The 143705-nt window shown below is 45.1% G+C and overlaps 4 protein-coding genes across 8 annotated transcripts; 3 read left to right on the top strand and 1 right to left on the bottom strand.

The window, feature by feature from the left end:
* The first annotated feature begins 53202 nt into the window (after positions 1-53202).
* On the top strand, positions 53203-89596 carry STEAP3 (STEAP3 metalloreductase). Its single transcript, XM_044438401.1, has 5 exons — positions 53203-53273; positions 71593-72087; positions 73515-74042; positions 79463-79624; positions 83949-89596. The coding sequence occupies exons 2-5, from the start codon at positions 71602-71604 to the stop codon at positions 84237-84239; spliced, it is 1467 nt and encodes a 488-aa protein (XP_044294336.1). The 5' UTR covers positions 53203-53273; positions 71593-71601; the 3' UTR covers positions 84240-89596.
* On the bottom strand, positions 72113-106357 carry CUNH2orf76 (chromosome unknown C2orf76 homolog). Of its 5 annotated transcripts, XR_006415521.1 has the most exons (10): positions 106156-106355; positions 104738-104840; positions 103496-103648; positions 102024-102074; positions 98264-98301; positions 98065-98146; positions 92990-93134; positions 77338-77420; positions 75385-75490; positions 72113-72140 (listed from the first exon to the last, which is right to left on the bottom strand). XR_006415521.1 is itself a non-coding variant. In XM_044438402.1 (7 exons), exons 3-7 carry the CDS (start codon positions 103626-103628, stop codon positions 93058-93060), a joined length of 381 nt encoding a protein of 126 aa, XP_044294337.1. In that variant the 5' UTR covers positions 103629-103648; positions 104738-104840; positions 106156-106354; the 3' UTR covers positions 92170-93057. The 5 variants fall into 5 exon arrangements, 4 of the variants coding, with proteins under 4 accessions (XP_044294337.1, XP_044294338.1, XP_044294339.1 ...); XM_044438402.1 differs by lacking the exons at positions 72113-72140; positions 75385-75490; positions 77338-77420 and having other exon boundaries at positions 92170-93134; positions 106156-106354; XM_044438403.1 differs by lacking the exons at positions 72113-72140; positions 75385-75490; positions 77338-77420; positions 106156-106355 and adding an exon at positions 106007-106148 and having other exon boundaries at positions 92170-93134.
* A 2254-nt stretch (positions 106358-108611) lies between these two features.
* DBI (diazepam binding inhibitor, acyl-CoA binding protein) lies at positions 108612-120519 on the top strand. Its single transcript, XM_044438407.1, has 4 exons — positions 108612-108765; positions 109978-110095; positions 115212-115274; positions 120273-120519. Exons 1-4 carry the CDS (start codon positions 108757-108759, stop codon positions 120347-120349), a joined length of 267 nt encoding a protein of 88 aa, XP_044294342.1. The 5' UTR covers positions 108612-108756; the 3' UTR covers positions 120350-120519.
* A 10258-nt stretch (positions 120520-130777) lies between these two features.
* TMEM37 (transmembrane protein 37) lies at positions 130778-136381 on the top strand. Its single transcript, XM_044438440.1, has 2 exons — positions 130778-130973; positions 134751-136381. The coding sequence occupies exons 1-2, from the start codon at positions 130953-130955 to the stop codon at positions 135321-135323; spliced, it is 594 nt and encodes a 197-aa protein (XP_044294375.1). The 5' UTR covers positions 130778-130952; the 3' UTR covers positions 135324-136381.
* Positions 136382-143705: the final 7324 nt, after the last annotated feature.

The following is a 143705-nucleotide window of genomic DNA, read 5'->3' as shown; positions in this document are numbered from 1 at the left end:
GATGAGCATTCCTAGGCAAAAGCCTGCTGAGGAAAAGTGGGTGCTTTGGGCACATGGGGTACATTACAGACTCTGTATCATATTAAAAAGAAGCCAGTTTGAATGCTGAAGGATGCCCTGTCCATCATCACCATCTTTTTAAACTCTCCTTTTTCTCTACCGCCCTACCAAAAATCCCCTTCAAGGTGTGACTGAAGTGCATGATGTGACTCACAGGATGCAGGTTCCCTCTGCGCAAGCACCTGCAGCAGCTCAGACGAGAAGAGACGCTGTCAAAAATTCTGTACAGGGAACTCCTGCCCACAGGTTCACCAGAGGGCTGATCCACATCCAAGCAGACACCACTTGACTTCTCCACACACAGTCATGGCTGGCACCTGAATGTATGAAAAAGCATTAAATAGAAGGTGAAGTGAAAACACCGTCTGGACTTAGTTGTGTGGTTAACACTTGCAAGGCATCGCTTGGCGCTACGGTCGAATTGTGAGCATGCGTGAGGGCGGCCTGTCACAAGGCACCGCCAGAACGATGAGGCAGACCAACACTGTCAGCCTTCGCATCTGAACTGGCCCTATTTCCAGGTTTCATACCATTTTCTCTTTCAGATTTGTCTTCCAGCCCCAGACAGCAGGTTCGGGTCTTCCTCGCTGCCAGAATTAATCATTTAGAATCCAGCAGTTTGCAAAATCTAAAATCCCGACACACAATGCATTCTGCTGCTTTATTGGAAGCAGATTTACATCTCTGCATAAGAAGGTTAAAAAAATAAAAGATTCCCAGCCACAAAACAGCCCATGGTGCAAGTTAGTAAGTTGGTGCAAGTTGGTACAGATTGCTTAATAAAAAATGAGGAGCAAGTTGGTTCCTATCTTAATTATTAAACCTTTCGGTTTTCACCATTTCTTGGGAACAAGTTCTGCTGAACTCATTGAATTGGTTTTGAGGGGACAAGTAAAGGGGACAAGTTCAGTGTCCCTAGCACACTGAACATGTCGAGTGTTTTACTACAGTCTTTCCTGCATCGCCCTCACAACAACTCTGTGAGGCCCCTGCCAGCCATGAGTAGGGGAGGACCAGAGAAGTTACAAGGTGGCAGCAGCCAGATCTAGAGCTGCTGTAACGGCCTGGGCCCAGGAGCCACACACCTCAAATATACACAGCAAGTAGCTAAGCTGCAACCCCAAGCATGGGTGGAAGGCACACCGAAGTCAGTGGGGTTTGCTTCTGAGCAGATACAGATATAGGATTGCACCGCACTCCTTCTTTGCCCACAGGTATATTTCAGATGTGTTGCTCTTGCCGCTGTTTCTGGATTTCTGGCTTCTCTGATGTGTTTGTTATTGCAGTTGTAATTTAATATTTGTTTCAATAATATTGTGCTTATTGATTTAAATTTTGAAATTTTGCTCGTTGCCTTGCATTGTTTTTAGAAAAGCTGAGCAGAAATGCAGAGGCCAGATGGATAAAAAATGGCAGAGAGAGAGAGAGAGAGAGAGAGAGAGAGAGAGAGAGAGAGAGAGAGAGAATGAGAGAGAGAGATTGAGATTCCACAAGAAGTATCCCTCAGGGCTTGCCCAGATATTTGGAAGAAACAGCTACAGGATGAGTGACTTATGAGTCTCCCCACCACTTCTAAGTCTTGCATGCAGGGAAGAAATTGGCACATTTCCAGGGTAGAGGAATAATACACACCGCTCTCACCCACCTACTTGGTGCAGAAGATTACAGAAGAAAACATTTAATCACTCACACTTGCCCTGTCACCACTTATTTAGAACAAGGGTAAAGAACCACTTTCAGCTGAGGGCTGCCTTATCTAGAGACCGATCCGTCAGGGACTGCATACCAACAGTGAGTGGGGCTGAAGCCAATGGTGGTTCTTCTTCATGCCCACCCAGTGTAGGCTGAGGACCACCTACTTCCCTAGCACTTCCATGTGCCATCCCTGTGTTAGCAGCACCCAAGTTACCCATTGCAACCTTACTATGTTTTGGGGAGAGGAGGAACAACACGGTGGATTCCAGCTCCCCTGGTTTACTAAGGCACGGCTGTAGCAGACAGAAACACTCAGAGACGGCAATTCCTGAATTCTTTGTCCCTTTCAAAAGACTTCTACATGCACGTTCATGCTTTCAGGCTTTGCCTGAGATATTTCTTCACCCGAGGCCAAGAATAAGATGATGCCCTGCCCACCTATTCCATGTTCAGGCACTGCCAGGAACAGCAGTGGAATCATGGCAGCTCTGCCAACCAACACCTCACCACTGCTCTGTCCCTTCCCCAGCTGCTACCTGCTCAGTCAAATCCTGCAGTGCAGGAAAGATTGTACCCACCTGCACCATGCAATGCTGCATGGCCAGGCTACCGACCTCTCCTTCTCACTTGCTACACCAAGCATTTATTGTGCATGCATCATTCCCTAGCCATGGTGGTTTATAGGATTTTTAGGCAATAACATGATCCACCAAGTTTCACTTCTATTTTGAAACAGGATTTCCCATGAGTGTTTTTAGTGCAGGGAAAATGAGATAGTATTTAAAGAAAGAAAAAGAAAGTACTTTTTCCACTTGTGTAATTGCACTTTTCCATTCTTCTACAGTGCCACCTAGAGGTTCTGTAGCAGAAAAGTAGGAAATGAAATGTTCCCCATAAAGTGCTGGGATCTCAATTCCGAGCCACTGCCCATTTTTGAGGGTAAGTATCATAACAAACTCTTGGGAGGGGTTCTAAGGTGGTCACTATGCCACACATTGTTTTGTATCAATTAAAACATTACACTGTAGTATTCTTATAAGTACTTTGCGGGATGCTTGGGGCATTTAGTTGGGGCATTTAGTTTCTGTTCAACAGCACATTCAAGGCAAACGTCATGTAAAGTATGTTTAACGTAGTCTTGACAGCTGCTTTCTGGGAAAAAAGGGCAATTCAGGAAGAGGCTTTTTTGTCGAAGTGGAGAGGACATTAGCATAATTCCCTCCTGGCTTATTTGTACTTTCTTTCCTTCTTTCCTTCCTTCTTGTTTTCCGTGCTACAAATAGCAGCTCTTCTTCCCATGGCATTCCAGAGGCAGGTTTGCTATGATAAAACAAAAACAAAATTGAGCCTGTTGGAAAAAAATCAACCAGGGGAGTTACCTGGAGCAGGTAAACAGGTGGTAAGAAAACCTTCAGGAAACACACATATTCATTGTTGCTCCACTCAAGAGTACCTTCTCCCAAAACCACTTAGCATCTTTAAAAAATAGCTGGGGGAACTTCATTACAACCATTTGCATGTAATCATAATTTATCAAGTCTTCAGATCACGTGTCCTAGTATGATCACTCACCAGGAGCTTTTGGCCTCATCTTCGTACAGCATAGCTGTGAACTCTGAGCAGCAGCTTTAGTTGACTAAGGGAAATGTGTAGATGGTACTCGGCCCTGTTTTTGCCTTGCCTCTCCGATGAAGGGTGTGGAACTTGGTAGGGGAAGGGCCATTGGTCAAAAGAACAGCACAAGCTCTTCACACAGAAGATGCCAGATTCTCCAGCTCAGGTAGCAGGTAATGGAGAAGACCTCTTCCTGAGTTCCTGAAGAACCACTTCCCGGCAAAGCAAACAAGAATAAGCTAGAGCCTCAACCTAAGCAAAAAATCTTGACCTGGTATAAGACAGCTTCTCATGTTCCTAATCAACCAGCAGCGGGGTAGGCACTTAATCCTTCCTCAGCCTGCTCAAGCATGCACAGGTAGGCCATTGTAATCTGCCTTCTCCTCAGTCTAGTCTCTGAACTATGAAATAAGGCTAGGCTTATACTGATTGCAGGGAAGAATTAGTAGGCATGGAAGTGTTCAGCTCCTATGCACCCAGTTGCCCTTGCGACTCTACATTGTCCAATTTCAGAACACTCCTTTGTCCAGGTACTGTGAAATTCCACCTGATTTTATTTGGTTTGTGTAACTTGTGCAGAGAGGATGCTATAGATTTCTTGGTACCACCACAGCTACTGCCTTTTTATACAGTTCCTACAAGACTAAATAGTATGATAGCTCAGCTAGTAGTAAGAATACACAAAACTTGGAAGCATTTTTGTCCAATGTGCATTTTTGAATGGATCAGGTCCCATCAATTTTGACCCCTGAAAAAAGCTATCAATAAATTCTAATATAACAGTGGTATTAAGAGTGTATTAAGAATTCTTCTTGTTGGAGCTTCAAAAGCTGCACAGTCACCAGATATATTAGGAGACTGAAAAACTTCCTGTTGGCTGAGATATGTATTTATATCACTTGATAGCTGGCAGCTGAAAGTGCTGTTTTTGAGATGCTTGCAACCAGTATGTGATGTGTAGGCCTTGTGAACCAGGACAGAGCATTAAAAGTTCTTTAAAAATTTCTTTAAAAATCCTGCTGAAGAATCTGTTGATCCAAATATTTTTCCAAGCAGGATTTCAAAAAGGAAGAGACATTCAAATATATGTTGATTAGTGGAGCACAGCAAAGAATTTCAGTTGAAGATCGCCCTATGCATTAGAGGCTACAGCAAAACCTTTGATTGTGCAGATCACAGGAAACTATGGATACTTCTGAAAGAAATGGGCATTCCTGAGCATTGTCCTGATGTGTGGGCAAGAAGCTTCTGTCAGGAAAGAAAATGTAGAAACAGAATGGTTTCCTGTGGACAAAGGCTTCAGGGAAGGGGATATTTTATCTCCCCATCTGTTCAATCTAGATGCAGAACATATCATAAGGGAAACTGGATTAGGATCAGAGAAGGAAAGAGTGGAAATTGGGGGAATATACATCAATAATTTAAGATATGGAGATGATACCCTGTTACTTACAGAAAGCAGCAATGAACTGAAACAGCTCCTGAAGAAAGTGAAATAATAAAGCACAAAAGCAGGACTGCAGCTGAACATTAAGAAAACAAAAAGCATGACTACAGAAGAATTACACAACTTTAATGACAACAATGAAGAAATCGAAGGATTCTGCATATCTTGACTCAGTCATCAATTCAAAGGGAGGCTGTAGCCAAGAAATTAGAAGACGATAGAGACTGGGATGAGCTGCAATGAAAGAACCAGGAAAGATCATCAAGTGTAAGGACTTTTCACTGGAGAGCAAACCAAGATCATCCACACTATTATATTTCCAGTTACTGTGTACAGGTGTGAAAGTTCGACAATGAAGAAAGCTAGCAGGAAGAAAATGGATGTGATCAAAACATGGTGCTGGAGGAGTACTATGTGAATACAATAGAAAGATAAACAGGTGGATCCTAGATCGAATCAAGCCTTGGAAACAAAACTGATGAAACTGAGGCTGCCATACCTGAGAAGACAAGACTCACTAGAGAAGACAACAGTGCCAGGGAAAGCCAAAGGTGGAAGAAGAGGAAGACCAGATGTGAGATGGCTCAGTTCATGAAGGAAGCCACAGCTGCAAGTTTGCAAGAGCTGAGCAGGGCTGTCCAGGGGAGGATACTTTGAAAGAGATTCATTCAGAGAGTTGGCATAAGTCATAGACAATGGGCTGGCACAACACAGCAACACCACACACATACATGTCTGAATTTCCAAATTCATCCATTCATAGCCATCACAGTACTACAGCTTAACACATTCATAGTACGTATATCGATAGTTGCAAGGTCTCCTGCCTGCACCGATTGCAATAATCAACGGACTCCAGAACCATTTGGTGTTCATTCATCATTCAGTGCTACTGCTCCATGTGCAGTTCCACAGTTTTGAAATAATATCTCTGTCATTCTAGTTTATAAGCATAATGAGCAGAAAGGAGTGATCCTGGCAAACTTGCCTTTGGTTTGTAGGCTTTCTAGGAGTGACCTACCCTTTGGGAATTGCTGCAGCATACAGACAATTGATTCACAGGTACAGCAGCAACAGAGAAATGATTAATGATGATTATGGGGGCACATTTCAGTTTGCCCCCATTTTTGAGCTGAAAAGAAATCAATCTGCTAATTGCTTTGATTTTTTCAGCACTGCTGAAGAAAGGCCCATGCATCATCAAAGAGGAGCAAGAGCTTGTGGATCTGGACAAGTTTAGGGTATGATATAAAGTCAAATCAATACTTGGTTAAGGAGCACGGAAATGTGACAGATTTTCCCTGAAGAATATACATTACCTATTCAATAGCCTTTCTAACTGTATCTTCTCCCCTACATCTTCACCCTTTATTCTTTTGCATAGAAAGCTTTCAGCTATTGGGTGGTATAGAAGTTAAGTTAATAAATAAATGATTTTAAGTCAGTGAGTCCTCTGCAAAAGGTACTTTGACCCTAAAAACAGCTATGCTTTGCCAGGATATGTGGACAAAAAAATTGTGGTTTTTTTTCGTAGCATAAAAAGCAGAATACACAAGATTTAGATTTTCTTTTCTTGAACAGAAAAACTTGTAAGAAAATATTACCCCTTACAGTATTCAAGAGTTGAATTTGCACCATGCTTTGGTGGATATCTGTAGAGGATTCTTGGCCACCAAGGAAAATTTCTGGATAATTCACCAGCTATGAAATACAGCTTTTTTTTTTTTAGTAAGGTATCCCAAAAAATTACTTGATCAATCAGCACAAACTGTGTTCTTGTGGATTAATTACTGCCTTCCTTCACACACACTCATGCAGTGATAACACAAAAGATACATAAAACCCTGAGAGATTCTCCTTTTAATTGAAAGAAAATGATGTGGGAACACCCTCTCAAATTAGAGAATCTTGATCATATTGAGTATACATTTCAAATAATATAATTTTCTAGCTTTTGCGGGGATGGGAACCAGAATAAGCATATCACATCTTTCTGCCTGCATCTCCTGATTGAGCACAGATCATTCTGCAAAGCTGAGCAGGAAACCAATTTAACAGAAAACTTTGCCTAAAGATCTGTGCAGAAGATGTCCACATCCATCCACATCTTAATGCACCAACCAGTTCTGCTATCAATATATTAGCAGTTAACCACTGCAAAACAGGAGGTAGAAGACTTCTTCTAGACCAGGGATTTAATTTAACTCAACGTCTTTGCATGGGTATACTTTTCCCTGACACACAGACCTTGCTCAGCCTCCATGTCACTCAATTCACCTGGCACATTCCCTCCAGCCCCTCCTCTGTGTTCCCATCATTCTGTCCCAACATCTCCCATGTGCTGGAGTGGTAACAGCTGCAGCAGGGAGTCTACTCTACTTCTGCACAGTTTAGAGCTCTGATCATGCAGCCACACAGAGATCCTAGGGCAGGCCACCTGTTGCAGGTGCTTGCTGTCCAATGCAGGGAGGAAGATGGAACTACCTGAATACGACACAGGAGGCAGGGCAAAGAGCATGGTCCTGCTACCGTCCTCATGTGCCAGGAGGTGGGACAGAGCTCAAGTCTGTCCCGAAGGCCCAAACTGTCAGAGTGAGTTGCAAGCATGAGTCAAGGGCCAGGGCCACACAGAATCCAAGACTCTGCCAGGCAAATGTCAGGTACCAGAAGGTGAGCATAGAAATCAGCATAACACCTTTTGCAATGATTCTCCCAGGCAGGAGGATCAAGCCTAGGATACGTCTAACTTCTTATGTATGGCCAGTGGAGCATCTGCTGGCTGTCAAGATCTCCTGCAGTCCCTCTTTCTGCCACTGTCAAGCTCAGGTGCCTCTCACACACAAGATGTCTGGCAGGTGCAAAGAGTAAAGCACCTGAACTGGGCAGCTGGACATCCTAGCTCAGGAGTGGGCAACCCGCTGGAAGTTTGGGCTTACAACCTAGCATCTCTAGCCAGCAAACCAGTGGTGTGAGATGATAACTGTAGGCTTAAACTTCAGGTGGGCTGTCACATGACCACCCAGCCCATGGCTTACTGTGTGGTCACTTACATGTTAATTGGTGATGCTGTTCAATGGCAAGAGTCAGCAAAATCTGAAAGCGGAGTCCTGGAAGTATGCCAAGTTACATGGGCAAAAGGCAAGGATCGGTTGTGCTTCTTCAGCCCTTTGTGTCTTTATGGGACAATCGCCCTGTTTGAATGAGGGATTCACACCTTCAGAGTCAGCAGGCAGCAAGGGTGGGCATCCTCAGGCATCTGCCAAGGGAACCTCCCCGAGGAGGGACGCCCTGACCAGCTTTCTCCCAGAGCAGGCGCCTCTGCCTACTTGCTCCCTGGCTCTGGGCCCGCCCAGCAACGCCTGCTTCCGAGCAGAAGCAATGCTGAGAAAGAGAAGTGGTGGCAAGAGGGAAACTCACCACGGACGGGGCCCACTGAGGATGTCTCAGGCCCTCCACACCATGGGTCCAGCACTGTGTGGCATACATAAGTAAGGCAGGCGAGCACCTTCCCCAAAGGGGCAGCGGCGGGGGGGGGTGCTGTTTGCCTCACAGAGATAACTCTGCTTTAGCTGTTGGGGAACTGAAACCCTCACTGGATGCCCCGTGATTGCTTTCTTGCAGCATAACCTTGAACGATTGCACGCGCTGGCTTTGGGGACCTGGCTGAATCAAAAATCTATGGCGACAATCCCTCAGTGTGCGGATCCAGCAGCGAGCTGGCCAGAGCTCTGGATGCTTGTGAGGATTAATGATGTGCAGTCTGACGCACACCTCTTCCCTCCTATCATTTCTAAATGATGTCCCTGGGTATTCATTTATGAATAGGCACTAACCTGAAAGGCCTGCTGCCTGCCTTCTGCCGTGGATGCTCAGCCCTCTGCCGTCCCCACTCCCACTGTGTTAGCTGCTGGTTGCCTCCTGAAGCGGTGGATGGGAGATTTAAAGACTTGTGATGCACCCCTTTGGCCTGCTGCCCACTGATGTTTTGCTCCGGCATGCTTTTTTCTTTAATGGCCATCAGGAGAAGCTCCTTTGAGACGCAGCAAAGGCAGCCATGATGGGCTACGCTGTGCTTTTGCGGAGACTTTTTTTTTTTTAATTTAATGCGGTTTTTAATCCCACTCCTCAGTCAGAAAGTCTCCTGAAGCAGCGCATAATGTCAATAAGCCTGCACAGCATTACAATCTGAAAAGGCATGGCACAAAAGGAAAAGGGATGGAGAGGGCAGAGAAAAATGCAGGGTGTGTTTCAGCAGGGCTGGCGGAATGGCCTTGAGCCTGCTGGTGGTGAGCTGAGGAAGGAGCCTGATGGAGGTGGCCTTTCTCATGTCCCAACATGCAAATGTAGTTATCTTTTGAATTCCAGACCTCTTGAAATTTTGCAATTGCATTCTCCAATTTTAAGAAGTTGTGCAAAATGGAGATTTGTCCACGGGCAGACAGAGGGACATGTTCAAAACATGTACAGTACATTATGAAAATCTACAGACTGTCAGAACACATGATCCTAACTAGACACTCATGTGTTCTTTCCAAATAATGGCATGCTTGTTTTTAATAATGCACCACCCTGTCCCAATACAAAGAAGTATGGAAAATGTTGGTCCTGCCTGAAGTGCCCCTCAGATAGGTTGTAGTAGCTCCAGCGTGATTATATGTATCAATTTTGTGCAGGTTTTCTTCATTTTTCTCTTGCTTTCCCTCCTTCTAGAGAGGTTCTCCCTCTCTCCCCTTTTGCTTCCTCTCTCTCTGTGGTGATGATGATTTTCCACAGTATTTTAAAAAAATTAATAGGCAGTGTGGTAGTTTTAAATATGGGTTGTTAGTAACTCAGGGACTGCCTGTATTTGAAAGGCACATTGAATAAACTTATTCAAATTGGAAATTATTTGAAAGAAATTACTGTGAGCTGTTCACTAGAAATTCTGTCTTTGAAGACTAGGAATATAATGGAGGCATCGATTATTAGAAGAGAGATAATGGATAGATAAAGGCAGACATTCTTCTAAACTAATTCCATGCATTTAATCTTTTAAAATAAAGATTAATTGCATCTTCAACTGTCTGTGTTAGCCAGTTCTAACAATTACACCCATGGCTAAGAACAGAATGTCAAATGTTTACTAGCCAGGGCTGACGCTCACATAATGGCAAGACTGGTACAAGATCACATGAGGAAAAAAACAGGAAGTGCACCCCTTACCGAAACTGCCTTCCTCTTCCCACGTGGGGTACAAACCTGTGTTTGTTTAGACCAGGGGTCTCAAACTCAGCTTGCCTGGGGGCCGCTGGAAGTAGAGTCTGGGTGAGGCTGGGCCGCATCAAGTATTCCACCGCCGCGGTGGGGGTGGGCCGCTCGTCCCGCGTGGCTCCCGGAGGCGCTTTGAAGGCCGCAGGGCCCCTCCCCTGTGCCCCATTTAGACAGAACACAGTTTCAGCTGCTTGGTGAATGCTGGGAGCTGGACAACTTAGTTCCATCTGAACAGGTCTAAGACTGCATCCTTAATATGTATGAATTCAGTGGGACTTCCTTTTGAGTATATATGCACACAAGCATGCTTTGAAGCTATCCATAGAAATGCCATGTAAAGATGTAGTTGAGGAGACAGAGATTGGAAAGGTAGAGGAAAAGACAGAGAATTTCTGGGTGACCCTGGCCTGTTCTGAGCAATCTTCCCATACGTTACCAACCTTGACTATAAATACATTTGATTTAAACTGCTTTGCTGATCAGCTCTTCCTAAGCTTTAATTAATTTCCCTTTTTTCCTAGCATTTGTTGCTAGCTTGAATACCCTTGTATATTACGAGACCCCTCTATTCCCTTCAGAGGTTTTCCTGCCTTGTGAAGAGGTACCTTTAATCTTCTGTTTTCCGAAGGCAGCAGATGCACGGCCGCATCTTCTAACCCTTTCTGAATAATTAAGTTCTTGTATCATTGGACTTGCCCTCGCCTGCAACTTCTATATTTGCATGATGTCATTTGTATAATAAGATGACCGGAGCGATGAATAATATTCCAAATGTGATTCTGCTAGTCTCGTGCACAGTGAGAATAATTTTTAGTGACTTGGATCAATTGCTTTTATTAGACACTAAAATAAAAACAAAGGCAACAGGCATGGAGGTAGATCGCAGAAAATCTGTGGAAGCACTCAAGAAAATTGTTCTCAGGGCAGTGGAAGCCAAGAAGGGAAGTATGGAATGGTTAGTTTAGACAATGCTTTGTCAAAGAAGATTTAGTATTCAAATACATTGTTCTTTTTTCAGAATGGTTAGAGAGCTATTGCTGTGCTGCTTACAAATAACCGACAGTGACAATATACAGGTCATTTAAAAAGAATCTAGACTAATTTCTGTATCCGAAAAAGCTTTCACACATTGTAAAGGAGCCCTTGGTTTTCTTCTACTACACTGATAGATTATGTACACATTCAAATAATTTTTTTCCTGCAAGCATGGATGAGTTCTTTCTAGTTGACAATGGAAACAGTTTGTCCCCATTCTGAGGACATGCTTGAATGTATTTTCCATTGAATGTACTTCCAGGCATCTCCATTCTGTGGTATAACTGGCTAGACACCTTTTAGACTTAAGTTCTCCCGGAGATCCTCCAGTCAGAGGTCAACGGAAATGTTTGGGACTCTAATCACTCCTGCCAAAATCTCTCTTTTGAGTCAAGCGCTTGAAACATGATATTCTCCATCTGATACAATGGAATGCCATGAATTGATCTACTGAAATGTCTGATTTTCTGGTAGGATACTCAGTCATGCTTGTTCATGTTTATAGCATATGTAAAGCAATTTGCCTTGTGCAATATGGAAATGGTAGCAGTCCCCATTAGCTTCACTCCATAGAGGAAGACTGTTAGAAAACATTAACAAAGGTTGCCATTCTAAATGTCAGGAATGATGCCTTTTAAAAAAATCTCCATTGCATGGGCTGGTAGCAATGTAGCACTGTTGGATTGCATGGAGTGTCTCCTTGTGTGCAAGCCTCATGCTGGAGGTGTGTGTGTGGTGGGGGGAGAGGTCCATATTGCTTCGAAAGAGGGGAAAAAACATATTAGGCTTGATTCTAATTTAGGTTTTGTTACCCTGAATCAGAAATAGCCATGCTCTGCATGGCATACATGCACAATCCATTCACATCCATAGCCTCTCTACCACCAACACCAACACAGAGAGAGACCATTTTCTCTTAGAAACATAGTTTCTCTTATCAGCATTTTATGGGACACCCAGGATTGCATCCACCAAGCTGCTCTGCGGGAAGGAAGCCGAAGGGAGAAGGGTGAGGGGCACTCTGAATCCATCCCATGATAGGAACACTGGCCCTTCTTATGTATTTTTATTTTTAATTTATATTAAAACGTATATGCTGCCCACAAGTTCTCTCTAGGTGGTCAATGCCCCATGTCCTCCACGTCAAATGCACATCAGCTTCCAAACTAAGAGGCTTACGTGCATCCAGTGCACAGGACCCAGGCGAGTTCTGCCTCAGCGATGCCTCCCCCCCCCCCCTTTGTGTTTTATCGAAATGGCGGTGCTCTTGAGACATCTAAATTAAGCACCAGTGAGGGGAAAGGAAGGAGGCTGGGGTGCCAATAGGAATTGTCACAGGGCAACAGCCCCAACCTCTTCCCCTTTCCACCCCCAGCATCCCTTTTTCGGCCCGTTGGAAGCCCACTTGCCGCCTCAGAGATGCAACCAGCATCGCTGGCCCCTTCTGCCTGCTCTGAGGAGGCAGGACAGGGTCCTTCACAGGTAAACAGACACGGACAAGTCGATCTTTGCAATATCTCCTCTATTCCTTCTAAGCAGCTTCACTACCTTATTCCAAGCTCCCAAATCCCTTGGCCTCAAGGCTCCCTGCTCTCTCTCTCTCTCTCTCTCTCTCTCTCTCTCTCTCTCTCTCTCTCTCTCTCTCTTTTACATTTTTTCCATCCACTTTCATCCAAAACCCCTGCATTTGCCTAAAGTTCCTTCCCCAAAATCCTGTCACAATTCCCCACAAGATTTCTCTCTCATTCAAAGTATTCCAAGTTGACACCTTCTTCCTCTTCCCCCTTCTCCCCTTCTTCATGAAATCCTCCCTCCCTCCCCTGCCCCCACCCCCAGTTGTTTTCCAGCAATTTTGGTGAGCAATGATAATGCAGTATGTTCCTGGATGATACCATTATTCTTTGCAGAAGCCTTGTATGCAGGTTAAATTCTGCTGCCTTGTGTGTTGGAACACAGAGAAAGGCTGAGAGAAAACCATGAAAAATGTGCTCTTTCTCCTGCAAAGCAAATGGGAGCAGCAACCCTGGTGAAGCCACAGATGAAAAGCCTCATTTAAGGGCTAATCTTAAGAGAGAAGCCCTTAAATGCTTGCTCTCATGAGTCTTCTCAGTGTTATTGGATACAGTAGTTCCAATCGCCTTTGTTTTATATTATTCTTTAATAAAACAGAGATTTGTTTGAAAGACGTTGTCACTGCCTTGACTCTCTCGGGTTTTCCTAAGTGCCCAGAGTTTGACATCAAAAGATTCCTCGGGGGTGTGGATAATAGTGAAAGTATTATTTGAAACAGATCTTCTATTGTGTCTTTGCTGTGTTCTTACAAGTCTGGCTTCAGAAAGCTGCATTAAGGAAAGACCCCTCCCTAAGACCTTTTGCCAAGCCTTCCTGTTTCTTCCCCAACTGGTTCCCCTTTGGGAACAGCAAGCTCTCCATTTAGTCCCATCTACACTAGTCAAAGAGGCTGTGTTCCCATGTGTCCCTCCTGTAGCATCAAGACCATGAAACCTAGACACCTGAAACTCAGCATGTATGCTAAGAGGGCTGTAGAGGGCTGCATCTCGGGGTTATCTGGGGGGTTTTTATGCATTCATACATTCAATTAATTTAAAGTTGCCCCTGCCCCTGTAAATTGCATCACAGATGGTACCTTTACTGGTACATTAAATCTATAGCATCTTCAAGCAGCTATAAGCAGCTTCGCCAAAAAGCATTTAGCTTTTCAGGCAACACAGTCTGAAGCCCGGAGGAAGTCGTCAGATGCCATGATATGGCTCTGCCTTCTGCTGCTGTGGGGCAGCGCTTCCTCAGGCAAATCCAGTGGGTGGAGCCTCCCCACCACTATCTGGGTACGCCATGCCCAGGGATGTGAGTAGGCGCTGGGTCTGAGAGCTGCCCCTGCTTGCTGAAAGGGTTTACTCCACTGAATGGATGGCTACTCTCACCTGTGCGAATAAACATGACTTTGCCATGCTCTTTATACAAAGAACCTCTTCTGCTCATGCTCATATGTTCTTAAGTTAGTTACATATACCATAACCATGTTCAACTGGATTGATCCTAAATCATCAGGCAAAAACAAAATAGATTTGGAAGGGTTTTATTCTGAACAATCCATAAAAAAAGACAATAAAGCATTATAAAATATCATAATTTTTAAAGATGTAAAACAGGTAAGACATATAGCAAAGAATGACCCTGTAAATGTCTCAAGCCCCTGAGTGGCCAAGCCCATCTTTCAAAGCCTTGGCAAAAGGAGCCGCCTTAACCTGGAACCAGAAACACCACAAAGTTGGCAGCAGGCAGGCCACAGTGGGAAGGTTGTTCCATAGATGGGGAGCCACCACAGAGAAAGCCCTCCCCTTTGCTGCCATTCTCTGAGCATCCCTCAGGGATGGCAGTCAGAGGAAGATCCCAGACGTGGTGCGTCGTGTTCAAGTAGAGCACGTGTTTACTTGTTGTTGTACCCAAAGCTATGCTCAGAGGTTATGTCATCTCATGTATCTTCATGCTTGGAGGACTGCACATTGAAGATAAACAATAATTCCCTGAAAACAAATAACTTTGGGGGCTTTTTCACAAAATGCATGAATGCGTGGCACCCTCAGATGGCCATGACAAGAAAGAATGGGCTCTTTACTGACGGAGCTCTCTTTCCAAGTTTCATCCAGACGAGGAACTGGGAACGAGTGGCCACCTTCAAGGCCACCTTCTTCTCCTTCCATTTTGGAGAAGAATGGTCTGCTGCCTGCACTATTACTGTGCCTCCTCCTTGCTATTTATTTCTAGAGCATCCAAACTGGGGTGGCGATAAAGGCAGAGGCACAACCCATCTGGACCAAGACGTTAACTCTCCTAACCTTGCTACTACTAATCTTAGACCCTGGATTCAAAGCGTGACACAGGGAGGCACTCAGTAACACCAAAGGAGACCCAGGCTGCTTCTGACTCTTTCCCAACCCTGGTTGCATTTCTGCCTTCCCTGGAGCAAAGAGCAGAGAGCTTCTCAAGAACACTTGGGTGGCTTTTAAAGAGGATTGGTCAGATTCATGGCAGAGCAAGCTACTAGTCTTGATAGCTAGTACAGACTGCCTCCCAGAGCAGAGCCGTAACCCAGAGTAATGCACCAACTGCTGGGGAACATGGGTGGGAGGATGCTATTACATTCATTAAAGTCCCTCGGTCTGATTCAGCAAGATTCTTCTTACGTTCTGTCCATAACTTCCCTTAACCACACAACCCACGAACTGTGGTTGACTCTGCGGTAAGCATGCCTAAGCTTGCAGCCTGAGGGACCTTGCAATGAATGCTGATGCAATTCTGCCTTCCTTGCTTTGCCAGGGACCCCTTTTTCATCCCTGATGTGGGTCAGGAGTGAGTGATGGCCATCAAAGGTGACATTTCTAAGCTAAAGACTGTTTTTCCTGACTCAGGAAGGTCCACTGTGACAAAGTTTGCGAGAAGCTATCCTAGGCAAAGCACGTGGAAGACATAGTATAAGGATCAATGCTGCACTTAGAGAAAGATGGATGGGTAAACATTCGCAAAAACAAAACAAAATCTGCAGCTATGTGAGATGAAAAGCTAATACCCACCCAGCTAGTTCTGCACTCAGCAGTGACAACAGTAACTGCTGGATCAGGGCTGTGGGAGAAAGCAGTTAATGTATTGTTCTTCCAAGAAGCTCAGGACAAGTCACACAGTCATTTTCTTCCTTGTCCGATTTATCCTCACAACAACCTTGTAAGGTAGGCTAGGTTGAGATATAAGAGGGATTCAGTGCATCCCAGGACTGATCGGAGACTTGAACCCAGGTCTCCCCAATCCTAGTCCACCACACCTGTCACCAAATTTCTCTCCCTTTGACATACCTAAAAGGGAACTTCAGGTAGTGATCAAAACCTTCAGTGTCAGAACTATGCCAAATGATCTGCATGAAATTTCTGATATTATAACAGAGAATAACTCGCATTTCTGTAGTGCTTCAGGCTGCAATGCTATACCCACTTGGCTGAAGGTAAGCCCCACTGAAACCAGTGGGACTGATATTCGAGTAGGCATATTTAGCATTGTGCTGCTAGACCATCCAAGGGCTTGACAGACGTTATCTTGATACTCCCGTGCAGAGGGAGTTGGCATCTCTGTATAAAACATGCTATCAGATTTGGTACTGCCTTTTACTCCTCTGATAGTAACCAAGCAACTCCTAAAACTGACTCCTTCCACTGTGAGTGACACAACTCAGAGTGACACAAACACACTAGCAGGTCTTCCGGGAATGGCGTCCGTGTCGCGAAAACTCTTTTCGAGGGGCAAAGCTGTAGTCGGCATTTTGGGATGTGAAGTGAATATGAAAAGAAGAACTGACTCCACCGCTGGGAGGCAAAGCGATTGAGAGCCCTGTCCCTTCTATGCTGAAGGAAGAAGGCAAGCCACTTTCAAAAGGTGTCAAAATATGGCAACAGTGCTGAAAACAGGCTGCAGTTTGCATCTTACTTTGATCAAAGCTCAATAGCACGCAGCTGCAAGGTCACTGAGATCTACATTCTGGCGGTGTGGCCAGGAATGGCACAGCCTTTTTCTGCAGGCAACTGCCAGCTAAAGAGGCTTCCTCCGTGGGTCCTGGTGGCCAGCCCAGGAGGACAACAGATGCGCGGCAAACCAGAGTTCAGTCGATATACCCAGATCCCCAGGCAACTGAATCGAACATGATCATCAAGGTGCTGTTTTTTCCCTCCTCCTGCTCCCAGTCCCATTTCCTGGTGTCTTTTTAGCTTGTGAGCCCAAGAGCAGGGTCTGGCTCATTACTGATTCCTGTAAGCTGCTCTGGGAGTCCTGTGACTGAAGAGCAAAGCAGCAATGCTGTGAATAAATAAATAAAGATAAATAAATAAAGATGCTTGCTTAAATGCGTATTGGTGGCTTTCGATGGCTGGTGGCTTTCAAGCCTGGGACTTGCTTATTTGTTTGGGTGGGGACTGGAAAGAACTGCTTTGGCCATTTAAGACATATTACCCTGTGCAAGAGACAAAAGCCAGTGCTTTTGTGGCTGGCTGGCAAGAAGCAGATTTTGGTGGGTTAGTGCCCGTGCCTTCTATTTGCTTTGGGGGAAACTGACTCTGCCTTTCAGAGCAGCGATGTCTGGCTGCTTGTAACAAACAAATAGTACAAAGCACCATTTTGCTTCCGGGAGGCTTTGCTTCCCAGGCAGGAGAGTCTGGTGACATCTCAATCTGTGGGACTCCTCATCTACTGCAGCTTTTATTTTGACATTTATAGGAGCTATCCATGGATCACATTTCCATGGTGAGAGCTGGGGCTGGATTGTCCTGCGGCCATCTAGACAGCATCTAGCAGCCATTGGAGTGTACCCTTTGGAAAGCAGTTCAACTTGGTTTGGACTAAAAATATAATGTATGGGGCCAAAATGCTGTGAGAGAAGGTATAATAGAGGAGAAGAGAAGGGACATCAGTTAAGGATTTAACTTATTTATTGTGAGCCGCCCCGAGGCTTCGGCGAATGGGGCGGCATAGAACCTTCCTAAATAAATAAATAAGGAAACTAACAAAAAATAAATAAGGAGACCCTAAGTCTAGAATGGCTACTATATATTTAATTTTGTTTAATGAGAGTTAATGCTCCAGAAAGATTTTCATTTATGGCTGTGCTAACATTTCAAAGTCAGCATTTTCAAAAAGATACACATTGTTCATTTTCAAAAATTGTGTTATGTTTAACTGTTCAATGTGTTTTCTTCTATTCCTGAAACCTATATATTGGATGAAAGGATGGATGGATGGATGGATGGATGTCCGGAAAGGGTGGGATAAAATGGGGTGTGGGGGAGCACTTTCTTTTAACAAGGAAAATATGCATGTTTTCTAAACAGGGTTTGATGTGCCACGTATGTATATCTGCCTTTGAAAGTGTCATTTAGTGGAATTTGCCTGGAGGAGCCTGTACCAAACAAGATGCTAATGCCAGGGGCGAGCTCACTCCAAATCCACTCAGACAGATGCAGGGGCAGGATAGTTTTCCAAGATTCACAGGCACTAACAACACAGACACACCAAAAGGACTTCTGCTAAAGCTGTCTCAGCTTCTTAAACAGCTGCAGCAATGGAAGAAAGCAACAGAGAGAGAGAAACGTAAGGCAGAGGCCATCAACCTCCCCAAATGATTTTTGCAGTCCAGATAATGTAAATGTCCAGCTTCGTACTGCGGAAGACAAGAAGCAACATCTGGAAGACTGACAGTGCAACCCTTCCCATGTCTGTAGAGCAATCCGTGTAATTCCCGTGAAGTCCTGGGGGCTTCCTCCCTGGTGGGTGATTGCAGCATCGCACTGCCAGAGCCCCGGCCTTCTCACAGGGAGCCCTTTGTGACCTGGTCTGCGTGATATGGATAACCTCTGGTGACCAGCCACTCTGGATTGCCCTGCCATGCGGTGCCAGCACAGATCCTGCTTATGGGTCCTCAGGGTTAACAAGACACCTGGAGAAGCCATGGGATTTTACAGTTGTTCATACCCATGATGGCTTGTGGTGCCATCTGAACCCAGCAGGGCGATTTTGTCATGGGTTGCCTCGGATAGCTAGAGAGACACAGAACACACCGCCAGTCCTTGCTGTTGTGCTTGGACCTCTGCCCTCCTCCTCCATTCCTTCTCGGCACCCTTGATCCCATCCCCTCTAAAATCTCAGAGTGTCCCAGACATGTGCACAACAGCTTTTTCCTGCTGCTGCTCAAGCTCTTGGGAGTATAGGACAGCTGCCTTAGCTTTTCCGCAACCTTCTTCCCCAAGCTACTGCATCACCACGACATCTGTGTGTGTTTCCCAATCTGCCTCACTGCTCTGTAATCCATTTCAAGCAAGATGTCAGCTGGCAAAGGAAGGAAGCGACGAGCAGGAAGGCAGGGAAGGCAGACGCGGCTGCAGAGGAAGCGTTTTGCCAGCTGGTGTTCTTACCTCAGCATCCTGCGAAGCAGCCCTTTAAAAGGGGTGTGGGCAGCATTGCGTAGCACACATGGGAAGAGCCAAAGTGGAAGAGGAGGATGTGCAGATGCTTGGCTAACTACTGGCGAGGCATGCTTTACAGTAGGGTTCAGTGGCCTGTTGAAAAAATGGGGTTTGCTAACTAGGAAGGGAAGCCCCAGAGCAGAAGAAAGGAATGGGGATGTTTTGCTCAACGTCAGAGAGGAGGACTTGAAAGCCACTGAAAAAGGAAAGCTGACAAGTGCAGTAGCATGTTCACAAGGACTCAGAAACTTAATTCCGTGTGGTGAGTTGAGGCAGGAAAGGGGAGGAGCTTCGCTCAGTAGCCAGCGGGCCAGCCACATGCGGGGACCAAGGCAAGGAGCAGCGCTGCTGCAAGCGTGCCAGGGATGCACTTGAGAGCTCCTGGGAGGGCTGCCGGGGAGGAGGGAAGAGCAGGCCAGGGCAAGCCAGACCATCTGCTGGGAGGGCTGCGAGTTGCTCAGCGAAGCACGAACCCAACGTGGCTTGTTCGCAGGGTGGCTTGGCATCATGTGTGAGCTGGCCCCCATGGTCTTCTGGCTCCCCCCCCCCCCCCCCCCCCCCCCCCCCCGCGGCCGCCCCCCCCCCCTCTTTCCCCCCCCCCCCCCCCCCCCGAGCAGTGCCACATGGCTGGACCTACACATACTGTTAACTTCTCACGACACCCTTGCCCTGGTGTCGTTCTCAGGGGTTGTGGGAAATCTGAAAGGCAGTGAGACCCAACTGCTCAGCACTGCCTGGAGCCATGGCACCACCCCAGAAGCCCCTCAGAGTCTCCTGGGAGAGGAGGGGCTTGCCAAAAGACACGCTGCCCCGGGCCACTCAGTCAGGAGCCGGCCCTGCACAAGACCGTCTCCTCCCGCATCCCCACCAGTGGTGGGGCAAGGATCTCACCCTGCATGTAGGCCCCACCGAGAGGAAGCCAAGCTTTAGCAAACCTGGTCCCAAAGCACTTATTCGTTTCTTATGTCTGAAATGTTTGGGTTCCATCTTCCCTCATATAGTTCAAGGCACTTAGGGCTTTAATGATCAGAACCAGCACTTTTCATCGGAAGCGAACCAGGAGCCAATGAAGATGGTGTAGCACCTTTGTAACAGGAGCTGAAAACTGGACTGCCGCCTTGCGGCTTTCTTCTGCAGCGATAGCTCCTGGCCATCTTCAAAGCCATCCCCACAGAGAGGGCACCGCCATTGTCAAATCTGGTGGCAACCCAACATGGATCTTGAGGCCACAGCTGTGCTTTTGCCCATGACACTTCCAATGTTCCCCATGGTGCTACGGGGAGAGAAGGCAACTGCCATCCAGGGGAGTTGTTTTTTAGCAACAGTGGCCCTAGTCAAGCCATGCCTCTTGCTTGCTAGGCTCTTTTAATTGTTTGCAGTTCACCTCCAGCAAATTTCAAACAATCCCTGACTGCAAAGCCCAGAGACAGCTTCACAAATCTTTGACCAAATCCATTGCAAATCCTGCTTCCCATTAAAAGAGAAACATGCATAACAAAATGCACAGAAGATATAACAGGCTTTCCCTTCGAAACAATTTGAAGGCTGGCTAGTCACCAGGCAAGCTCAGGGTACTTTCCTGCTTTTATTCTCTGCCCTCCCCACCTCCGCCTCCATTTCATCTGCTTTCCAGCCTGGTTCCACAGCCCTAAAATTGCTGAGGTGCAATGAAATGTCAGGTGGAGGGTCGAAGACTCCAAAAGGAAATCTTGTGCATCAGGACACGATTATTTATTCATAAAGAGCTTTCGTACTTAACAAGAGCAGTTTGCAAAGCAAATAAGCAAGGAGGTGATATTACCGTATGTGCGCGCGCGCGCATGTGTTTGTCTCCTTTGGGTGGTTACTAGCTGCACATGACAAGCAACGCTGGGATTTGATTTGGGATCTGAAGGCTCAACAATGAAACTCCAACTAAAAGTTAATTTGCATGGTGCTTCGGATGTTTTCCTCCGTGAGATCTGTGAATCAGAGGGCCTCAGACAGACAGAACAATCCTGCAGGTGCCTGAAGGACCATCAGACCATTGCTGTTTTGTTTTGTTTTCAATATTTATTTATGTTGCCCCCTAGCAACAGTCCTCTGAGAAGTCAGCCGGAGCGAGGTGGGCCCCCAAACCGCAGGTGTCGGAGGGTAGAGAGTCCTGGAGGGGTCCCAGGGAGCGGGCAGACAGAGCCTGGTGTGCCTCTAAGCTGGCACAGCAACGGGCACCCCAAAGCCAGGGGTGGGCAGCAGGTTGCCTGGGATCTGCTCTTTGAACTCAGGGTGATCTGTAGCAGATCAACAACGGTATCTGACTCCCCAAAATAATCCTGGAATAACACTCAGGGCCAGTCAGAAGCAGACCTTTGCCACTGGCCAATCCTTTCCTGCATAACACACCAGAACACGGTGCTTTGTCAGTGGCAAGATACTCAGCCCCAGAATCGTTGAATCATACGCAAAGTGGTTTCCTTCTTCCTTGTCACTCCAAGTCAAGAACCACCCTGCACCAGTGCATGAGTGTTTGGAAATCAGGCAAGTGAGCCTCTTTCAGAATGTCTGGATGACATTCCAGTTCTCAGCAACATCCTTCAAGAATGGACTAAGCACAGGAAGAAATGGCCCAGGAGAAGAGAGCAGATCTGTATTCCTAGGCACCCATCTTTTCTTAGCCTTAAATTTATTCTCGTTACACATGAAGATGGTCATATGCTGATCTTTTTTCCCATCAGCACTTAAGGTGTTTGGACATCCAACAGGTTGCATATTTTTATTTAACAGAAAAGCAAACTAAATGTATATAAATACTGTGAATACAGAATCATTGCACCATAAGCCCTGGAACACCAGCCTGCAAGATGTGTTGGACTACAACTCCCAGCACCCTTTGGGGAAGTGGTCAGGACTTTATTTCAGCCCAAGGGCCCATTCCATTTCAAAGGAGCACGTGGGGAAGGGATGCATTCCAGTTGCCAAGAGCCGGCCAAGGGCAAAGTGGAGGCAAAAATGCCAGCATATTTTAGCATATACAACTCTTACCATCAGCAGTTCGGCCCCAAGAGAAGCATTTTATTTTATTTATTTATTTATTAAAACATTTTTATGCCGCCCCATTCGCCGAAGCCTCGGGGCGGCTTACAACAAAAAATTTAAAATAACATTTTAAAATATATACAATAAAATACAAATATACACTATAAAACAAGCCGCCCTGGCCAAATAAAATTCAATAATATTAACATTTAAAATACTGCTTAAATAAAAAGGTCTTCGCCTGGCGCCGAAAAACAAATAACGACGGCGCCAGGCGGACCTCTCTGGGGAGCGCATTCCATAACTTAGGCGCCACCGCTGAGAAAGCCCTCCTCCGAGTAACCACCCTCCTAACTTCTTCCATGGAGGGCTCCCGGAGAAGGGCCTCTCCCGCCGATCTCAGGGGGCGGCTGGGCATATAAGGATGTAAGCGCTCCTTCAGGTAACCAGGACCCAAGCCGTTTAGGGCTTTATAGGTCATAACCAACACCTTGAATTGGGCCCGGACTTCAATGGGAAGCCAGTGAAGCTGACGGAGAACTGGAGTCATGTGAACATAACGTCCAGTCCCCATCAGCAGCCTGGCAGCTCTATTTTGGACCAATTGAAGTATCCGGACCGTCTTCAAGGGTAGCCCCACGTAGAGCGCGTTGCAGAAGTCCAAACGGGAAGTCACCAACGCATGTGTCACTGTCGCAAGGCAGTCATTCTCCAGATAGGGGCGCAGCTGATGAATTAGCCGAAGCTGGAGGAAAGCACTCCTCGCCACTGCTGTTACCTGAGCTTCCAGTGAAAGCTCTGGGTCGAGGAGCACTCCCAAGCTGCGGACCTTGTCCCTAAGAGGGAGTGCAACCCCATTCAGGACAAGGTTCAATTCACCCTCTCCGAAGCCCGATCCACCAACCAACAGGACCTCCGTCTTGTCTGGATTGAGCTTCAGTTTATTGGCCCTCATCCAGCCCATTACCTCGGCCAGGCACCGGTTCAGCACAGCCACTGCCTCACCTGGATTGGTGGAAAACGAGAGGTAGAGCTGGGTATCATCAGCGTACTGATGGTTCCGCAGCCCACACCTCCTGATGACCTCTCCCAGCGGTTTCATGTATATGTTGAACAGCAAAGGGGACAAAATGGACCCCTGCGGTACTCCATGGCATAGCTGCCATGGCGCAGAGCCATAGTCCCCCAGCACCACCTTCTGGAACCGGCCATTGAGATAGGAGCGGAACCACTGCAAAGCAGTGCCTCCAACCCCCAATCCCGCAAGCCTATCCAGAAGGATACCATGGTCGATGGTATCGAAAGCTGCTGAGAGGTCCAGCAGAACCAACAGGGACGCACTCCCCCTGTCCTTCTCCCTGCACAGGTCATCATACAGGGCGACCAAGGCAGATTCAGTACCGTACCCGGGTCTGAAGCCGGACTGCAATGGGTCCAGATAATCAGTTTCATCCAAGAGTGCTTGGAGTTGTCCCGCCACCACTCGTTCTAACACCTTGCCCAGAAACGGGATGTTGGCCACTGGTCTATAATTAGAGGCCATCTCTGGATCCAGTGACGCCTTCTTCAGGACCGGTCGGACTACCGCCTCCTTCAAAGGGGCCGGCACCCGACCCTCCCTCAGAGAAGCGTTAACCACTTCCAAGATCCAGGTTCCAATCCCGTGCTTGGAATCATTTATTAACCAAGACGGGCAAGGGTCCAAAAGGCAAGTGGTTGGACGTACTCGCCCAAGCACCTTGTCCACATCATCGGGCCGCAATAACTGAAATTCATCCAATAAATCTGGACCAGACGGCAGCATTGGTGTCTCCTTTGAAACCTCTGAATCAATAGTGGTGTCCAGCTCGTGACGAATCTGAGCGATTTTCTCCCTGAAATGCCTGGCAAAGTCGTCACAGCGGGTCTTTGAGGGTGGAATCAGGTCTTCCTTTGGACCTGGACGGACCAGGCCTTGCACCACTCGAAAGAGCTCCGCCGGACGGCATTGTGAGGAGGCAATGGAAGCGGAAAAGAATCTCTTTTTTGCCGCCCTCACCGCCACAGCATAGGCCCGATAGTGGGCTCTTAAGTGTGGTCGGTCAGATTCATCTCGTGATTTCCTCCACCTACGCTCTAGTCGTCTCCCAACCTGCTTCATCGCCCTCAATTCAGGAGTATACCAAGGGGAAGAGCGGGCTCTGCCCGGTGGGAGAGGACGCTTAGGAGCGATCGTGTCTACAGCCCTGGTCATCTCCCCATTCCACAGTTCGACCAGAGCCTCGACAGGAGCACCCGTCTTGTCAGCCGGAAACTCCCCCAGGGCCTTCAGGAATCCTTCTGGATCCATCCGGCTCCGGGGGCGGACCCACATAGTCGGGTCCGCACCCTTACAGAGGGAGAAGTCGCTCTCGAGCATAAACCTCACCAGGAAGTGATCTGACCATGACAGGGGAGTCAAGCATAAATTACTCACCCTCAGACCACCCTCTTCCTGCCCCGTCGAGAAAACCAGGTCCAGAGTGTGTCCCCGTTCATGGGTGGGGCCGGTGACATGTTGAGACAGCCCCATGGCCGTCATGGAGGCCATGAAGTCCTGAGCCGCCCCGGTCAGACTAGCCTCGGCATGGAGATTGAAGTCCCCCAGGACCAACATCCTGGGGGTCCTCAACACCAGGTCCGAGACAGTCTCCGTCAGCTCAGGCAGGGAGACTGTTGGGCAGAAGGGTGCGCGGTACACCAACAGAATCCCCAGTCTGTCTCGGTCGCCCAACACCAAATAGAGACACTCCAGCCCTGGTCTCGAAGGGACCGGAAGTCCCGTGAGGGAGATGGAGGCTCGGTATACCAAAGCGACCCCCCCTCCCCTCCCCTCCAGCCGTGAGCAGTGCTGGACCAGATACCCGGGCGGGCACACTTGGGAGAGGGCAACATCCCCCCCCTCTCCCGCCCAGGTCTCTGTTATGCAGACCAGGTCAGCCCCCTCATCCACAATCAGGTCCTGGATGAGGGCAGATTTGTTATTGACCGACCTGGCATTAAGCAACAGCACCGTCAGGCTGGAGGGGCGACTGACGAGACTCCCTGGCACCCTCTGGCTGGGAGCAAAACCAGAAGTAGGGACAGGTGTCAGCCATCTGTCCCTCCTTCTTCTATGCGGACACGTTAAGCTCCCAACGCTGTTACGACCCCTGCCCATAACCACCTCAATGGCGGCACCCGTGCGCTCCCCAGGAAACATAAGCGGCAGCATGGCCAGGGACGACTCCATAAAAAGATTTAAAATACTACTAAAAACACACACACACACACACACACACACACACACTCACCCCTCACTCACAGCCCAGCAGGAGGGCCTACCATCGCCAAGCGCAAGCCCCTGGCCAGCCCCGCCCCCTGCTCGGCCACCTGAACGGTGGCGACCGTCCTTTGGCCGACGCCCTTTGTAGCCGCCGGCCCTGCGTCCCCCGCCTCGTCCGAAGCACGCCTGCCACACGTGCTGGGGCGTGGCGGAGCAGCCAAGTGGGCGGTGGATGGCGGCGCGGTCTTACGCGGCCAGGCAGCGGCTCCCCTCCGGCGCGGCGCGGTCTTACACAGCGAGGAGGCGGCCCTCCTCCGGCGTAGGCTGCCGGGCGCAGTAGGTGTTCATTTCAGCCTTTCAGAAACTGTGCAAAAGCTAGAAAGCCGCCAAGAGTGGGTGGCTGGGCCTCAAGTGGAGGGGGCCATCCGAGGATTCCTGGAGTGACAGCATGCGCCTGGTGGAGCGCCAGACGGCCCCCATTCCAGAGGTCTGTCCTGCACCCCTGCTTCAAAGGCCGCGTGTGGCTCTTTTCTCCATCTCACTACTGATTGATTGATTTGCTTCTTCGTTTAAGCCATGGGCAGACTGACCCTGTAAAGCAAACATTGCCCCTTCCCCTTAGCGTGGTGCCAATTGGTGTACTCTTGGAGTAGTATATTCGCTAGCCGGGAGAACAGTACTATCCGAGAAGGATTGTTTTTGTCATCTGGAAAGGACCTTAATTGCCAATTCGGCTGTTTGGGAAACTTCTATTACAAAACTAAACATGCCGAGTGCAATCAAAGTTAGTTGCACTTCAATCCAATTGAAATTAATGAGATCTAAACACCTAATTAAGCACTTAAATCCCATTAATTTCAATGAGATTTAAGCATGACAGAGTCTTCGGGGGTCTTGTTTGCCCATTGTGTTATGGGGTTAAGTGTGCCGCACCTCCATGCAGTAGATATTTGGATAAGATTGAAAAGGGAGAAGGCATCCATCCATTCGTTCATTCCCAGCACTGGCTGTCTGATTAAACCAAGTCGCGGAGCAGACCAATGCCTGCATACTGCTGCAGCCGGGCCACTTTCTGCAACAGCCCAGGCCTCTGGAAATGCTCTGTGCTGTTTGTGGCTAGAGAAATAGCAGTGGAGTTTCCACTTAAATGCTTCCAGGGGTGGGAGAAATTTGCAACCGTTTCTTTTTCCCAAGAGTGTGTGGGAAAGGGAGCGTTGTGCCACATCTGCGAGGGGCAGCAGCCTCCACTGGCCCCCACTGTCCGCCTTCAGGTCCGGGGTGGGGCACCATGGTGCGCAGCTGCAGGGAAGAGGTGCAGAAAGGGCTGTGTCAGCATCTCTGCTCTGGTTTTAGGGAGGTGTTCCTCCTACGTGAGAAGCTCCCATTGTTCAGCCTCATCTGCAGGGTGTCCTTTATGTCTGTGCAGTTTAGGGGCTTCCTTAATCACCGAGGGGAAACCAAGGGTGCCGTGCATGTCGTTTCTCTCTGTGGCGCCTCTTGCTGTTGCACTCCCAGGCTGCCTGCGCTTCCTCATCTGAAAAGGCCTAAATGGGGGAGAGAACCTCTCCTGGGAAGCTCAGGAAGCCACCGGCTGCTGGAGGGAGGACAGTGCAAGGCAAGGCAGGACATTTCTGGAGGTACCGTAGGGCCCTCCTAAGTCAGGGAAGCACAAGAAGCCCAGACCCACCCCAAGAGAACTTCTCTGCAATTTTCTTCTCCTTTGGATTATTTTGTCAAAAGCACGTTCTTTGCTACTGGTCTGAGTAAGAATGGTTTAAAAACAACAAGGGAGAAATGTAATGGCACAGTGTTAGCATGTGTGCATTGACTACTAAAGGGAAGCTGTAGCCCATCACAGTGGTCTAGTGGTTACAGCAGCACAGCGCAGGGGTTTGCCACCTCCGCACGCCACACTTTCAGGAGTGGGCTGAAAAATGTAATTTGTGGAGTGACTTTCAGCTATAAGGCTCACCGGATGGCCTTCTGTAACTCATTCTCTCCACCAAGCCTGCTTCATAGACTAGTCATGAAGATGCAGTAAGCTAGCTGACTTCAGCTTAAATACAAATGGGCTTACTTAATAAATACAATTAACAGCACTGTGATATTTATTCAATGTCCAACCAGTTAATTGATCACTTGATTTTTAAATAAATGTTTGAATCAGCTGAAAAGGTGCACTTGAATAATCCGAAGGCAGATTGTGGTCTTTTCCACATGAGGCTTTAGACACAACACTTTGCCAAGTCTTCTGTTTCCAGATTCTTCGCAGAATCTCTCCATATGCTTTTTTCTCAGCCTTTCTATATGTTCCATTACACAACCACTAGGTGGCAGCATGGTATAGGAGAACTGTGCAAATGCACAGGGTTCCATGCCAGCATCCACAAATAACACCTGATTTTCTCTGAGGCCACTAAAATGGTTGCAAACAGGAGATGCCCTGGAGGATAACAGCATCATATAAAGCACCCACAAATGATTGCAAATCAGGAATCTCAAGCACAAAATAATTGCCTTGGGAAGAAAGGTTCTGTCTATATATAGTGCTATAATGATTTACAGTTTTAATGTTCTTATATTTATTGTTTTAAGGGGGTTAAATTCCTGTGTGTGGCCTTGATGGCACTGTGGTAACAAAGTCAGCATATACATGTTAAAGATAAATAAATATAAATGTAGGGGATGGATCCGGTTTTAGACGCATGCAAGTGGGCTGTGGAAAGTCTACCTCTCTGCCACTCCTCCCTAAGGCAGCCTCCCCAACATACTCAGGGAGGATCCCACTGAAAAGCGTGAACTCATTTGCAGGGTGGGAGGGGGGATCATGAAAAACTGGGTGGCAACAGCTTTTGGAGCGGAGTCCTTCTGTTCACAGAGGGAAAACCCTGGATCTCGCCCAGACTACCTGTGTCCACCACGCAGACAGCTTTGGCTGTGGAAATAAAATAAAGCTATAACAATCGAAGAGCGCTCTCTCCATCTTAGAAGAAGCATTCCGAAGGCTAAAATTCCTAGTATTGGTAGAAGACCGCAACTCTTAAAGTTTTATCGGCAGCACAATTCTCTACTTAAATGGCAGTACCATCAAGATGAGTAGGGCTTAGGCTCAGGTAAGGGAGCGCAGGATTGCATCCTGCTCCACTGCCCAAGCTCTTCCTGCTTGCAAACACAAGGATGCTTTGCCCTCCTCTGCTGCTGCAGTGGATCTCTGGTGACATGTTGTGGCTAGGCGAGCTCAGCACAGGTGCGAGCAGAGGTTCCTTGAGCTGCCAGCTCTTGGCACTGCCTTCAATCCGTCCTGGCTGAAAGCACCGCCCTCTGCGCTTGTGAGCCAGCGTGAATCAGCAGGAATGACCAAGCATCCAACCTGCCTTTTGCAGCTATCAAAGCCTAAGTGTCTCCTTTGGCAGTCAAAATGGGCAAGGAAGGAAAGTAGCACAGAAACAAGCAGAGTGAAATGCAGGTCTGGCTGGACTCACATATTGACAACAGTCAGTCCCACGTGTACATAATTTACACAGGATCCCTTGGTGAGATGCTGCAATTATGACATGTGACATATGCCACTGATACCTTGATTATACAAGGGCCAGGTCCCTGTCCTTGCATTCAGTCATCGGTGCTCACAGTTGATCTCCATCAATGGAAGTACCACTTATATCAGTGGCAGAGCAGTACCTTAATCCTTCTTGTTCTGCATCTTCCACAGTATACAGGATTATGTAGGGCAACAGGACTGGCAGTGCTGTGAATGAAAACAAAGAACCACATCATGTCGCTCTGTCCATCTCTAAAAGGCACGGTTCCCCTGTACTGCTAGGTTATGTGCTGTGGTGAGGTCTTGGCCTTGGACTATGTTCAAGTCCTGTGTTAAAATCTTTGTGAGCATTTCACTAGAGTCTTACGAGCATGAAGACATGACCTGGCATCCGCCACCATGAGCAACTATGCCTGTGTTTAGACATGACAAGCCATGGGGGATTTTTATAATTATTAACCTGTTGCATTGTCTGAACCCAGTCGTGGAGTTTCAGCATGGTAAATCATGATTACACTGGTTAGAAATCATAAGAAACAATGGTCTGTTCTATTGTTTCTCTGTACCATCATGGCTTATCATGTTGTCTGATCCCAGGATCATGGTTTCCACAGTTCTGACATGCAACTACCACAGAGTGCTCTGGAAAGAGTGGCAATTATAGGAGCCACTTCAGCCATCTAGCCTCAATGTGTGAGGAAAAAGCAGGCAATGTAAGCAGGGAGCAATGCACCTTGGGATTGAATTTCAGGCCCTCTGGCTGGTGGAATATTTGCCAGACAATGAGAAGACTTCACAGGGAGAATGGAAACCATGATAATGTAGAAAGCAATGGATTGTCTGTCCAATAGATCATGATATAAAACTACAAACCATAGTAACCATCCAGGGTTGCTTGTCATGTTGTGTAAATGCAGCCAATATATACTAAACAGGTACAACAGGCATAAAAAAATCCAGAGGGGTAACCATACCATTGTTTTTTTCAGATTCTGATGGAACCTTAGAAACTTAAGCAGTTTATTAGGGCACACATAAGCATTCATGGACGAGAGCAGAGGTCCCCAAACTTTTTCAGTCATGGAACCTTTCTGAAGACACTTTTTTCCCCTGTGGAACCCTATCTCTGTCCCTGATCTTTACTGAGCCTTGTGAACCCACAATGTTCTTCCTTCTTTCATCTGAGTGTTGCCTGTTGCCTGAGTGTTTTGCATAAGTAGTGGGTTTGGAAGTAAAGGGAAAACATTTTAAATATAATGAATAAAGCGATCATATGGTGATATCCCAAATGCCTTCATTTGATTATCCCCAACACTACGCAATGGAGTCCTAAGAACCAAATGACATGATATATTCCCTTGTTTGCTGCTTGGACACCAACCGACAATTGAATAATTGGCCTCATGTGGTTTCATTTTAAAACCCGTTTTAAATTTGATTTTTGAGATTTTTTGCAGAACTCCTACGAGGCTTTTGCAGAACCCTAGGGTTCCACAAAACACAGTTTGGTAACAGCTGGACTAGAATTCGCTCCTTCTAGCCCATAAAAGCTTCTGGGTTAATAAATGTACACATCTTTAAGATACCCCAGGACTGACTGTTATAACAAATGGCTTCCTGAAGTGTAGTACACACTGTGTCTGGAATTATTTGTTGGCAGACTTTGCCATTTCTTGCCCATAACCTTATTGGCTGGTGTGACTAATTTATCGCCAGTTTTCTTTGTTCCCATGTTTGCCCAGTGGCAAAGCCCCCGCTTGGCATGCAGAAGGCCCTGGGTTCAAACCCCAGTGCCTCCACAGAGGATTAGGAAAGAACCCTGCCTGAAACCCTGGAGAGCAGCTGCCAGTCAGTGCCTAGAATACTGGGCTAGACAGACCGGCGTGCTGATACCCAGGAGGTCAGCTTCTGTAGAGAGTGGGCCAGTCTCTTGCTCATTACAAGATGTTCAGATAGATTCGTCTGATTCAGAGGAAAAGGTGGGGGTGCAAGGGGGGCTGAGGTTATCTAGCGAAGTCTCTCAGAGTGTGAGAACCAATCTGCTCTGGAAGGGGAAGAAAGGTTTTCAAGAGAGGAAGAAAAGCATACGCAAGGCCTAGTCCTTGACCCAGTAAGGAGGCAGCAGGAGAAACAAGCTGCCCAATTAGAGGGTTTCTGCTGTTCTCGCCATCTTGCCCTCAAGCAGCAAGAGCCACCTGAGGGTGGAGTCAGAAGCTGTGCTGAAAGGGAGGGACAGAGGGGAAGTTTCCACTTGGGATTCAACTCTTTACCTGGACAGATGCTTCTTCCTCAACTTTGGGAGAAGGCAATCTAGAATGCATACTGTTCTAAAATCTGTTAAATTTCAGTAGAAGAACTGCAATTCAAAGGGTTGTTTTGAGTTTGATCGCCAGAAGGAAAGGGGGAAGGGACCCGCTCAGGAGAGCTAAATTCAGATGAGGACACCGTGCATTCATTTCAGATCTAGCAACAACAGGAAGGATAAATACCATTGGAAGAGCAGAGGTCCAGAAGAAGAGGATTAAAGTCCTCCTGGACTCAACCTTAACAGTCAATGGCAAAGTTGTCCGACGTGTTTTGTTTTGTTTTTTGTTAGGGAAGCTGCAAGGAGGGGGTTGGGGAAGATGGCTCCCCTTATTCCCCCACACCACTTGCATCCAGAGAGAAGGAACAGCTGAAGCTGCGTGTGGAATACAAGTGGAGGTAAAGAAGCACAGAATGGTGAGCTCCACTCTCTGAAAGGCTTTAGATGGTGGTAGCACTTCTCTGACCTGAGGGGAAGCGATCAGCAACAAGACGGAGGGTTGCTCTTTGCCCGTCCAGCATCATTCTGCATGGACATAAACATGGCCAGATGCCAGTACGATTCCCTTGAGACCTTTCCAAAGGCAACTGCCACAGCCCTCTCGTGACTCGAGCGCTGGATGTAGCCATGCCCGTGACTTGGCCCTGTCTTACGCACACCTGGCCCACTGCCATGCCCCCCACACGCCTTTGCCTCCTCAACGTGCTCTTCTGGGACTGGGCCTCGCTGAGACAGGCTCAGCTGGTTTTTGCCCTCATCGGATACATTGCCAGGGCCTTCCAGAGCTCGCTTGTACACAGGCTGGATGAGGGGGGTTTGTTTTGTTTTGGGCTAATCCGTACTTGCAGATTGCTTCAAATGGGAGCTGACCCTTCACTGAAGAAAAGTAGGCATGAGCCATGTTAGAGGAAGGGGCTCCGTAAGTCTTCTAAAAGGACAGGCCAGGACAGGGGATGAGAAAGGAGTCTTGGTATGGATTTAAAACAACGTCTCCCCGCACCCCATGGGTAGGTCTTAGGGAGGCACCATGGTCATGAAAAGGGGATGCCAGGTTCCCATGGATGTGGCCAGCAGATGTTGTGTGGCATAATTGCAGTAGATTAGCAACCACGTGCAAGCTAGCATGGGGCCCTTTTCCCTCTTATCCCATTCTGCTATTTCCCTCAAATCCACGCCTATAGAAAGCTAAGCGTGTCAAGGAAAAGTGCTGTGGAAAGGCCTTCTCAACGTGGTGCTGTATGGAGGGATGTTTTGCTATGTGGAAGAGCACTGAGACTGGAAATCCTCAACCGGCAGTCCTGAAGCGCTTTTCCCAGGAAAGCTGTGGTGCTTCTGAACATGCAGAATTGGCCCTTTGCTGCCCTGCTGTACATAGAAATCATGAGCTATATTTGCTCACTTTCCTAGAGCATAAACCAATGGCTTTTTGCTTACTTGTCCATTTTTGCTTTTTAAGTCATATTTATACAGCTTCTGTCATTGTTCTTAATGACAACTCAGGGATTTCATAGAGATTAAGTCAATGTCATCCAATTGGCTAAATATGTTCTATATTTAGTGTTTCATTATATAGTCGTATCTAACCATGTCAGGATTTTCTTAAATAATTCTGCCTCCGGGTGTAAAGCTTGTTTTTGGTTTGGGTTTTGCTTTGTTTTGTTCATGTAGCAGTGATGGATCTCCATTGCTTTAAGAGTTAGATTCTCCTGAACACTTAAGGCATGGCTTGAAGGAGTCTGTTGAACTGATTCTGTCAAGAAGGGTTTGTATATTCTTCAGGGCTCGTTAGGGAAAAGGAGAGAAATCTAAATGCATTTTGACATTTGTATTTCGAATGTTATCTGTCAAATATTCCAGGGACAGGATACCAAATTTCCTAAGCACTGCTATGGCAATCTAACATATCAATAGGAACATGTAATTTATACATACGATTTAGGCTGAAAGTCAAATGTATAAAGACACAAGGAGATATTATATACCACATATACACCAAACATAGGTGAGAGAAGCTGGTAGCAGGATTAAGACTGATTCAGTCCAAAGCCAGAATTCTGGGTTGTTGAATCCCTAAGGGTGCAACATTACACGTTTGGAGAGAAAATTCCTGGGAGTTGTAGACTTTTTCTGCCTAAACATGCACAGGATTGCACCTGAAACATCCCAGACTTTGGCTTCAGACATCATAACAACGCAGCAGTGGGACAGTGCTGTTCTGCTGGTTATGGGTGTCAGCAAGTGGAAGCGATGATCGCAAGAGAGGCGGCGTGCGTGCTTGCTTGTTGTCATGCAGCCCTGCCAATTCCTCAGTTGCAACTCGGAAAATGGTGGGGCATGCAAACCAAGTCAGAGTTTTAAAAACGACACACCTGACAAATCGAGCTTAGCAGTGTGGGCAAAGTGGTTCAGCAGGGATCATCCATCTGCCTCAGTGTGTGCCTCACAGAGAAGGACATGAACAGAGAAGCTGGAATCACAAAGCCACCTAGGACAGCTGTAGGACAACCTGTGTTGGAAGAAATACCTTACCTAGGGAGATGGAAGTCAATAGAACACAAGACTTGAATGGTCAGGGGTGACCTCTGGCCCATGGGTCTAACCTGCTCTGTGCTGGGGCCTGGCCCGCTTCTGCCCTCCCCAAGCCCCCCTCCCTTCCAAAGCAAGGGTGCAAAGGAGAATCCTTTGTTCTTCCTACAAGCCCAGCTGGATCCCCTTCTCCATACCGAGAGGGACCCAGCTCCATGCTTCTCTCTGCATGAAAAAAGGAAAGAAAGAAATGACATGGGCTGGGTGGCTAATTCCACAGAGGAGCGGAAGTGCTAGTAGGAGCTTTCAGACTGGAAGCTCCCTTAGTGAGCAACCAGGTTGAAGGTGCAGCCCTGTTCCCAGCAAGCCCCAGCTAGCACAGGGAGTGCAGGGATGCATTTCCATGCATGCAGCCAGTAAGAAGAACGTAAGCATCATCAACCAGCTGCCACAAGCAGGACATGAGACCAGCAGCACTGCCTGAGGGTGTGCTCACTGCTAGAACACCTGCATCCATCGAGGGGTCTTCCTAATCTGCTCTGGGAACTGATGACCTGCAACAGCAGATGGCTGGGCTGGGTGGCCTTCTTGGTCCCCTCCAGCTCTGATACGATTCTATGACCCTGTGTTCGTCCTGCCCCGGCCATGCAGGTGGCTGCAAGCACAACCTCTCATTTATGTTTCAGGGCTCCTCTGCATGAGGCATTTCGGGTATCGGAACCGGCACGCAGGGCCGTCTTAACGCATGGGCCTGATGGGCGCTTGCCCATGGGCCCCATACTAATCTGCGTATGTTAACCCTTCATTTTTACATTGTTATTCCTGTGAGTAGTCGTCACAGGGGCCCCAGTACACTTCTTTGCCCAGGGCCCATAATGCTGTTAAGACAGCCCTGCCTGCATGCTTTTCTCACGCACCCCCCGCCCCACCTCCTCAGGAATTTAATTCCTCTGCCTTCTTGTAGGTTTTATGAAGCAACCGCAAGGTGGTGCTGTGCTGCAGTGCAACTGTGAAAAATACAGCCATTTTCTAGTGCTACTTTCCTTGCTCCAAAAAAAGTCTGTATAAATGGCCGTAAGGCACAGGAGATACCCTGAAGGGCGACAACAGCTCAGAAGGGGCCTGTAAACCCTTGTGAGGGTGAGGGAGGCACCATGAGGGCCTCCTGCAGGGAAGCCCTGAGCTGTCCAGCCAGCTCAGTCCACGCCATTAAATCTGTCCCAGTGCAGTGTTCTCAGAGGTGCATTCCGCAGAGCGCCCTCATATTCTTCTCGTTAATCCAAGGCTTCATTTTAATCATATACAGCAGGCCCTGTATTACATGAAATTAAAATGCATTGCACTGGATACACTTTGGAATGAAATGTATTTGCATCGCCAAGACTAACGCACCACCCAGCTTGCTATGTATTAGATTAGCCACGTTGATTTGTGCACAGAGAATACACAAACTGCTGACATGTTGCACTACAGCACTATGGGACTAAAGTGCCAATGAAATATAATGTGATGCAAAGAAATGCAATTTGCTCTCAGCTGCATTCATGAACTGGACTCCAGGGTGAACGGGGATGAAGCTAAATGGGAAGCCGACGCACTGGCTTATCTAATTTACTTGAAATCATGCATGGGGCACTGATGGGGTTTTGCTTGACCTGATGATAATCTTTGATCACTGGACTGTTATAGTTTCCCAGCAAAAAAGAAATATCAGAAGTCGGGAGTTAGCTGCTTTGCCAGCCTCCAGCCTCCTCACTAGGCCAGTAGAGACACCAAGCTGAAGGTCTGTGCACGTGGAGCACAGGGGGGCTACGAGAGGGGCTGGCATGACTTCCGGAGGAGGCTTCATGGGGCATGAACTTCTGTGCAGAGGTGCGGAAGGAGTCTTGTTCCTTAACTCAGAATTGCCATTTCGATCTATTCTGAAAGCGCAGAGGACAAATGTTTGTTAGAAATCTCGGAGAAAACCACTGGGGAAACAGGCATGGAATTCACACCAGCATTCCACCAAAATGTCTCTGTCACCTGGCAAAATGTGAGTGCACCTCACCATGGGCCTCACTGTGGGTTTTCTGGCTCCCATCTCTGCTCCCCTGACAAGGGACACTTCGCTGGACAAAAAGAATAAAGTACAGCAGATGTACACTGTGCGTCAGTGTGGACATGGGGGTCTTTTTCTTGCTATCTCCCCTTGAACATACACTCAGCGTGAAATCAGGAAAAGCTCGCGCAGCCTTCACCATGATCCCCCAAAGGGCATCAAGGCAAATGCAGTCCTTACATGGGAGCCCAACTTGATCCAATGGGTCTTACTCTCGGCATTTGAGACTGCTGGATTCGTAGTGATCACCAGGCAGGCCAGTGCGACCGACCTCATGCACACATCTGGAATACTTTTGATACCCTTACTGGGACCCCGGGCAGTTTTTCCATGCCAGAAATGAACAGCTGGTTTTGGCCTACAACTGCCATCCTCCTTCACCATTGGCTATGCTGGCTGGGACTGATGGGAGTTGCAAGCCAAAACATCTGGAGGGCCGCAAGCTGACGACCACTGAATCCATGCTCCCTGGAGCCCAGGGGCCTAGTTACTCACCCGGAGTCGGGTCCCACAAGTGCTCCAGGTGTGCTGGCTCCTTCCCGGGGCTCCAGTGTCCCCGGTTATAATGCTGCTCGTCCCTTCCGGCTGCTGTCAGTCAGCCAGATGGATTCCTCTTGCCTCTGCGTGGGAGTGCTGGGGCTTGCAGTCCCTGGAGAGCAAGTTCCTCGGAAAAGCATGCCCATTCGCCACGCCTCCACTGCCAGGCCACGGGTCCTGATGACTGCGAGGAGGACTGGGTACTGCTCTTTCCCACACTTGGCCTGAGAAGCAAAGCTGCAGGGGACTCCCAAAAGCAGCCACATGCTGCACTGATCTCAGGTCCTTTGCAGGCCCCACCCACCCACAGGGGCAGGCCGAGGTGCCCCCCCCTCAAACTACTTCCCCTGTGCAACTGCTTGAAATCAGGATGTGCCAAGGAGCAGGGGGGTAGAGCTGGTGAAGGGAGAGAAAGAGCAGTTTGAGAGAGCAAGAGGGAGAGAGATGGGGTAAGAAAGCAAGGAGACCAGAAGTGGGGCCAGAGAAGAACTGCAGAGCAAGACAAAGGAGGAGAGGTTGGGTGGGGGGGGTGGAGAAAGAGGAGACAAATGAGCCAGAGAGACGGGGAGAGGGGAAGGAGGATGAATTGAAGAGAGGAAAGGACAAGACAGGACAGCACAGGAGAGGGAGAAATGAAGGAAGGAAAAGCAGCCAGAGAGAGAAAGGAGAGGAACTGGGGAGGAGCAGAGAAGAGGAGGGGAGGGAACGAGAGAATAAAAAAAGAGAAAAGGGAACCTGTACTAATGGCACAGACAGGGTGCATATTCATACACATACCCACAAACCCTGATAAGGGGGCACTGCAGTGGTCAATTTGGAGTGGCACCCAGGAGACATTTTCAAAATGCCAAATATGCCCACGGGCCCAAAAAGGTTGCCCCAGGTGTCGTCACCTCTCTTCACTGGGCATTTTTGTCAAACCCTGGAAATGGGACTATTTTCAGCAGGCTGGGCAGCACAAGTGGCGACCTACCAGGACGAATGCAGCCCATCAGCCAGTCATGGCAGCACACCAGCATGTGGAAACCCTGCCTGGAGACCACAGAAGTGAGAGACAGGACAGGCCTGAGGGGTCACATCGGACCAGTGGGCTGCATTCAGTTTCCTGACCTGGGACACACACATCCTCCCTTCAAAGGCGTTTGCCACCTGATGTGCAGGGGATACACCAAAACACACCTGCTGGGTGTGAACTGACCTTTAGTCTGTGCAAGTAGCCTGCACCAACTAGTCTGATGCCCACACTTACATACACAAACAGTTCCAAATAATCCATTGCTAGTTCAGCCTAGTCATCTCCCACAAAGCGAAACAGGCACATCCTCTTTGCTGGGCTTTTGAGAACTAATATACATACATACATACATACATACATACATACATACATAAAAATAGAGTACATCTCCCACACATGGTCAAGAAGAGGACCTGTGCAAATAGGTAAGTCAACCGTTGGATTTTGCAAGGAAGAGCAAAGTCCACTTTCCTTTCATCTAGAATGCAGGTTGGCTAATCAATCACGTGTAGTTTCCAGTAACTCATGTGAAGCATCTGTCTAATGTGTCTATGCAGGGCTCTGCTTAAGTTGTATATGCTCAGGTGGCCCCTCAGAACAAGCTAGTTTTTCCTGGGATGAGTAAAGGACACAGTAAAAGTCTGAGTTCATGTAATTTATGGCAAATTATTCTGTATTGCCTGAAGATGCCTTAGACAACTGTTTGGACCACCATGCAGAATGCACAGCACTGGATCCTGTAGCATGGTGGGTGGCGAAGAATTGTCCAAGGTCTCCTGATCATCAGGCCACAAAGGTCAGGAAGTCCACTGAACCATCAGCAGACCGAGCTTCCGGATTTGTTAGGTGGGTCCTGTCCAGCCTAGTTGCGAAAACTCTGGGCTTGCAGGTTGGTCCAATGGCTGGTCCCAAGGGAAGCGTCACCCAGAAGGAAGGCTACTTAATTTAAACATGATGTAACCATGTCGCACTATTTCACTTCTTGATGCCTCCTGCTCGGGTGACTTTTCCACATCACTATGGTTTAAGAAGCTGATGCTACTACAGTAAGTTTTCAAGGGGTGCATATGGTGTGTGCGCACACGCACACGCAAGCATGCTTCAGCCGCCACATTTCTCCATCGACCACATCCTTTTACTTTAACATCTTCCTTTCCACTTCTCTCAGACTGCCTGCTTTCTGAGCAAAAGATAGAGTTACACTTCTCTGCACCTCACACTTTCCTGGCACCAAATAAATGCTTACCCGCCTTTGCCCTTTTCCCTGCCTAGGCTGCTACAATTCCAGTAGAACGTACAGGGCTAGAGATTGGGTACAAATATTGGGAAGGTAGTTTTGACGGTAAGTTTCTCAAAGGCATGTGCCTGCCCACCATTCATACTGAAGACAAGAGGGGCGCTGGCTTCATGACTAGGGTCCATCTGAATCAGCAATGCAACCCCTGCACACACCAGTGTGTCCCTGTCGATCTTTCCAGGCCCCTGCCAAAGCACCCAAGAGGGGGAGAGGGAGAGGGAGAGGGAGAGGGAGAGGGAGAGGGTCTGTGACTGCCAGAGAAAGTGACACACATACATGCAAGGTGCGTGTACACACATGATGGAAGGAGCACTCCCACCATGTTTCTGATTGGTCACCCCCTCCGATCCTCTTCCACGGGACAACTACTTTATGGTGATGCCCAAGGCAGTGTTTCGAATTTCCAACGGCACCTATGGGCCCAAAAAGGCTGGGAAGCACTGTTCGGTTCTGATGAAAAGGACATAATAAATAAATGGAAACAATGCCTCTGATTATTTCTAATAGGTTCTATATTCCCATCCTCTGTGTTTGGACCAGAGACACCTGCTTTCAGCTCAGAAATGCAAAAGAACGCTTTCAGTTCTGATTTTTTTTAAAAAACCTGCACTGTCTAAATAACACTATGCAAGTACAGATATCTCAGTCCTCCGATTCTGCTCTTCAGGCACTTGGTAGTCCCCCCCCCCCCCCCACACACACCCCATTCTAATTAGCTCTTCTTATTCTAGTCTCATTTTATTTAATCTTCCCCTTTCAATTAAATTGACTTGTCTGTGATCTTCTTAACTTCCTTTGCCTCTCTGAATTGTAAATGCAGAGTGAAGACTAATTTTGGCTCAACCCTTTATTTTAATATTCTGTTTTGTTTGCAGAGCCCAGAGATACATCCTTTCACAAATCCTACTTTTCAGGAGGATACTTCAGATAAGCATTCTGATCTTATGGGGTCAGTGAAGATATTTGGTTTGGAAGACTTTTGCTCAGTTTTCATTTGAATTTAATTCTCATCACACACCACTGTACCTAATTTCAAGAAACAACACTTTTTTCAATGTGGAAATCTGTTCTCTACTTACCGGATTAAGTTGAATTAGCACATGGAAGATATGCCAATGCATGTGCAATGAAACATACAAATCCCTTATGTGTGATCACTACAGTGAGTCCATTCCGTGCTAATAAAAATAAAGATTGTGCAAAAAGCATCAGAATGTCCCTCACCTGTAGTTTTTTTCCGTACATCTCCTGCCTGTTACTTGATCTCCACATAAAAATGGGTATGTCCAGCTAATTCCTTTTCCCACTGTGTTCAAATTCAGCTGAGCCCAGTCCAGGAAGAAATCTCACTGCAGAACTCCTGTTCTTTACAGAAGCACAGAATGTGTGACTATCAGTTAATCTGAATGAAATATCAAAGCTTCCTGTATGACATATCCAACTGATAATAACAAAAATTATGACTATCACCTAAAACTTACAAGGACAGAATCAAGCGCCATTAATAGATAACAGGGGTCCACACAATACAGTTTTTCACCAAGAGCTCACACAGTTTATGTGATGTGAGACATGGCTCAGCAATGGCGCGAGGTGCTAAGCAAAACAACCAAGTGGGTTTGTGTCAGAAACTACCCCAAGTTTTCATTCAGAAATACAATATTCTGGAGGAAGAGAGAGTATGTTTTGTTTTTCTGTTCGTCTCTGTTGCAGCAGGAACAAGACTCACATTTTCCCTTACACAGTGAAAGCTAAATGAGACACCATTCATACAAGCAGCAACACTCTGAACATTTTTTGCCACCTATAACCCATGTGGAACCCTGATTTGGAGGCAGAATTTAGGACGAGAGTGGGCAGCGTGGGGCCTTCCAGAAGTTTGGACCTACAGCTCCCACCCATCCTCACCACTGGCTGGGCAGGGCACGGACGCCAAGCCCTGGGCTAGGAGCTTCAGCGCTTCGTCACCCACTGGGGTCCCCTCTGCCTGCTCCTGGTATTAGGGGCACAGCTTCCACTGCTCACACAGCAGCCTTTTTCCAATGCCGAAAGCAGGTGTTGGGGAGGGCTGATCTGGCCTGCAGATGGGCAAAGTGTTAAGTCTCCTCTCCCCTCTGGCCCAGGGCCCCTGCCAGTGTCTTTAAAAGTCATTTACTCCATTTCTAATTGCCCAAATGGTCTTGTTCGACCCTGATGCATTAGAAAGGAGCACAACTCTCTGTGCAAGGGAAAAGATAGGCCTGTGCCAATTCAGACATTATGAAGACGCAGGCAGTGACTTGCACTTTCTGTTCCCACCATGATGTCCAAAGCCAAGCAAAGCTGAAGAGGTCCACCCCAACACGGATGCCAAAGAAGAGTGCTTGGCAGAAGAGTAGCAACCCTGGGCTAGCAAGAAGCTCGCAAAGCAGAAGTGAGGCTGTGATGGCCCAGGAAAGGCACTGGAGGAAAGGCAGGGCTTAAGGCAGGATTCGAAAGACGCCGTGGAGGCAGCCACTTGACAAACAGAGAAAAGTGGCCCAACATGGCCAAAGGCATGACACTTGTAGCCGGAATTGCTCGCTAGACGAAAGTCAGGTCAGGTATACTTGCATTCTTCTCCTCTGCAATTCATAAGCTCAACAAAATGGGGGATGGGATGGGGGATCGGATAGCCCAGGAACAACAGTGCTCAGAGACTGGGGTTTCCTGTGGTGGCAACTCTGGGAGAATGCAGAACCAGTTCCTGGACCATCACAAGTGGGGGCCTCCACCTTGGCTTTCACACCCCGTCCTTTCAATCCCCATGAGGGTACACTGCCCTTGGGCTCCAAGGACTGGACCTCAAACTCCTCCAGTAAGCAGGGAGGCTTCAAGAAGACATTTCCCAGCCAGCTCCTCACTTCCCAGAAGAGTCCATCGACTGAGTGGACAGACACTGGCCCTGTACAAAAACCAGAGGCTGCGCCGGAGGAGGTGGAGCTACCAGAAAGACTCTCCTGGTCTAGTCTAAGCCAGTGCTGGGACAAAGGTCAGTCCTCTGGCAGCACATTGCTCTCTGTGGTCCCAAAGTCCTGCTGTGCCAGCCCTGGTGAGGAAACTGCTCTTCTCCTGTGCCTGCCCCATGTCTCCTGGCCTGAGCCATCACCCAGAGCACATAACAGACTGCAAGAGGGAGCAAATGCAACATATGAACAGGTCCCCTTCCAAGATCCCAAGTCACCAACTTCAGCTTTCCCTGCCTCTTACCAAAGAGTATGTACTATCTTTCTCCCTACCAGAAATATTAGCTTGGTCCAGTTTGGGTCTATCCAAGAGGAATGCTGTTAGCACTACCAATCAAAAATGCTGTGCAGCTATTCCATCTTTCCTCCCCGATTTTTTTCCTTGTAAGAAAGGAGAAAGACACCATGGAAATTATAGCTGGGGTCCAAATGGAAGGCAGTGGTGTTTGGATGCCCCATAACATTCCATGAATGAAGCAACAGCTCAAAAAAAGCCTCATCAGGAAGCACTACCTAGAGCTGTATCATCCAAGCCTGTCCCACCTACCCTAACCCTAACTTCTAGCTCATCTTTTCAACGGATTCTGGGTGCAGGCACTTCTCTCAGCCAGTGCCCCTTATTTCCTGGTAACCGCCACAGGAGTGAGAGGGAACAGCCAGGCACCCTTCCAACTTAATCGCACAGCTACAGGTTGGGCAGGTGTTATCAAAAGGGTGAAGGCCTGTTTCCTTCACGTTGGCATCTCCCCAGAATAGGCAGATGCGTTGCGGAAAAAGGCCTCAGAACAGAGACAGTTGGCAATACTGCTCTATGCCAGCTCAGCTGGCAGGACAAATTAGCACGGTCAACAATTAACAAGACACCTTTTCCTAAAGACTGACTTGTAAATGTATTCTGAAGCAGCTAGCCTAGCTGGAAGATAAATTCCTACAAGAGGATGAAAAGGATGTCCATATGTGTCTATACAACTGAATCTTTAACAAGGGTTTCTCTCTCTCTCTCTCTCTCTCTCTCTCTCTCTCTCTCTCTCTCTCTCTCTCTCTCTCCCCCCCCCCCCCCCCTTTCTCCCCTTCCAGGCTTAAATTAAACAATCACTGGTTTTATTGTTGTTGTTCGAGCTTTCAGCCAGATTTAGTGTTTCACTGAGGGCTGCAGAGATTTCAAGTGAAGTGTTCCTTTTTTTTCTTTTGCAGATTTAATTTGCATCTTCCCCCATGTATGAAGAGCAGTAATCCAGAGGTCTTCACCGTAATGCTATTAGATGTTTGGACATGGAGTGTGGATTCCAGGCCATTCTACACAGTGCTCCCAGTTCAGAAATGTAGCACTGCATCTGCAATGGTGGTACAATCATCTCCGATAACACCAATCATCAGTTTTAGGAGGAAGAGAACTAGATTTGAGTTTCTGCCACTATCACCACACAGAGTGCCAGTCTGGATGGCCACAAAGACAAAATGGGGGACAGAGGCTTCCTTCTCTTCTTCACGCACACCACATTCATAAGCCACCGACTCAGCACAGTGCTCCTCACCAGCCACAGGCTGCTAGGACCCCAGAACCCAAGTGAGGTTGGGAGGCCGGGATAGTTCACAAACTGCCCTGAAGGTCATGGCTTGTTCTAGGGTTTCTGGGTGGCTTGCGAACCACCCCTGCCAGCCATCCTAAACAAGTGTAGGAGTCACACTCCCTTTCACCAGTGAGAGTAATGAAGATTATGAGGCAGCTCATAAGCAACACATCCTTGATCATTCCAGCCGACCTGGACTGGAATGGCCACCAAGCTGTCAGGAGCTGCTTCCGAAGCTCCCAGTCCTGCAAAAGTAATCATACAGATGGGCACGGCCACCCACCAAAGGATGCACAAGAGGAACTCAGTTTCATTTATGTGCTATTGTCCTTGCCAATTAACATTACTACATTGCATTTTACCTTGCCTGTTTTCCTCTTGCAAAGAACCCAAGGCAGCTTACATAGTCCTCCTCACAGCCCCAGCCCTTTCAGATAGGTGAGGCTAAGAGTCTGTGACTGGCCCAGAGTCACCCCAATGGGCTTTATGGCCCAGAGGAGACTGGAACCTGGATCTCCTGAGCACCAGCCCAACATTCGAATTGCTGTGCCACACATTAATGAGTGTTTAAGGGGGATTTCAGACCTTCAAGCCTTTTTTCCCTGCCCCAGTTTCTTTGTTCTCTATTAAATATTCTTGAATTGTCACTTGACTCAACAGGCTAATTAAAAGGTAGTTCATGGACATTATTTTAAAAGTCCTTTAATGTCACAGCTGTCAAAGTGGAAGGTGGTTCTCCCTAAAGAGGTGTGAACAATTGCTGAGGGTGGGCAAGCAATTTTTCTCCTGGCTTGAAAAGGGATTTCCCTTAAGTAGATTTTGCCATTCAGTCAAAGGTGAGAGTCAAGTGCTGCTGCTTCTCTTAGGACTAAGGAATGGGCCACACTGTCATGTCTGCAGGGAGAATACAGCAGGATATATATACTGAGGGATCAAAGTTAAATCCATATATATCCTCCTACTTTGTAACAAATTGGATCCTACTTGATAGCAGAAGCATGCATTGCAATTGTCACGTATTCCATAACTTTCCTACTCCATTTCATACTTTGCATCCATCAAAATAATTGTAGACTGGAACTGAATAACAAAGTAGACCTATCAGTCTTGCGCAGGGAACACTTTAGATGGACTGTGAATATGGCTCCAGCGGTGAAAGACACGCTTGGCATTCTCTTCTACCACCACTGCCATGCCGTGCCTCTCATCTGCTTCGACATTCCTCTTGCATTAGGGCAAAAACACAAAAATAAAATTGGTTTACAAATTACGGACTAAAAGAAAGAAAGAACTAATCTGAGCACGTGCAATTTCACTTAAATCACAGCACAATTATAACAATAAGCAGTGCTTTTTTTGTAAGAAAAAAGGTGCCGGAACTCATGAAATTATTTACCTTTCACACGTAGTCAATCACTGCACACACACCCACACACGTCAGTTGTGTAATGAAACATAACGGTCGCCGCCCACAGTAAGCACTCAGCGTGCGACCACACGAGCAATCACAAGCCGAGCAGCGCCATCACAACCAGTGCGAAGTACGCAGGCATCGGATTCGACACACAAGCAGCCCGCATGCACCCTTTTAATGATTTTGCTGCCGACCTGCTACACTCGACAGGGCGATTCAAATCCCCATGGACCAAACATCAAATTTTCAAAAGATATTTTTAAAACTTGGAAAATCTGTCGAAAAAAGGTGCCGGAACTCTGTTCCGGTGCATTCTATGACAAAAAAAGCACTGGGTATAGGAACAAAATACAGCTTGTTTCTGCAGCCTGACTGCAAATTAGATCTGTGAAGAAGCACCAGTACAGAAAAGCAACTGTAACCACGCACATGCCCAGCCAGCCACTCCTAAATTATAACATATTTTTAAAAATAGGATCAAAGGTTACTGCCATCCCAGGACTGTTTGACTCTCTAGGTTGTCACTTGGGGAGGACTGGGCTGAGGATCCTGGACTCTGGCCCTGAGATTCAGCCCTAGCTGTACCATGTTGCTTTAGTCAAATGATTGCCCTAATTTTGTCCTGCGAAAACCATTCAGGCACGTGTCTGCATCCCTGGACTAGCAATGGAATTACAGGAGATTCTGTGCAAACCTACACATTTCTACTTGGTTCCACTGTGTTAAATGGGGCTTCTTATTGCTGTTGCTTATTTATGTATAAATCATAATATATATCCTGCCTTTCTTTCTTTTGCAAGGAACCCAAGATGGCTTACAAAGGCCTTCTCCTCTCTTCTCCATACCTCACAACAACCCTGTGAGGTGGGTTAGGACTTGAGCCTGTAACTGACCGAAATGCTGATACAACCTGTGCAGTAGAAAAAGATGCACCTGATGAACGGAAGGCAGAGATCAGGTGACTTCATGCTCGGAAGTGACTGTTGCTCACTCCCTTGCGCTGAAGGAGAAATAACTGCCTTTTAGAGCTAATGTCCAGTAGAAATCCGGCCCCATTTTCCAAAAATTGTCTTCGTCCCTTCCCAACCCCCTCCCCCAAAGGGCTGTTTGTATACAGTCAATGATACATAGAGCATATTTCAGGTTTTCTCCTTTGCCACTGCTTCGACAAACTGGGACATGAGGGCAGCCAAACTGAATTGGATTAAAGACCTGTTTAGTGCAGCCTGCTATGCCCATTGTGGCTAACCAGATCCCACAAGCAGGACACAAAACCAAGAGCACCCTCTCATTTGTGCTCCCCGCCAACTGGTAATCAGAGGTAATATGCAGTTGTCCTGGCCTCTGATCATCTTATAACCTACAACCTGGTCTAATCTTCCCTTAGAGTTGTCCAAGATTCTCAGCATCCTGTGGTAGAGATTTCTCCGACTACAGCTCACAATTTTACATGTTTAAGTCAGAATCGTTATGTTTCCATGAACTACCGTATTTTTTGCTCTATAAGACGCACTTTTTCCCCCTCAAAAGGGGAAATGTCTGTGCATCTTATAGAGCAAATGTGTGTGTGCAGCAAGTCTGTCAGATGTGCAGCCCATGGGGAAGCGATGGGGAATGTGCCTGTGATTATGTGCCCATTTGATTCAGAATATTTTTTTTCTTGTTTTCCGCCTCTAAAAACTAGATGCGTCTTATGGTCAGGCGTGTCTTATAGAGCGAAAAATATGGTAACTTGTGCACATTTTCCAGCGATCAACCAGCATTAGAACAAGAAATATTCCTAAAAAGAAGTATTTCTCTGTTGACCACTGGGTGGAGCTCAAGATGACCATTCTTTGCTAAAACCATCTTCAAAAGCATTTTTTCTATTGATTTTCCCTCTAGTGAAAAGTGTTAGATGTGTGTCTGTCATCGAAATTGTTATAATCATAGTGTCAGCTATGGAAATGTCATCTCCAAGAAACCTGATTAAGGAGAATTTGAACTGAAACAAGAATTCAGAGCATGATTCATACTTAATCAGTTTCACAAAATCATTCAGCATGCTGCTTTCTCCTACTTCTGCCGCTCTTCAGAGTTCATAAAGGGATTGTCAAGTATATTCATCTGCAGCTTCACTGTTTGACACTGCAGTAGCATATACGGAAAAAATGTTGGGGAAAAGCTACGAGAGAAAGATATAGACATAATGGAACAAACAATCAAAGAGGAAGAATTCATTAGCTAAAGTTAGACCATATATAAACATTGCGGTAAAAAGCACATGAAGTGACATGAGGGAGGATCCGGGAGCAATGAAGGGTTAAGCCCCATCACCGTGTTGCTTGGTGATTTCTCTTGCGCTCTTCCTGAAGTAGTGTTGCCTAAAAGGGAAAACAGCCATAAAGGGGGCAATTCCATTATTTATTGTATTCATTATGATTCTATCCCACACTATCCCATGCAAGGAACCCAAGCAGGTTTACATACTCCTCCTCCTTTCTATTTTTTCCACACAACAACCCTGTGAAGCAGGTTAAGACGAGAGTGTGTGGCTGGCCCAGAGCCACCGAGTGAACTTCACGGTTCAGTGGGGTTTAGAAACTGGGTCTCCCAAACTCCAGTCCAGTACTCTCAACTCGTATGCCACACTATTTAGACCGAAAAATGGCCTACAGCTCCCAGCACTCCCCAGCCAGCCACGTCTAAACATGTGAAGGGATCCATCCATAATTCATTTCCACGAATGGATGTATTTCACTTTTATGTAGTTAGCAGCCAGCCATTCTCTTCCTCTCTGCTCATGTAGCCATAGCTGTTTTGTGTCTCTCACAACCATCTCACAGAAGGCAAACATTCAGTTGAGGAGTCACATGCATCCTACATGCAGTTCACTAGATTTGCTTTTATTTTTATTTTATTCATGCTTTTATTCCACTAGGTGAACATTCCTCGGGAAACTGGCAGCGGTCATTCCTTTCTGCCAAATGTAACCACCTCAAAAAAGGAATATGCACTTGCCATACACGAAGAATGTATTCAGAAGTGACTCTTGCACACTCCCTTGTACTAAAACAGGAGTAACACCCCTTTAGAGCCAAGAATCAGTAGAAGCTCAGCCAAGTTTTCCAAAGATGATTCTCAAATATTCAGCAAGGGAAATGAAACAACTGGTCTGGATTACCTCTGCTTCCTGCAGATCAAGGTAGGGAAGCAAGCCCAAATCTTGCCTTCCACAAAAGAACCCAAATCATGCTGCAATGCTTCCTTCACCCAAATCAATGAAGCTCAGTCAGGCTGCATTGCCCTTAGCACCTTGCAAAAGGCAGGAAAGGATCTTGAAAGAGGGAAGAGGGGCGTTCTGTGCCACGGCCTGTTCCCAGAGTGCGCCCCTCTCTGCTTCACAAGCAGAGCTATTGCTATTGCTCTGCTTGACCCCTGAAAGGAAACCAGGAAGCTGGAGTGATCTGATGAGTAATCCCCTGCCCCCAGGGACACGGCTCCAGGCTACCTAGAAGGGCGCTGCAGCTTTGGGGAAAGAACTCCTCTCTGGTATGAGCACAGAGGTGCAGCTGCTGTTACGCCCCTGCCCAGCTATTTGATCATCCTGTGCCCGGATGCATGCCTGGATGATCTCCAGAAAAAGAGAGCAAGACCCAGAAATAACTAAAAGTGAGTAAGAGGGAGGAGGAAAGTGAAGCGGAGGCAGGTACAGGAAGTGAGAAAATGATCACTCGGCGGCAGCAGACCCGACACTGACGTGGCAGATCTGAAGCCTCCGCAGGGCACCATGCCACACGCCACACTCAGCTTGCCAGCCAGCACACTGCCCTTCATCCCTTGTCCCCAGCCTATCTGGCTGAGTGCCAGAATTCCTCCCAAGATTAGAAAGCTATTCTAGGGTGACAGCCAAAACCAAATTAAAAAGAAAAGCAGCCATGATCCACTGCGCATTGTCTTTTCTGAAACTGGATCCATCCCAGGACTCCAGGGACACAAAAACGTAATTGGAGAGCTAAAGGAACAATTTTTATTCCCCTCTCGCTTTATGTTTGCATATATATCTGAATGGTGGTTATTTGCAAGTGTTTGCCCTCGGGAAATCACAATTTCCTGGAATACAACACTGATTCATGTATGCATTCAGTGGGAGAGTGCTTCCATGGCTCAGACTTTGTTGAAAAGCATGCCTGCTTGGCGTCATGGCTCTGTGGGGGCACGACCCACCACTGGCTTGCTATATGTTCAGAAACTGAATGAGCAATTGAAGGGGGAAAAAACCAATTCCCATAATCTCAGTTGTAGAAATGTGCGTACCTCAAGGCCGGAGGGCCAGACAACATGCTACATGCCAGCTACTCCAACCCGGTGCCCTCCAGATGTGTCAGGATTACAACTCCCAGCATGTTGCAGCAAGCTATACCACAGCTCAAGGGCTCTGTGGGGCTCCAGCTGTGGGAATGCCAAGACATACAACTATCATCCAGTAGTTATTTTCAAGGAAGGCCAGATGCTTCAAGAGGCGAGGTGGGAAGAGGGGAGTGTCATCTTTTCCTTGCCAGCAGTAAATGTCGAGGGCAGGTATGTCCGCACAGCCGCACCCCCAAGAAGAGTCCCAGAATGCAGGCAGCGGCATTGCTCCTCCTCAAGAAACCGGGACTCAAAGGCTGCACCTTCAGCACAGAGCAAGTAAAGCGCCTTAATGCATCATTCAAGACCACCGCCAGCCCCCGCAAATAAAACCTGAAAAGGTTCTATTGTTGCCGGGGAAATTCATTTTCCTGCAGCTTCTGTGAGGATTACTGCTAAGCTCAGAGGGCACAGGGCAGCCTGGGGAGGGATTGGGGGAGCAAATGACATCAGCACCCTTGCCGTTAAAGAAACGCTGGCCGGGCAGCCTTGACGGTCCCGGCTCCGCTGCAGTGCTGCTTGCTAGCTACTTCCCCCTGCTCTCGTGTCCACCATCTGCCCACCCCGGTAATAATAATTAAGAAGCACATCTGTGTTCGGCCCTTACGTGGTGTGGTGGTTAAGAACACAGGACTGGGACTCGGGAGTTCTGGGTTCAAGTCCCCGCTCAGCCATGGAGCTCACTGGGTGACTTTGGGCCAGGCACAGACTCTCAGCCCAACCTACCTCACAGGGTTGTACTTGTGGGGATAAGACGGAGAGCAGGAGGAGGAGAATGTCAACCACCTTGAGTTCCTTGAAAAGGAAAAAAAAGTAGGCTATAAATACATTAAATAAATAAAATAATTTCACAAAAATTACATAAGTATACAAGACACACATACTTTAGGGTTTTGGTTGTTTTCACACTGACTTAAAATGTCCCTTGCCAATACCACCACCCTCAACTTTCCTAGATAGACCACCTTCAGAGCAGGGCTTCCCAGTCATCAACGTTCCCTTTACTTCCGCCAGCAGCTACCCCTTGGGTCCAGCAGTCAAGCAACTCCAGTGCGACATTTGCTGGGGTTCCATCCCAGAATGCCACAGGAAAGGAGAGGGGAGTGACAAAAACTTGTTGTCACAGCAGAACTCCTCATTTTCTGGTTTTAAACCAACCAATGCTGACTGCTGGTAATCAGGACCCTTCTTCACTTGGCTGCCTGGTGATTATATTCATAAGATCTTCCTTTGTTCACAGCAGGGCTTAAATACAATCCCCTTTGCTGAAATATAACATTGGCTCTCGCGCTGCCTTCTGTTGGCAATCCTAGCGATGCATTTGGGGGCTAATGGAGTGGAGCTGCAAGGGGCCAAGTTAGCTACATAACTTTGCAATACATCAGCTTTCTCCCTGTCTATCTAGGGTAAATTCTATTATCTTCCTTTACACCCTTTGGCACTTCTAGGGCTGTAAGTGGCTGGCTATTGATAGCATGCAGAGAAGCTGTAACAAAACCTCACACCCTCCCATAAGGAGAGGCCACATTTTTGTAGCTGTGAACATCCTTGCTAATAGAAAATTAAAGTCTGTGTCGGACTCCTGTCTCGGAGCAGAGGCTGCTGCTATCTCATCCCAGCGTGCTGATGGCAAAATAATCAGCCTATCATTATTTTTTCTCTGTGGGTTTCTTCAAACTGGATTTCTCATATAATCAGCTCTGTGGTGAGGAAGTGCCCCATCTTTTCCCTCGAAAATGCTCTGAGCTTTGGGTTTCGTCCTCACATAATGGTGGGCAAGAATGCATCCTACCAGTCCAGTCTGCAGATGGGGAGGGGGTGGGGGGAGCTAACATGCCAGGGAAAATTCAATCCCAGTTTGCACCTTGGTGTGCCATTTTTCTACCTGCAGAGGGATTTTTCCAGAGAGAGAGGCTGACAGATGGAAAGTCCCACTTTCAGCTTGAAATTATCTAACTCATTCTACCCCAGCCCCCTTTATACTCCATGTATGGACCTGTCCTTAGACTGCAAGAATGGGCAATGACTTCTTCGGTAACTTCTCAAGGTCCCCCACCGAAAAAAATAAAATTATGTATGAGTATTATGACCATGCAGTGAATACAGTGCTTGTCCACAAGTACAACCGATCCTCCAATCCTGTGGAGTATGTTTCTTTTAAAATATTGCCAGACAATGTGTGTTGGATACCCTTCTTCCTTTTAGTGACAGGGACCAGTTTTACACCTCACACAGAGGATGAAATGGCAGACATTTACTCCGGACTGCATCTCTTCAATCTGTGGGTCACATGTTTAAATACTGCTCCACAACATTTTAGAAAGCTTCACATTCCTGCTTTGTCTCTTTCTTAAACAGGGATGCTTCCATCCGAGGATTGACTGTGCCATTGCCCTAATCCACAGAATTCCCAGAATTTCACCGGCGGGGGGGGGGGGGGGGCAGCAGCACTTTGCACCCAGAACCCTTGTGTTTTTCCACCACTTTTCCCATCGTTTTTCTTACCACAGAAAACCCATTTAGTACAAAAAGATGGAATTGCTACACCACGACTTCCAAACATTAGCACTTGGATCTTGTCTAGAAACCATCTATGGAACAAGCCCTGAGAAGGAGCAGGGTAACATCTCATAAATAAACCATTTCCATTGGCGGAGGAGCCCAACAAATGCAGTTGCCTAGCCTGGATCTTTCCACCATTTCTATATCTAGATGGTACACTCCCCAAAACCAGAGAGCAGCCATTGCTCTTCAGAGACTGGGTTCAATGCTTTGGTTTCAGCAGACAACACATAGCACATGTGCTATCTAAGGTACCATTTTGTGTCCTAACCCAATGCTTTCTTGAGTAAGAGTAGACTTCCTACCACTAACAGTGATTTTTTGCCCAGCAAGAGAAGTAGCAGAAAACTCTGGGAGGGCTTACAGATGATAAATATTGTCATCTGGATACACATGCACCAGTAAAATTCTGTCAATGAGGCAAGGCAATTGTACAATAAAAGTCTTGTCTGGAAGCTCCCCTGTAAACCATCAACTGGTATCAGTAGAAAGCTTCCACTGAATCCAGAAGCCATTCTGTTTGAATACTGGTTTCCTGGATTTATCAAATCACTTTTCAGAGCTATCACACAGCCAAATCAGTTGTGGCTTTAAATCTGCATCTAGCAGCTACCTCCCTCTCATTTTTAATCTACTGTAGGCTCTCTATGCGAAACGGTGGGGGTAACAAAGGCTTTGACGATCCAAATGGAATGCCCTGAACCTAGAGTAAGATGCAGTGGGGTGGGGTTTTATTCTACTTATTTTTTGTAAGTTGTCCCAAGACACTAGTAGTGGACAGGCTAGAAAAGCTTTAAAGAAAGAGAGAGAGAGAGAGAGAGAGAGAGAGAGAGAGAGCGAGCGAGCCACAGACTTGAGGTCAAAGTAGCGGCTCAATCCATACAAAATGATATACCCATAGTCAACTCCTGACTGTAGGTCATCATTTAATTAAGAGTTGCTGTTCAAATGGGTTACTGTGTTGCCTGAATGAGTAACCATGAACAAAATCCATGGTTTGCTACTGGATTGAGAACTGTAGGCTCTTAACCATAGGTTGCTATCTCGCTGTGATTCAGACATGTCCAGTTATGGTGTTGCCCAAACCCGGACCATGGCTGTTTTGGTCCTAAAGCTGCAGCCTGTGGCAAAGAATTTCAAAAGTGAAAACTGCTGTGTATGAAGCAGGACTCCCTTTTGTATGGCAATTACTCCACCCAAGACTAAGAAGTACTTTGAGGGGAGACGGCTGCAAGCCATAGGGCTTCCTCCCAGTCTGAACGTGCATGGCTCCTGCCCTTATGGCCTATGCACAGGACCATCGTGGCGCCCAAAGGACCCGCCGCCTCCACCCACGTCCCCTTGGCTTTCCGTTGCAAAGAGAGGCTGGCAAGGTGCTGCCCGCGGCCGATATCACTGCAGAGAGCTACCCAACACCACAATCTACCACGTGCAGGCAGCGCCTGGCCTGGATAAGGAGGCAGGTCGATAGCACACATGGAGTAAGGCGGGGAAAGCAGGGAGGCGGGCAGGCGGCGAAGAGGAGGAGTCCGGCGCTTTTATGCCATCGCGCGCCCAAGCACCGAAAAAAATAGTCTACTTTCTCCGCTCATTGCCCTGGGCCCCCGAGGAGCGGTGAGTAAACAGCCCGCGGGGCAGCCCGGCCGGGCGGCTAGAGCGCGCCTTCCAGGCCCGCCTCGGATCGGGGGGCCGTACGCCTGCATGCCATTTGCTGGCCGCGCCTGGGAAGAGGAAATCGGGGTCGGCGGGTGGGTGGAGGACGCGGAACTGGAGCGCTGCTTGCACAGGGGAAGGGCTGGCGCTCCTGCACCGCGAAGCGACGGGCTGAGGAGAGAGACGTTGGGAGGGCCCGATCCAGCAAGGGGCGCCTCGCCTGTGTCCCTGCAGAAGAGGCACTTGCCTCCCTCGGCGCGTTCTCTGTGTTGTGACAGGGAGGCCTTAAAGTAGGGTCTCCCCTCGTCCTTCCCCCGCCCCCGAAAGGCAGAATTCCTAAACCACCACCTCCCCCCTTGAAACACGTTTTGAAAAGAAGGAGCGTGTGCCAGTTGATTGCACATCTCCCTTTCCTCTTGGGAATCTTTGCAACCTTTCTCGCCTCCTTTTCCTGTTCCGTGCAGCCCCGCCTCGAAATGTGTGCTGATTTTTTAAAAATCACGTTGGAGAAATATTCTAGCGTGTGAAACCTCCGAGCAGAGGCTCTTCTTGCGTTCCTCTTCTCCCGCGCCCTATTTCTGCTAAAGCCAAAGGTTTTTATAGCTTTTTTCCCAAAAGCTCTTACGTAAAGTGAGCCAGTTTCTTACCCGCGCCTTCGAGACGGAAATTCGGTACGTTTTCCCCTCGCAGACCTCAGTGTAGGAAGAATTAGCATGAGGTACAGCCAAGTGTATGTACGCACGTGTCGTTTGATCTAATAGGGAAAACTGAATCTGCGTTTGATAAAGTTGTGATTACATCCTAGAGCTTTATGTTACTGGGACTTACTTCTGAGTAAGTATGCTTAGGATTGCCCAGTTCATATCAGAAGCAGCACCATCCCCTTTGCATGTTTCCTCAGAAGCTCCCCCCCCCACCGTTTCTTCCAGGTAACTATGCACTGTGTTGCCTTAATGCAGATTAGTACTTTCTCCATACCCTTCAGCTGCCCTGCTGTAGTGGCACTTACGCTTTCAAACCTTGAGATATGCCAGCAGGAACGAGCAAGGTGCCTCCAGCAGAAACTTCATGTGCATTTCTTGGCTTGCAATGCAGTGGAAAATGGAAAGAAAAAAACACACCCCTCCTGCTCCTGAAATAAAATAGCTTACCAGCATCATCTCATGTTGACAGAAGGACAGGTGTGAATGCCCCCATTTAGGCCAAGCATATGTGTGAAAGGAGTGTGTGTATGTTAGTCTGAATGTTGCATATACCTGATTCCCAGGCCAATCCAAAACATGTTTCCACAAATTTAAGGCCTACCAATTCAATAGGACCAAATCGCTGGTGCTTAGAATGGCAATCTTTGGGTGCAAATTGTAGCAAGTTCTTAAATAATTCAGGCAGTGCCCAAAAGTCTCATTTTGTGTGTATGTACTGCTCTCAGCCCATATGTTTCTGATTACAAATTTCCAGAGAGACTGTTGTGTTAGTCTGTTACGGCAAAGTCTTATGGTACTAAAAAGATGTAGGGTTGTATCCTGAGAGCCCGTAAGTGGAACTCTTCTCACAGGGTCCTTCAAGAGATGAAAGGGGCGGAAGGCTTTTTCCCCCTAATCCCCTTATGCTCCCCTGGAAAAACCTCTTCCATAGGGTTGGGAGATCCTCTGGAACAACATGAAAGATGATGTGAATATCTGCAGGAGAAGGGGAATTGGCAAAAAACACCATTTTATCCTTTTCCACCTGCCAAGGCCTCACTTGATCAAATACAGTTCCACTCAGGATCCAAGTCTAACAAAATAATACAAAATTAGCTTTCATGAATTAGAATTTACCTCATCTGATAAAGTCTGCTGTGGTCCACAAAAACTGATGCTACAATAAATGGATTAGTTCTTAAGGTGCTACAAGATTTCATTGTTTTGACTAATAGCTATGTCTTTGCAGCTATTCTGTCTTTTCCTGTGTAATGGATTGTGGGGAGGAAAAGACCAAAAAAGGGAGGGAGGCACTGGAAGATTCTATATGGAAGAGAATAGCAGCTTGACCTCCCATAAAATTCAGTGAATGAGGCAAGTGAATGGCACAATATTCATTCCATCTAGCAACAATCTTATTTTCAGTGGGACAGGGTTTGAGCACTTCATTCCAGATTTGTTTTAGGAGTCAAGGTAAGTCAGGATTGTATAGGTGTGAATTCTGGGTGTCCAGTGCATTGTCAAGGTACACCTTAACCATTTGGGTACCTCAGCAGGGAGCAAACCAGTGATGCCCATAAATCCTTATCTGTCAGTAGATGTGTGGCAGCCTGAGTCCAGGGAGAGTCCTTTAGGGCTCTGTGACATTTGCCTGCAGAGTTACACTCAAGAGAGTGTTCTGCAGGTCCTGCTAATTACAATGCTGTTTGTACATAAGAACTTGCTAGTGATTTGTGCCACTATATTGTAGTTGTTTGTGGTTGGAGTCTCTTGGTCATATAATCTTCAAGATCTCCAAGGGTTCCAGAAATTCAGCAAGGGGATAGACCAATACAGAGGACACAATTTTCAATGTCCATTTCTGTGCTTGTGTGTACATGCAGGTCCACCAGATCAGGGGCCGTTCGCAGCAAGCTGCTAGGTTACAGAAGGTCAATGAATGCACCAACTAAAGAGTCTATTTGCATTGCATTGCCTTCACTACCTCTCCTTTTGTTCAGGCCAGTGTACATAAGTTTATTACTGGAATATGATCCCTGCTCTTACTTTCTGAACACAGTATGTGCATTGAATAGGCCACTTCTTGAAACAAATTGAGAGAGTCAGACATGTTGGGAAAGGACTAGGTATAGTATAAAACATTCTTAAGCCTTTTGCTAATTTTTTAAAAAGATGTAAGCATGATAACAAAGCCTCATTGTGCAGCTCATTATAGCAGGCTATGCTTGTTGCAATTTTGTAAACAAAAATATAGGGAACCAACAGTGGTTAGATTGGACATGCAAAATATCATAGGACAATCAGTGGTGTAGATGCCCACTGTTCAGGATTACTTCCAGTAATGCCCTTGTGTGTTTCCCCAACATATTTTACTGGAGTAAATGAATCAAGGCTAGAGTAAATAATCTAGATCTGAGGTGAAAAAGTGTGTCATGGAGACTTCAATAAGGAAGTGTGTGTTTAAAAAAACAGACCTCCAAAAAATATAATTAGGAGGCATCATAATCCAACAAAAACTCAGTGGGCACGATATTTTCAAGCTAACAGTGGGTAGGTTACAGAAAAACAAAAAGCCACAGAAGGGAATGGGAAAGCCATTTAAATTCCTATTTTACTTGATGTTTGTTGTAAACTGTCCCGAGATGCCAGTAGAAGGATGGTCTGTAAATCTTTAAATAAATAAATAGGCCACATGGCAGCCAAGAATGCCATTTAGAGGTACACTAACCAAAGCAAAGGACATGAAGACACAAAGCCAGCCTATGATAAAGTATTATCAAAGCCACACCAAAATTTTCACACAATAAAATAGTATCAAAACACAATTTATTGTAACATAAGCTTTTGTGATAGTTTAGAACAAGATACATTATGAGAACAAAGCATAAGGAAATTTGATAATTCTAAATTTATCAAGGAAATTTGATAATTCCCAATATAGTTAGGTCTGTCCAGTAAAGTGCAATCTTTTATATGTCTGTTCACTGAAACTTCTGTATAAGACTGCATATCAACTCCAATAAGTTACAGTATTGCATTAACCAACTAGCCAAAGGACAAACTTCTAAAAAACAATATCTCAATGGTAAGACTCTTCCAAACAGCATTCTGTTTTGCAAAGATTCTAGTTCATGTGCACAAGAGTGAACATTCTAAGATGTGGCTATTGGAGAGTTCATCGGGAAAATCTTTACACATTTTGGAAAAACTATTAATAAAAAGTCTATCTAGCAACCTCTTCCATGCCTTTTATCCAGGGAGTGGGCAAACTTCAAGTTGTGGTGTCTCCTCCATGTTTTCCTAGAACATGAAGATCTGTCAATGCCAGACACAAACTAGAGGCTCAGGCGGGATGGCATATGCTTACAATGAAGGAAGCAGGTACCCCTAAGCATGCATGGGACAGTGTCCTTTGCGAGGGAAGGTACTTTGATTCTTGTCAGGCATTTAGAAAGCAGAAACTCTTCCTGAGCCAGTAGATCCCAATGTATTTTCTGCTCATCCCTTAATCTATACACATAAAATAATGTTGCATGTGAGTTCTAAAAAAGAATAGAAATGCCCCAGAATTCATAAAAAGACAAAGAAAGAAAAACCCTCTGGAAATGTTCAGTTAATTAACTCTCAAACTGCAAAGGGCTTGATAGAAGCTGAAAATAGCCGCTGTCTAGAAATAGTGATAAACTGAGTCTGATGGGCCTGCACCTGGGCCTGGACCCATGAATTGCACAGCAGTGCCCACTACTGGTGAGGACTGCTGCCTGCCCACTTGGTCCCAGTAGCCAGTTAGCCATGCCCTTCTTTAGTTCTGCCCACTCCCTGCCTTATCTGCTGCCACAGGTCCCACATGGAAATAAATTCTAAATGGTTTGAAAACTTGCATTTTCAAGGTAAACAAGGTTATGCATAGTAAGCAAAGACTTGTGAAAGTGCCTCATTTACATAGTGATAAACAGTAATAGGATGGGGGGATTACACAGGTAGCATAATTGTCACTTGCAAGTCTCTTGCAAAATATAGGCTTGAAAAATAATCCATAGTGCTGATTTCTAGAAGGGTTTTGACTTGCCATCCCAATTCTGCAAACATGTTGACTCCCATGCCAGGGAAGTTGCTAATTTGTGTATTTGTTAGGCTAAAATAATTACTTATCTGCCTATCATCCAAGTGCACAGGGATCATATAATTGTAGCAAAAAGCAACAGGAGGTATCAGTAATAAATGTCACCTCTTATTAATGGGAATGAATTAACTTTGTTTACTGTCAGTTACTTGGCATAGGCATCAGGCAGATTTCCAGGAGACTTAACTTTAAAGAATACCAGACAGATTGGATTTAGGATGAATTAACCTCAGTTACTGGATTACTCATGATGAGCAGGGGCTTCTAGCTTGCCAAATAATGTGCTCCACTTCCCCATATATGCTGTTCATAAATAAAGGCATGGGCCATTTTATAACAAAGGAATGCTCAAAATTGGAAGTCCACTTCCACAAACATCAGGCTTCCCCCAAGTCCAACTGGAGGCATCCAGGATTCCTGAAGATCAGCTAGTCCCAAACTAAAAACAAGATGTTTTCATTACTGATAGCTGCAAAGACTTCACAATGGGTCATGTAGTTCCCATGTTGTGCTTATCCACATAACAACCCTATGATGTAGGTTACTGTTGCTCTTACTTGCCGAATAGGTAACAGATGCTTTCTAATAAAGCATTAGAGGTGGGACTTGAAACCAGGACCCAGAAATCCTGGCAGTGTCCCTGGCATACATTGGCTTTCATTGGTCCCTGATGTCCAGACTAAGGCTCAGAACTGTGTTGCAACGTATCAACAGGCTAGTTACGTGCAACAGAAGTCTGAGAGTGAGTCCCCTCCTTTTGGTGTCTTCCCTTTCTTTGACTTGGTCCTGAAATGCATTAGAGTGAAGTGCTAAAGTTCTGAAGTGGGAGAAAGGACTGTAAAACTTCAAGATATAGATGTGAGTTTCTGGTTATTAATATTTCCTATGTAAATAATTCAGTCAATGTAATTTTTAAAAGTAGCACAACGTTGAATGAACTCTGTTAAATCCCTTTCCCTGGTGTGCAACTTTTACTTGCAGAAACTTATTTTCACACATGAGATGCATGCAAAATGGGTGCCCACTGCACCTGTTGCTTGAAGTGGTGCATCATGCTGTTAGCTCATTTTGTTCCATAGGGAGCCTGGTGGCCTTGATGTTCCAGCTACAGCTCCTTGCAATGGCCATATTGGCCCAGGCTTCTGGGATGCAAAGCCCCAAGGATATGGAATTCTATCTTCTACCAGTTGCTTGCTGTAAACCACAAATGAAGCTGCTCAGTTCCTGCTGTTTGGGTCAGTGCCTCTTGGCAATTCAAGAAAATGGGCTGCTGGAAAGGGAAGGATGCGCACCGTAAAATAGGCGTTAGTGTCTCACCACGATTCTCAGAAGCTTAGTTATGACACAGGGTGCACGGCAAGGGGTGTAAGAAGGTCCACACGGTCATTTGCTTACAAGTGTAGGGGCAGGTGGTGGAACATTCTTGGAAGGCAGGAATTTTAAAAGGGAGAGGGGGTGTAAAAGAGACTTCTCTGTTATCATGCCTCATTTTTGGAATTCACTTCTGAAAGGGGTGTGATTAGTACCCTCATTACTTTGTTTTCATCACCAAGTAAAGACCTTTTTATTTAGTATTTATTTTTAGAATCATGCTTTTATTTGATTTTCACTGTTGGTTTTATTGCTGCTTATATTGTTGTTTATTGCCACCCTCTTTTCGCCCTTTATATTGGCTGGATTTTACATGATCTGTAGCTGGTAGTTTTTATTTATTATATTTATGCTGTGTTGCTGTTGTTTTGAGCTGTCCAGAGAGCCCTTGGGCTATGGGGTAGGATACAAATGCGCGCACTCTCTCTCTCTCTCTGTGTGTGTGTGTGTGTGTGTGAGAGAGAGAGAACACTGTTGCTGACATATATCTATTGTGTATGGATGGAGCTATTTGGTTACATGAGGCTCTGCAGTTAAGCAGCAATCCTAGACAGACTAATTAGCAAGACAGAAGCGTGGCCGGCTGAGGCTTGCTGGAAGTTGTAGGCCTTTTCCCCTGACTAAACAGGCATAGAACTGCACTTAATAATCAGTTTGCTTTTTGTGTATAGGCTTGATGAGAATGCAAGTTCTACATATGGTTGCCAGTTACTTTATTTATTTATTTATTATTGACAATGTTATGTTATACTATTCTATAGTTAGAACTCTCAGAATGGTGTACAATCAGTCCAAACATTTATAACAAGCACAACATATCAATAACAGATAATATTAGTTACACTTTCACAATAATCATAAAAGTTCAAACAGAATCAACAACAATTAAACCAGTAAATAATGCATAACACAATATAATAACTGATTCACACCACCAATCATAAAATGAATGAAAACCAGTATAAAAAGCAGAACATCCTATTCAACAATTAAATTAATGGGAGAATAAAAAGGTTTTACCTGGAACAGAAATGTATAAAGGGTCAGTGCCAGGTGCACCTCCTTGAGCAGCTAGTTCCACAGTTGAGGTGCCACAGCCGAAAAGGCCCTTCCTCTTTATTGGTGTTTTTGTCAGGGTTTTTGAATTGTTTTTGAATTGTTAGTAAGGTGGTTTTGATCTAACATGATTTTTCACTGAGATTTTTGAGAAAGTGTTTTTATTTCATTCACCTTCATTCACATCTTATTGTGAATAAAACATGCACAACTAGAGGAAGAATTAAAAACAATACAACAGGTTCTTTACATGGCTGAATGTTGCTTATCAATTGCATAAAATAAGCCTCCCATCAAAAATTAATTCAGGAAGTGAATACATTGTATTGAAATGGCTGTTGAACTAGCCAAAAAAATCAATTCACCAGCCCATATTAAAATTGGTGATTAATCACATCAAGAATGTGTTATTCCAGTCACTATGTGTGTAACAGAATTGTAAATATCCAGTTGTCTACTTACCACCAGACAGCTTCCAAGCATTCTCACAAGTAATTGTTTTTGTTCCCCAATTTTTGGCCAGCAATAATTAACAAAATTCTTGTGGACGCAAAGCTGCATTAAATAATATGTTAGAAGATGAGTTAGGAAAATGTTTGCAAAAACAGGAATCACTTCAGTGAGCACATTGGCAAGGGTAATGCGATATACAGTGATGTAAGCCGCCCCGAGGCTTCGGCGAATGGGGCGGCATAAAAATGTTTTAATTAATTAATACAGAAAGATATGAGGCTACCTTAGAATGGGTAGGGATACTGAATCCGTCCGGAGCAGTGCTGTTTGCTCTGATCGGCACCAAGTCTTTGGGATCTTAGGTAGGGCATTACTCATCCCTTCAGCCTAAGATACTTATCTGGGGATGCAAGGGATGGACCGCGAGACCTTCTCCATGTAGCACTTGGGTGAATCTGAGGCTTTCTCAGATACATTGCAAGGCATGAGTGAAATCCAGTGGTGTTCATCTGTCATCTGTGTCATTCATGTCTCTTCCCCCTGCACGCCCTCTAAAAACGGCTTCAGAGGGTTGGGGAGACCTCCAAGGCAGATTTGTGGGGAGGGGCTGGGGGGGGAGAAGTGAACATAATGTCCTTTTGCAAGAACAGACTTGCAGATCATCAATGGGTATTTTATCTGTACAATTCAAAATATTTTAAACACATCTTTTAAATGCAATGAGTTAGGGTTTTTTGTATCCCTTTGGGTTTTACTGGGTTGCTTTATCTTGTGGTTTTTATTGATATTTCACTGATGAATGGATTTGTGTTGTGTTTAAGAATTTCTTTTAATTTTTCTAGTGCAAGAATGTCTAAGAGTGTCTTTCAGTGAAAATGTTCCAACAGTGAGGTGGGATATACATTCATTTTTTAAAAACAAAATGAGCACTATTAGAAAACAATAAAATCAGCATCCTGATACAATAGCAACAGGACAAACAGATTAACAACCTAGAAATCAAAGGGTTTTCCACAAAAAGTCTAAGTTTGCTGTTTCCCTTCAAAAGGGCAGGAGAAGGAGGGGAACATAAACGCCCTCTCCTCGCATAAGAGTCAGCATGGCATAGTGGTCAGAGTGTTGAATTGGGGTTCTAGTCCCCATTCAGCCATGGAGCTCTCCAGATAATGTTGGGCTAGTCCTGGACTGCCAGACAAACCTACTGCACAGGTCCGTTGTTCTGAGAATAAAATGGAGAGGAGGAAAAGTTTGTAAGCACCTTGCAAGAGTTATGTAATGTGATGTGATGATGATTCCAAAGAATTAGGGTTGTGACAGAAAAGTCTCTGCTTCCCATGCGTCGGTGAAGGATGGAATCCCTAGTAAGGCCTCATTGGAAAATCTCAAAGGCTGAGAACGTTCACATAAGCCAAATCAAATGTGATTCCAAAATTACTCAGAGAACCACAACAGTATTTGGTGAGTGATTATAGGGCAAGTGTTTCACGAGATTAATGGATCTGTTTGAAGACCTTTATAGTTAATCTCATGATGATAACCCTTGAAAACTAAGCTTGCTTTGTTGTTGTAAACCTTAGTGGAATCATAACATTCATGGTCTGAGATTGCAAACAAACAGGTTCCTTAGAGCAGACTAGAATCATACAGTTGGAAGGGGTCCATCCAGTCCAAGCCCCTGCTCCATGTAGGACTGAGGTCTTGCATCCAGATACTAACCAGTCCTGATCATGCTTAGTTTCTGAGATTAGGGAGGACCAGGCATTTCAGGCTATGTAAAAGCAGATGGTCAAACACCTATTACTTTAAATGTGTATCTGTGCCTTCCCTCCTTCTGCCAGCATTTTACTGTAGATACAGAAGCCCTAGGCCAGATTGCCACCACTGCCTGCCCACCCACTCACCCGCATCCTGCCACCAGCATGGAGTTAGGATAGCATTCAAGATCCAGACCAGGCTCCCTGCAACTTAGCTGGTAAACACACACATGAAATAAAGTCTGTTTTATCCCTCACTGGCTGCTCTGACACAATAGTGACCTGGCTCTTTCACATCTAAAGCAGCGCTACTCAAAGATAAATGAGGCAAACCGCAAGGACTCAGCTCCAGCAACATGCAAACCTGCACTACGGCTATAGCTCTGTTATGGAATATCATCTTTTCACTGCTGGAAGACACACAGTTTTGATTGCTTGGGAAATGTTATGTCCTAGAAGCAGTAGCACTGCCTTGAGGGACATGTAGATTGCATGCAACAAATAAAAAAATCAAACTGCTGGAAGAGCCTTGAAATAATCAGCCATTATCTTGTTTGCGACTGTGGGAAAGGAACCCCGGGTTGCATGCCAAAACCAAGCTCCTGGGCCGCATCCTATTTGCTGGTTACTGCTTCTGCAAGCAGGCTAGGAACGCCACAGATGGCCCTGATGTTGCCTCCCAGGTAGTGTTTATCATCTTAAAATCCAGATTCAGTTAAGCCCTTGGAAAAATGCTTCAGTCCCAAGGGTGGGGGGTGCATTCACTTATGTTCTTAGCGTTAAGTATGTGCTTAAGTGGAATGCTGAGTCAAGCTCCTTGATTCTCTCTCGGGTCTGCAAAAGCAACTATATTTATACACAGTTTGTTATGTAACACGCTTCAGCGCTGGATTCTCTGCTCCAGTGTAGAGCAGCCCCTGCGGAGAACATCAGTCTAATATTAGGGTTTTGGTGCTAGAATAAAGGAGCGGCTCCTCCTCCTGCATAGACACTAAACCCCATTCTGCCTCCTACACTGGGTACACTGACAGCAATCGAGTCTGCTATGCCAGCACCCAGAACTGACGTAGAGAGTGGCAGTCCTCCCCAAGGACGCTGTGTTGGAGGGGTAGTGCTTGGTGCAGGGTGTCACTTCCAAGATCCTTGAAGAAGCATCCATGCACTCCTGACCTTGAGTTTTAGCACTTTGCAGAACTGGGCGAGGGCTGGGCAGGCAGCAGAAGCAGGGCTGAACCTAGCAGCAGATGAGAACTTGAGCTTGCTTAGCATGCAGGATTTAGCAGCTGTTTGTTGCATGGCAGTGTGAGGTGCCCTTCTTTTATGTCAGGCTACAGTTTCCCTCGCCTGGGAGTGAGGGGAGCTATAGGTCAACACATCTGGGTGATACCAGGTTGGCAAAAGATGGGGCAAAATTTTATTTCTAGCACCTCGGTCCCAGAGCTTTGGTTATCTTGCTCACTTCTGTTGACTTTAGAAAAATGTACCTCTGTGCATATCATAACTTCTATAGAGTGCAGTTTATGGTCAATCTGGCAGAGTTTGCAATGTCATGTGAACAGTTCACCCAGGAAATGTATGCGCCTAGTTTTTTTTTTGCTTTGTTTTTTAATGTATCATTCCTGTTTCTTTGCAAGCACTGCCTGGTAGTTTTAACTCAGGGATGTGCAGCATTTGGCCTTATGGGCATTTTGGTTTATGATACCATCAGCCCCAGACACCATAGCCACTGGTGTGGCATGATGGGAATCATAAGCCAAAACATCTGGAGAGCCTCAAGTCAACCACCCCAGTCTAGCCTGAGCCTTTCTCCTCATGAAGTTTCTGTGTTCTTTCATAATTTTGTAAGCCACATCCCTTCTGGAAATCACTGGTGCTTGGAATGGTTTCCCCTCAACATGAAACGTGGTCGTAATGGACCATCAGGGCTACAATTCACTGAGGCTTCCAGTCCACCTTCAGGAGTCCCTCGTGTGTACATACGGTGCAGAAAAAGAAGCCTTGACCCTTGCGAAAGTGGAATCTCTGTGCTTGTTTATGCCACTTCAGTGAGGGCGTGTGCACAGATGATGATGAAGCCCCTCCGCTCTTACCAAGGCTTTGCTTTCACCCAGTGAAGATTTTTGACCCACTGCTGGCCAAGAAAGAGACATCCAAAGCACCTTTGAGCTGGTGCTTCTCTGAATCCTGACCATATTACACTAGGCCATTTGCAACTAAGTTAACATTACCAGAATGAGCTATCTGCACTTCTGCCAAAGAAATGAAGGGTCTCTGTCAACACTGCACTGTACTGGTTTCCTGTTACCTGGGAAAAGAGCCCTACTGGTGAGGCAGTGCGTTATATAGCAAGAAAAGAAATACAGTGCGTAACCACCAGCATTCCCCTACCAGCAACTAGAGCAGAGGTGGGCATCTTGGAATCCTCCATATGGTTTAACCTACAACACCCATCAGCCATAGCCAGGGCTAAGGGATAATGGGAGCTGGGCCCCTCCAGACATTTTGGCCCACTAGCAAGACAAAGCCAGTAGCTAACCCCTGATTTAACAGTGGGACAAATATCACAGGACCTCGCACAGGGCTGGCCACTCATTAGGCAAAAGGAGCTGCTCCCCACAGACAGAGATGCTGGGGTGCAGCATCACGGTATTGGGGGAAAGAGCAGTGTGCCCTCCACGCTGGCCTGCTGCCCACTTGTGTGGTGAAGGATGCGGTGCCATAGTCTGTGCAGAAGAAAGAAACTATTGGCCCAGTCAGCCCTGGGCACCGCCTTGTCCTTTGCCTCAGGCAGCAAAATGTCTTGGGCAGGGAGCGTCCCAGCACATAGTCTGAAGGCACCTGGAGCACCACTTTGATAATAGCAAATCCGGCCATGAGAGCATCGTAGGGGAAGCCTGTGCTTCAACTTCTTTGAAAGAAAGATGTGATATGAATCTAGTAAATAAATACTGTAAGGCTATTACACATTATCAGTCCATGTGGGATTTCTCAGCAGATTTCCTAATAGTATTGTGGAAATGTTTGAAAATAAATATGGGAGTCCCAGTATTATTTATTTTGTTATATTTAAGGGACTCCTCAATTTCTTCTCTTATCACTTCAACAGGAAACATTGTCAGCTTCTGATACAACATCCTTTCTCTCTTTTGTTCCAAGAACTCATGCTGGTTGCCTCTTTTCCTGCACTTTTGCACTGGCCGATGCTTTGACTTCACTGTATGTCTTCAACGTCATGCTTGTCATTTTGTTATTGTTTTCTCTTATTTACACACGGCGAGGAGTCACAAATTAAATTACAGTGAAGCATCTGCTCTCATTGAGTTAAGGAGCTATATCTCTACCCTTTCCATATTTATAAATACCATTTCAGCTGCCTTTCAGCTGATATTGATTGGTTGAAATTATTTCTAGGGTGTGCTATATGGGAGAATTCTTCCAAGGAGGTTTCCAACCTATAATTTCGCAGTATATAAAATACATTTTAAAACCATAAGTACCATAGCAATAAGATTAATAACCAATGAGAGCCAGCTATCACACCGAAATGGGTAACACATAGTTCACTAAAAATGGTGCAATGATCTAGAAAGTATACTTAAAATTTAGTCAGCTGTAGGCCTCATTGAAAGTTTTCAAAGCTTTAGAACACCACCAAAGAAAACAGCCAGAAAAGGAACTGTCACAATTGGAGAATATAAATGCATATGCATGTATATGAGGGAGCTAATCTACATGAGATGCTGCATGATGATTTCTTAACCTGATCTGAGCTTTTTCTGCTTTTTTGCCGGTTCTGTTAAACACAATTGCAGATAGTCACTTCCCTCTCCCATTACTGCTATAAGTCCATTTCCATATAGTTTAAAAACAACATCAAAAACTACACTGGGCTCTGCTTCAGTTTGGCCTATATGCATTAAATTCATCAGAGTTTAAACAATTACAGGTATTAACATTGGCTGCAGTGCTCTTCAATTGTAACATCTCACTGCATTGTATATTTTAATTCTTATTATACCTTTGCTAAAGAAAAACTTGCACTCATAAAAATAGCCTTACTATTACACTCTAGGCTGTCAAATTCTTATAAAACAATGTTCTTTATTACAAAACGGATTTACACGGCTCGTTCCATTATTGTATTTGGAAAATCTCACAAAGTCTCTTTTATTATAGCAAAGAAGGAAACCTGGTTGAAGCACCTTACTATTGCTTCCGTGTAGATCATTTTCCAGCGCTCTGCTTGAGCAAACAGAATGTCTGAGACACAGTCTCTTTACAATCCTGTATGATTTATATCTCATTTGTTGATATGGGTCTTTGAGCACAGTGTAACCTGCGTAGGGATTGTGTTGGGGTTCGTGCAAGATGCAATATTCTTCTCTGGCTTTGGAAGGCGCTGCTGTTCTTGTAGAAGAGACAGGAATGGGCCCTGTTTTGGACCTTAATAACACATCTACACACAATTAAAGGCAGCCAGGTTCACAAATATTTGCCATGCTCAGCCAAAGAGGTCACTCCGTCCCCTATGGAGCACAGAGGAACCAACTGCTGAGTATACACACATAGGATTGTGCCCTCAGTTTTCTGACTTTCTAACAGGATGGACAAAAAGAAATGCTTCCCAGCTGCTAATTTGGGTGGCCCGGAATGCTGCAGATTGTGACTGCTAGTAAAAGGTGTCATGGCCAACAATTTGCCATAGCGAATCTCATTTATTTCCGTGTGTGTGTTTGCTGAGCAGCTTTGTTGCTGCTTTTGCAAATTGTATGCAGATGGGTCAGGCTATTACTTTTCAGTACATAGAGACTCCTGGGATGTCTGGTAGAGCTGGAGACACGCACAAAAAAGAGTCTTTGATTAAAAGGTCTCTTTCTTACCCAAACCTGCTCAGATCTCGGCAGGGACGTTGCACCTGCTCTGCGCTTCTGAGGAAAGCCTCTCCAGATTTGAGGAAGGAATTAAATAGCTTTTCTTTCCTCATAATGAAGTAGCTGCAGGGGGGATTTTGTTTTGGACCCATTTCAAACAAAGAAAAACCAAGAACAGTAAAAAAAAGTGTTCCTGAAGTTTATTTGCGATGTTAAGATTCTTCTAAATTTTCCTAACATTCTCTGATGTTTAATTGATTCAGTGCCCAGCTTTTATACTAAATTTGTTAGTATAAACTCATTTTTGCAATCTAAGAACTGGTAAATCCAAGCAAACAATTAGCATTTAGGAAAGTATTATTTACTTTAAACTTTGTGTGCTACCTTTGAATATCTCCACTACAGTTTACAGAAAGAGTAGAACAATTAAAATCTAGATTCAGGGCAAAACATAATTATGCCAAGTAACTTACCTAATTACCTAACATTATTGGAGACCTGTTCACATATCTTCAACTCCTTTAACCTACAGGCCGACAGTACAAAATTAGTCTCCCTCCCATCAGTGCCCTGCCATTCAATAATTTCTCCATTGTGCTTCCAACTGGTCTTGACAATTTTACCACTACTATAATTTGAATGGGAGCAAAACTGGCTACGGTTAGGAAGCAGGGCTGAAGTTCAACATTTTCTGCAGTGGACAGCATGTCTCCCACTTCCCCATTACCAAGCTACCAACATTGAATCGGAAAGACTAAGCTGCAGAGATGCCCCAAAGGGGAACTTGTATCCACTGGTTTCAGAAACAAGTACTAATTTTGGAAAGAAACATGAGCAAGATGCATGTGAAACTACTCCCAGATGAACACTGCATTTGAATCAGCAAAAATCAAAGCTTAGCCCACCAGTGATGCATGTCTCAGCTGTTACTAACCACTCTACTAGACCACACTGTTTCATAAAAACTCTTCCTACAGTTGGCTTAATCCCCTTGATGGCAGGGATGGAAACAGTGGTGCCAGTTAACCCCCCCCCCAATAGTTTCAGAGATCAAGCCTGACCAGTTCTCCCAACTTTGCTTACATCTTCAGACAGTTCAATTGTCCTGTTTTCACATGTCGCTTCACCCAAAACAATTGGAACTGTGTATCCTGTTTTGCTCACATCTTTGCAGACATATCTGTGTTAACTTTCAATAGCAAAGAGACCAGAGCAGATAGCTCTGGTCTTCTTGGAGAGAATGGGACTGTGGTTTTGAAGCTGCAGCCCCGCTGTGAGAGAAATCTTGAGATAAACCTTACATTATCACACTGAATAGTGATAGATTTTCATTTCACACAGGAAAATAAATGTGCCTGTTCAGAGCCTGATTCAAGGCACCCGTCAGACTTCATCCCTCACAATTATCTAATAAGGTGAATCTCTGCACTCTTCTCACACCGATGAATTCAAAGCAATCACTGGAAATTGGTATCAGCTCCCCAATTCAGCAACAGATCCTCCTGTGACATGGAGGGCAAGCCACTTTCTCACCTTGGATTGCTTCCTCCAAGCTCATTTGCATATTAGTTGCAAACCATGATCATCTTTCCAATCTATGGATAGCCAGTCAGGTCCAGATTTTCTGAACTACAGCTCCCTCCAGCCTCAGCCATCACGGCCAGTGGTTAGGGATTATGGGATATGTAATTAACATCTGGAGGCCACCAGGTTGCCAACCCTTGCTAAGCCATACTTCCTAGGTATGAAAATACTGCAAACTGTCTTCCAGAATAAAATCCCTCAATCAAGATAGGATTATGATAAGCCTCCCATAATGATGCCTTGAAACAGCATGTTGGGGGAAGCAGAGGAGCATAATTCCCTTGCTTTCTTTAAGCACCCTGAGAACAAAAAGAGGGTTACAGTGCAGGGCAAATTAAACTGTTTGACACAATCATGAGAGAGCCCAAATCAGGCATTTTTAAAGCACCTCAGCACACAAGCGGAAACAGGGCCACTTCCAAGTATCTGTGCCTCCACAGTTGCACACAGTGAGTAGTTCCTTCTACATCCAGTCATCTGGAGGAAGAGTTACTCAGGGCACATGGTATCACAGGCGTGGCTACTCAGCACAGCCCCGCAACCACTCACGAGCTGAGGTACACAGTTTGTGTAATGCCTGAATAGGACTGGTGTGTGTAGCAATTCCGCCCAAGCTATTTGAGAACTGGAACTTGAGGTCTGTATTCTTTAGTGGTTCTGATTAAAAGAGCAAATGAATGGATGGATGAATGTGCTGTTAAGCTCTCTGAACACCCTGCTTTCCTGCAGCATAGAGACCTTGATGGGGGGAAGGGAGCCTTAAAAATCACAGGACCATAGTACCCAGATGTTAATTTGGGAAGCAAACTTCATTTGTGTCTGCAGGTAAATGGCACTTCTGTGTAATGAGTTAAGACCAGGGGTCCTCAGACTTTTTAAACGGGCCAGTTCACTGTCCCTCAGACTGTTGTGGGGGCAGACTATAGTTTGAAAAAAATATGAACGAATTTCTATGCACACTGCACATTAAAAATTAAATTTTAAAAAAATAATTAAAAAATGTATGCTCTGCTCCCTTGGGCTGCAGCAGAAGCCCAAGATGAGGTGGGGAAGAGCATGTCCATATTCAAGGGACACAGCTACAACACAACCAAGGCTCTAAATATAGTATTTTGCATAATGCAGCTGATGACTGCAACTGGCATTTACAAAGAGTGAAGCAAAAATACTAAGGAGAAATACTGTTAATGCCGCTCTTAGTATTTGAAGCAAGTCAGCCCAGAACAATTCCCACAATACACAATGACTGTGTTTGAATGCAGAGCTAATGACTACCATATTTTAAGTGCAACCTTGCCAAAACTGGTACTGTCCGGATGAGTTGGACTGCAACTTCCATTGGCCATGCTGGTTGGGCATGATGGAAATTGTAGTCCTTGCTGCTGCCCCGCTTCTGAGGGAGCAGGAGGCTGGAGAGGCAAGCACGGGGCGCCCCCCCTGGCGGGGAGAGGGCTGCGAGGAGGGAGATAAGGGCTCCTTTCTGAGGCAAGGGACGGGGCCACAGCTGGCTGAGCGGGTCTCCTCCCGTGTCTTCCCACCATGGGGGGAAGCATGGCACCTGCTCAGCGGCAGCAGCTTGCTCAGAGAAGGCTGTGGCAGAGACGCAGTAGCAGCCGTGGCTTGGCCCACAGCCTGGGGATGTGGCTAACATAATTAAAATAGTTTTAAAACTTATATTTTTCTTACCTTCAATCTTTTTTTAGTGTCTTTGTCTCTCTCTCTTCCGCCCTCCTCTCTTCTGTTTCCCAGTCATATTCCTGCTCTGTGTATGCGTGCCATGGGGTGGGGGGGAGCGGGCGTATGCACAGTTGAAGGAAGCTGTTATAATTTGATGCGTGCGCCGGCTCTCTGCTCAGTTTCAGAGAACGCCTGCACCGGCTCAGAGCTTTCTTACTCGCTCGGAGATCGTTTTTTCCAAGCGAGTCCAAAAGTTCTAAGGTGGGCTGGGTAAATGACCATAGCGGGCCGTATGTGGCCCACAGGCCGTAGTTTGAGGACCCATGGTTAAGAGCATCACTTGCATCTTTTAAAAACTGACTGATAACTTACTGTGTTGAAGGACCTGATAACAAAAGTTGAGGCCAGACTGTTGAGATGTTGTGTGTGTGAGCAACTGTGTCCATCTGTAGCCCAAATAACACTGGTTTCTGTGTCCCATTTGAAATCCATTTTGTAAATACATAAAATTGCATTCCGGTCCTGCTGATGCATTCTTTTCGGAAAGACTACCAGCTTTGCTGCAGAAGCCTAAAAAGGGAACTTTGCAACCTGCATTTCAATAGCTTTTTTTAACTTGAAGAGTTATAAGTATTGTATATTGTATAAAGTAGCAGGATGTCATTGTCAATTGAGCATTTGATGCCACCTTGTCTTTGTTTGCTTTAGCTTAACAAGATGCCAGGATGCGACATGGCGAAGCCGCTCCTGGGCCACACGAACACAGAGAGTGACTCGAGCCTTGCTCCGGATGCTGGCAGTAGGACAATTGGAATTCTGGGAAGTGGAGACTTTGCGCGTTCCCTCTCTATGCGCCTGGTGTGCTCAGGTTTCAAAGTGGTGATTGGAAGCCGGAACCCCAAGCGCAATGCAAGCCTCTTCCCTTCAGCAGCTGAAGTCACATTCCAGGCAGATGCTATAAAGAAGACCAGTATTATCTTTGTGGCGATTTTCAGAGAACATTACACCACACTCTGTGACTTCAGCGATGAGCTGGCTGGCAAAATACTAGTGGATGTGAGCAACAATACTGAAAGAAGCCATCACAAAGAATCAAACGCTGAATACTTGGCATCACTTTTCCCAGCAAGCACTGTTGTCAAAGGATTTAATGTGATCTCAGCATGGACATTACAGTCAGGTCCTAGGGATGGGAACAAGCAGGTATCGTTCTGTTCCTTTTATCAGTTCTGTGTAGACCACCATGTCTGTCCAGACTATGAGAAGAAGGCAAGAAGATGACAAAAATGCAGTTAGAATAGTGTCTCATATCTGTGGTCAGGATGCTCTGTAATTTGCATGTCCATAAGTAAATTTGCATATCTGTTATATAACTAGATCAACATTTGGCACCTCAGCTTTCTCACTCCTGGTTTAAATAGAACACTAAAAGATAGTCTGAGATTGGGGTGCTGTCTGATTCAGATGCCCATAAGCTCCCACACTGGGAGTAAGTAACGTAAGACCACCCTGCACAGAGTGGCAGGAGATGAGGAAGGCATCTGCGTTTCTCTGCTCTTCCAGTTTTGGCAGATGGCCATGTTTGGCTGTCTAGCTTGGGGCGCACTGGAGGGGGAGAATAAGGCTAGAGCAGTGTCAGGATAACATGAGCCTCACCGTTTTCCAAAATGCCCTCTTTCCCCTCTCTCTGAGGTTGCTTTCCTAATGTTGGAAAGCAGCCAGTGTGGCTTCTTCCTTGTCAGGTGCATGAAGATAGGTCAGGGACTGTAGCTCCAGTGCTCAGCTCCACAGTTGCAGATGTCAGCCTGAGAATCCCAACAGTTCTGTGCCACCCAGCTGCTGCTGCTGAGGGCCCTGGGGATCATTCCTGAAGTTGGTTTAAATTCATACAGTTCAGTAAGATTTCTTTCCCAGCTGCCTAACAAAAGCTCAGAGGGTGGTATCCAATATAAAACCAAAACCACATCACCAATTCTCCCCATTCTCATGAAAGTGCAAACGTAGAAGAAACAGTAACATACATTTGAAGGGGCCAGCTACAAAATAAACAAGCATAGCAGTAGATAGAGAGCAAATGCCTGCTTGAAGAAAAAGATCTTAACTCATTGTCTAAATGTGGAGACCAAAGACTGTCCTCAGGGGAAGCCTTCACCTGTGTTCTGCATCATGGCCTAAAATTTAACCCAAAATTCAAGAAACAGGCTCAGGTATCAGGGTGGGGTGGGGAAGCACATAGCAACAGACAGAGAATGTTGAGGGTCACCTGGCAACAGCTTTGTCATCTTTTAGGCACTAGGTTAAGACTTTACTCCCAGGCATTATGATTAGACATGAGAGCTTTCTGAATGTTGGGGATTTTTAACCAGATTCTAATATTGTTGAATGTTTTTATGTTTCAAACTGCTTGCATGTTAAAGGTTTTATATTAATGTTTTATAATCACCTGGAGAGTTTTGGCTATTAGGCAAAATAGAAATGGGAGGGAGGGAGAGAAGAATCCTATACTATTAAATGCCCAAATATGTCCATATTATCAATGCGCACATCACTCAGATTTCTTCACCTGTCCCACTTTCCAGCAATGCTGTTTCCAGCTAGCCAGTTATTCGCTTATCCTCCATTTGCCGTAGGTCTTCATTTGCTGTGACAACCAAGAAGCCAAACGCACTGTTGCTGAAATCGCCCACACGCTGGGATTCATCCCTGTGGACATGGGCTGCTTGTTTTCAGCCCGCGAGATTGAGAGCATTCCCCTGCGCCTCCTCCCGGCCTGGAAGATCCCTGTCTTTTTGGCCCTGGGCCTCTTCCTCTGCTTCTACACCTACAACTTCATCCGGCAGGTTTTGCACCCATACATCTGGGACAAAAAGAACAAGTTCTACAAGATGCCGGTGGAGGTCATCAACACCACACTGCCTTGCGTCGCCTATGTCATGCTGTCTCTCGTCTACCTGCCAGGAGTCCTGGCAGCCATCTTCCAGCTGTACCACTGCACCAAGTACAGGCGTTTCCCTGACTGGCTTGACCAGTGGCTGCAGCACCGGAAGCAGATAGGGCTGCTGAGTTTCTACTGTGCAGCCCTGCATGCTGCGTACAGTTTCTGCCTCCCCATGCGACAGTCCCAGCGGTATCTCTTACTCAACGAAGCTGTCAAGCAGGTACGGGCCTCCCGATTCTGGGAGGAAAACTCATCTTTTAATCTCATGGGATTTCTGCTGTTTGATGGGATGCTGTGTTACTCCTTGGCTCTCTTAAACTCCTTGGCACTTTCTTAAACATGGCTCTCCTTTACCATTTGGGATTGCAGAGTTGTAGCATGTCCATGTGCATATATTCAGAAGGAGACCAAGTCAAGACCTTTCTGGAAAGCCCTTTTCTCAACTTTTGTCAGCGTGGTTCTTTCTAGGCATGTTGGCCTGCCACTCCCACAGTTCCCAAGTACTGTGACCACTAGGTGTACTGGCTGTAGCAGTCCAACACATCTAGAGGATGCTGGCTTGGGGAAGGCTGCCTTAGCCATTGAATATACTCTTAATCCGCAGGTCTGCAACAAATGTTGCAGTGCAGGATGTTTTTCTAAAATATTCCATTCCGTTCCCCCAGGCACTGAATTTTCTGTTTTCCCACAGCGCAACAGTCGGTCAGGATTCCTGGCCACTGATTATGCTATATTATCATTGAGCAGTTTTGTGGGATGCCCTCCCCATTTTTTTCCTAAAAGTTGGTTGTACTTCTTCAAACATTGGTGTTCTCACACACACAACAGCTCAATAGCTCATGTTATCAGGTTCTCCTGTTAATTTCCTTCTCCAGTGCTGTTTTGGCTAAACAGGAAATGGACATTGCTTTTCTTTGTAACCAGGTGTTTCATATTACAACTCCTGTAAGCCCCAGCAAGCATGGCTAATGGTCAGGGATTACAGAAACTGAATTCCAAAACCTCTAGAGCAGTGGTTTTCAACCTTTCCACAGCTGGGGACCGGCAAAAACAGGAAAACCACTTCAGGGACCACTGAGGCAGAAACAAAAAGCACCATGCACATAATACAGTATTCTGTGTATTAGTTTCCAGAGACAATACCAAAAAAAAACAAAAACGAAAATTCTCCAGAACAACCAGAAACCAGGCAACAAAAGTGCCAACAAAAGAACAAAACACTGAAATTGGTGCAGCATGGCTCCCAGCTGGCTCTCACTGAGCCTTCTCTCCCCCCCCCCCGCCTCCCCCCACCCCCTGGCACCAGTGCACCTCCTGTGAATGCAGTGCTAGCCAAGGAAGAGGTGGTGGAGCACAGTCAGCCCCCATGCCAGTCAATGGCAAGCAGGATGTGCCCCCCCCACAACTGGCACCACTCCATGGACCAGTGGTTGAAAATGTCCCGAGACGTTCTACAGGGGACCGGATAGAAAAATTAAATAAATAAACCACTGCTCTAGAGGGTATCTGGTTGACGGTCTCTCTTATGTGATATGCATATAAAAACAAGAATTTTTGAAGACCTGGTAGAGCCTGTGCTTGTGGACACTGCCGTCCGGTTGCCCTTTCTCAGAACCATAATGCTGGACTCCTTTCCACTCAGCAGGAGCTAATAGCAATATTGTCAAACTAGAAAAGAAAAAGAAAAACTAGTAACATAAAAATGCAGCACCAAGACAGGATTTTAGAATATTAAAGTGCCAACTATCCCTTGAGCTGCCCAATCTTTTTTTGGGGGGGTGGGGGAGGATTGGTCCTGCATTTGAAGGCAATAAACCAGGGATAGGTGACTAGTGGCCTACCGGGTGGTTTGGCCTGCCTTTCACATCAGCCTTAGCCCTCCCTGGCAGCGATGAGGGATGCTGGTGTTTGTAAGCTAAAACGACTGGAGGGCCACAGCTTGCCTGCTCTGGCCATAAAGAACGGGGCCACTCAGGGCACCCTGCACCCCACCAGCCGTGGCTCTGATGGCAGAAGAAGGCAGCAGAATCTGTGGATCTGTGTGGATGGGCAGGCTCATGTGAGAGACGGCCTTCAAGTCATAAGCAGGGTAGGGCTGTAACGTAGATGGTTGGCACTTCGAATTGCACTCAGAAATGAATTGGCAGCCAGCACAAGAAGCAGTCGCTGCACAAAACTGGCCCTTAATGAAGCCCTAGCCACCCCAGTCAAGAGTAGCTGAAGTTTCTGAGCCTGTTTTAAAGGCAGCCTTTAAACTATCTTTAAAAGCAGACGGGGCATTGCAATAATCCAGCTTTGATCAAACAAAGCCATGTATGCCCGTTTTAGCCTTTCAAGCCTTAAATTATTTGGACCCAAGTTACTTGAAGGACGGACTTGCCTTCTCATGTAGCTGCCAACACACACCTAGAAGTCATCACAGAGGTTCTTCTACTTGCCCACAGCCAAAGGCAGTTAACTGGGCAGTGGCCTCACAGTGGCAGCCCCACACTGTTAAGATAAGCTTCCACCAGGGTTCCTCTGTCCCTTTCTTTGCAGGCTCTGAAGCCCAGTTCACTGGCCTTCGCTGGCTCATCTTTGAGCTACAGATTTTATTGGTGTGACCTGTTTGTTAAGCTATTTTATTGTTTGCTTGTTGTCTCTTTGTTGCATATTTTGTCTGTATTTTAAAACCTGTAAGCCACTTGGTGTGGGTTTTCCCTTAAGGGCAGCCCACATTAAATTTAAACGAAGGAGCAGAGGTAAGGGAGTGGTCGTGGCTCAATCCCCCTTCTCCAAGAATGAGCGCAGCTAGTCAGACCCTCTCCCAGCCACCATCATCACCTGGCCGTTTAACAACAAAGCCAGGTCAAGAGGCCTCCCCAAGCGGTGAACAAGGTGAGCTGCTTTTCTCTGCATCCTTGACAGCCAGAAAGCTGGAGTGTCCCCACATGTCTTTTTGCAATTTGCTACCTCCAATGAGTTCTAGGTCGCTCAAATGCCTGGGAGGCTGCACCAGAGAGCCTTCACCTCATACTGTTCCTTCCTCCCATCCAGGGGGCATCCCTCACCCTTCGGCCTCCTAAAGGAGAGCTCCGCAAATACCCTGGACTGGCAGATGAACAAGCAAGTCCTAGATCAAATCAAGGCTGAGCTTTTCCTTAGAAGCAAAAATGACAAAACTGAGACTGTCACACTTTGGGTACATCACGAGAAGGCAAAATCTCCTGGAGAAGACAATAATTCTAGGGAAAGTTGAAAACAGAAGGAAGACCAAATATAGGATAGATTGACTCCTTAAAGGAAGCCACAGCCTTGAATTTACAAGAGTGGGGCAAGGCTTTCATAGACAGGACATTCTGGGAGGCTTTCATTCAAAGGATCACCATAAATTGGAGTTAACTTGGCAAGACATGATGACATTCCTTCATCCCCATTTGTGGCTCTTTCTCCATATCCCAAGGTAGAGAAGGAAGGGGGAGAAATGATCCAAGGAGTCTTCCTTAAAGGGGAAATAGACGATGACTTGGGCATACCTTTATAGAGTGATGCCAGGGCCCTTTGCATAATGAAGTTGAGGAAAGGAGGAAATAATCTGGGCTCATCTCAGTGCAGGTCTCTATGTGGAGGAAAAGAAATGTACAGAAGTCGTGGGATTCAGGATGGATAGGATGAATGCTTGTCTATACACACAGGAGGGCAGTGGCTTCCCCTCTTTGGCCTTGGCCTCACCCACAGCTGACCTGCTTCTCTGAAGCCAGAATGAGCGCCTGCTATATTTAGATCTAAAATCCAGTATTTAAACTTGACTGTTTCTGTGGAAACCCTTGGCAGAATAGGTTTGTGTTCCGGATTATTTTTACATTTATTAAATTGCTGTGTATATGTAGCCTTTCACCGCTTCATAAATCTGCCCAGCCAAAAGCGACCGGATCTGCAACTTGCTCCATGGAAACAATGGAACTTCTTTCCATGCAAGCAAATCTTTGGATCACAGCCTAAGAAATGTCGCTGAATGTGAGATGCAGCAATGCGTTGGCCCTATTCCGTTTTTTATGCCTGCCTGATTTGCCTTCCTGCATTTGGCACAAGGGATATAATCCACAGCAGTCTTTTAATTCCAGCTGTATTTCTCTTCTGTGATTCTTGTAAATAAATCCTAGGCAAGCCTTCTTTGTCCATTGCTCTCTTCATGCATTTTTTTTCAAGCAACATCCTTGCTTCATGAATCGCATCGATTTAATGGAATAAATGGATGGGCCTAAGTGTCAATCTCTGTAATATAGTACAAATCCCATTTCTTTTTTTCCATTAGCCTGAACACTTCTCCCCTAAATGCACTTAAACCAAATCCCATTAAGCCCCTGAGCAGTCAAGTATTCAGAGAGCGATGCTTGTGGTCTTAGCCTGAAACTGGAGCTGACTTCCCATGCTAATTGCAGACCTCAGGGGCAAAACATGGGCTGATCTTACAGGCATCAAGCGCTTGGCAAGTCCCCCAGAGGTCAGTGAGAACCACACATGTTCTGTACCTACCATGGCCATGCTTTAAGCCATATTTCAAAACCCTGTTCTGTGGCTCCCATACCTTTGACTGTGGAGGCGAAATACCACCTTTGTTCCAAAGACAGTGCAAACTATCCATTGCACCGAGGCACTCATGCAGAGGCCTAAATTCCAATTCAGAGAAACCCTCAAGGACCAGCCAAAAATGCCAGTATATTGTACTGTTAAGTTCTCAGTGCCAGCAACTAAACCTCAGAAGAGGCATTTCCGGCCTTTAGAATGAAGAAAATGCTGCATCAAGGCTAGGAAGCCACCAAACAATTGGAGTTTGGAAGTAACAGGATGGGGCCAGAGGAAGATTCTCAGCCTTCTGTGGAACCGCAGAGTGCCAGATTGAGACCCCAGAAGGGCCAGATTTGACTCCTCTGCCTGACCTCCTTCACCCCTATGATTGGAGTCAAATCTACAGAGTTAATTATTCATTTCCTCCGTGCTGCATCTTATTGGTAAAAGATATGAATGAGCAAGTTGGGGGGTGGGCATCTCTGCAGCGTATCAATTCACAAATGCCCAGCAGGGAAAGGGGTGAATCCCAAGGTCTGCTGGTACACTTAAGCAATACAAACAGTTCTGAAGGTGGGAAACCTACAGGTGAGCTCCTGGAGCAGCTCTGCCCTTGGGCAGCAGTGTATTTACACATTCTAAGCCTTAGAAGAAATACAAATACAAGTTGGGCTGAAACATATTCATATCTAGAACAGTTCTTTCCTAAACCTCATGTTGTCCAGTGAGCAAGTTGCATTCGGCCAACTTGAAGCAAAAAGCAAAAATCTCAATCTCAGATTGAATGAAGAGGTTTATTTTGGAAGTTAATTGTCAGAGGTTGAACACAAGACTGTGTTACTTTAGCACAAATTCCTACTGTCCACAAATAAGTCCACAGAGGAGGATTAGTGGTAGTCAGTGGCCAACAGCACAGTGTAACTACATAGACTGAAAAGGAAGCCAAACATGGGATGGATTGAACTGTTCCATCAGGACCTTTGATGGAGTTCACAAAGATCCACCTGAAATCCACCTGGTATCACCAGAGTGAACTGCATGTACCTTCAGCCCTTTGGTTTATCTTACATCCCTTTGCTCTTATTCCCTCAGATGGAGAAGAAAACAGATGCCTGGGTGGAAGAGGAAGTCTGGAGGAAGGAGATTTACATCTCGCTGGGCATCATGGCCCTTGGCTTACTCTCCTTGCTTGCCATAACATCACTTCCTTCCATCTCCAACTCTCTCACCTGGAGGGAATTCAGTTTCATTCAGGTAAATGCTGAACCTCAGAAAGGGATATGTTCCTCAGGTTCTGTTCTCACAGCTAAGCCACTGTTCATACTTCCAATGGCACATGTGAAATGGGACTCTAATCACAACACCTAAAGAGAGCCTTGAACCCAAGAGGTAATGTAAATGTTACAAATTTCACAGGGGTTAGTGGGATCTCCAAAAGAACCCTTTACTTACGAAAATACTTCAGAATTGGAAAATCACACAAGCTTCTGAAAACCCAGTACTGATAACCCAACTCTGACCCCCACCCTCAAAATTTAGAGAAGGCCTCTATATGGCAGAGGTATCTGGGGCCTGGATTGCCACTCCACACCATGGTAGTAGGCTGGGTGGCATTGTGAAAGAGCACCAAATATGAAGAAGCAGCTCCCGTTTTGACCAGAGAGCACCACAGTAGTAAAATAAGCAGAAGTCACCCTGGGTATCTTCTGGCACTGACAGGTGCTCCACAGTAAAACACAAACCTCCATGGGAAGCCCTGACAACTTCGTAGGCTTTGACACAGAACTGATCAGGTGCTATTCAGACTGGACCTGACTAGTGGCAAGCAGCCTCCTGTAAACACACTGCTTTGCCAACCTAGCTAAATAGTGAGCAGTGGTTATAAATAATACCTTGGGCTCAATAAAGAGAAAGGTATTTGTGAATGAACCAGCTGTTGCTTACAAGACAAAAATGAAATTTTTGAGCTCAAGAACTGTCCCACGAACAGAAGAAATCCAAGCAAAAAGCTGGGCCATCTTCATGTGAGATAGATTTGGGACCGGAGCACTGTAACACAGCAGTCTATAAACAGATTTCACAGTTTTGAGATAGGCTCTGATTTCCAGCAAAATCAAACCCTGTCTCTGCTTGCTCACTGTAAATTCACTTAAATCGGTCTCTTCATTTCCTGCCCTGACATTTCTTCCCAAGTGTTTGCGCTGCTTGTTGTGCTGTTGTTTTAAGCAGAGTTCCAAAATACCTTTAAGGTTATTTTGGTTTCTCTCTCTGCCATGGAAGAAATGTTTCCTTTAGAGAAAATAGCTTATGCTCTTGCAGAGAAGACTTTGGTTCATTTATGCATAATAGGATGTGCGTGTGTGTGTGCACACGAGTGTGTGAAAGACTTGCAGAGTATTCTGGTGTTACATGGCAAAATGCACTGGATTTTTAATAAGGATTGTTCATGTGTAAATAGCCTATTCCACAACGAATGCCTACTAATATTAGGTATTTGCATTGGAGCCTGCTGATTTCCCTGAGATTAGATAGATGCAAGCCTCTAACTTTATTTGGCTTTGGACAAATCTTGAAGAATTATCAAGAGAAATGGCTGCATCTATGCAGGGTTGACCCAAAATATCATGCAGCTCTAAGGAACTGAATATAAGACTGTGCCAAGCTCTGAGACATTGCTAGGGATCATAAGGCATATGTCTCTAGTTGTATTTTGCTTCATTGGCAATTCTAAAATCTTGCCATCCAGAGTGACCTCTTGCATTGCCTCTTGAGTCAGTTTAGCTCTACATATATAAATTCTTCCTTTGGAGATATTCCCCTGAGATAAGAGCCATCATGGAGTCATTTCATCCAAGGCTAAAGCAGTATGCTTAACCACCCAGAGAGCCTCGGCTATGGGGTTGTATATAAACAAATAAAATACATAAACTGAATTGGTGGAGACAGACCATGTACAGACCCTGCACCAGCAAAAAAAAAAAAAAAAAAGACTTGGCTGAGTTTCATTGCAAATGATGGAAGAAAATTAGAAAGAAGCCAGTTTTGGATTCACTTGCATTAATGATAGTTAATTAAACTTTTCAGAGATTGGCTTCACAACCTCAAGGTTATAAGATATAATAAGGCAGTCTTTCTCAACACACTGTCCTCCAGATGGAGCCATTGCTCCAACCCACATGGCCAATGATTAGGAGTGCCTAGATTTCTTGTCCAAAACATCTGGAGGAGAGCAGGTTGGGGAAAGTTCTAATAAGTTTTAGAAAACTGGATTTGGTGTCATATCTACCCAAGGTTAATCTTCCTAAAGCACTTTCCACTGTTTGAGGTCCAGCTAAAATGTTACAATCCCAGAAGGACCTTTGCCATATGGGAGTACTATAGTCAAGGCACATGGAGTCTGAAAGCAAATTAGGATATGCTTAAGCAGTGCTTTTTTCGTCATAGAACACACCGGAACAGAGTTCCGGCACCTTTTTTTGACAGATTTTCCAAGTTTTAAAAGTAACTTTTGAACATTTGATGTTTGGTCCATGGGGATTTGATCGCCCTGTCGAGAGTAGCAGGTCGGCAGCAAAACCATTAAAACGGTGCATGCGGGCTGCGTGTGTGTCGAATCCGATGCATGCGTACTTCACACTGGTGATGGCGCTGCTCGGCTTGTGACTGGTCGTGTGGTCACACTCTGAGTGCTTACTGCGCTGGCGACTGTTATGTTTCGTTACACAACTGACGTGTGTGGGTGTGTGTACAGTGATTGACTGTGTGCGATAGGTAAATAATTTCATGAGTTCCGGCACCGTTTTTCTTACAAAAAAAGCACTGGACTTAAGTGTCTCCATGCCAGAACTTTTCTGTATTCCCCTAGTATCTGTCGATGTGGAGACGTCTTACATGCTTTTGGATATCGAAGTAGTATGCAAACTTCAAATGGTGGCACACAGAAGCAGTTTCAACCACTTCAGCATGGGAGATAGCACCCAGTTTAGCAATGAGCCCATAGTCCAACAGATGGCCTACAGATGCACAGAACTACAGTAGGGACCTGCCCCAGTCTGCATGGTCATTGGCTGTGATGGGAGTTGTGATTTGCAGGGATTTGCAGGGAAAGCCACTTTGCAGGGAAGGCCACTTTGCCCAAGGTATTTTCACAATTCCTCTAGGGATATCCAAGCTAAGAAAGGGAACAACAGCCTGCCTCTCGCATAACATAGGCTGCGTGCCACAGGGATACAGGAGCTAGCACAGGGTACATGATTCTGAAATCTGTGTGATTTCCCGGATTGCCTTTGATCATGAATGTATCACTGAAAGTTTGTATAAAAACCTAAGAGCCATGTTGGATCAAGTTCTACCCTGTCCAGCACCATGGTCCTTACACCGGCCAACCTGGTCCCATGACCTACCAACAAGCAGGACATGAGTGTAGTGCTATCCTCCCATCAACGTATCCCACAAGTCATTACATAGGCATAGTGTCTCTGATAATGTAGGTGGCATAGAGCTACCTGGACTAGTAGCCACTAGTAGCCTTATCCTCCAAGAAAGCCTCTAGTCCTCCTGTAAAGCAGCCTATCACTGGTGACCACCAGATCTTATGAAAACGAATTTCATAGTTTAAGGATATATTGTATGAAGAAGTGCTTCCTTTTGTCTTGAGTCTCCCACAAATTCGCTTCATGAATTGATCCTTTAGAATACTCCCTCAGTTGCCAAAGAAGTTTCCCATGTGGCATGAGCAGCTGCCGTTCCAGATCTAGGAGCCTCCGCACACCTTGAGGGCAGAGACCTAGTCATGCACTGCTTTGGATCCCATCCAGTACCACTGTGGGAAGATGCATGTTTTAACATTTCAGACCAGGTTCTGACTACCTCCATGACATGTATTTTCTATATTAAATATGGAAAAATGTCAAGTTAGTCATGGCCACATCACATTGGCCATGTTCACATATTCAGAGAAGGAACCCCACACATGCTGGTCACATGCATTTCCATAATTACTCACACCAGCCAATGAGATGCAATCAGGACTGAATGGCCATGGATCTTGGTAACATAAATGATGGCTTCCAAACCACCCTGGAACCTTAGAAGAAGCCAACGAGTGCAGGACGGGTTGAAAGTCACTCCCACTGCCCATCTCACTGGATTTAGTCACCATGGTAACTTGAACACAGTATGGATAATTAAGGAAATGAAGTAACCAGCTTCTTTCTCTTCCCCACTCATGCAAACACAGTCACTGACATTTGTATTCATTGTGATTTTCTTCTATTTCTTTCTTCTATAGATTTTCTTCTGTTTTCTTCTAAGTTCTCATGGAACGTAGTTATAACTTCTGCTTTGGGATAATTCCACTTCAGATCATGTGTAGGCCATTCCTAAAAGTAAATTCTGAATACAATGGGATTTACAGCTAAGTAATTGTGGAATGGCTTGTAGCAGGAATCAGGCATTCAGTTAAAGACTAAGTAACTGTTCATAGCTATGTATGTTTTACCTGCTTGGAGAAAGAGACCAGCATTCTAGAGGTAACCTTAAAGGAAAAAAATATTTTTGTTCTCTTTCCCTTTTTCAGTCCACCCTGGGCTTTGTTGCTCTGGTTATTAGCACTCTCCACACACTGACGTATGGCTGGACAAGGGCCTTCGATGAAAATCAGTACAAGTTCTACCTGCCTCCAACCTTTACTCTCACTCTACTGGTACCGTGCGCCATAATCCTGGCAAAACTTTTCTTCTGTCTTCCTTGCATGAGCCAAAGACTACGGCGCATCAGGAACGGGTGGGAAAAGGACAGGTACGTCAAGTTCACCCTGCCCAGAGCATCAGGGGACTTCTCGAGTGGAGAAACCAGCAGTACTGTGTGACACCACACCTTTCCATGTCGGACTTCAGAGAGTGCCATGAAGGCTCTTTTTTACAGAGGTTTCTTTTTCTTTGCTTTTTCTAGTTTTGAAATTTGGAATCGGTGAATGGTGGGTGATAACTATTATTTTGAGCGTTGAACAAAAATTTACTGAAGTTGCTAGTTTGCACAACAGCATTTAGAATAGACTAGTAATTCTCAGGGTGGGGGGATGTTGCCTTAAAACATTGATGCAGAATTTTGCCCATATAAAGAAAGCAGAAGCATGATGAAAGCCTAGGCACATTCAGCATGAGGGTGAGAAACACCTTAGGAAGAATCAGCTTGTACCTGTCTGGGGTTTCTTAAGGCTACAATAATTCACATTTACTCCGACATTGGCTACGATGGTAGTGGGGCAGGATATTCACTCCGGGTGCCAGCCTGAATAAGGGCTACCCATGGCGTTGGACCTAGATGATGCCTGAGGGTTCAGCACTATGGATACCTTAAAGAGTTCAGACTGAAACCCAGAATGGATGTACTGCCCCACTGACCATCTTACACTGATCCACTTTGAACCACATAGTTGACTTACATCTGTGCAAACATGGAGATTACTTTGATAAAGCCAGTTCTTCTGCTTCGCATTGAGTACACATGCATCCGAATTGTCTTTTTTTTTTGACAAGCAGACTGGGCTAGGCCAGGTGCTGCTTGACTCTAACAGTGGGCCTTCTTTGTTGTGGCACCCTCTTTATTATAATGCCTTCCTTCCTAGCATCTGGTAGGTGCCAGAGGCAAGTTTTATGCACCAAGTTATTCAAGTCTTCCCTGAATTGTGCTTTCTAGCTTTGGTTTTAAATATGCTAACAGTGAGCTTTTTTATTTATTTTAATTTCTGATTTGCAAACCACTTGCAGCCATCTTTAGATATAAGTGGACTATAGATCAATAATGCAGAACAATTCACATTGTTGATTATGGGCCATGCTGGCTGCAGCTGATAAGATTTGGAAGCTAACATCATCTAGGGGACTGCAGGTTCCCTTGCACTGTGATTCTCAGCAAGTTTTCTAACAGAGAAATTATGCTGATTTCAGTGACTTAAATTTCCAGGGAATTGTATGAAGGATCATAGCATTATCTACCAGTCAGCCAAAATGCTAATAGAACTGTTTCCCTTAAACCTCTAATTCCTGGTGTAAAGATACTCTCGCTCAGGTTGGAACTTCAAGTTAAATTAAAAATACAGCGGCCCCTAAACAAGCAACATGTTTTAATCCTCTCTCAATAACTTGCATGCATTGTGCATTTCCCTACCCAAGATAATCAGCTGACACTGGCTGGGGCAGAGAAACACCAGTGCTGTAACACTGGAAGTTACCGACAGAGAATTAAGTTGCTAGATACGTAAACGCAGCATGGAATTCCAGTCACACTTCATCACTGGATCATGCAACTTCATACCTTACAGTATTCTTGTCAATGGCTCTCATTCACTCAGTAGCTCTGAATAAATGATCCTGCAAACGTGCTACACACCATTGCCTTTTAGCATGTCAGCCACTTAGGCAACATCCACTCTCTGTCTAGCTCCTGTATGCTTATCACATGTGCACTGTCAAGTGAAGAAATATGTGGATTTATTCATTTTCTTGCAAGCAAAAGGTGAAGAAGCTGGATAGCAACCCCCATTCCAGAGTGAGTAATCACAAGTTGGCCGTTATCCACGACTGCAGATACAGAATAGCAAATTTCGAGCATAGCTGATTCACTGCAAAGGCTTCCACACTCTTCTAGCCTGAAGCTCTGCTCCTCTGTCATTCTCTGCTCTGCTTGCCCACCGCCCCAGCCAGTTCAAGCAGCGAGCGATGACTTGCATTTCCTAGAATGGCTTGGAAAGTTTATAGAGAGGGAAAGCAGGGTGTATGAGCAAGCACAGGAAAGGTACTTTATATCCTTAACTGAGCGAGGCAACTGAGGGAAATTGGTATGTGTGGGTGGCAAAGCGAGGTTTGGGAAAGAAGTCGAGGCACAAGGCTCAGACTACCATCCTTTTTCCTGCTGGCATAGTTGATGTGGATCCAATTTGACTTGTAATCCACTTTGTCCCAGGCCACAATGGATTAAATCCAACCTTGGGCTGACCTGGAGTTCCTGAGGCCAGTATGGTTGGAATGCCCATTTTTAGGGTGCCTTGGATGATTAAGGCAATGTCCTCCCTCCTGCATCTGGGCCAGGGCCTTCATCAGATCACTGACTTATTTATCCACTTACAGCTGATCATTTTAAATTCTCATCCTTCCAGGCATGAAAGTGTTGTGGCCATATTAAATTTTCATTACATTGGTTATTGGTTATCCAACTCACTGCTATGACGCTAGCAATGATTACTGCTGAAGGAAGCCATCACCAGAATTGATGTGCACCCCTGACATACTGCGAAAGCATTTCCTTGTCTGCCAAATGTACCTCTCAGCTTTTGGACATTAAAACGTACAATGTACAAGTAAGGAACAGATCCATCAGCCCAGAAACACGTTTGATGAGCAGGCAGGGCTAGAATTGCCAGTGAGGGAATCTGGCTGTCTTCAAAGAGAGTAAGCTGAGCAGCAAATCAGGAGCTGCAATGAAGCAAACCAGACCCCTCTGGTTTGACTTAAAAGGATTTAATTGAGAGTGTATCATCAGCGTTACAACATACGGCTGTTAATATAAATGGAGTCTACTTGATATTGTGGGGACTCAGGATTACTGATCCAGAGCATAGACTACTTATTACTCCAGTAGAGAGGAACTTACACAAGAAAAGGATTTCCATGCACATGCAGATGTAAATGATTCTCCAAATTACAAAGCAGTCCCACTGAACTGGCTGACTATGCCTCAGTACCAGTCAACAGGGATGTACATTCCCTCATCACACTCACTGACTTGTGTACAACTGTGCACAGCTGGATTTGGGCTTGCTCCTCTAGTGAAGAAAGGGAAAGCTATACTGCAGCCACAGCAGATCCCCACGGCCAAACTCAGTGAGAACGAAGTGGACTGCATGTAAGGCTAGAAAAGCCCTAGTGTGCTCTGCAGACACAAGCAACCCATATCAAGCTTGCATTGTTAAACCAGGCAGAGTTTGTCTAGATACAGAATCAGCAGCAGCATGGAGTAAGAGAGCTCATGCATCACACATGGCTCCCTTTCAGGTTATTCTGCTTTGGCAGACATGAATGACCAGGCCAGAATAAACGTACCAACTAAAAGACACCTCCTCCTACCTTTCTTGAATGCAGGGAAGTCCTTTGGGGAACTTGGCATGGAAACGGGTCATACGGAGACTTGGGAGGAAATGCTCCTGGTCCACCAGTGCAGTTCTCCTTTAAACCATTCTGACACAAATTCTTAGGTTTAGAAAGCAATGCTGCCGTTCTGCATGAGAATCTCTAAAAAGGAAGCTGCAGAACATTTTGGTGCAAACTAGGAGTACTTTGGATTAGTGCTATGTAGCTCATGTAAACTGCATGCCTCTATAGTGTTGTAACAGTCTGGAAGACATCTAAAATCCTGGTGTGTGGAAGGCGCATGGAAGAATCAACAGCCAAATAATTTTATTTTACATACGGCTAGACAAAGATAACATAGCCAACTAGCAAAGATTTTCAAATAGTTTGAAATGGAATAGTCCAAAATCATTAGCCTCAATAGAAATGGCAAAGCAGATTAGTAAGGAGTTCCATGCAGCTCTTGCATGTGGATCAAGTACAGAGCAAAACAGGCTTTGAATAAAGCTACTCATGCTTTACCTACTGTTCCCAGTTTGGTGCTTGTCTTCCCTTCTTTAGACCCAGAAGCCCAGAACTGTGGCTTTGAGTTTCTCAGAAATTTGTCCCATGCCACAATGGATTAAATCCAACCTTATGCAAGTGGACTTTTCTGCTTCTTTTTCCCTGCAGCATCTCCACCCTACATCTCAAAAAATATGCCCCAGAAGGTATTCCCCCTACTACCACCAATTACTCCTCACTTGTTTTCCTTTTCAAACAAGGCGATACCTGCAAAACCAAGAGAAGTTTCTTTAAGAAGAGGCCAGCGGATGAGTTATTCATAAGATTCCAGTGAGGTCTTCAGTCCAAGGATCATTAATGCTGGAAGTCTATTACCCTTTAACATATGGGAAAAATACTGTGAGACTATGCCAGGAAGGGCAACATCCCATGGTTTGGGAACTCTTCCTACTTATCCTCAACATGCAACAGGTTAGGTAGCAAAGAGCAAGGGAAGCAAAGGGGAGGGGAGAGTAGCACCAGAAGCAAAGTCTTATGCAAGTGATCCCTGCATTCTTTAATGTGCCCTTCACTGACAAAGCCGCTACATATACAGGTGTAACAGTGTCATTACATAAACCCCTTAGTCCCCTCCAAAAATATTCTGTATGAGTAATTCTAAAAAGTAAGCTACTGCATCGGGTTTGCTTTCCATCATTGTTTGCTTTCAAGACACAAGAATGTGATAGAAAAGATTCAGCGTGGACCATGGTGACAAGGAGGAAGAAGACAGCAGCACAATTACTGGAGAACATGGAGGTAAATATGAGCCATGAGATGAAGAGTAGAGAACTGTTCAAGGCTCCACAAGTCTGCTTCCTAAAAATGGGAAGTCCTCTTGGCATCCATCTTGCCCAGGTTTCTGTTTTTATCAGGTGCCACCTGTACTTTCCAGTTTCTCCACAACTAGGAGATCCAGAAATGTTATTAAAAACCCTAATCCAGCACACAAGAAAAAAAATACAGCCCAGGTAGCTGCAATTTGATAGAGCATTTGTCTATACCATTTGATAGTACTCACATTCGCCATTAGCTAAAACAGTTCATAAGCTTCACATATAAACACTACTGAGGATGCCAAGTTTCAGAACTGTTGCTTGACTATACACTGAAGCTTCCTGCTCCTATAAAATATTTGATAAGTTATTGTTTTTATTGCAGAAGCAAGCTGCTTTTTCTAAAGGTCATTAGGAAACAAAGCCCTTCTGTAAATAGTTAATACATTTCCAACATGTAATTAGTGGAATAGAAAGGTTGCGGAATGCTTGCTTGATGATATATCAATGTTATTTTTCTATTGATATTCTATAATGGATATACTGTGGCAAAATGAGATATGAAATGTATACTGCCTATATCAATGTTTTCTGCTCTGCCTAATTTGTGCCTTGGGAGTTTTAACCAGTTATGATCCCGCTTTGTAGTAGAACTTATTTTTCCTGTTGTCATCATGTACGAAATGTAATCAGGCTGTACCTATGAAATGGAAATACTGATGCTAGTGAACCACTGACCTCCCCAACACTTGTATTTGCAATAAATGGTTATTTTTAAAGATGCTTTGCATTTTATCTTACTGTGGCAAAGCTGAGACATTTCCACTCCCTTCTTTACTAGGGGAGGGACAAGACATCCAAAAAGCTTGCAACATTCTGGGGAGGGACAACACTCTAAAGTGGACGGCCAACTTCTCCATGCAGTCTCCTGACATTTGAGCATCTTCCAAAGAAGTGGTAAGACACATATAGCTAAACAAAGGAAGAAAGGAGGATAACAGGAATTTAATAGGTCTGCCACTCGTGTGAGATGACCTTCATTGACCCATATACATTTTTTGGGTGGTATCCTCCATAGCCCCATCCTCCCACAATGATCTGGGACTGCCTAGGCAAGAAAAGTCTGTTCAACAGCTATTTAAAGAAAGAATAAGTAAGCAAATAGAAAAAGGCATTGGGTATCCTTCCTTTATCACTTTTCCTTTTAGGTATTATGTCAAAAGAATGCAACATATGAAAGACACTACCTTCTGGGCAGGAAATGCAGAATTTTAATAAGATTATTTGGCAGTTGGTTTTTAATGAGTTCATTTCAATTGCTGCTCTGAAGCTCAACTTCTGCAGGCAAAGCTTTTAACATTCCCTAGATATTTGCAATGGAATTTTAGCAATTCTTTGTTTAAGGTGTTTGGTCCTAGCCAGAGCTTAATTCAAGCTTGGATCTAGGGGATTGTATCTCCCATCGGTCATCAGGACAGCAGCAGTAATGTACAATTGGACAGACACAAAACATTCTAGATGAATTTGCATCTGTTGTAAGCAAGGATTGCTTCCAAGATATGTTTATATATGCAAGTTTTAATCTAGAACTGACCTGATATATTCAGTCCCCTTTAATTTCAATCAGACTTGCTTCTGCTGCAGAAAGCCACAGAGCCTGATCTTATGCAAGTTTGCCCCGGAGCAACAGGACAATGCACTTGCTTCAAAGTAAATGGGTAGAGAATTATAGTTTAAATGTCTTTAAAAATGGTACTGTATGTAGACTAAGTCATCAAAACAAAGGTGACTGTTTAAAAACAGACACTTGAGAAGATTTCATAACCATAGTGTTCAGAGAACTGATTGTACTAGTATATATAATGAAGATTATATGCTCCAAGGATTTTTATAATCCTCGGTACAGCAAGCATCAGTCTTTGAAGGCACTGGCATTTCGATGCTCAGGCATTTTAGGTTAAGCCAATCCACCAATTGTTCACGCCATTGCATTTTCCTTGTGCCTGCAAGAAAAAGGACAGACTGTGCTGACACCTTGTGGCTTTTGCAACAGACAACTTTAAGACTCCCTTCTCCCTGTAGGTAACTGAGTAAAATTGCATTGTTCTTCAAAAGCAGTTAAGGTATGCCTGTCATTGTGAGACTTATAGTAATTCTGGAAATGTGCTCAGCAAACTGTATGCTTGTCATTCACAAAATGGCTCTCAGGTGACTGAATACTTAGGAACATCAGTATATTAAAAGATACACCTGTACAACTCCAAATTGCCATAAACACAAAATCTACCCATCGCTATAACAGTAAAATTACCATGCTGTGCACCTAAATGGGAGAAAGGGGAGTAGGAGACTCTCTTTAACTTTGGCAGGAAAATAGCCTACCAGAGCAGCTGCACCGACACAAGGCATTTCAAGTCCCCCGTAACTTGCTCCCTGGGGCAGAAGAAGTCCAAGTCTCTGCTCTCCAAAGCAACTGGCCATGAAGAAAGAGTACTGAAACCTAAAGCAGGACACCAATTTGTCCACTGTGTGAGCCCAAATAATCAGTTCAGAACAACTTGCAGCAGGAGGAACTGGAATCTGTAGCATGAGGTTGGGAAGGAGATCCTGAGGCACATTTCATCTGTTCTGCAAAGAAATGAGTACTGGGGAGAAGGGAAAAAAGGCAAAGATGTTCTCTCAGTCCCTTTGCCCCTCTCCTCTCCAAACCCATAGTTCATCCATGACCTACAGTCAACAGGTTGTTCCTTGTACCCAAAAAGTTCTTGAGCTATTAAACAAATTCTTATTTAACTCAGGTAGCTTTCCAGCCACAGTTCAAAATAGTATTTCCAAGCACCACCACATCCACTCTCCTCAAATTTATCAAAATGTATCTAAGATGCTAACAATGATCAGGACTGTAGTCATGGACAGGGTGGACAGTTCATCAAATGGCAGGATGAGAACTTAACCACATACTTGCACTCAGTAACATTCTCATCACATGCAAGTAAGATATTATTCCCACTCTCAGTATGGTTCTATGCCCATGATAATTAATGGCCATTTAATTTTTTTCTGTATTTACAACAACTTTGATTTACAAGAAATCAAAGTTCTTTTGCCAATCATCCAACTACCTTCCTGTCTGTTCAGAACAAGGTTTTTCATAAAATCCTGCTCAACCCTTAAAACCCAACAAGAGAATTGTGTTTGAATATTTAGCCTCAGTCAGTGTGCACAGATCAGCTACCACCTCTGATTCCTTTTATATTACTAAATCTGAAAAGTCTATTGAGTGAGCTATATAGAAGGAATGGACTGTCGAGAGCTAGGATTCTTCCCTTTGCACATGCAAAGTCACAGATCATTCTTGCCAAAAGTTCTTTATTGATCACAGCTTTTTCCAGAAGCACAACCACCCAGAATGAATCTTGGAGCATGCACAGAGCAGTTCATTGAACCAGATCTAGTATTTACTTCTAGGACTCTCCTTATGAGTATGTTTGAGCCCGACCCTTTCAGGAGGGGCGCTCTCGAAATAAGTACGCCTCCAATCTGTATGCAGATCCTAACGGATGTCCTCTGCCAACATTGCATCATGGGGTCAGAGCCATGCCCATCTCATCTGTCTCGGAAAAACACCCCTGTTCCAAACCTTCCTGCTAACTGTACATCTTGGTCATTTTCAGGGGCTACTGGAGCACCTGGGGAGTCCGGCCTCAAGATAAGCATTCCGCTTCTCTCGTCTCAACCAGAATTGGTCCACATTCCGAGGCCTCCCCCTGTTCCCAATCAGGAGACCCTGGGAACACGCACCAATAGCCACTGTCCTCCTCACTCCCAACACCGGCTGTGAAAGGGTAGAGCAGCTGGAAGAGCAGCCACTCCAACAGAACTGCACCAAATTCTCACTTGCCAGTCAGTCTTATGACTAGCTTAATACAGATTTTAATGTTAGAATAAAGATAAAATGTAATGATATTTCCATAGCCAGCATATCAGTCTTAAATCCCTACATATTAGGCATCGAGAGATATTTCACAATAACAATGCATTGACACATCATACATTTTAACTTTTTAAAAATGAAAGTAGATGAAAAGCAAATTAATCAGCTTTTATTGCTCCCCACCCCCACTTCTGGGTCTCTTGTATTTCTGTAAATATATAATGCTTACAATACATACATCTTTTAAGTTTTTAGAATGAAATTTCACAGGAAGTACAAGAAAAATTCTTCTAAGCTTCAATATCTTCACCAGGTTGCAACAGGATTTACTTTATATTTTCTGTAATCATCCATGCAGAAAAATGCTAGCTCTGTTTCATTTGCTGAAAGGAAAAGTATTTAACATATTTAGTGAAAACATGAATTTCCAAGCCCCAGAACATTATATTAACATTAATTACAATCACAGATGGTACTGAATGCTCTGTAGTTAAAGGCTATTGCTAGATACCAGCTTGTTTTCACATCAGATCTAAATACCAAGAATGCATTTAAGCCCCAAATACCCAGATGCATAGTACAATTGGGTGGTGGGGGTAGGAGGAGAAGAGAAACCTTGTTAAATAACAAGCGTTCATTAAGCACTTTTAAACCAAGGGCTATAAAATCCTTTAGATAGCATTCCACACATTTTAAGAGACAGTTTTTCCTTGGCATACAAGGAAACAAGAAAGTCTGCATTTTTACTTGCCTTTTCCTATTGGAGGGGTATGTTTCCCCCCGAAATTAACCTGTAGCCATAATAATTTAATACTAAGAGGATCAGTAGAATATTTTACAGATCACTTTACATTCTCCCTCATGACCCATCAAAACGTGTGTCTGAAGAAGCTAATTTTTTGCCCTGCCGATGATTAATTCATGAGGCTTCAACAATATGCAAAGTGAAAGACACAAATTGGCTTCTCCAGCAATACCTTCAAATGCCTCTAATTATTCACAGGGGATACAGCAGAGCTAAAGGACCCACAAAGGTTCAGAACAGTCACAATTCTTTCCACCCAGCAGGTCAAGGACTTCCTCTTCTAAAACAATAAGTCAGCAACATTACTAATTCAGAGTAGAGACGGAGCTGACGGAAAGCCATCACAATTATAAGACGTGGAATTCTTTTGAAGTGTTGAGCCACTAAGTTCCACACTCGCTTTTTAAAATTAAACCAGAAGTTAATGAAGTCTGCTTGAGTTATGCAGAAAAGAGGGGGGCAGAAGGGGACTCTGAATATTGACTAAGAAATCTCCAGGAACTGTGGGCAATAAAAACTGAATGCTTAACTGAAGAAATGAACAGGCAATGAAAACTGAAAACTTAACATGCAGCACACGTGCAAAACAAAAAAGAGACACACATTTAAGCTTTGTTTATCATATGACAGCTGCCAAAAAAGTTATTCTCATAAATGATTCCAATTAGAGGACTGATCAGAGGACACTGTTTGCAGTCCCCAGGGCAGATAAGTTTTAGGTTTGCACACTTTTTCCATCGTCTCTCTTGCAAGTGAAGCAGGAGATTCCCCATTTATTTCAATGTGCTTTGCCTGTTCAGTTTTTTTGCAATGAGAAAAGCAAAAGGAGAGAGCGCAGAAACCCAAGTACTGTCTGCATAGCCCCATCGAGGAAGCAAAAGGGAAGCCAGTTATGGGAGGCAGAAGCTTTATTAAGAGTCAGAGCCTTTCCTCCCTATCTTCCTTGGTCTCATTGCAAATAATCAAAAGCTATTTTAAAAGGTAGTGCAAGTAATAAAGACAGCTTTCTTTTTTGGAAAAAATACATTTGGTTCAAACAAATTTCTTAGATCGGAAATTTAATTGAACAGATGGTTTCAGTCCTCATGAAGAGATTCAGTGGCTGAGCAGCTCCTTATTTGGAGGGTAAAATGCTTAGCCTACCTCTAAGGAAATAACATTCTGTATGGCAAGAGGTGGGACATGCTTCCTTCTGCTAAAACCTCACCCAGAACACCGCTACCTCGCTCCTCCTAAGCAGTATCCAAAACTGTTGCTCATTCCATTGCACCAGTGGGAACCCCGCTGGTCCCACGAGAAGTTAGCACTTCCTAAAAGGAGCCCTGGGAACACATCGGAATGCTTATTTTCAGATTAGTGGAGCTCCTTTCTGCAAGCATCCCTTGGCATACGCTATTCTGAAAGGAAGCATTTTTACTTGTTTCCCTAGTCATGTCCCTAGTGCACAGCCCCAGGGGCATGTGTACAGCACAGGATAATGCCCCCTACCTGCACCACCAGAAGTCACCTTCCTCACCTTGCTGGCTGTGTGTGGCCTCAGTCGTATACAGGCATGCTGCCTGACACCAGCTGCTGAGCAGCTGGGCAGGCAGTACTCTTGTGCCCACCCTGCTTGAGGGATCCCGTGGACAGCTGTTTTGCTACTGTGTGGACAGGGTGCCGGACAATTGATCTGATCCATCAGGGCTTCTCTTACACTCTTACGCTTTAAGGCATTTTCCCAGACCAAGATAAGGAAGCATTAAGCATCTTACAGGACTCATCCACTGGCCGCTTTATAGCACAGGAGCACAACTGACACCTCTACAAAGTCCTGTTGGGTGGGCCTCCACGTCTTCTACCCACTAAGAGGAAAACTGCCATAAGAAAGTATTAATAGCAGTGGTGCAGCAGGAGCAAACTTGCTAGAGCAGGAGAAAAGCTGCCTCTTCCTTCCCTAGGGACGCTAAAGCAACTTGGACTGGGGACAGCTGTGTGAAAGTGAGTGGATGTGCACTTTTTTATCTGCAACCCCAGGTACCCCAGCAGACCTGAGTGGCTCCTGGGGCCAAAAAGACCATCCACTCCTGCCTTGCAGGAGCATTGTACTCTCTTTTCAGTCCGACTGCCTGGCACTTGCCTATGCTGCTGGTCAAATGCTGTGCTTCTATTTCTGAGCAGCATACGTGCCAGCACCCAGGCCGCTACAGAAGACTTCCAGAACCACAAGATGGTGTCTCCCACTGGGGCAGATGGCCTTTCCCCTGACAGAGTCCTCAGGGCAAAGAAGCCAGCCATGCTCACTCCAGTGCCTGCTGGTCCCATGTTTAAGTCTTGGCCTCCATCAGGAGAGGTAGGAACATTTCAGACTGGTAGGGAGGCTCCACTAGCATAAAGGTACAAGATCATATCATGATCTTACACAACCCACTAATAAACCACATAGGCATGCCTAGGCATACACTGTATGAACTTAATATTTAGTAACCTAGGCAGTTGGTTGGCTGGTATCGCAAGAACAGCTGGACTCTGCATCATTTGAGTGTTGAGTCTAGGTAGAGTGTGTAATAGAAAGCTTATTTGCTTCTGTAACACCAGCAAGTTGTTTATAGAGGATGCAATCAGTAGCCACTGTATGACTCTCTTCACTGAGACAGTGATTGCTACAGAAAGAAATTGTTTGCATACTGTGTAAAACGTTTAAGCAATGCAGCAATTAGTGTGTGCCAAGTTCTGTGAGAAGGCTGCCAGTGTCACACCGATTCTCTAGTGCAACAGAAAGAAAAAGGGTGAATTTCTCTCTATTTGAACTGGCCACAAAGCAACACAGAGTTCATTTTAATTAACCTGTCAGTTGCATTATTTTTAGTCGAATGTCTTTGCAAAACAAACACAAATCTATTTAAAAGATAAAATAAGACATAAAATTATAACTGTCTGATCTCTATACTATTAGCTACCACCAATGCAAAACCTCAGCTCTGGTTGTCCTTTGCACAATTAACTATGCTACATACCTTTTCCTATTTTTCTCATTTTAAAAAATGACTTTGAGAAATAATAAATGACCTTGGATTAGCTCTGATATTGAAAATTTTTCTATTTGTTGACATAATTATTACTTTCATTATGACTACACTAAGTAGCACTTTAGCAACAGTAACATGTTAAACAACATTTTAATTGCAATCATGAATTATGTTAGTAATCGCCTGAACCACATACGTACTGTTATGAAGAAATTTGTTAAATCAAAATGCAAAGAATAAAAAGGGCAGGATCCAGAATTTCTGTTCCGTGTAGAGAAGAGTGCCTACTCTGAGACTTCAGGTCAAACATAGGAATCCTGCTGATGGAATGGAGAAGGCGGTAACCTTTGCCAATCCCCGCTTCCCCTGCAAGTTGGGGGACCCTCCGGAACAATGGGGGGAGACTCGGACCATTGCACTTTTCCAGAGTGTCCTAAATCACTCCAGGTTCTGGCCTCATGCACACAAGCAAGGAATGGGCCTATTCACAAGAGAAAGTAAAACTGCACTCGTTGCCACTCATGCATATGATATGCAAACAGGATCACAGACTGCCCCACAGTGGGGACTGAATTTCATAGCTGGAAGGGCATTTAAACAGAAGTCTGCTCATCTTAGTTCACCTCTCTTAACCATTAACATTCACAGGTTCTCCATGCTGCATTAATCCAGAAAATCAAGAACAGATCTTCCATTAAAAAAAAAAAAAAAAAAACCCTTACACTGATTTAGAAGACTCACTATGATTGACATGTCACATTCTTAGCCTTTTCTCCTTTGAGATCCTCATTCCAAATCTCCACCAGATGCTCACAGGCCACATCTTGGGGAGGATGCTACACATATGAGGAGTCACTACAAATTTGGCTTTTGATAGTGAGGAGTCTTGGAAGCTCTGCTACTGCCAAAGAAGCACTTTACTTGCTCAGAGCCGAGCAGGCATCTGGTTGGCCACACAGGCCAGTCCCCTCACATTGTTTCCTGCACAGCCTGCCCCATGGGACTTTCCAATCAGAAAGTGAGCCACTATGTTCAGATACGAGCCACATGCGCTTACGCTTGCGTTCTCCCAAGTGATCCAGGTGACTCTTCAGCACTGCACTGCAAATTATTAAACATTATTAAACTCATCTCATTACTCCTTGCTAGTTCCACTGCTTAAATTTCCCAACCAAAACATCAGTTTAAATGTTACAGAAAAGACTAAGCAGACATGGTACTAATAACCAACCTGTCAATCATTTAAAATTACCCTCAGCAGAATTCTAAGCATACTTTCTTTTTTAAAAATGCTGCCATTAGCATTCTGAAAAGAGTTATGTGGTGCCCCCAAGCCCAATGATTTGAATGTACATTAAGCTGCCGCCACCCCTCCCCTCCTGAATCATTACCAAGTTGCACACATAGCATCAGGAATAGCATTTGCTTTTCAGCCGGCTATCCAAACATAATCAGCCACTCTGAGGATAATGACAAGTACAATCCAAGTGAGCTACCTACCAACTCCAGCTGCTTGCAGGGTGCTCTCCTCTGCCAAAATGAGTTTCTCATCATCTTCTAAGCTCACAACAAGCTCATTGGTCTAGACATATGGGGGAGAAGGAGGACAAATATGGGACTGTCAAAGGCAGGCCACTTCCAATATCTAACAATTAAATTTGGTAAAATCTAGGGGAAAGTGAGCAATCATAACATGTACCTTAGAGCCATGCGCCTGGTGAATAATCTTCATTGTGTCTGAAAGAGAAAGCTTATTTTGAGATGTGATTTGTTTTCTGACATTTAGTTCTATATTACCTCCCTTTCACAGGTTACCTTGTGGTTTCTCTGGCCATGGTTTTCTTAACCAACTAGCAGTAAACTAACATGACTGTTTGGCAGTGATGTGAAAGAGTCCAGATCCTCCCCAAGCAGTATTGCTTATTGTGATAACAGCATCATCTACACCTATTTAACAGGAAGGTAATTCCACTGAATTGATACCTAGTAAGCTTTAGCTGGATTCTAGCCTAGATGATGATGGATGATAGGAAAGTCAGATATCTCACTGCACAGACATCAGAATACAACCATTTCTAAGAAACTGACTACAAATTGCAAACAGTTATAAAATTTGGCAGGGGAAACATTTTGCCCAATAAGACACTGTGAATGTGTACTTTAAGCTCATCTGCAATTTTCTTCTCATCTCCCCATGAAATGTCTGTTTCTCCTTGTTTCAGAGTACATAATGCTCAAGATGGCACAAAGCGGAAAATATTAGAGAAAAACTACAAAAACATTATCCTCTTATACAGACCCAAAACAACAGCCATCTCTGTTCTCCTCCCTAAAGTGAAAGGGTTACACACTTACACAAATCCAAGTTTGTTACACCCATAATGTTCTAAATATGATCATAATATCCTGGAAACTATTCAAGGACACCAGTCTTCATTTGTGATTTCACAAACAGCAAGAATTCCAACCTTCAATGGCAGTTTTACTAATGCTGCTTTGTAATTACATGGAACACAAACACACACAACACACACACACAGAGTAGGCCTCACTTTAACAGATAAATCCACACTATCACTTACAATTCCAGTAAAATTTAAAACTACTATAATCTGGAAGTATTTGGACTGTTATTCTTTTCTGACACGACAAGACTTCAATAGGCTACCTACATTAGTGTGATGCTAACAGGCAGCCTTTAAACAAATAACTTTCACAGGAATTCTAACTTATTAACCCCCCCCCCCCCGTTCTATTGTAAGTCTTCCACTCAACTACGGTGTGTGCACACAGACACAAACTGATTTATACCTTCCCATGGATAACAGTCACTAAAAACATTGTTTAATATACAAGGTGCCCAATATAAGCTAAGAAAGATGAGAGTACAGCTGTCTTGGAATTGACAAATCAAGTGGCAAACACATGTTAAACATTCTCAGATAAAATGAGGAATGGCTGCAGATTCTGCAATTGCTCATTATAGCATGATCTGCACATTTAACAGTGCTGACAACTATTCTATATTTTGGATAGGTATAAACCTGATAAATAAACCTGAACTAGGTTTTCTCAGTATCAATGACTGTTTTAACATCTTTGATAATAGCCAACTTTTCACAAACTGACTTCCCCAACACCAGATTATAGCATGATACCCCTTAATTTTTCATTGCCATAATTTCTTCAAAATTAGCCAGATAAATTCAAAAAGATCAATTTCCAATCCCACTACAAATATAGTTCTTTGTGTTCACAGAAATCAAAGAAGTTTGCCTGGTCTGCTTTTCCTTCCTTTTATTTTAAGTAACCTAGCTAATACATTGTTCCTCTTTTAGCATGTCCCAATACAGAAATTCTACCCTAGATATTGAGAAATATCCATTATAAATAAAAGTGTGTTGGTAAGCACATTTTCAAATAAGAAGCAGTACATTAATACTTCTAATAAATAGTAACAAAAAGAAATACATCTAACTGCCTGTAATATTTCAAACTAGCCATAGTACAGATTATAGGCATCCTGTGTATGAGAATAAGTGTGGTGGTTACAGACATGCTCCACAGGACTATGCCCTAAATTATTTTAGATTTAAGTTTAATGTAAAATGCCAGCTCCAAATGCTAATCAATTTGGACTCAACACCCAGAATTCAAATTACTATGCAATTTATACGAAGCAAGGGAGCCAACCAGAACAAAAGACTGCTGTGATTGACAACAGGGAGGACAGAAAAACCTTTTCCACCTGGAAACAGACAAAATGGGTGGGGTGATGATGTCACGGAACCAGCCATGCCCACTGATCTCCTCGGACCCCTGACAATACAACCGTGGTACAAACTGGCTCAGCACCCTGAGCTCTCCCACGGCTTTCCCTACAGTTCACTCAGTAGCGTTTGCTTTGCTTAATCTATTTATCTAAAGCAGCCAGTGCTGCCTTAAAGGGAGTCACCACTAGGGTGGCGATTCTTGTTTCTCCTTTGCTTTGGCACCCAGGCAGAATCATGCATTCCCTTATTACGAGAAACAGTACCTCTCAGCACGGTATGCTTGTATCTTTGCGTGTATATGGCTTTTATAGTGTAATCATGGTTTTGATCTTCGTAAACCACCCAGAGAACTTCAACAATTGAGTGGTATAGAAATGGAACAACATGAAATGATTGAGCTGTCATGCACTATCTTTTACTTCTGCTTCAATCTAAATATTAGATCATTTAGCAAACTCATACGTAAAACCTCTCCTGTTTACCTCCAGCTTCATTCTGACTCGCTTCTTATTTACTATGCAAATTTTCAATGCATAAGCCCCTCATTCCATGCTTCCAGCTCCTGTTTGGCTACCCCTTCTGACCTCACAATTAGTTGTTGGATATTGAAATGCAGACGCACGACAGAAAACCGATTTCAAAGGATTGTGGGTCATGAGCTGCACTTCAACATGTGAGCCAACTTTAAAAGGCACTTTAGGAAGACAATAAAAAATTAATACCCAAAAGACAACTCTGCCAATTAACACCAGCATGAATAATGTGCAGGCTAATGCTGAAGTGAATACCAAGATGTATAACCCTTTAGCAGCTCGATGAGATAAAGTCCTGGCTGTTACAGTCCTGAAATGCCTCCTCCTCCCTACCCAGCACCTGCACTAAGCTTCCACAAATACACCATGACACAGTGTTGACTGCTCTTCCTGCAGCTCAAGCTTTTTAACTATTCCTACTTCATAGCATCCTCCTTTCTAAAGCAACCCAAGCCATTATGCAAAATATCCTGTTCAGATATGATATTGGCAGCTCAGGTTAGGTGGGGTCATACGGTGTCACAGCAATAAAAAGCTTATAAACTTCACAAAAATCAGCCCAGAACAGCTTCGTTAAATCAGGAGTTGGGCAACTGTTTAAGAGAAAAGGCCATGAGAGAAAGCAGTTAAATGTTCAAGACCGAGGGTACTTGGAAGACAAATGATACTGATACAATGAACACTCTTAGGTCTTTTAACATGTAAGTTTGATTCTGTTTCATAATATGAATATCCTTTATACTTAAATTGCTATGGGGGCTACATCTACCCTCCCTGAGGTAGACTTGGCAGTGCGGTCCTAGATCTCCGGCCTTCAGAGCAGAATAAAATGCAACTCAGCACTACTCAACTACAGCTGCAATGCAGGTCACCCAGACCATAATCCTGTTTCAAGCTGTTCCTATGCCCACTTACTCAGAAGTGCAATATGGCTTACTCCCAGATACGTGCGCTTAGGACTGGGGCTGTAAACTGCTGTGTTTTTTTCTCTCTCAATCTCTTCCCCTACTCCTATCAAAACTAAACAGGACAAGCTCTTGTAAGAACTACTCATAACTAATTATAGACATGGATAAATTATATGTCCTTTGTATTTACTTAAAGCAAATTAAATCTCCATATAAAATAATCTTAAGAGTAAAGGCAAACATACCATAGCTATATCTTTTAAAAGGAGGTGGAAGTCCTGTCCTTAATGCCACATCTGCAGGGGGGAAAAGTTGAAAAGAAACATCAACAGTTTTCACACTAATTTAACAGGATGGGTATACATGCATCTCTTTGCTTAGGACTAACAGTACAGCCTTCTGCATATTTACTCAAACTATGGTCCACAAAATTAACTGGAGTTTACTCCCACATAAGCATGCATAAATGTACAGGCCAAGTCATGCAAATAAAGGAAACATGCCCACACAGTCAAGAAACAGACCGAGCTTGCATGTCGCACTATGGTTTATCAATTTTACTTGCATCTTGCCTTTCTACCAAACATTTGTACCCAAGGCAATTCACAACCACTAAGAAAGCTTGACAAGAACAGTAAGAAAATACTCGAACACAATGTAAACATTCCAGTACTCTAGTACAAGCAGACTCCGACCCAAAAGACCAACTTAAACACCAAAGACCAGCTTAAATAAGGTGGTCTTTGCCTGCTGGTCAAAGGGCAAGGGAGAGGGAGCGAACCCAGCCTCCTTCAGTGGGAAAGGAGTGGCTATCAAGAAGGCCCTCTTGTACATCTCCACCAGATGTACCTCAAAAGGGGGCAGTCTAGAAAGAATGGGCTCTCCAGTACCTCCTAAGAGTCAGGCGGGCTCACATGGGAGAAGGCAGTCTTATAGGTAGCCTGGTCCTGAGCTGCATAAGGCTTTGTAGTCCATAATCAGCACTTTGAATTCTACCCATAAACAAAGCAATAGCCAGTGAAGCTGTTGCAACAAGGGAGTTATACTGCCCACAACCAGCCCCACTGAGAGTCTCACTGCAGTCTTCTGAACCAGCTGAAATTTGACCATGGCCCGACTGTACATTTCTAGAAACAAGAGCAGATGGTGCACTGGGTTCAGTTGCGCCAACACACTCATGCTCACTGACAAGGCCTGAACATCCAGATTCAAGGCCAAGTCTAGAAGAACACCCAATCTCTGATCCTGAGTCTTCAGGGAAAGTGAAACCTCAACCAGAAGAGGTTGAATCCTTGTTCCCTGAACTGCCTTTTAACTAAACAGGAGCACCTCTGTCTTGTCTGGATTAATCAAATCAGAATTAGGTTTGTCTGTACCAAGCATTAATCCCCATTTTTACCACTCAGGCTGTCCCACAATTTTGCATTAACTCATATAATTTACCCACAATTTCATGTTCAAACATGATGGCAATCTGCAATTATGCAAGCCATGGTTAAGCAAAGCATGCTTTGTACTTAGATGCTAGCCGGATGACTGGCTGTCGGCAGTTCAGGTTTCTTTCATAGCCCTTCGTGAAGATTACTTGTGAAGTGGAAATATGCAATGAGCTGCAGGCCTTCCTTTTGGGGATACTAATCAGCCATTCTCTAACCTTTTTCCTGCCAAGTGATCTTTGGACACTGAGCAGCAGCAGGCAACCATAACAGCTTCTTACCATTCTTCACAAATTCAGCAAACTCTTTTACAGTCTGATTCAAGTTAACACCATGGTACACGACAGGCCTGAAGTTACGATGCTCAAAGGAGCGAACTAGACGCACAGTAACAGTCACATATTCTGGTGACATGTGAGCTAGCCGCAAGTTACCTGGAAGGCAAACAGATAATACAGCATCAAAATTATTTCTTCTGAAACACAAGGAAACTGGTGTTGGGTATAAATGAGGTATTTCTTTAAAAATATATATTCCAGCATTTTTGGAATTCAATACTTTCAAACAAAGGATGATTGTAAACAGGAAAAGTAAAATGCAGTAAAGATGGCAGGAGATGTTTAACTGGTTTCTTTCAATCCTTCAAGATAATGAATTTGAGACTGAAAGGGGTATTGTAAAATATTGTGAAATTCACAGAAGCGCCACATTTTCATTAGAATTTTATTCCTGTAAGCCGTCCTGAGGCTTTCGCAAAGGACGGCATACAAATGTCTTAAATAAATAAACAATAAATAGATCAAGTTCTGCCAAGAACCCTACTTTCTGACCACTGATCAATTACCACTAAGCCCTCTCATAATTTTTGTAGGAAACCTTAGTTTACAGTTCTCACCACCAGCAACAATTTAGAAAATCCCAGACTCTAGACCAGCATTTCATAGTTCAGATCAAGTAGTGCACACTGAAGAGAGAGCCATGTACAGTGCAAAGGGTACAGTTCAAAAGGCTTCCCACACAGTGGGAATTTAATAAGCTGATCAACTTGCCTTTCAGAGAAAACCAGAAGATTATCTAAGGCAAATGGAAAACATTTAATGACTGTTTAAATAAGGCAAATGGAACTAAGGGCTAAACCCAAACAGGTATATCATCTTCCAAACGATTTCTACAAAGTTTTCCCTTGAAGACAGGCTATCTGCTGGATGACACTGGGGCAGTACAAACCTGTGTAGTGCTGGAGCAAGGACAAAAGTTGGAGCTTCTGAGGAATCCAAAACCCCACTGATCTGGCACAAGCCCAGCACAGAGGAAAAGAGGAAAGAATAGCATCACCATTCTTTTTTTCCCCTCTCCCCAGACCATTTTTATTTTACAAATCCCATCCCACTGGAACTAATGGGAAGAAACTAATCTATGCCAACTCCAGGACTAACATCGCTCAGGGCCAGTTTTTGGGTGAGCCAGGTAGCTAAGAATCCTACAACCTCACAGCATCTTCCAGCACATCCATCCCAACGCACCCGTCTTTTGAAGAAGGGCAACTGGAGTGTTCAAGGGCTAGGAGGGAACATCCACGATTAGGTTTCAGATCAACCTCTCAGATGATGGATTTTTCATTCTGTTCTGTGGATCAAGGGAAAGAGATACAAAACATTCTATGGCCCCGGAGGCATGCCCCCAAAGACTCAAGGCATCTCAAGCATAAAGAACGCTAAACAACTCTCTTGCAAAATTTGCTCTCACTCAGCCATGAAGCTCATATGGTAACATCAGACACTGACACTCAGCTGTACAATTCTGATAATGAAGTGGATGAGGATCATGTAAGTTGCCTTGGGTTCCTTGCAGAGAAAAAAGGCAGGGTATAAGTGAGATTATGATTTTTATTTATTTATTTAGAAAATTTCTAGGCAGCCCCATTCACCGAAGCCTCGGGGAGGCTTACAAATAAATTTAAGCCTCATTTTAAACATATTTCCCTCAAATTTCACTATCATTCTTGGGCACCTAGGACTCTAATAACTTTATTTACTTGGTAAGTCCTAACATGTTATGTATAAGCAACAGAACTTAACTATAACCAATGCAGATCATAATCAGCTGCCTTCTCAACAGAAACGCATAAAAGAACTAGCAAGTGTACTAAAGCTCTAAAGGACACATCTAAAAGAACACACAAAACTTAAAAAGAACAATATGTCTCTTCATTCCATTGTGTAATACTTTATACTATATATTTAGTTGATCGATTTCTGTAACACTATCAGGAGTAAAACCAATAATTCCATTGCACAAATTAGGGTATGCAGCTAGGAAGCAAGTGCTCTCAGAAGATAGATTTGAATGCACAATATATGAATAATGCATAATATAATAAAACCGAAGCAAAATTGCTGCCTGCACGTGTAATATTTGTGTGTTCAAGAGTATTACCAAAAGCCACACCTGTACCAGGGGATGCCAAGTTAAGCATGGTTAACACACATACCTATGTGAGAATAAGAGCACGATCTTATGCCTGTTTAACAAACATTTTAAAAAGCCCACGACTCTATGTCCCGGTCAACGATGCTCAGAGCTGCAGGGATTTTGAAATGTCTCAATATACATAGGAGTGCGCCGAATAGGTAGTGGCCTTGAAGGCACCAAAAGCCTTTTGTTTCTTCTACAATAATTGAACAAGGGTATAGTGTGCAAGTTTACTCAGAAACACAAAGCAGAGGCTATTCGAGTCCTACTTTCTGATGAGACATAACACTTTCTGTCCAATGCGATACCCCCGAGCTCACCAGGGTAGCAGAGCAGCAGGACCCCAGCCCGTAAGTCCTTCGTGGCCTCCTGCTTCCCTGCCACCCCGTCCCTCGTTACAACTTCGGGAAATATCCGAATTCTCCGTGGGGCTCCCTGGATGAGGCCCCCGATTTCCCCGCTTCCCTACCTCCACGCCGGGGCAGCACCCTCAGCACAGAAGCCGGACGCCCAATTTATTTTAGACAACTCCCTCCCGCTCGCACGGCCACGTGATTATAAAGCACGTAGTTCTTCCCACCCAACTTCCTGATTGAGAACTGCCGCCTTGTCAACGATTGGCTGGGCAACGATTTCGGAGTCATCCACTAATGAAGGTCAAACGTGCGAACCTCCATTTTCATTGGCCGCTCATCCTGTCTTCTTCTTTTTAGACATACCCATTACCCTGTGATTGACAGCACTATTATGTTTCTTAGTCTTTCCCATTTCACTGGCCCACAAGCATAGAGATAGAAATTTTGTTAGACGCACAATCTAGACTTCCGGTGAAAACTGAAACTCTCGGGACAATCCTGCTGTCCTGGAAGTAAAAGCTGTTGAACTCACCTGAGCTTATTTCTAAGAAGACATACCTAGGATTACTTTTATTTGGGATTTAACCTTTAGCAGTGCTAAAGGTTGGTCAGTCTTGCCCATATTGATTCAAAAGAATCTCCCCCGAGTCCAGCGAGGCAGGGTCTACTTCCTAGTATGTGTATTAAAAGACTGAAAGAATTAAAAAATAGAGAAAATTAAAAGAAAATCTTGTTCACTTTTAAAAGGGAAATACACATAGAACAGATACGTGTTGGGAAAATTCAGGATTATAATACAGATATGCTTCGTCGATAGCATGTCCATCCAGAAACGAAAATCAACAACAAAAGCCGGAGTACGAAAGTTTTAAACTTATATAAACTGCCACGCCAACGCACTACAAGGCTGTTTTCTCCAGCTTGTTTGTGAGAATTTGGGCGTGACCGAGAGTAGTTTGCAATAACCCTGCAGTGTAGTCCACTGTTGATATCACAGACTGGCAGCAAGAAAATTAGTCAAACGTACAAAACACTTCTGGCGCTACTGCAAAATTCATCTGACATTGCCGTGAGATCCCTTCCCACACCAAATACAATCCTAAATTATATAAAGAAGCATTCTGTTTCACTGCTTTAAACTCGATCCAAAAGTCACTTTCCCCATTCGAAATACGTCCCTGTAATTAGAAAAAGGATCCGCCAAGGCTTTTATAGCAAGCTTTTGCCTGAGGCGCGGCGAAGTTGCTAACAAACTGCAGCTAACCTTGAGAACTTCTGATTTTCCTTATCGCCCGCCCCTCATGAGCACTTTGACATTCTTAAAGGGAACCTGAACTAAGTTGCCTGCTTGAGTTCCTATGCAAGTCTGAGCTCCTTTGACAGACTGGGGATCACACGCAGGCGTCTCGCTTCGCACAGCCTCTTCCAATTGGATGCATAAACTTCTGCACCCCGCCTACTGAAGTGGTGTGACTTCTCTTTTTAGGAGGGTGTTAATTGGCATAATAAGCTTCGCTAGGGGTTACGGTCTAAATGATTTGGACGGTCGACTTCAAGTTCCCCGTACCCGCTTCTCTTTGCGGGCCCAGATCATGTAAAGACAACATCCGAAATAGCTGTTCTATGGAACTTTTAAAGACCTGTAATTTAGTTAGAAGTATTGTAAATTGAAGAGGGGTTGTTTGATTCTTTTATCGTTGGTAGGTGGTAGTAATAGGGCCTTTGGCCTTGCTTTGCTAATAAACACTAGGAGGAGGAAAGGAGATTTGAAACAGCAGAGTAAAGATGAAGCAAGCCCTTTTCCCAACCACACATTTTTTCTACTTGCACTGTGGCAGAAAAGTTTGCTTTCAAAGCAAGTGTGGCCAGTAGGGCGCTGCGCTGATTTTTCTGAATGGGTGATCCCAGCCAGTGACTTCAGTAGAACTTACTCCCTGGTTAATTATACAATTGCAACCCTAATAGTAAAATCTATGCGAGATTACACAAAGAAAGGCTTCCAACTCCCAACGTGCTATGCTGGAAGTTGTAGGCCTTTCTTTTGTCGAAACTTAAATAGGATTGTGCCTTAAAACCTAACAACAGTACAGGGTCAAGATCTCTCAAGGAAGCTGCAGCAAATGATTCTAGCCATGCACTCCTAACACAACAAAAAGTCTTGCACACTGTACGAAACATTCTCTGTGTGCACAAACTTGCAGCAACCAGTTACTGTTTTAAATTGTTGCATATCTTCTCTATGGTTTTTTAACAGATAAGGAGGTACATAAAAGTTAATCATCTCCCACTATCAGCCTTATCATCGCAGTCTGCTGCTACCGATTCTTATAGGCACATCCCTTCATAACACTGCTTTTGCCGCCGCCGCCACCATTAAGTCCCACAGAGCCCGTTCTCTTGTCTTCAGCAAAGGCAACATCAGCTTCTCAAAGAAGGATCTGCTTATTCTAATCTATATGTGAACTTGGTATGTATTTCCACCCAACTTTCATGCGTGAGCCTGCAGACTTCTCTTTGAAACCGCCAAGATGGGTACTCCTCTAATTTTTTTTATTTTCCTAGATCTTCCGACTGAGGCTCCACCCCTCCTCTGTGATTGGTGGGCTCGAGCTGGGCTGATGCGTGAAATAGCGGCCCTAGCGGAACTACTGTAGTAGAGCTGCTCACGCGTTCTTTGTACGTCTGAAAGACGATTGGGCTTTGTTACCGTTATCATGACCCAGGTAAGTTCTACTGTCCCCCCCCCCCCTTTCGAGGAGTGGGAGTACGCTTATTTCTCTTGCTCAGTGCTTTTTAAGGCGGCGGGGGACGTGTCCATAGACTCCCTCCTGCCTTGGGGTGTTTCCCTATTCATTGTCCTTGCTGGGAAGGGTTGAGTCTTCTCGCTGCCTAAGCTTTCCATTTTGTGTCGCTTGGGTTTGCTCCATCTCTCTCTCTCTCTCTCCCCGTCTCTTTTCTTTCTTCCCCTTCCAGGAAGTTAAGCCCTTTGCACCTCTCTGCTCCAGAGCGCTCGGTTATGTTACACCTTAAGTCCCCTGGAGAGTTACTCAGCGCAGCGTGGTGGCCAGACCGCCCTGTTGCAATAGGTTGCGTTTTTCGACCTGATGTGGTTCATGGCTATTATGAAGTGTGAATCTGGAGCTTTCCCCATTCAGGTGCTGGCTTTCTACAGACATAGGAAGCTGTCCCGTCACTAGAAACCAAGCTTTCCACAGTGGGGTCATGGGCCATGCAGGTATCTTAAGGAGCAGCACGCGGTTGCAATCCCTACATGCTAAAAGGTTTAAGTGGGGTTCTCGGAAGTAGCTAGTGCAGTCTTAACAGGCATTAGCAGTATTCTAGAACTAACTTAATGTTTCCAGCTGCTGAGGGAAAGATTCATTTTCTTAAACAGCAACTTTCTAGCAGTAGCCAAAGTTCTTATATGAAGTAGGTCCTTAACATGATGCTCCATATCTGCATCAAAGTAACTTGAAATCTTGGGCCTGTGTAAAAATGCCCTCATATGTTACTCTGTGCTCATGCTAGAAAAAAGTGGCCATTTGTAGGTACTATAGCCATATTCTGCACATAGGAAGTTGCCATGTAGTGTCTAGCACTGCATGGTACTTGCACAGCCTCGTGGTGGATTTGGCTTGTGGGAACTAGTAATCTTCAAAGAAGTTGTGCAACATATGATGCAATGCAGCGAGCGTCTTTCTTGCCAAGTGTGGAAAAAGTAACCAGCTTCACAGTGTTCCCACCCATAGGAAATATTACCATGCTTCACATTTCTCTTGCTGCTTGCCAAAATAAATCCCCATGCCTGTATACTAAAACTACAATCTTCTGCATGCTTACCGGAAAGTAAGTGTAGTCTTACTTCCAAATAATCCCGCAAAGGTTTGTACTTTAAATTGGCAAAGCAATAAGTGAAACATTTCTTACCGAAACAGGCAGAATTTGAAAAAGCTGCTGAAGAAGTGAAGAAGCTGAAATCCCAGCCAACTGATGATGAAATGCTGGATATTTACAGCCATTATAAGCAAGCTACAGTTGGAGATGTAAATACAGGTATGAGTTCACCTTGATAGCTGGTGTAATTGGGCTGGAATGTATGCAAATGATGCTAGTCTCTGACAAGGAAGCTCATGGAGTGGCCCTTTGTCTTTCAGTCTAACTTGGCTCTGAGTTGCATTAAGGAGAACTGGGAATTACTATACAGACATGTGTATCATGTGAGTTTCAGTCTCCACTAATAAATGCTCTGTTTAAAAACTCCAATAAGCATATTTAAATAAAGTGTAGGTGTATTTAATTAACTGTACATCTTCCCTCAGTATGTAACTCTGTAAATCCTTGCAGATAGGTTAACTTTCTGCTCCCAGGCTCCTTGTTGGGTTGAAAGCAATTCTATGTAAGCTGCTAGTTATAACCCTTTTGCAAAAATGGCTTCCTACTACTCAAAGGTAAAAGCATCATTGGTTCTTTTATTAATAAGATAGCATAAAGCCATAGCCAGTCCCTGCTTCCATACAGTACACAGGGTTAAACATTAACACACACAGCCATCAGCTGTAAGAGTTGTGCCTGTTAAAATGCATTGGCTTTATTCCAGGTCTTCTGTTCTGGGATCAGTGGTCCCATCTGTTGCAGCAGTGCCTTGATTGCTTTGGGGAGGCTATATGAGAGGCAAGTAGCATGGCAACGTAGTGGTGCTCAAAATCATGAAATAGGAGATGCCTCGAGTGTGGTGGATCTTGCCACAGTTCCATGCGAAATAGTCTGCACTAAGCCTAAGCTCAAGCTTTGGCCTGATCCTAATACATTAACTCAGGCGATTCATCCAGGCCAATAGTTCAAGCATTGCTGAATTGAAGATGTTCGTCCTAGTGTGACTCCCAAGAGTTCAGAGACCATTCCCAGAACTGCTTACAAAGCTCTAAAGAGATAAATTACATTAGACCTGCAAATTAACAAGCGTGTTCTTTCTGTGAGGGTCTTTGACATAGGATTCCCGAAATGGTTGCAAGGTGTGCTGGTGCCTGTCAGAGCTGCAGCTGTAACTTCTGAAATGGTGCTGGTGGCCACAGTACCTCCATCTTGGAATAACTGCTGTGTATGGGTGGGAATAGCTGTGTTCAGAAGTGTGAGCCAGTTCCTTGTTTCTCCTATTCAGCTATACCATTCTGTAGTAGAGCTGCATAGGCTATGGCTGTATTGCTTTGTTAGTACATTCAAGTCTCTGGTCATTCAAGTGTTCAGGAAATGAATGCAGGAAGTATCAGTGGCAGCCATTGTGTTTACAGATGTTAGCTTTGCCTGAAGTGCTATTCTTGCATTTCTTCTTTCTGGAGGATGCTATCGAGTACCCTAGTGGAGGATGGAAAGAACCTTTACAGACTGTACTATCTAACTGGAGTCCAATTATTAAAAGCACAGCTAGCAAAGATTTACAAGTTGCCCTGCATAGTACTGTTAACATGAGGGTACTTGAAACACTGTTGCGAGAGCATCAATAAATGGTTAAAGATGGGGAAACTGCAAGTATTTGTATGGGAAAGTTACAAAACTCTCTTGTCTGAGAGAGTTGGATTGTGGCATTATACTGTTTACAGGATAAGAGGATTCAGAAACAGTTTACCATTGCTTTTTTTGGTAAACAGCACTAACCGGAGCTAGCTTGCGCTTCACTGTCATTGTCTCTGAAAAATCCTCTGCCCGTGTCACCTTCAGTTGCTGCTGCTGCTCTTCAGACATTTCTCTGCTTCCTTCATGGTTAGAGATTTCTATTCTTTTCTGCTGATGTGACTGTTGCCTCTGAAGAGGGTGGGTGCATCTTTGCCTGGTGTGCGTCCTTTGGCCATTCTGCCTTGGGGGTGACTGCAACCCAGTGAAAGTCTGGCCTCCTGGTGGCATTGCTTTCTGCAGCCAAATATGAGATGGGCCACTTCTACAATGACCTTTTGTTTACGAGAACTGGGTGGGCTTGTCAAGGATGGGACAATTCAGAGTATTCATGGAGTATACTTGATGGTATATAACAGCATGAGGGGATAAAACACTTGTATGTCTGTGTGCATTCAGTTGAGAGGGGAGCTGCTGGAGGAGTAGTTTTGATGCTCTCATAAGAGCATCGTGTAAGCATAACTCCTACAGTGATCATGCGGGGGAGGTCTCATTCCTTTAAATAGTGGCAAGTAAGCCTACTTTAGCCTGCTGGATAACTCTCAGTACAGATGACCCAGGGTGTTTCTACCTAAAACTGGAATTACATCCTTGGTGATCAAAAACCCTTGAACTTGGAGGCTTATGAGTATCCAGTGCACTCCCCACATCTCTTGCTCTGCATTTTGGCTAGAGCACCGGTTTTGCTCACCTACCTCGGGTGATTTGGAGTGGGAGGCTACAGAGGTTACTGCACACACTGTAGCTTGGCCGCCTCCGTGGTCTCCTCCCTGGAACATCCTCATGATTCCCTCTTCTGATGTCAGACAGGCAGCCTGCACAGTGCTTTCCTTAACCATTGAGAGAGGGAGTGGGATTAGTTCATGGATCCTCAGCATGGAGTTGTTTCTCTATCCTTGGATCCATAGTAGTCTGTGCCCACTGCTAATGGCTATGGGCTAAAGGACTGCTCTGTAAGTGTGCAATCCTAGAGGTTTAGACATGCCAGGCATTGTAGAAATTTTCTGTCTAAATATGCTTAAAACAAAATTCCAGGTATACTTTTGCTTTTTCTGTAACTGCTTCCCCCAAAAATTGGAAGGGGAGGAACAAGCATCATAGCCTGGTACTTGGCCATGAAGGCCAAAGGACTGACATGAATGATGACTCTGTCCCCATACTGGGGGAGGGAGGATCTGAAACACTTGACACTTCTAGTGCTGGCATCTACACTGAGGACAAGGGACAGTAGCCTGGCTTTTTTCAGAGATGGCCCTGCCAACTAGAATTAAAGGTCATCTGCTGCTCCTTGCAAGGGGATGACTTAATGGTCCCATTGCCATCTTGGAGTAAAATGACATGCAGTTCTGCATTCAACAGCTTAAATGCTCAATTTTCAGCTGGAACATATCACTCATGTAGCTCTTTCTGATACACACCCCAAAAGCAGAGGTCTAAGAGGAAGATCTGAACCAAGGCCTTTCAAGCTCTTTAAAAGAGCAAGAAAGTTCCGTTCCCTCTTCCGGTGAACAGACTGGACCAAATTCTTTGTGCATGTGCGTGTATATACACACACACGTGTTAAGATTTGGCAGGTTATGGAGGAATGATAACTTTCATCTGGCAGAGAAAAACCCCACAGAAGGCTAACTGAGCTAGGCAGGAAGTTGTGGCTCAGCCTTCTATCTAGCAGCTGTTCCACCATCTCTTTACTGTGTGGTTATAAAAATTGAGTGTGGATGTGATTCAAACACTTAATGTGCAATACCAAAGAAAAGTAACAATATGGTACATCAGGCACTGGTGGCATAATCTGCTGTAAACAAAAGACCAATTGAACCCAAAAAAGTGGCTTATTCTACTTGACCCTTTTTAAAAGCAGGATCTGCCTTCATCTTCCATAGAATGACTATTTGCTGTGATAAGAAGCAGAATCTCCAGAATATGCTCTCACCTCTATATTCTAAACAGGATTCTACTTGTATAGAGACACACACCTTTCCTGGAACAGCCATGATGATTAATGAGCAGCTGCCTAAAGAAAAAGTTGATCAAAAGTGAATGTTTCATTTTTGAAAAGTTCTGAGTATATTGTGTTCCAGCCCTTAATAGACTGTATTAAAAATAAACATGTATAAACATTTCCCACTCAGTGCTTTACTATCTACTTTAATCCAGAGCCTTTTTCAGGAATCATACTAAAAATGCCTACATGGATCTGATAGCTGTGTCTCAAATGTGAAGACTCATGGACTTGTGCAGAATGTTTTTCATTTGTTCCTGGACTTGCCATTTTGCAATCTAGTAAATGGGCATTAACTGTCCTTGGATGTATGCAGGAATAGGGATCCATGACTTTTCTTCCTATCTTTCTATTTCTAAATGGAATGCTGCGGAACAAAAGGCATGTGGCTTGCCTGAGAGAGGTCAGGATTACCCTTCCTTATGTAAAAGGCTAAAATTAGTTGTAAATTGACATCTTTTAATGTCTGTGTTTATCTGAAAAGGTCTGGTGCACATTCTCTTGAAGTTCTAGGCTGCCAAATAGCAGCAGGAGGTTTATTCCTATTATCAGAATAAGCATAGAAGCCCTTACTCTCTTTTGTTGGTAGTGTTTTTGATTTGTGCATTTTTCCAATGTTAAAATAACTGACTTTATATACTTAAATTTTATTTTTATTTATTCGATTTATATCCTGCCTTTTTCCTACAAAGGGCTCAAGGCAGCTTACATCATTCTCCTCCTCCATCTTATCCCCACAACAACAACCCTGTGAGGTAGGCTGGGCTGAAAGTCTGTGACTGGCCCAAAGTCACCCAGTTGGCTCCATGGCTGAGCGGGGACTAGAACTCAGATCGTCTGAGTCCCAGTCCCACGCTCTTAACCACTACACCACACATTTTGCATGCTTTGACTATTTCATTTGTATAGGTTGTTAATGTTTTGAGCTCTCTTGGATTCCAATCACTGGGAATAGGCCAGATAGATAGAATATGACCCAAGTAAACATGTTCATCTTTATTCAAGTGTTCTGCTTTGAAGGGCGTGCTCACTGCCTGCCATTCTGGTTGGGACACATGAGTCACTTTCAGATGCAAGTGAAAACTTTTTCACATCTCTAACCTTGCTGAAAAATGAACAAGAGTATTTGTTAGCATGTTTCTTGTTCAAGAATATACCAACTTTGTTGGCCAGATAATCTTTAGATTGAAAGTGTTTCAGGGAAGGGTGTTCACAGCTTATCAGTAGCAGCTCTTCAGTGCCTTGCAGGAAATGTTATGTTCTATCAAGTAGCTTATCGACCATCTAGGCAGGATACAAACCTCAGCAAGAACAGCTAGACTCATCTGTTCAGTACCCAGCAAGGTCTTTTCTATGCCTTGACTTGCATCAGGGCAGACATGTGTTCTAATTGACAACAGCCTGTGTGCTTGACAAACCTTTAGCATCCTTCAGCAGTAAGTTGTATGGCAGGAAGAACCACAATGTGCCAAAGACTGATGTTCAAATGTTATCTTTCAGAACGTCCTGGAATGTTTGATTTGAAAGGCAAAGCCAAGTGGGATGCCTGGAATAAGTTAAAAGGTAAGCCTTGGCCAAAGATGGGGGAAATGGCAAATACCCAGAGGCAGGAGAGGGGCAGTCCTAACATCTCAGCCAAATCTTCAGGCTGCAGATAGAAGGAATGTCTTTCAGTGCAGCTCTAGCAATTGACTTTTGCACATGCATAATTTGTCCAAGTAGGTGGGGGGTTCATAAATTACACTTCAGTGCCTTGCCTAAAATTCTACAGAAAGTAGAAGAGCAAGGATGCAATCTCATGCATGTTTATACTGGCCGGCTGGAGCATGCTGGAAGTTATGAGGGTTTTCTGTCTAAACATAGAATGAAGTTGCTGGCAGTGCCTACCGCGTCTATCTTAAACTGCTTTCTCTCTTGAAATACTGGTTATTCTTGTAACCTAGTGCCTCTACATACCAAGTACTTCATGCAGCAGCATTGCATCTGGAATAGGCTAGGAGGCTGCCCAAGCCTCAGTATCTTGGAGCACAATCCATGGATGGCTGGGGGAACTAGGACCCTTGTTCTGTCAATTGTACCTTCAGTCTTCCTTAGCTTGAAGTTTGTGCGTATAGATCTAGGACTACTTAGAGCCCCTGCTCAACTGCTTCAATTAATGCATAAAAACCTCCGGGCAGTGGCCTAACTTGGTCCCTCACACGGTGGGTGGTTCAGGTTGTTCAGCCAGGCTGGCCCGCGGGACCTCGAGGGAAGCGCCTGCGCCAAGCTCCTCCGCATCAGAGGCAGCACTGAGAGGACGCCCAGCTCCAGGCCATCTTCTGGTGCAAGGAGCTTTGCCTGCCCACGCCTTAGCCAACGGTCAAGGCTTCACCTCCCTGCGTGCTTCCCAGTGGAGGGATGTTTGGGGCCAGGGAAGCTAACAGACATACCTATAGAAGAAATCTCAGCTGGAGACTCGATAGCATCACTGAGCATGGCCCTGGCTGGGTGCTGTTGCCTAGGGCCCCCTTCCCTCTTGGCTAAGCTCCCTGCCTGTGGCCTCAAGTTACATAATTCAGAACAGTTCAGATGCTGCATAACTCATGGCTTACATCCATGTCAGTAATGTGCTTAAGATAGAAACTGTAAGGACAATGCTGCTTAGTAATGTTGAGCACTTAATGTAATACCCTGCCTATGGGAGGCACTGAAACAATTGACCAGGATACTGTTCCTGTATGATTGTTCCTTTGTCGCATCCATGTTCCTCTGTGGAGCACCATTCATTGCCTGGCGAGGATTTACTCCCCGGGCAGCCTCAGGAGAGAGAGGGGAAGGTGGGGCAGCTGTGAGGATCTGGGGGAAAGGAGGAGGCGTTTCCCTTTTGCTCTCCTGGTTTCCCCCACAGCGGAGAGGCATGGGGCAGCCAGAGCCCCCAGAGCTGCTGCTTCGGCAGCTTTGGGTGTGGGCTGGCTGCCACAAAGCTCCTGTCCTGACACCACAGCCCCAGCCTCCCTCAGAGCAGCGGTGGCAGCTAGAGCGCAAGGAGGTGAGAGCACAGGAGCAGTTGGGTGGTCAAGGGAAAGAAACAAAGATAGCAGAAGATGACAGACAAGGGGCATTCCAACCAAGAAAGGTTGAGGGAGAGGTCCTGCTGCCTGTCCCGTGTGATGAAGGAATGGCGCACCCTCAGAACTTGGCACAGAGTTCAAGAAGATTGCCCAGTGTGGGCTACTGCTGCCCAGGAAAAAATAAAAGTGAAGACCCAAGCCCAGTTGAAACCAGAGCGCCTTACTCCTGAGTAGAATATTTCAAGTGCACTCCTGTGTAGTTGGACAGAAGATTGGGATGCCCAAAACTGATAGGCCCCTTTTCTGCCTGAATTGCATTGTGTTTTGTCCTGAAGGACTCCGGGAACAATCCAGTTCCTGACAGGTGAGAGAAAAGGTTGCAACTAGCTTGGAGATGGTGGGGGCTTTAGGGCTTCCTTCTGTCTGAACTTGCATAGGATTGCACCCTCGGCTTAATTTAGTGTGTAGATGCATGGAGTATCATCCCTGCTTGAAAGATGTAATCTATTTGTCTCGGGCATTTATAAGCCCATGTTGAAAGATTTCTCTCACGCATGTACAGAGCTTGTGGGGTGGGGAAGGGACTCGAGATTCAGGTTCTAGTTCCCACTCAGCCTTGAAGCTGACTGAATGACTGGGCCAGCCATGGACTCTCCGCCTAACCTACCCCATAAGGCTGATGTAAGGATAAAATGGAAATGAGGACAACCTTGTCAGCCACCTTGGGTTCTTTCCAGGAAGAAGAAAGGCAGTGCATAAATGCTTGTAAGATTATATTAAGTAATTATAATTTTGGACTGATGTAAAAAATCCACAGTTGACATTAAGCATCATGCGGATGGTGACATGGTACTGCTACTAACTTAAAGCAAGCAGACAGCTCCAAGAAGCAGTCCATCCTAGTGTGCTTGGGACACCTTTGCTCTACTGCTTGATAGAGAGGAACCAGTGCTGATATTGTCAGCTGGACTGAGCAGTGGAGTTCAGACAAAGGTCTCTTCTAGCCTGCCTGCTTGGAAGTCCCAGAACTGGAAATGACCAGAAGCAAGGCTAGAATATCAAATGTACAAAACATTTATAGCTCTCTGCCACTGAGAGTTGTTCCTTCCATGGATACATTTGATTTATGTAAGCCATGAAGGTGAGCTGTGCCCATATACTAAGCAAGGTCACAGTTGGCTCTCCAAGCAAGAGGCAGGAGGAGTAAAACCCACCAAGAATGACAAGTCGGTAATACACAGTTGGCTGATCATCAGCTTCTCAAGGAAGCTGGCCTCCGTGGGTCTCAAGAGGCTAAGAATTGGAATGGTAGCCTTCCACATGCTCTGGCCTACAGTTCCCATCAGTCTTAGGCAATAACATCAATGGTTAAGGATCATGGGAGTTGCAGGACAAAGCTCCCAAAATTTCTTACCATTGACTGCTGGTTAGGACTGATAGAAGTTCTCATTCTCCAGGTGTTTTGGCCTACAAGTTGCCAAGCCCTGCACATGATAAGGGGGGGAAGGCTGTTGTTTAAGTTTTCAAGGTTTGCATCATATGATGAGAGTTGAGAGTGCATCTTGGGTGGTATAGAAGTCCAAAGCAGCCAGGTTGGTTGTGCCCTCTAAGTAACTGCAGCCCCTGTAATGGGTTGCTGAGCATCTCAAGCTCTGTAGGAATTCAGCAGGCAGTGGTAGAACGCAGGACACTAACAAGGTGCTTTCATTTGGCTTATTTCAAGAAGCCACCAAGCAACAGGCCGAACATGAGGGAGAGTCTATAGAAGTGGCTTTCCAGCTGTTTGAATTGTGTTTATCAATGCTTTGATCACCCACTATTTTTCATCTGCAAGCCAGTAAGAGCTGGAGTGGTTCATTCCTCCTGCCTCCTGGCCCTCATTAGGCCCTCATGAATCTTAATTGATGAATGTTAATATTTTAATTGTTAAAAGATGCTGTCCAATCTGTTAATGTATGAAGGCGGCAAATATTGTTTAAATAAAAAGGTCTTGGCCTGGCGCCGAAAAACAAATAATGATGGCGCCAGGCGGACCTCTCATGTAGATGTTGAATAGCAAGGGGGACAAAATGGACCCCTGCGGAACTCCATGGCATAGCTGCCATGGCGCAGAGCCATAGTCCCCCAGCACCACCTTCTGGAATCGGCCATTGAGATAGGAGCGGAACCACTGCAAAGCAGTGCCTCCAACTCCCAATCTCGCAAGCCTGTCCAGAAGGATACCATGGTCGATGGTATCGAAAGCCACTGAGAGGTCCAGGAGAACCAACAGGGGGACACATTCCCCCATCTCTCTCCCTGCACAGGTCGTCATACAGGGCGACCAAGGCAGATTCAGTACCGTACGTGGGTCTGAAGCTGGACTGAAATGGGTCCAGATAATCAGTTTCATCCAAGAGTGCTTGGAGTTGTCTCGCCACCACCCGCTCCAACAGCTTGCCCAAGAACGGGATGTTGGCCACCGGTCTATAATTGGCAGCTACCTCTGGATCCAGGGATGCCTTCTTTAGGACTGGCCGGACTACCACCTCCTTTAAAAGGGCAGGTACCCGGCCATACCTTAGAGAGGCATTGACAACCTCCAGGACCCAGTCCCGTCCTTGGCTTTCTTGAGTAGCCAACATGGGCAAGGGTCCAGTAAGCAGGTGGTAGGATGCACTTGTCCAAGCACCTTGTCCACATCAGGCCACAACAACTGAAACTCATCCATCGATTGTGGACCAGATGGCAACATTGGCACCTCCCCAGTAGAATCTGATTCACTAGTAGAGTCCAGCTCGTTTTAATATTGAGTTTAATATGTTGGGTTTTATGTTTTAACTGGTGGCTTTTAATTGTTGTAAATGGTCCAGAGAGCCATGTGGCTGTTGAGGTGATCTGTAAAAACATAAATAAATGGTCAGAAAACTGGTCCTTGGATCCATCTAGGATTGCAACTTGCGGATGGAAGTGCTGGTGTCAGCAGAAACAATGGCAGAGCAGAAATTGTGTGTCTGGACTGCAGCCTTTCCCAACAGGCTGTTTCTATAACTTTGAAAATAGGCAGAGCTTTTGTTCATAAATATGGCAGCCTTAAGTCTTTGTAACTGTGAGATGATAGAGAGTAAAACTAATCCAGAGACCAAAAGATAGCTTCAGATAAGTTAATCCTGAAGGTCCTGGCTCTCCTTTCCTTACTCTACCAATTTGTAATTCGGATTCTGGCCTCCCCCATTTACCCAACTTTAGCATCATTGCCAAGATATAATATGAGCCTTTAAGGTGGAACTGACCATTCTCATGCCATTAGAGTAAGGGCTAACTAACTTGGGTTGCCACAATTTCACAGAGAGGTACTTAAATGTCATGCTGACTAGCCTGTTTTCTGACAGGAGGGCACGTTCAACATGCTGTGGGCTAGAAGTCAAAGGATGGGGCAAATGATTCCCGCTTAGTTCCATGTTGTATTTGGAACATGGAACTAAGTATTTAGTACTTGTATTTGTTCACTTGGTTAATTTCCTTCTTTCAGGAATGTCTAAAGAAGAAGCTATGAAAGTGTACATAGCAAAAGTCAACGAACTGAAGGACAAATATGGAATGGCATGAAGCGCCTACCTGTATGCCTTATATGGAAACATACCTTACTAATACTGTGGATGAATACATTGTCTGCTACACAGTACTGCAGTGCCAAGTAATGATGCCACTTCAGAATGATTAACTGTGTAAATAAACTTCTAATGGTTTCTAGAATAAAGCTATGAAATTCATAAAAACATGAGCAGTTTGCCTTAATAGTGATAATAAGCAACATCCTTGATGTGCCATCTCAACCTGAATGTGGATCTGTCACTAGCAAGATGAGTGCCTCGGTCAGCTCCAAGGCTGCTGTTCTGATGCAGAACCAGGAGAAGGGAGCAAATTCCCCTACATTTGTGTGGCTACTAATCCACAGGGCTGGGGAATCTTCCACTGCAGATATTTAGGGGAGAAGAGGAAAAGAAACTCCTGTTGCACTAGCAGACTTTTAGTTACGAGGTATTTAATTTTGGATGTTCAAGGCCCCTCTGATGTGACAGTAAGGGTTAGAGGACTTCTCTGGGGAGGGAGCTGAAACTGAATAAAGGTTTCGTATCGCCTATGGCATAGGTCCTCAATCTACGGCCCGGGGGCCAGATCCGCCCCGCCATGCCCATTTGGACCCGCTGCGCGTGCACCGCCACCCACCTTGCCCCTTGCACGGGGAGGCAGCGGTTTGCTTGCTCGGAGAAAGCGATCTCCAAGCAAGTAAGCTGCTGCCTCGTGCACCCACCTCACGGCGCATGCCTTCCCCCGCCTCTCCTTGCTGCGTGTGCTCGTCTGCCCACATCTCGCCTCAGTATGCATGCCCGTATGCACCACCCCCTGGCCGGCCCACACGCACCGCTGGCACCACCTTTCCACCTGCACCTTTGACCTGGCCCCCTGGTGAAAAAGTTTGAGGACCCCTGACCTATAGTATCCAGGGAAGATGCTGTCATTGGCTCATAGTCATTGGCTGAGACCATCATTAAGATTTATCAATAGCTCCTGAATGACTACAAGCTTCCAGTGCTGCTAGTCCAGTGGTCCCCAAACTTTCTTGAGCAGCTACCTTAGCCTCTTCGTATTAGGTCTACTGCTCTGCTGCAAATTTATAATAACCAATCACTGCCCCCCCCCCCCCGTTCTTTCCACCTCTCGAGGGGGGCAGTACTGCTCACTTTGGGAATCACTGTCTAGTCCTTGGAAGGGTCAAGTGATATCTGCTGAAGCTTCCTGCTCCATACATGCTCAATACGGAGTCTCTGCTTCATCCCAGAGTACAGCTAACCCATATTCTGTTGTGTGCTGTACTATAATCCATGCAGAAGTGAATACCAAACTGACAGGCTATGGCTCTGTGAAACAGGTCTCCAGTTCTGACTATAGAAATGATGCCCTTTGGAACACTAGCATTTTTTTAAGATGCTCCATCTCTGGTTCCTTAATTCTCAAAATTACCTTTCAAATTAGCAATTGGCTTTCCACTTCCTCTTGAAGACTTAGTTAAGTCCCACTGGTATCATAGGGGATTGCAGACCAGCCAGTATACTGCCTCCCAAAATTTCCATTAAAGCTTGCTATTACAGCCTGTTAAAGAGACCCACATCACCAGTGTAAGCAGTGAAATGTGCAAAGGCATTTCTGACATTTGTACACCTCAAGGGTAAGAGTCTCACCAAGTGTGTCAGAGGCCTGCTATCTTCTTGTGAGGGTTCCTGCGTGTGTAATACAGCCTTGCCCCAGGCTGGTGCTGTCCAGGTGTGTTGGATCACTGGAAGCTGCCTAAACCCTTCTGTGCTTAGTGGCATTGCTCTCAGGCTGAGGACATCTGTTCTCTGCCACACCTGCTTATGGAAATAGATCAGGTCAGTCTGAACACAAAGCTAGCTGTATGCTAAGCTGCAAAAGCTCTCTAGGTCACCAGAGGGAGCCAACTAGCTTCTCATGCAGATATGCGCTTCTGGTTAACAAAAAAAGACTGATTTTGCTTGCTTGTGGGTACTGGAGTTCTTGATAGCAACTGTGAGGTTTTTAAAAGGAGTGTAAAATGTACTTGCAGTAGGTAAAATCTTGCTTAGTAGGAAGAGTAAGTAGATTATTTTTTTACTTCTTAAACTGAGCACACACCACACTAAATCAACTAAATTTGGTCCCTGGGTTGGAGGTTTCTCAGCTACATGTGATGCTTGGTTGAGTGCAGCTTTACCTGTGGCATTTTGTGTGTGTTCAGGAGAAACTTGAAGTTTGCATCCAGGTGCAGCAGAACTGCTGCTTCTGCTGAAAACTCCTCTTTCCCCCACTTCTCCTCCCTGTTAGAAGATACCTTATGCTTTGGCAGGATGGAGTAGAGTAGATTTTTAATACTGCTAATAATACTTTTGCTCAAAATGACGCCCCCTGCCAGTATCCTGGACTCCCAAAGCAAACTGCTACCTCTGGAATGGCAGAGGAAAGGAACTGTAACTACCTTGCATTTGGTCATTCAGGAAGGAAACTACCTCTGAGTACATGGGTTAGCCTTCCCCTGAGTACCTGCAGGCCATCACAACTCACTTAAAATTTATTTATTTATTTATTAAAACATTTTTATGCTGCCCCATTCGCCGAAGCCTCGGGGCGGCTTACAACAATAAGTTAAAAAATAATTATAACATTAAATTAAAAAATATAAACATTAAATTAAAAATACAAAATACCAATATAAAATAAGCCGCCCTGGCCAGATAAAATCCAATAATATCAACAATTAAAATGCCGCTTAAATAAAAAGGTCTTCGCCTGGTGCCGAAAAACAAATAACGATGGCTCCAGGCGGACCTCTCTGGGGAGCGCATTCTATAGATTGGGCGCCACCGCAGAGAAAGCCCTCCTCCGAGTACCCACCCTCCTGATTTCTTTCACAGAGGGTTCCCGGAGAAGGGCCTCTCCCGCAGATCTTAAGGGGCGGGCGGGCATATATGGATGTGTTTCACTGTTTGCACCATTGCACACTAGGCTACCCTACCTGTACCCTGGCACGCTCTTCATGCATGCCCAGTTCCAGTGCTCCTAACCAAAGGCTGACGACTGGTGGGTGGCTCAACACATCTGGGGGCACCAGGTTGGGGATGGCTGCTCTAAGGGGCAAAATCCTCTAGCCACTGCAACAACCTCCATTGCTTAGCTGCAAGAAGACAGACAAGGTTCAAGTCTCAAAGGACTTCAGAAAGAGAACATTGGATGACTTTACTTGCACATTTGAAGTATTCCAGTTTCCTGCTAGGACACTTGATTATTGGCTACCTTTTAAAACTGGCATTTGTTTGATCAAACCAGATGAAAATCTAGTGGGCTTTGTAAGGATGCTAATATTCTGATTTGTTTCTTAGTGATACAATTCACAGACAACCAGAATAGTTTTAATGCTGCAGGGTGAGTCTTGAAAAACAGTGGTCCAGTCTGTGATAAAAGTTGGCAGCACCCAATTCTACAGCTTCTCCATGGCTACAAATTGCCCTCAAAGCAGACTTGCAATGGAATGTAGCTAAAACTGGAAAACACTTCAATTTCTCTCTTTGTTGGCCACGACCCCCTCTTCTGAGTTTCAGAATATATTATTTCACAATATGTTGGCTAACTTGCTTTGTTTTTCACAGAACTGCTTCCACTGGACATCCTGTTTTTCATTATGACCTCTTCATCAAAAAAAGACCGAACTCTCTTGCAGTTCAAAATGAGATAAAGTTGGAAGGCTGGGCTGATTTCACCCTTATTCTTCAATAGGTTCCTTGTATGTCCTTGACAACAAGTTGCATAATCTCTGTCTCTACTCCTTGTAGATAAAATGTGAGCCCTGAACCTTACCTTTATCTTATTTGCTTGTGTTTTGATGAGCTACGTAGATTCACATTTTGTTTTTCTACAACATCTAAAGGGCTGCAAATGGCACCTTGGCCACAAGCGTATTTGGGTACTAATGTTCTTGTCCCACTTGCCCAGTTTTCATATATGAAGACAATAATATTGGCCTCTCTGCCTTGCAAAAGAATTGTAAGACTGAGAGAGGAAATGTATCTAAATTAAACACCTGAATTGTGTTAAAATGCTGATTATGATTTATGGAATCAAGGTGAAGTGGCTGTATTGCAGGCATTAGCCTCAGATGATTCCTAATGATGATACAGACCAAATTATTAGAGGGTTGTGCAACTCCCATCAGCCCTAGGCAACATAGCCAATGGCAAGGGATAAGGGGTATTGTAGTTGAGATGTTGGAGAAAACTATGATGGAGTCAAATGAAAGAGAGATGGCTGTTACCAAGTCATGTGGACCAATTTTTCACTTCTGGGGTACGGATTTGTAGTAATCCAGATTGATATAAAATTTCTGTTAAGTGACGCAGATTAGTGCATTGGTGCAAGTAGAATGAAATTCTGGTTTTAAAAAAGTCCAGCTCCATCAATGAGTGGATGATGGAATAAAAGACACCTGACAATCCATGGAACAGAGAACAGATTTAACCAAATCTGTACATTTCTTCTTATAGACCAAAAATATAGAGTAATGCATTATACACTGCCCCATCTAGTCCAGTATTTCCTACTTTGATTTACCAAACCTCTCTATGAAGGCTTTCCCATTACGCCTACCTGGGATCATTTTAACTAGCAATGGCTGGAATTGAAACTGGGGCCTTGTGCACAGAAAACGCAGTCTGCCATTGAGATATGAGCCTTCCACTTGAAGTCATCAGAGATGTCCACACGATGTCTCAGTCTCCATGAACAAGGAGTTCAGAGTATTTCTCTAGGGTGCATTGAACTGCCCTAATCACACTCTTAAACCCTGAGATTGCTGTGTTTGCAGGACACTGTCTGGACTTTGATAGCAACCGTGCTTGCAGACTCTGATAAAGTAGGGTGTTTTACTTCATGATTCACATGTTATAACCTTTTTTTTTTTTTTGAAGCTGTAACCATTTTGTATGTAACCAGAGTACATACAATGTCAACGTGCAAAAGGTGACCATTTCATTATCTTGGTGATAAGCCTTTCTTGTTGCATGCAGAGTAGCTATAACACTATCTGATCCAAATGTAAAATCATACTATATTATGTGAGACCTTTAGCCTGTTCCACGAAATGTACAAGGCTGTGGCTGTGTTCTCTAAATGTATTCTATTCTTTGCCATGTTTTTAGTAACTGTGTTTTTTAGTAACTGCTTTAGTGGCTGTGTTTTCAGTTGATCCTGAAACTAACTGCATCCTTGAAAGACTTGATTTTAAATTTACGACATGATCCAAAGGGAGCCTAAAATCAGAAAATAGCTGACCTGTATTACCAATATTCAAACTCCCACTGACATGACTAAAATAATTCCTGACTTGGATTACCTCAGGATTATCTGGAAGTCAATGAAACAAGTTTTTTTTAACTACAAAACCATTTTAAATTTCAACAACTGAAGAAAGCACTCACAAGGAATAATATTGCAGAGTTTAGGTTATATGGTCAAATAAAATGTCATTGGGATTTCAGAACAAGAAGAATGTAGTCTATGAAGTGCCGAGTGGAAATCAAACCAAACAAAATGCTTGAAAGGAATGGGAAGTGGTTGTGTGTAGTGTGATCCTACACATGGTTGCCTGGAAGTTAAGTCTCGCTGTATTCAGTGAAATTTACCTTCACCCAGTTGTACTCTAAATATTTCAGGGATGAAGCAGGAAAGCATCACAGAGGTTTTTTATGCTGGGAAATTACTCGGCCATAAATGAAGGTTCCTTGACCTGGGTTGTTGGGGGAAGAAACAGCCTTGAATGTCTGTTCTAAAGTATCTGATCATAATGCAGGGAAACTTCCAGTAGGATTTCAGTTAAGTTAGTTATAACAAACCGGTCCCATCGGCTGAGAAGTATTTGCACACATTTTTACTATACAGAATCCTTAAAAAATGAAAGCAGGAGGCACACATCACAGGAAGAAGACTGAGTGTAGGTTTGGGATTGTCCTTCTGGACAGTGAACACTATTGAACAGGTGTATTTACATCTGAGTAGGCATGCATAGGATTGCTATGTCAATGTACTGCATGTGTGACTCTGGCTCTGAAAGCAAATGCTTCATGCAGCTGTTCCTCTTGAGGCATGTGGCAACAGAGTGAAATCAGAAGTAATTGATGAGGGCAGAGGATTTTTATGCATTTCTTTTGAATGCCCGAACTTGCTGGACTCCAGGTGCTGATTCCATGGCTTATACAATGGAGCCAACACCAGGCAAGAGGTGGGCATTGCTTCCAGGTTTGCAGACTTCCTGCAGTTGTCTGCTGTATTTGCACATTTCACTTTGCTATCCCATTGTTCCTGGAAGCCTCTCTTGATGAGTAAACAATAGTCAGAGAAGTAGTCATCTGAGAATGCAGGCACTATAGCTGTCCAGTTCCCCCAATCTGGCCCCGAAACTGGGGGAAATCAGCCTTCAGCTGGTGCACACAACTCCTCTCCCAGAGCAGCCAATAGGTGAGAAATGGCAAGGGGTTTGTGGGGAGGAGTAGAAAATGCCATTCCTATCTATTTTCAACTCACCCACCATTAGGCTGGCTCCACCCACCACTGGGTCCATTGTTCGAATCCTTATCAGAGGATTACATATTCCATGGACAAGCCAAGCCAAAGATCACAAACAATGTTCAAGCTTTTGAAATCTCCAGATCTGTTAATCAAGCAAGTTATTATCAAAAGCAGATAGAGGAAAGAGGAAGAGAATATGGCTGACTTGATGGTGAGGCTAAGCTGTCTGCATGAAGACAGTCCTAAAATGGGATAAGAAAGTGTTCAGATAAGGCTGTAGGTGGGTGGATGGTTTTAGGTTTTACCCAAAGCTGTTGCAACATTGTTGTCCACTTAGTGTATATATATCCCAGCTGAAGATAACACTTGGGTCCCACTCACATGCAAGGAGAAGCCTCTATGGATATTTTTTTCCCCCTTCAAAAAATCTCCTTGTTTGGCAACAGCCATTCTGAATACTTGGTTTGGGGCGAGAGCAGGGGGCATGAAGGCTTCTTATTATGTGCAAACCCAATTAAGCCATGTTAGTGAGGCAGCTGGCAAGCCACCCAACCCCTTGGGCTGTTTTATGTTTGCAGCAACCCACCCTTGTCAGGCTTGGACATAACAAGCAAAGCCTGCCCCCGCACCCCCCCCCCCCCCCCCCCCCCCCCCCCAAAAGGCCCCCAACTACAAAAAAACCCCCCCCCCCCCCCCCCCCCCCCCCATCTCCTGACCATTCAAGATGGCTGCTGCTTCAGCAAAAACCCTTCACCCGATTCACCCACCAGGCTTCTCTTTACATGAGATCCAAATCTTCCTGTGGACTCTAGGCCATGAAAGCTGCCATAATAAAAGTGTAATCTTTAAGAAGCATCAATTTTTTCTGTCTTTTCACCTTTTATGAGCCAATAAAATTCTTGATCAGCAAAACACAGGAGAACTCGTTTACCCTGCTTCTCTGGAGGTATTTATTACTGTTGTGACTTCTTACAATGGCAGAGAAGAAGCAGCTCCATCAACGTTTCATCTGCTGTTAAATTGAGCTAGTTTAACTTTTTAGTAAGGTGTTTGTTTTTGAATGAAGTTGAGGGTGATGTTACCAATTCCATTTTTATCTTACCCTTTATCCATGGAATTCCTTTGAGGCTCAGGTCTTCCCAGTCCTAATCTGATCAGTACATGTTGAAGTGAGGTGCTTGCCACAACCTTTCCAGTAATGACACTCCCAGAGAGAAACAGGGAAGCCTGCGGGGGTGGAGACAACATCACCCCGCTGGACAAAAAGTCCAGCCTTGTTAGTCCTTGTGGCCCCTGCCTGTGGGACTTTCACATCCGCCCGTCCCTGGCTCTCCACTGTCTTCTAACCACAAAGCTTGCAATTTGCGGAACAAAACACCATGCAGGCAACTTTCAACAGTTGCTTTCACTTTCTTTTAAGCATCTATTTATGTCAACAGTATCTTGGGTGAGCTGCCCAACTGAATATATTTTAACATTGTTTCACCTGTCCTCCCTTATTATCTGTAGGAGCCTGATCAACCAAGCACTTGTCAGATACTTGTCTGACTTGACTTGGGTTCAGAAGATGCTCATTCACTGCCTGTTTCTCTCCCATCTGGCTTACAGAAGTCAAATAAATAAGGAAATCAGTAATGCTGAGTCAGTCCTAAAGCAGAGTCCCATGGAGTTCAAATATCTATTAGGTGAAGATTGAATAATGGACCAAGAATACTTTCTTGATTCTCTCTCTCTCTGCATGAGTATCAATCACCTGCATCTCTTTCACTGATAATGGCTACAGTCTATTTTACATAAAGTGGATTCTGGCTTCAGAGTAGATCTTGGACCATGTCAAGCAACTGCTTTCTGAGACTGGGGAAATGGCCCTCTGGGAAGGGAGGAAAGAGACAGTAGAACTGCAGTTTTCAATTGTTGGAGGCCACCAAAGGCTGAGAGAGGAACATACAACGTTTGGTCCTGGGGGTCAAATCCAGCTAGTGTTCTAATCCAGACCTGTGGGTTTTCCTCCAAGTGACCTTAGCTCCTTTCTGCCAGCCACCAATCTATTGGTGGTTTCCCAGCTTTTGTGCATTTTCTCACCCCTCACAGCCTGTCTCATCCTGAGGCCTAGTTACTGCCAGGAACAGCTTTAAGTTAAAATAGGCTGGCATTTTAGGGTCTACCCAGCACTGGAATGTGGCCCTAAGGAGTTTCTAAAAGATGGATTTGGCCATCAGGCTAAAAAGGCTCTGCCTAGGAGGATGGGGGGGGGGGGGCAGCTACCCTTCTGCATCAATCAAGACCAATTGATTTCCATATTTTACCATTTCAATTTTTCCCCTTTCCCTCAAATCCTCTCCAGATTGTGGAGGTGTTCTTTGCTTATACATAAGTCCTGCTGACAACTGAAGTTTGTTCAGTGCAGTGAGCTCTTGGTTGCTCTCAATAAAGGCATTAAGTAGTTGGGATTATTTCCCTCTAATACACCAAGGTGGCTAACTCCTTGTCCCACCTCATTTGTGGGTGTATTGTAGTCATGCAGTTTAATCCTTTGCATGTTTACTTGGGAGTAGCTCCCCTGAACACAGTGGAATTTTACTTCCTCATAAAGTGCACAGAGAATTGCAGATTTGCTTATGTCAGATTTGTTTGTTCATCTATCATAAAATTTGCCTAGCATGTGAATTTCTCTAAATCAGTATAGAATTGTTCAAGCTTAAGTTTGGGATCAACTCCAAGGAAATGTTGGGGGAGTTTCCCATATTTCATAGGAAACTGTATATTACTACACAGTGTGTGTGTGTGTGTGTGTGTGTGTGTGTGTAAACATAAACTGTATATTATTACATTGTTATTTTGTATTATACCCTGTATGCAAGGAATACAGGACAACTCACATGATTCTCCTCCTCGAATTTTTCCTTCTTGCAAAGAGCACATTTTATCCTCACAACAGCCCTGTGAGGTAGGTTATAATGAGAGTCTGTGTCTGGCCCAAAGTCATCCAGTGGGCATCGTAGCTGAGTGAAAAGTATGGTGCCAATGACAACTATGAGAAACTGGTGGATTTTTGCATTTCTGCACTACTGCTCCACCACTGAAGCTGATCTTAAATCTGCAACGAATCCAGAAGCCTCACTAAACAGCAAGTTTAAAACCTCATGTAAAGAGCCCCTTTGCAACATGTGACGATTCAAGCGCTCGCAGAGCTTCTCCGTCTCGCAAGCGGTGCACAAGAGCCGGTCCTGCTAAAAGAAATGTTGCAAGTGCCATTAGCCTTAACCCGTCCCGGTGGCCAGGTCGGTGGACAAGCGCACCAAGCAAAAACTACCCCACAATGACTGTGAAGAGGAGACCTACATCTTTGGGCCAAACTATACTTTCTACAGGAGGTTCTTGCTGCTCTTTTCTTTCGAACTTAAGTGGCCGGGTGGGGGACTTTGGACTGAGCCACGCATTGTGTGATCGTGCCGGTGTGTGAGGGGGTTAACCCGTTGCTAGGATCCCCCGAACCTCGCCCCTATGTTTCCCCCTTTAAGGCCGAGCGCAGCTTTGGGCGGCGGGTGGCAGGTCTGAGTTCCGGGGATAGGGGGCGTCAGAAGCGGCGCTGCCACCCTCCCTCTCGTCAGGGCCACTCGTGAAGCCCTCTCCCCAGCTCCAGAAAGAGGCGGTCGCGGGGCGCCCGCGCAGGAGCTGCTTGGCCCTCGGGCTGGGCGCGGGAGAGAGAGCCCCCGGGACGGCCGCTCCGCCCGGGGCGCCAGCGCGGACCCCGCTCCGGTGCGCGCCCAAGAGGCGGCCGGCGGCGGGGCTGCCTTCCGTGACGCCGCGACTCCGCCGAGCACTCCGCCTCCCCGCGCCTCGCCGCTGCCGGCTCCAGCCGCCCTCGCCTGCCTCCGCCTCCCCCCCTCCTCCCCCGAGCTGCTGACTCAGCCCGGGAGAAAACTCAAAGGGCACCGGCGGAGGATCCGAGGATGTTGGCCGAGCGGCGGCCGCCGCCCAGCACTCCTCCCTGACTCGGAGCGGGAGAGAGGAGACTTTCCCGTCCGCGCCAGAAACCAGGCAAAGCTCAGCCCCACTCTGGCGCTTCCCCGCTCCTCCGACGGGAGCCGAAGGCAGCATGACAGCCATAGCGGTGCAGGTAATGCGCGGGCGGTGCAGCAGCGGCGCGGTCCGGCCGGGGGGCAGCGGCGGTCGCTCGGAGCGGCGGCGGCGGAGGGCAGGCGGCGCGTCGCATCCCGCCGGGCTCCTTTGTTCTCCCTCTCGCCGCCGCCGCCGCGCCGCCGCCGCCCGCCCGTGTTTACCGTTCACCCTACAGGCAGCGCCGCTCATCGCAGCCGGCTCCGCTCGACTTCGGCACCACCTGTTGCTCTGTAATTTGTGTGGGTGTCTTTCGACCAGGGAAAGCACTCCCGTGAACTAGAAGTCCTGCCCGTTGAGCGCCCCCCCCCCTCTCTCTCTCTCTCTCTCTGTGTCTTTCCTGCTCTCACTCTTACTTAAGGAGACTAATGAAGATCCATATGATATAGTTCTGGTACTGCCAGATTTGGGGGGGGGGGGGGGGGGACCGCTCTATCACGCGAACTTAAATCCCGTTTTCTCTCTTTCTCCCGAGAAATAGGAGTTTTCTAGATGGAGTTCCACGCACTGTTAACAATCTAGCTTCCTGTAGCGGTTACACGAGAGGGTTGTTTTAGGGAGAGTTTCAGGGTGGAAAAATACCTTTGAATGTAACACATACTGAAAGATTCTGCCTCAGACGCAGCGCTATGGCACACTGTGGCCAGATTTTGCCAAGAAAACACTGCAGACAATTTTCTTGACTTGCCCAATTTCCCCACTTCCTTCTTGGAATGCAAAAACTTGTTTACAAAGATCAGCAACTCTTATCCCTTGTTGGCATGCTATTATTGATGCTTCAGCAAAACCGAGTCCCCCTTGGAGCTATTTAAAAATATAATGCAGGCAGGGGGTGAACTTGAGAGAACAGGAAACATGGGATATAACAAGGAGGACATGCTCAGAGTGAACCGGTTTTGAGTTGTGAACTGAGCTCCCAAGGGGCTGGAATATTGTGCATTGTTTGAGGAACTTCCAGCAAAATTGTACACATGCACACTTTTAAGAGTCTGGTCTTCACTTTGGACTCTCCCAGTGTCGTGCTCTATTGCTGCCCATTAGCTACGTTGGCTGTGGCTGATGAGTGATGAAGTTGACAACATCTGGAGGGCACCGGATTGGGGATGGCTGCAGAGTCCTCAAACCATTTCATGTATTCCTCTAAACCAGAGATAAGTAGAAGGTAGAGGGGAGGTCTGCTGCTAAATCTGAGTGATTTATAGTGGATCCCTCATGGTTCCTTACAAGCCATAGTTTTAAAATTGCAGGTAAATCTACACATTCTTTTAAAAGTCTGCCATGACACTGACACTGTACTAACCACATCTCCCTCAGCCTCATATCAGTATCTCTCACCTGTGAAATATGAATGCTGTTTGGCTTGCCTTTGATCAGATCTTTGTATAGCTCTGCTGTTTTTGATCGGGGTGGGCAACTTGTTGCCCTCGAGAAGTTTTGTTGGCCTACAGCTCCCATCAACCTTAGCCAGTATAACCAGTGATGAGACATGTTGGGAGATGTAGGCTGAAACAGCCAGAGGATACAAGTTGCCTACCCCATTTTAAGGTTTTAGGACTCTGACCTGCAGTAATGCAGAAATGCATACAGGTTGATGGAGGGATAGGGTGGGGATTGCAGGAGATGCCTTGTTCAGCACCTGGAGCCATAATTTTTCATCTTGTTTTGCCCCATCAGCCACTTGTCTGTTTAGTGGACCTCTGAGTCCTTGTAAAAAGCACTGTAGATCCCACAAGTCTGAAATCTGCCTGCCCTTGCTTTAAACTTCTCCTGTAATATGTTTGTTATGTCTGTAGTGCAGCTTTCCCCAGCCTGGTGACCTCCAGATGCTTTGGACAACACTGCCCAGCATTCCCACTACTTGTTAAGCTAGCTTGGGGTGATGGAAATTGATGTCCAAAATATTTGGAGGGTGGCAGCTTAAGGAGATGTGTGATGCACTATACTCTCAGGTCTTGGGGGAGGTCTACCCTTAAGGACATCTGGAAAATAATGCAAACTATATAAATAAATATGTCTAAGAAATTCTTGTCTCTTCTTTCACTCTCTTTATTCACAGACACTTTTCACTGATCCGTCCAACTCCTCCTTCATGCTTCCCACTGTCTTACTCCATTAACAAATCTCCTTTTACAGCATTATAAAAATCTCTTTCCCCTCAGTAAAAACTCTGATCCTTGCTCTGCTCAGCTCTCACCAGACTATTGCCAGAGCTACCACCTTATATTTTCTCACTTTCATCCACTTATGTCCAGCTTGCCCTCTGGAGCCAAAATTATTCACCTTCCTCAACCCTCTGGCCATATGATGCCCCGCCTTTAATCTCAACACTGGCTCCTTGTCTGCTTCCGGAAGCTTCTTGTCTCTGTCTCCCCCATCCCCCTGCCCTTCTCCCCCGCCATCATCTCTCACAGACTTCTCACTTCCATCCTGCCATTTCATTTCCTTTGTCGCTTCCTGTGTGTGTTTGAGATTGTAAGCTCACCGGGGTAGAAATCTGTCCAACCTTTCCTTTGTAAAGTACCACCGTGTGCATAGATGTTCCTATATAACACGCCCTGGTGCTTTGACCCTATGCTCTGTAACTCCACTGCAACACTGCTGGGAAGTCCCTGTTTCAAGTCACGGTGTTGCCGCACATGCATGCGGCATTCTCAGGCAAAGCAGTGTCCACCACTATCTGTTGTAGCCTCTTACTAGCCATTTTGTAATTTAATTTAATTTAATTTAAACATGCTGTCCTTTGTAACAAGCCTCAGGACAGCTTACTGAGGATAAAAATAGCAATATAAAGTAACATTAAAACATTCAACAATGATACAACATGAACAATATATCTTTTCATAACTAAACAAAAAGAAGGAAAAAATGTGACTGTATAGAAATTAATATTACTATTAAAATTATTAATATTAATTATTGAAATGGTGGTTAAATAAAAAGGTCTTTACCTGGCACCGGAAAGAATAGAAAGTCGGCACCAAGTGGACCTCTCTGGGGAGGTAATGAGAAGGAAAATGTAGATTGTCACGAGTTTGTAATGAAGCAGTGACATGACCCATTTAACCACACTCTTGACAACTGGCTGAAGAATCAAGCAGACCAACCACTCCCTGGAATGGGAATTTAATCACCTTTATTCAGAAGTTTCCCATATTATTCTAAGAGTGAATTGGCTCCTGTACATACTGGAGCACACCAGTGAGTCTGAGGCTCCTGTGTTCCTATATAGATACATGCGCACACCCATCTAGCATATAGCAGATGGCCAGGGCATGCACACCGCTGGCACAATTCCTTTTCTCGTTTCTGGCGGACAGATTGCGTATGCAGGTTCTGTGTGGCAATAATAGCAGGCAGGTAAAAATGTAGCATATCTCAGTTTCCTTTTCCTTGTGAATTAAATATCACAGAGGATGCTGGCACCTTAATAGAATAGGGAATAGAATCCACAGAAAGTGTTAGGTTGGTTGTGCGGGGGTTTTTTGGGGGGGGGGTGTATCACCACTTCTGCACTGGATACATTCCAGATGACCAATTTTCACACCATGCTTTCACTTCCTAAGGCATTCTCAAGTCAATCATATATGAACTGTCTGCAGGTGTGATTGATTCTGATCATTATTGTGCATCCTTTATAATCAGTTACACCAATGGTAACAACTTGTTTGTTGGTCATGAGATATCTGTTTCTGTCTATTTATCATATATAGATGTATCTCGGTTTGAAATGCAGGAGCCCTGTTTAACTTTCTTTTTCTTTTGTGATCATCACTTTAAGGCCCAGTGGCTACATGCCCACAGAAGACCAAAGAGATCGTTTTTTGAGACATTTATCCGGAGCCTCATTATCCTCTGTGTTGCGATAGCAGTTGTCCTATCATCCATTGCCGTGTGCGATGGCCACTGGCTTTTTGCCAAAGGAAAGTTCTTTGGATTGTGGCACTTCTGTAGCATTGGGAACAACAGCGCCCTGAAATGTACCACCAACCTCACTTTGGCTAATGTCAAAGGGATAAACATAGGAATGACTCTTGCACGAAGTATGGTGTCACTTGCGGTGGTTGTAGCCATCTTTGGCCTGGAACTTCTCATGGTCTCCCAAGTCTGCGAAGACGTCAACTCAAGAAGGAAGTGGTCAATGGGATCAGTGCTCATCCTTTTCTCATTTATGCTGTCATCTGCTGGAGTCCTGAGCTTCGTAATCCTTCTGAGGAACTACATGAGTTTCACAGGCTTTACATTAACCTACTGGTGTGAGTTTATTGCTACCTTCCTTTTCTTCCTTAATGGAATCAGTGGACTTCACCTCAACAGCATAACATTTCCATGGAGCAGAATAAGAAAAACTTAACAGCAATGGACACTGGTTCTCCCCGCTACACTGAGAAGCATGTCAGTGCCAATCAGTGTTTGAAATGGACAGTGTTTTTTCATCATCTGCATTAAGAGGAAGGGTTTGGGAGCAGCCTTCCACTTTCAGAGTATGCTCGAGATGAACTGATGACAGATAGTGGCTACTGAAAAGTGGATAGCGAGGCCTGCCGAGATTTTACATAATGTAACTATTCAAAGTAATGATCTAGCAAATAGGTGGTTTAGAGCATAATTCTATGTAGGACTTTTTTCATTCTAAACTTGCATAGGATTTTACCGTTAGTTAATTTAAAATTCAGTTCAGAAACCCAAGGACCCCAATCCAGTTATAGTAAGTTCTCCTGTAAGTCTCATTGAAACTAATGAGGCAAGGTATAAATCTTACAGCTTTCAGTTTGACTTAGTCACAACTAATTCTGGCTGGCTGGGAGCCAAGGCCAGCATCCCAGTGGGGATAAGGCACACACTGTAAATTTGCTGTGTTCTTTCCCTAAATCTCCATGATTTTTGTTGTTGTTGTTGTTGTTTGGCTGGTTGTTAGTTTGTTTTGCACATCAGTAGGTAGTGTAAGAAGAAAGATCTGTACTATGCAAGAAGTTAGGCAATATGCATGCTTCACCTCCAAATAAATTCAAATAATTTGCATTTCAGCCTAGCCTATTTCAAACTGTTATTATGGCCTTGCTCCTTATTATTTCCTCCATGAAAGCAAATAAAATAAAATTTATATAAAATGCCAATATTTTATAAGACCTGTTATGCACTACGAGTATATTGCTCTTTTGAACCATGCCTGCAACTAAGCTCCTTTCAGTAGCAGTTTAGTTACATTTGATGTGGCGTTTATCTCATAATTTATCACTTCCTCTCTCTCCCCCTTCCCCTCCCCCTCTCTTTCTCTCTGATCCTCCACTGCCTTAATACTTCTGCCCAGTATTTTTGAAGGATAGTTCAGACCCTTCTTACTTGACCAAAAATCTCTCCCATTGGTGTATTGCTCATTTTTCTAATAAAAACAGCTTGTAAAGAGAATGACTTAAAGGAAGTAACCACAACTCGATTTTGGAAATGCACACAAAAAGTTGGCTTTGACCATGCAAAGCCATTTGACTGATCTCACTGTGACAAGGTGCACAACATTAGTTGCACTCTTAGTGCCCACAGATGTATTTGAACTAGATTATTTTAATGCTGTGGTATTTGCTTATGTCAGGGTCACACAGCCTCTTGGGGTTAGTGGGCTAGTGGTGAGACTTAAAAGGAAAGTAATTTGCTGAAAAACCAAGGCAAGGGTGGGGGCTGAGTTCCAAAAGACAAAATGATACTGTTGAACCCAAGTTAAGCCGGCATTGGAGGGCAGTACTTCGACTGGCAGCTTGCCCACTTTCCAGCTTGAGCAGAAAAATAAAAATATCTTAAGATGGAAAAAATAAGGGTGATGAGGATCCTGACAGGCACCAAGGAAGGTGTCTGTGGGCACTCTGGGGTCCCCAGCCATGGGAGACCCCAGATTTCTGTAACTGCTATTTGATTGTGCATATGAGACTTTAAAAGGAACCCCCTTAGAGTGTTCGACTTCATTTTCATCATCACTGTCAATGGAGAACTACCCACCAAATCAAAATGCTTTTTATTAAACAGGAATCGTTGGTTTCATTAATCCCCACATGGCTGGCGTTTATGGTGTAGGACTGGATGTTAGCCTGATCACGCATTCATGGAGGGGAAAAACCCAACAGGTATCCCAATCCTTTCTATCCCAGAGCAGGCATTTAGGAATATTTGCCTTTTCTTGCTTAGCATGTGATTCCCTTCAGTCCTATCATGTGGCAAGATAGTTGCAATGATTTCAATGACTGAAAACCCAAAGCATTCCTTGCAGGGGAGATGATGAAGTGGGCTTATGCCACTTCAAGTGACTGGAACCCTTCACTGCGGAAAAGCTGGCTGGGTGTTTTTGAGGAGGCTTTTGAATGAGCAACTGGGGTGGGTAAGACTGAGCTTCCTTGCAGTGCACTAGAAGAGAGGCTTGTCCAAAGTAGTATCACTTTGCACAGCCCTGGCAGGATGTAGATCAGGGAATGCTGCGTTCAGGACTTTTGTCAGTTTTATTTCCCTTTTATCAAAATCACAGGAAGCTCAGTCAGTCAGTCAGTCTCTCTCTCTCTCTCCCCCCCCCCCACTCTCTCTCAAGCAAACTTTCACACTGGGATTATTAACTTCAGTGTCATTGTTTTATTTTGTTGCTTTAATGTTTTATGCAAAATGCTTTAAATAGAATGCTCGGGCAATTTTAGTGTGGGTTTCAGGAGAGATCTGCTGACAGGTTTACATCTGTTGACAGAGAGGTTTATAAAATTCACCCACAGGCACATGTCACAATATCTTTACCTTCACAATTCTGTATGAATCCGGACAGCTTCTTGATAAAGCTACAAACATAATGCCTTAAAGTGCCAATATTTCCTTAGTGTGGGCCAGTTATAAAGGGACCCCTCTAAAGATTCTGGATTACGGTTCTCATAAGCTTTGGCCAACACTGATGGTCACCGTGGGCGTTAAGTCCATGGGTGCTTCCAGGCCACACCTTTATAGTACACTTGCCCTGCCTCACTCATGGCATGCCATGGGGAGTTCTGGAAGGCATCCCTGTAGCCCACCCATGGCTTCCTGCTACTGCTTCGGCCCTCTTCCTGCCACAGAAAATCCAGCTGGGGGGATGCTGGGAATGTTGGCACACAGCTTTCTGAATGATAGTGCCAGGAACCCTCACTCTTGATGTACACCTCCCAACCCCCTCCCCACAACACAAAATGTATAGAGGGCACCAGGTTGCCTGTTTCAGAGTGTGGCCTCACATGGCCAAGATCCATCTATATGACTCACCTAAGAGGGGATGGTGGAGGAGGCTGATTTCATGCACCTGTTCAGCATATCACCATCACCCCCAAAATAACAGTTGCCAAAATGGTGAGTGGGTGGATAACTTGGAAGAAGGAATTTAAGGGAATTACTTGCTGCAATTGTCCACAAATGAGGCAGCTCCCCATTTGATGAGCTGTTGAAAGGGTCATAAAACTCTTCAGGCTCTTTCCTTCCCCTTTCATACATGGTCAAAAATGGCTGTCTAGATGGAAGACAGGGTGCAAGATCACTGCTGCCGGGCCTCACCCATGCATTGGAGCCGAGAGACTTCTATGCGTCAAGAGTGCAGGCCACTGGATTGCATGCTTAGACTCTTCCTACCTCTCTCTGTGCCTGCAGCTGCGGATTGTAAGAGTGTTCAGGACTGTGCGCTTGATCCTCTGTGTGAATCTCTCTAAGGTGTTCTAAGAAACTTTCAAGCAAGATTACATATAATGTTCGGACATACAGAGCCAGCGTGTCTATAGAACTAGGCTACCTTGGACATTATAACAACCCATGATTAACAAACCATGAGTTGTTTCAAGTGAGGTTCACTGCATGAAGCTATGCAGTTCTCCAAAGAGCGAGCTACATGTTTATTGTTTGGGGGCTTTAATGTTTTCCAGTTAAAGATGCTTTTTAAAAAAATAATGGGTATCTGGCAAGTGGAAAGAATATAGTGCTATTAATTTTCTTCAAGGCAGTTAAAAATATACATTCAGGAAATGTAAAGTCTTTTTGTAAGTTTGGTCTACTGAGCAAATTGTCCCAAATGTGAGCCTTCCCAAACGATCATATGTGTAATGAGCAAATGTGTAAGTCTTTCTAGTTTGTTGTCTGAAACCCTGACAACCTCCTTGTTTGGAGGATTTTACAGTTTTCTAACAATGGCTCCTCCAGTCTTTTCCTAGATCAGCCTTCCCAAACTTGACATTCTCCAGATGTTTTGGACTAGGACTTCCATCATGTTCTGCCCAAGTTTTTCCCATGCTCCCTGGTGCTGATGGGATGCAATTTAGGAAGGGCAAGCCTGGAGGTTCGGCTCTAGTGCAACAGGCCGAACACTCTTCCCCCATGCAAAGAATGAACGCAGTTCATTCACAGTTTTCTAAGAGTGGGAGGGACAATCTGGTAAGGCATCCCACATTCATTAGACGCAGACTGGGTGTTGCACTGTTCCTTTGAAGCTTTCAAGATTATCCCATGGAGGGTTAAAATGCATTAGAGACCCATTTTGAGCTAACCGCCTGAAACAGCCCTAAATGGCATTCTATAGCTGACTCGATTCCTGTTAAAGGTTGTTTTGTCAGTAAATATGGGGAATCAGTCTAGCATGGGTGTGGATTTTCACATGGTCTCTGTCTCAAATGCATATTGTTTTGTTATGTACGTTGTAATATGTCCTATTCCCAAATCATGACTATTTTCAAACAACTCTAAAAGAAGGTAGAAAGAAATCTAGGACCTGAATGTCAAATAGTCAATAAATGACCTTTTGAATTTGTAATGTTAGTCACCTGTAAAGTTTTCTGTCATGACGGGAGTTATTAAACGTGATAAGTATAGATGTGCTATGATATATACTTCTGAGTGCGTGCATACTTATGCTCACATGTCTTTGTACAAAAATGGAGCAGAAGAATGAGCTTTCTGTACTAGAGCATATGCCTTCTCCCAGCAGGTTGCCCTTCATTTGGCTTGAACTATAACTCCCATCAGCTCCAGCCAGCATGGCCAATGGTCAAAGTTGATGGGTGTTATGGTCCAAAACTTCTGGAGGGCACCAGGCCAGAGAGAGCTGCTGAAGATTAATTTGTGCAAAATGGTGTTAAGGTTTTGATTGCATGTAACTGCAAAATTTGGGGTAGGTGCAGAATTTTGAACACTGGAGCAGGAATGTGTTACGTAATGTCCAAGACATTAAACGCCTGGATTATGTACAGGTGAAAGAATGGGTTCAAAATGTGTAGCATTTGAACTTAATGTAGCGCAAGACCTAGCAGTCCCATGCAAAATCTTCTCGTTTCCCCAGCATTTAGCAGAGATTGCTTGATGCATTCCCACCTTCCCTCCAAAGTCAAGATGGCTAGATACTTGATGTTAGCGCTCTTTGTCAAGCTTAGAGTAAACCTATTGAAATCAATGGCACTTATATTAATCATAGGTAAGTTGAGCCCAGCTGATTTGTACATCTACTTAAAGCACAGCAGAGTCTGGAACTACCCCTCAGATTTTTCGTATGAAAAGTGAGACTGTTGCAACACTCATAAATGCCACCCTATCCCATTACAATCAGCGCTGCAAGGCATAGTCACAGCAATTCATATTTTTAGCACGGTATGATTCACTGCACAGAGTGCTTAGCAGAAGAGAATGCATTTTGCTAGGGAAATTGGATTAGAGCCAGAGAGACCCATGCAACTAGTACCCTGCACAATTGTAGGCAGGGGAGGCACATTCACATCCAGTTCCGGTGCCAGGTTGCTTCCTTCATCTTTTTCCCCTGGTGAGCTTCCCAGAGGCATCTGACTAGCCACTGCTGGAGACTGACTTGCCCAGCAAGTCTCACATTCCCGAAGCTCTCTTTGGCTAAAGGTGGCAGCATCTGCATCAGCTTAGAGTAAATACGGAAGACTGATCTCTGGAAAGACCCTTGTTCCCCTGTGAACAGTGAGAACCAGCAGACATCTGAAAGCTTTTTTGCCCTTCAGGAAGAGTGCTGATTTCTTCATATGTATTTAATTAATGTGTGTGTGAGAGAGAAAGAGATACAACATTCATACCAAAAAAAGAGCATCTGTGAAGTATTCTAAACAGTTGGTATGTTATTGAACTTGTAAAAAAAGCAAAATAAACACTTTGTCAAAATCTAGTAAACTTCACTGCTTGGTCAGACTATAACAAGAAAAACATTTACATTTGTTCATATTCAAATCTTGAAGAGATAGTCAGTTAAATTAACCATCTCTGCAACCTTGCAAACTCCACACAACCATTCTTTTCCCTTGGGAACACCATGACTTCTGTTTCTGGTAACCAAAGTCAACAGGTTCTGAGCCATCACATTATGTAAGGGCAAAACTATACTAAGAGGATCACAGGATATGGAAATGTGCAAGAATGGATATTGCACATGCAAACTTTTCCCAAACATATTTAATGAAAGAACATTCCCAGCATAAAAAACATGCACGAAGCAAGCTTTGTCATGTCCCCATTGCCAATGCCATCTTCATGGTTCCTTTAATTATGCCAGTGTGGAAGTGTCTACCCTGTCATTGTTTGGTTGTTTTGGTCGCTATTTTGTGCTTTTCGCTCTTCTTTCTTTCTTGTTCAGTTTATGCCCAATTGTAAAGAAACAGCATGATAAAATCAGAAGATTAAGCATACAGGCCGAAAGCAATCACATCTGTATTGATGGTTCCTGGCACTTGATTCCAAATCCCCTCCCGCAGGACTGCAGGCCTTCTTTTGGCCAGAACTTGCATTGCAGAGAAGGTCTTGAGGGGCTGCATCCCAGCGCTGGGGCAGGATGCCAGCATGTCCTAGCTTCGTGTTCTTACTGTCGGTTTGGAAACTCAGGAGAGGCATTTCAGCCTTTTGGAATGCAATTAAAATGTGCTAAAGCCAAGAGACTATTGAATGCCTGGTGGTCGGGCAAAAGGAGGTTGGGTCAGCGGAGGGGGCATTGTCTTCTGCAGCACCCCAGAAGACCCACCTATTTGAAGTGCAGCTCTCCAGTTGTGCACTCTGGCCTTTCATGAGTGGGCATGACTGGTGACAGCATACAGCTGTTTCTCACCCCAGCTCCCCATCTTAAAATAACTGATATGCACCAACTCTCTTCAGTGTGCACATGAGAGAGAAAGGGAAAGTTAACAAGATAAAGCCTGCATAAATCTGTCATTGAAGCTAATGGACTCTGAGTAGGCTAATTGTGTAAAGGATTTCAGCCAAAGCCTATAAAGCATGTTATATATTAAATGCCCTCTATTTATTTGACATCCTCTCCAAACCCAGCCAGTTGATCTTGTCAGCATTTTATACAACTGTAGGATGTTATTTAGGCGTACACATCATGACAACCATGAGCACTCTCTTGCTGGACAATCACCCTTGAGAAGCCACAGATAGTTTAAAATTTCACCGAGTCAATGCTGATTCCCAGTCCCAGCCACAAGGAATCAGTTCCCTGGCAACAGATCCACTGGCAAAATTGTGCATAGTTATTTACACATCATTGGCAAGGTATGCTCCCCCTGCCCCACAAAAGCAAGCAAGCACAGCTTGGCTGTGAACTGACATATCCTAAGCTCCGTGCTATTTTTGCAAGGTCTGATGGGAGGCAAGAAATTGTAGCTCTTAAAAGAGGAAGGACAAAGATGTTCAGCTAACAGACATTAATCTGAATCTTTTCCCTAGCTGCATATTTCCTGTCTTTTCTATTTGTGGCATTTCATTGTCAGGAAAGAAAAAAATTCCTGGCAGGTCGGGGAGGTGCATGAGAACAGCCGCCCCATAATCACCTCAAGGCTTATTCACTGATCTCTCATTTGGAAACCGCAATCCCTCCACTTTCAGCCTGCATTTGTGTTCGGATAACTGAGCACAGCCAGTCAGTCATGTCAGCAAAGTGACCATTTACGCTGCATTCCGGAGGGAGAGCCGGTGGGAGTCTTGCTGCCACAAAGACCCCAGATGGGCTCCTGGAGCCTTCAAGAGCCGCGGCTACTGGGCAGTCGAAACATGAGAGAGAGAGAGGGAGAGAGAGAGGGAGAGAGAGAGAGGCTGACATAAGTTTTTGTTTGCCTCCTGACAGAAGGACTCTTTGCTCTACCCGGCAGAATGCATTGCATGACTCCATCCTGGTGTTCCTTAAGGGTTTTCTGTAGATTTAGTTCCTTAGTGGATTTCTCTCCCCCCACCCCTGCATTTCCACGAATAAAGCAAGGCAAGAGCACAATCAAAGCTTTTTTTTTTTAGAAAGAAGCTTGCACTCAGGGTGTGGGTGTGTGTCTGTGTGTGTTGGTGCATACAGCACACACCCCCTGAGTATACAGATGAATGAGAATGAATTATTACAATTCACTGCATTTGTTTATTTAATACAAAATCAGGTCAAAAGGTCAAATGATACAAGAGGCAGTAACATTTTCCCACAGCACCTTGCAGGAGGATACAAGCAAACAGAGCATCCCACCAACATCCAATCAGCACGGGAGCGGCCTGCTCCTGACCAGCAGCTACTGCGGATCATGAGCAAGCGGAGCAAAGCCAGGAATAGACACACCCCTCAGAGGGGGAAATTACTCTCTACAGCAACCTGGGAATTCCCCGAATCTGCTGAGACAAAATTACACAGTGGCAGATTTGCAAATGTATTCCAGCTTGGTGGCTTTGTGTTGGCGCTCCACACATGTACAACAATTACACATGCCCTAGGCAATAAAAC

Source organism: Varanus komodoensis, unplaced genomic scaffold, assembly GCF_004798865.1.
Source record: "Varanus komodoensis strain SLA01 unplaced genomic scaffold, ASM479886v1 scaffold32, whole genome shotgun sequence".
Taxonomy (NCBI): domain Eukaryota; kingdom Metazoa; phylum Chordata; class Lepidosauria; order Squamata; family Varanidae; genus Varanus; species Varanus komodoensis.
This window is presented reverse-complemented; position numbering and strand designations above follow the sequence as displayed.

What these genes read in the sequence shown, in the direction of transcription:
- STEAP3 (XM_044438401.1), top strand. Translation starts at nt 71,602, where the DNA reads ATGCCAGGATGCGACATGGCGAAGCCGCTCCTGGGCCACACGAACACA. An exon ending in CTAGGGATGGGAACAAGCAG is followed by an intron (nt 72,088 to 73,514) that starts GTATCGTTCTGT and finishes CATTTGCCGTAG; the next exon opens with GTCTTCATTTGCTGTGACAA. An exon ending in TCAACGAAGCTGTCAAGCAG is followed by an intron (nt 74,043 to 79,462) that starts GTACGGGCCTCC and finishes TTATTCCCTCAG; the next exon opens with ATGGAGAAGAAAACAGATGC.
- CUNH2orf76 (XM_044438404.1), bottom strand. Translation starts at nt 103,628, where the DNA reads ATGTCACCAGAATATGTGACTGTTACTGTGCGTCTAGTTCGCTCCTTT. An exon ending in TGCTGAATTTGTGAAGAATG is followed by an intron (nt 102,075 to 103,495) that starts GTAAGAAGCTGT and finishes TCCCCCCTGCAG; the next exon opens with ATGTGGCATTAAGGACAGGA. An exon ending in TTTTAAAAGATATAGCTATG is followed by an intron (nt 98,302 to 102,023) that starts GTATGTTTGCCT and finishes TTTCTCTTTCAG; the next exon opens with ACACAATGAAGATTATTCAC.
- DBI (XM_044438407.1), top strand. An exon ending in AGTTGGAGATGTAAATACAG is followed by an intron (nt 110,096 to 115,211) that starts GTATGAGTTCAC and finishes GTTATCTTTCAG; the next exon opens with AACGTCCTGGAATGTTTGAT. An exon ending in TGCCTGGAATAAGTTAAAAG is followed by an intron (nt 115,275 to 120,272) that starts GTAAGCCTTGGC and finishes TCCTTCTTTCAG; the next exon opens with GAATGTCTAAAGAAGAAGCT.
- TMEM37 (XM_044438440.1), top strand. Translation starts at nt 130,953, where the DNA reads ATGACAGCCATAGCGGTGCAG. An exon ending in TGACAGCCATAGCGGTGCAG is followed by an intron (nt 130,974 to 134,750) that starts GTAATGCGCGGG and finishes CATCACTTTAAG; the next exon opens with GCCCAGTGGCTACATGCCCA.